Source organism: Molothrus ater, chromosome 1 (genome assembly GCF_012460135.2).
Source record: "Molothrus ater isolate BHLD 08-10-18 breed brown headed cowbird chromosome 1, BPBGC_Mater_1.1, whole genome shotgun sequence".
NCBI classification, from domain to species: Eukaryota; Metazoa; Chordata; class Aves; order Passeriformes; family Icteridae; genus Molothrus; species Molothrus ater.
The window spans coordinates 41,895,306-42,030,340 of record NC_050478.2 but is presented as its reverse complement, the minus strand read 5'-3'; the positions used below and the strand labels follow the sequence as shown (position 1 = coordinate 42,030,340).

Here is a 135,035-nt window from a genome sequence, read left to right as displayed (position 1 = left end):
TCCGTTGGAAAGGAACTACAACAACCATCTTGTCCAACTGCCTGATGAATTTAGGGCTGATTACTTGAAACTGCTTCTGAAGTAAGAAATGACCAATCATTTAAATAAAAACATTGCAGACAATAGAGAAGAAAGGGCAAGAAAGAACTTTTCTACTGTTAAAACAAGTGCTACCAGATCATTAATGTTAGCAAGAATACAAGATTTTCTTTTATGCCTCGTCTGCAGACTCAGACAGCTGTGTTCAGGCAATCTAGTTATACTAACAGAAGGTGCTGTCCTCCTGTCCTGGCGGGCCAAACTGACCCCAGATGGAGATTTTAATCTTCTTCTCAAGGCTGGCAGAAGAAATTACATGTCAGTGGCTTGAGTTCAGAGTCTGACATCTCACTGTAAATTGCTAATGAGAAGAGTCAGGAGCAAAGGCAATCTGAAAGATAATCTCAGGGAAATCAGACTTGCAGCATCTTTCATTAAAAACTGCATCCTGATGGTGTAGCTGTGACAGTCCAGGTATAATCAATTAATTGAAGTCACAGATACTCACATCCATATTCCATTCTGCTAAGCCTTGTAGAGCAACCAGACACAGGGAAGTGACAGACAGCTGGGTTCTAATAGATAAGTCAAGCAACTGTTGCCTGAGTTATGGGTTTTAAGGCCTTCAGATTCTGGGCTTTGTATGGAAGCAGCTGCAGCAGGAGCACATGTTCCCTTATGCCAGCCTTGCTATGGCAACAGTAGGAGCTCCTCTGACAGGTGAAGCAGGCAGCTGGGTTTGTTAAACCACCACTAAGATTTGACACATTGGATCTGTCAACAATCCCAAAATACTAAGTCAATATTAACTTTATTTAGTGCATATCAGAAAGCAGCTAGTGTGGTACCCATAATTCCATTACAGAAAAAAAAAAAAGAAAAAAAAAGAAGGAAGTTTGTTAACATAAAAATACATTTTGCTTGGGGGAGGAAGTAATATACAATGGTATCACTGTTCTTGTTTTCCAGTTTTCCTCTGCATCTAAGTGGTTTGTATCTCCAGTGTCAATGCACATAAATCTATTTCTTTTCTTCAGTGCCTCATTTGACTTCACACACGGTGATGAAAAAGACAGCATGGATTGAGCAATCATTAAGAAGAAAAAAAAGCAACTCCTGAAAGGGCAGCATAAAGCTCTGATACTCTCTAGTTGCATGTTCTAGACTACTTATAGACAGAGTCACTGTGCTTACAGCTTTATGTATTGATCTATTTTAACGAGACTAGATATTGCTGGGATGCCTGTTCCTCTTTTTCTCAGGAGTTCTCTATTTGCCTGATGATCCAAGCATTTTTCAAAACCTGACAAGCTCCTTTCAAAACTCAGTACCCAGAGATAATAAGATATGTGAGTGCTAATCTGCAACTGCAAAGAGTCCTGTACAAAGCAGAAACATCTGGCAAGTGTAAAATACAGAAGAGCTACAGTAATATAAAATATTTAGCTTCAATTGCAGGTTTCTGAAAGAGTCCTGATTACATACTTGGAAATTTTCCCTTTAATAGGCTGCTTTTCTTGTTGAATGTATTAGAAAGTTTTTTAAGATCTAATTAAATACATTAAATAGCAGTTTTCTTTTAGTTTATTCTTAGTATTCTGCACAAAATATAAGAATTCGAGTTATATGTAATTAGATAATTATTTCACCAGAACATGTTAACATCTTGAAACACATTTTGAGTCATTCTAAATTCTGGCGATATTCTAGGAATTTCTTTTATGTACATGCTGTTGTGAGAGTGTGGGACTTATAAAATTCTGTGATTCCTTTAGTACTGTGAACTCCTGTCTATGGATATGGATTAGGCAGCATAGCTTAGCCTCTCTGAGTAGGTGACCTCAAGGGGAAGCAGATTAAGATATAATAATTAATACTTTCTTAAGGCACCTCAGTTTCTAAAGCATCTCAAATACAGACCTGATGATGAGGTCCTGCCTAAATTAAACAAACATAGATGTAACTGAATAATTTAATTAAGAAAGTCACAGTCTTTGACTCTTGAAGGTGTACAGGATGAGAAGGAGTTAGGTTTGACTTTCAGCTTTTGGGATTTTATTCCCAGTGACTGCTGGGTAACTTTGAAGTCCCACAAAAAGAAGTGTAGATGAAGGCCAGGAAATGGTGAGAAGCACAAACATTTTACCTTTCCTCCCCTTCACATCCACTCCCTATTCATCCTTTCTTCACATAACCTGTTTTCCCACTTCTTATCTGTGCTTATTTTGTCATGTCTCCTCAAGTTTATTAAAAGGTTTCTCTTTCCAGTCCTGTTCTATTTTGATTGCCAAATCTGCATTTTTGAGTATAAAATGTTAATGAGGAAAGAAAGGCGATTTGTGGGTTAAAAAGCCATTTTGTTTTTCCTTACATTGCTTTATGTTTAGAGAACTACCCACCTCATTCAAGCACCTTCAAAATAAGTCAGTCTTCTGAACAGATCACACCTCTATGCTCAAAGAAGAAAGAATGTTTTCAGCTCTATCATATTGCATTTTGGCAGACCTTAAATACAATTTTAATCTAGCTGTGAACCTACGTCAAGCACAGATTATAAAGCTTAAAAAATAAGGAGAAATCTGGAAAAGAAATATCTGATTTCAGCTTCATAAAGACCTGTCTGTATCTTACACGTTATACTGGTACTGTTTTTTCCTGCACAACTTCTTTCAGGTAATTTGTTGCAGGTTACTCCATTAAATTTCTGGGTAACATCTCTATTAATTAAGGTCATAGCATGATAAACATTTTGTGTCAATAAAAAGGCTGACAATTGTCAGCCTCCCTCAATTGTCCATTCCCCTTTCTGCACTTTCTTCCCCCCACTTGTGCTAATACAAAAGTTGTCATTTCTGCTGTCCATGCAAAAATCAGAAAATCAGAAAGGAGAATCAGCTGTGTTTATCTGTTTTTCAAACTTAAACTGTTGAACGACTGTCTCAGCCCATAGTAAGAAGTCAAATATCCGACTAAGCAATTTAGTGCTGTTAGATTTGTATTCTGGAATACAGAGTCTAAATACAAAACGGCGACAGAATTATGTGGGCTGAGGGCAATACACAAAAATGATCTTTGCAAATACGGGTGTCTGCCAGGAAAGTGTTTCTTGCCTACAATCATTAGGCAGCGGAGAACTATTTTTAGAAGATTTGCTTGTCAATGGTCTGTACTATATATAAACAGCATTAAAGTCTATTCCTTACAAAACAAAAGATAAAGGCAAGTTTTGCTCTAGAGATGTGGATTTTTCCCTTGTTCTTTGAAGATTACCTCAGATCATTCCTTTCTTTTCTTTTCTGGCTTCCAGTCCTCTTGAAATTGTACTAGCCATCTCACCTTTCTCACTGAACCACTCGATGGCATGCAGAGAATGCTTTCTTTCTAACCTTTCCTCAGCAAAGCACACAATAACAAGCTTTGTCTTTGCAAGCTGGGAAAATGGTGTAGGAATGATGATGTGGGAATGTAGGCCTAGTTCCCTGCTGTTTAACAGTCAGCTTTAATAAAGCCTTAAATTTGCAATGCATAGGTCAGCATCTCTGATGTGACCCTTACAGCTGCTAGAGATTAACTAGTGCCTCTACTCTGGTGCTTATTCCAGAGTATGTCCTGCTCTCCTCATTGGGTTCTGCTTCATGGATAACTCTTGCTCAGTAGTTTCTCTGCCTTCCAGATAGTGCAATGAGAGGATTTCTTACAAAACTATAAAATGAGCCTCCCACTACTGTGCAGCCTCAATCCATGGAACTGTGTTCCTGTAGCTGCACAGAGCTATTATCAGGCATGTATAGTGCATAAATGAGGTTTAAGATGAGTAAATTGAAATAATTTACAGTTTATCATTTTTATTAGTCAAAAAGGTTTTAATCATGTGGTATTTTTCCCCCTGTTGTCTGCAAAGGGATTATTGAGGGAGGAAAAAAGACAAATTAATTACAATCTGGTTCTTTAGGTAAACTGCATTGGCTAATGTCCACATAGTATAATTGTTCTCATCTGTATTTGTGTATCATTAACCATAGAATGCTGCAAATAGGAAAACTCTGCTTTAACTTGAGTGGAAGTTTTGTACTTCTTTGTTTATGACTGTGACGCCACAGAGGCTGCAGATCTGCTGCACATTCACTGGCATCATTGCCTCCACTTTTTAGTGTAAGAGAGTTGTAAGTGGGCTTGCAATCTCCTAACAAGCAGCAGTCAGGATTAACCACTACTGGTTTCTTGGATTGCTGAGTGCAGAGCCGTGCCCTATCATCATGCTGACTCTGGGCACCTCTGGAGGGGCTCTTGGCACCAGTACATTGTTACAGTGAAGGATCTGAGAGTAAAGTATCTGGACTTGAAGTGAAAACTGCATCTAGCTGGTCAAGATGTAAAGTGTCTGACTGGTTAGTTGAATCGGGGAATCATAAGTTCGTGGATGTCAGTGACATTCACAAGATGGGAAGCACAGCTAAGTGCACGGTTCTGTCAGCCGTAATGTAATCTGATGTGCTGTCCAGTGATCTGGAATCAGGACAGATCACTTAGAATCTCTCTCTACGATGCTCCAGTGACTGTTACTACATTTAGAATGAATTTTAACTGGCATGTGTAGCATTCACATTCTCTGAAAAAATTCCTTTGCTCAAGATTTTTCTCCTGGGAAGCTGAGAGGCCTCAGAGAAAAAGGAAAACAATTCTTATCTCATTTGCTTCTCCTGTGTTATGCTCATCTAGAATGTGTTTGGAGATTGTTCACCCACAAGTGATTGCCTGGTTGGATTCTGGTGTGAGTTGTTTTAACTCTTTGGCCAATTGGGGCCAAGCTGTGTTAATACTCTAGAAAGAGTCACGAGTTTTCATTATTATCATTTTAGCATTCAGTAAGTATCTTTTCTGTATTCTTTAGTATAGTATAGTATTCTTTAATATAATGCAGTATAATAAAGTAATAAATTAGCCTTCTAAGAACATATTCAAATGCATCATTCTTACCTTTGTCAGGGCATCCCAGCAAATACAATAGGCATGCAACTAGACTTCCAGGTTTCTGAAAAGACAGTACCAGTTCTTCCCAAGTTTTTAGTAACATAAGATGTGAAGTTTGGAACTTCCAAAGTAAGGATTGAGACAGTAAAGGCATTTCCATTAACATAGGGAATGGTGAGTTATATATGCATATCCTCATTTTTCTTCATATAACACTTATTCAGCCTTATGTAGCCTGAAGAAAACATTCAGATAAAGTTATTGTAGGAAGATGTATTGACTGATTTTTTTAGATGTAATTGTGCCCAGCAGTCCCTGCTAGTCAATAATATACTTAGCTGATGCTCTCAATAGCTGTCTCTGAAAGTTAGTTTGTTACTGCTTAATAGCTTTTATTGACATAGACTATGTGAAATTGTATGCAGTTCCAAAATTGATTTTTTTTTTTTGTTGCATTCAAATTTGGTTACGTGCCATTGTCATTTTTTTGGAGCAAATTAGTGAACTGTCATGTCTATCAAGAGAGACTGAACTGAGAACCATGGAATGTGTTTTTCATCATGTTAGCACTGTGCAACAATAAAAAATAGGAATTCGCTATGAAACAGTCAATGTAAAGTACTAAAATCAGAAAGTAACGGTTCGTTTTAAGCAAAATTACAGCCTCGGTGTGCATGGACTGGTGAATATTTGATGTAGCAAGGAGAAAAAAAATATAAAAAGGGTACTCCATTTTTAAATGGAAATGAGTAGCTAGAAAAATCTTTACAGAACATTTGAACTCAGCTGCTGTCAAGGCCCTCAGTGGACCCACAGGTTTCAGTTATCTTGACCAATCTGTAACCATCATTTTCCATGAGCCTTCTCTGGAATGTCTTCCCCATCTCCCAGGCTTTGGCTGCCTCTGTTGGCAGGTAGCTATGGTGTGGCACAGCTGTGCAATGTAGGCTCAGGCTGCTCAGCTGTAAACAGCTAGGTCAGGAGCCAGCTGTGAGAAACCTCAGATGGGACTAGGATGCACATTTCAATCCTTGCACATGCCACCCGTTGTCTCAGGAGCTGCATTTCAGCTCAGCCCTTGCTGTTATGTGGATGCACCTGTGCTGATCCTGCATCACTGAGAGGAGGAGTGAGACTAGCAACAGGACAATGATCAGCTGCACAGAAAGGCAGTCTATTTGTATTTCTAACTGACTTTATTTGTTTAGCAACCACAGAGACAGTTTATTTGCGTAATATTATGCAGGATTAGGCATTAGGGCCATATGAAGTTACAATGAGTACATGACTCATTCATGCAAGGAAGGTACATAAAAAGTGTAAATTATTCCGGATTATAAAACTATTTAAGGCTGGAAGTGAAAATATCTTCTTATTCCCTTGTACTATGATTATGTGAGATTAAAGTGAAAATAAATCAGGTAGGATAAACCAAATCTATATCTATACTGTTATATATACTATTTAGTAAAAAGCAGCTTGCTAACTCCAGCAACTACACCAGCCAGTGTTTTATTAGCCACAAAATACCTAACAGATATTGAAATCTAGTTCCAATAGCCTTGAGAGATTCTTGGGAGACTTAAGAGGATCACCTTTTCCCATGGCTCCACCTGGGCAGTCAGGCTGGTTACCTGGTTAAATCTCAGTTAACCTCCTCATAATGTTTTTTTTTATGGCAGGAAAGAAGTTTGTGAGCCTTTGAGCTGAATACCAAGCCAGGATGGTTGATGGACACCAGGTTGTGGACTATCAGTTGTGCAAAGCCAAAGAGTCTGCAGTAGTTCTACTATGTGGGACTCACAGGGTGTCAGTGATCCCAGGGTAAAAAAAAAATTAAAATATAGGCTGCAGGAGTAAGAAAGCCAAGTTGCAATTGGCTCTTGCACTGGGATAGACATGCCATTTTGTGGCCTCACTGTCTGCATCCCTTCTATTTGTTCTGTAGAGATCCTAATGCTCTGAATGCTGACTTAGTGCTATTTTAGCTGGTTCACTGTACAGAACTATGCCACACTGCAGCATACAGATACAGATGTTGCTATTCTTGATCTGTACAGGGCATCAAGAGCAGATGTTGCTGCTCTTGATCTGTACAGGCTCTGTAGTGATCCTAATGCTCTGAATGCTGACTCAGTGCTATTTAGCTTGTTCACTGTACAGAACTCTGCCACACTGTAGCATACAGATGCAGATGATGCTGCTCTTGATCTGTACAGGATATTGCCCCGTGCTTGTCTGCTTTGTAAGTGGTCACCACATACACTACAGGAGGGACAGCTTGTACCTCAGCTTCTGACACAAAGACAGCTGGGCAGCTGCTTGTTTCCTGTGTTCATCTTTTTCCATGTAGTAGGTCATGGTAAGTGACCCTGTAAAGGTCTAAAACCACATTTTTGGACATCAGGTCATGATCTAATTTTGGATTGTTGTAATGGGAGTTTCTTAGTGAGATCTTTCCTATAAGCCCCATCTCTTATTCTTTTCCACCTTTTTTTACAACTTAGCAAAAGATGGAGGCAGATCCAGCATTGCAGGCTAGTCCCCCTTCTGTGATGGAGGCAGGACAGCTGCCCTGCAGGACACCTTTAATGAGGTGTAACCTTATTTCTTCCCAGCACTCTACTGGTTTTTTGCCTTTACCACTTAGTTTCGTGCTGTTCCATTGCTGTGCCTCAGAAAACAAAGCAAGCTGTGCAATCCTAATGTACACAAAGCTTCTCTGCATTGAGCTTGACAACTCCAGTAACCCTTGTATCCAGTATGTGCAGTCTAACAGTACCAGCAGTGTGCAAACCCGCTTATCAGTGCACCAAGCCAGCATGGAATGCCCCCAGTGGAACTGATCTGCAGCAGCTAGTTTGTAACTCAAGGGCATAGGAGTTTTATTTATCTTATCTTCAGAGGATACAAACTCCCATAAGGCTTGCAACTTTCTGCTTTGTTATTCTGTGGTAGATTCCATGCATATTAACCTGCTGAGTATCAACACCTAGGACAAATTTAGCATCCAGAGTAACTGTGACTGATTTCAATGTGGTTGTTTGCTTGGAAATCATACACTTGGCATAAATTGTAAAAGCCACAGGGTTCTGAAACAGTTTTCAAAGATGGCAGAGAGCCAGCTTTTCGTTCCAGTCTGATAGGGCTTGAGTGTGTAAACCAAAGCTTTGCAGTGTGCCTAACAGTGTTTCAAGAAAAAAAATCATCTATGTCCAAGTGTGTCCTAATTTGCAAACCCAGAAGTTATTTTTGTTTCTATTAAATTTTAGTTCCTGTTAACACTTGTGTCAGCAGATACAACCAAAACTAACAGGAAAAAGACTTTTGAATGCTACTTTATAACAAGATCACAACATTAATTAGCAATGAATGACTTTCACAGGAGATTAATTTAGTGTGCTGTAAGGGAGGAAGAACCTTTGGCACTAGAGGGAGTTGCTGTTTTCTGGCAATAAACCTGTCCCATGCAGCTGAAGTTCAAACATATGGGGACTTTATTGGATTACAGGGTTTGTATGCAAACTGACAGAGCAAAAGACAAGATAGAGACAAAAGAAGCATTAGACCAAATGTTTCTGAACAAGATGTGCTACAAAGTGAAGTTTACAGTCAGTGAATATGTCACCTTTTATTGTGATTCTTAAAGTTAATGAATGAGTTGAACTAATTTTGGAACTAACTTTGGATTTAATTTGGACTTAATTTAATTTGAGCCTCCAACTTTTATGTTCAAGAAAGACTGGGACATCCTTCATTAGCAAAATCTAAAATCTAAAAATATGTAGTTTATTGATAGCTTCACAGGTTTTAGCAGCCAATTTAAGTCCCTGCTCAACAGAGATATTTCCAAAAGAGCTCTGAGTTCCAAATTCCTGAGTGATACCTTAGTTGGCTACTTGGGTGCAGGAGAAAAAACAGATACCCACAAGTGCTTGGAAAAAAAAACCTATGAACTATGTTGACGTTAACAATTTCATCACTAGTTTTGATTTTAATAGAAGCATACAATCATAATAGAATCATACAATCATCCATACAATCTTAGAGGCCTGGAAAAGGCCTCTAAGATCACTGAGTGCAACCATTAACTCAGTACTGCTAAGCCCATCATTAAACCATGTCCCTAAACAGCACATCTATAGGCCTGTTATGTAACTGCAGGGAAGGTGACTCAGCCACTCACCTGGGCAGTTTGTTCTTTAATTTTAGATAGAAATCTATTTTCTATGAAGAAAAACCTTTTTTTTTGGTGATGTTTATGTATACTAATATGATTTTCAGACTTAAAATAATGTTCTAGAACTCAAAGTATTAATCTCCAAAGCTCATGCAACTTATCTGTTGCAGATAGGTTTGTGCAGGCATAAAGGATGGGCTTATAAGATGCAATCATGTTGATTAATAAATAGGGTGAGGAAGGGCTGATTTTTGGCACCACTGATAGGAAATAAACCCAGTAAATATCAGTAGACTGATATCAATAGATAACACTAGATAACAATGAATACCAGTGGATATCTTCAGTAGAAGATAAGGGATAAATCCACTTTCATTTACATAAATCCACTTTGTGAATCGATAGCATGCCACGAAGTAATGTCTCAAAAGAATATAGCTATGATTTTATGTAGAGGACAGGCTTTCTCACTGTTTAATAGCCTAATTTGTATCCATTAGTTTAAAAAAGAAAATTCTTTTCAATTATTAGCACAAAGTGATTATCCTCTCTATAGTTATCCTCATCTCTGCAAACTTGTCTCCTCTGCTTTGATATTCTAGTTTATACCTAATACATAAGAATGGATAACAAAATGGTGTAGAAAACATTTGTATTGAAAAGTAGATTAACTCAGGAGATAATGAAACCTCTTGTTATTTGTATTTATTTTCTTAACTGCTATATAACTTGCTGCATCTTTCAGAAGAAATGTTATCAGTTTTCTTGGACATTCAGATCCTCATATTTGCTGCTAGTAGAGATGATGCATTGTCAGTTGCATTTCATTGTCTGTGCACCCATAAACTCCATGGCATGACTAATTAATCTGCTGTAATAACAGTGAATGTAGTAGTTTATGGCTTAACTTTCAAGTTTGCAAGAGTATTTGAATGTTTTAAACTGTTTAGTGTGTTGGCCTTGAGGGCAGTAAAATGTGCACAGCACACACAAGCTTTGACCATTCAACATTTATCATCAGTAACACAATTAGAAGTCTTCTCAAGTGTGTGAGCTGTCCAAATAATAATGTAATGGAAAGTTGGCTTTCTAGTCATTAATTACTACATTAACTGGGCAGTTTCTTGCACCTTTAAACCTTGGAAATTTAATTAGAATATTGGATTAAAGAAAAATATTTAGCCTTTCATCACAGGGAAGAGCGAAATATATAAGCTTTGTAGGATGGGCTATTGCAGATGTATAAGGCAATTTTGAGAATGCATTCAGTGAAGAAAAATCCTTGGCATCAGCCACATTCCCTGAGTGTTCTTCCCTTTTGAGGAAATGGAACATGTTTCTCTTTTAAATATTTGCTGAATTCTTTGGAATCCATGCCTAAGTGGAATATTTTTTTCAATGATGCTGAAATGTTTTTGCTTTTTTGGTTCTTCTGATTGCTCTGTGGCTCCCAAAATAATACATTTGGGTTCTCTTCTCATGCTGTGGTAGGCACTTTTCTGGAGGCATGAAATCTGAAGTCCTTGAATTTTTCCAGCTCTTTTCAATACTCTGTGAAGATTTTTATACTTACCCAGGAAGATGTCTTCATAATAATCTGAATTATTTTGCTTTCCCTTTTGCATCTGAGGGTGACGTCCTTAGTAAGACCAAGGATATGAATTACATTAAATCCAAAAGGGGCTTTTTGGTTGGGGCTTTTCTTTCCTTTGACACTGTTATAATTTATAGAAATATAACCTAATTAATGTATTATGTCTGTGGGGAGAGCTAACCACTGTGAAGTCTAGGTCCTATTGCTTAACTTCTATGATTAGTGGCTTTTTATTAGAATCTCTGCAGTTCTGGCAATACATTGGTTTTAAGCTGGACGCTGGTGCACAAAGCAATACATTTCCCATTTGCTTTCTAGCTGGCAGTCCATTCATCTCCTGGTAGAACTCCTCTGAGAAATTAATTAGATTTAATGAGGCCCTCATTGTCTCCTTTTTGGTGTTATGCACTCTGCTGGTACACCCTTGCAAAATGACAAAATGTATTAGAAGTTTTGCTTTTTTCTACATGCATTTTATGACATGTTTTCCTAGATTGTGCTGACTATCACAGAATGCAAGGCTTCACGTGGTATTTTGTTTGACTTTGATTTTGAGCTTTGTAAGCATATTCCTTAATACCCTGCGGAATTGAGCTTCATACTCGAGCCATCCTTTTTATTGACATTTTGAATTTTCAGTCATGTCTGCTGAGTTAGATTGCCATCCATCTGCTAGAAGCCTTGCTCTGGACTGAGTAGATCTTGAGCTAAGTCTAAATAATGTGCCCAGATTTAATTCTAAACCTGCCAGTCTTTCAAGCCCTTTGTGAAGCTTTTTAGTTGTGCCCTGCATTTCAATATTCTTTTCCTTCATGATAAAACAAATTTGATTCTCCCATTTTCATTCAGCCACAGATAATCTAATGTACCTTGTACCATAGGTAAAACCACAACTTTACTTCTTACATTTCTATGCTGCAGTTTCCCTGCCTCCTTTGATCTGTATTAACAAGAGGTGCCTAAATGTACCTTGTATTTCAGCACCAGCCACTGTAAAAAGGTGACCTTCTCAATGTGGTTTTTACTTCCAACAATACCTCTTGCTTTTCTGTAAACTGTATAACAGTGTTTGAACTTCCTGCCATTGTCTGCTGGATTTCTGAAGAGTAAGAGCTGTGATTAAACCTTTACAATGTGTATTTTGATTTTATTTCTGATGCTATGTGACATTAGGTAGACTCTGGCAAACAGGATGCATAGCAGAGATCAACTACATTAAGTACTTTGATTCTAGTTGGGTTTGAATTTCTTTATCTTCTACATTATGTAGCACAATTTTTTCAGAGGCTTAGCTCTTCCCAAAGGGTGCCACAAACAGTACAGGGAATGCACAGGAAGTTCAGTAACCAGTGAATCAGGAAGCTGTGTGCTTCCTGGTCAGTCCTTCCAGGAGTGTATTCCTGGATAGCTAAGGGCAGAGAAAAATAGAACTTTATTCTCTTTATTTCTAGGGAGAAACATTAATTGCATTGTGCTACAGATTGTTAAAGAAAAATGTACTGCCTTGGTTCTATGTTACAAATGGAGATTCAGCCTTTTCTGTGAACTTACACTGTTTATTTCTATTGCCCCAGTCTTGGTTGAAGCAAACTGCTCTTGGCCAAATAAGAAGCTGGTAACCTTTGACTTGAACTAAAGTGGAGAATTTTCCTGAGAAAGAGGCTGATACAAGAGTATTTTCCTACCTTTCCTTCACTTTTATTTTTTTTCTTTTATCAAGACTCAAGCCTGAAGGACACATACTGCACTTAATCAACTTCATAGAGTTATGATTGTTCCATGTTAGGGACATGTTAGGAAAAAACAAAGTGGAAAGAAATTATTTCATTGATTTTTTTTCCTATATGTATTAATTAATAAAGCCATAGTATTGCTGAATGCACATTCTTCCTGTCCTCTGTGAAGAAAATTTACTTGAGTACAAGGAATGTGTCAGAATCGTTATGCATAAAATTTGTGTTTGTGCAAAAAAAATAGGAGTGGTATTTTTCTTCAAAACTACTAAACTAAAGAAAAATAATCTTAAAACCTGTGCCATCAGCTCATCAGTTTACTTTCATGCAGAGAATACTCCTTTTTTTCTTAAAACCTTCTCTTTCTTGTGTGATGTCTTGGGTTGGCTTGCTTACGTATGTTTCCCTTTGTAATATTTTCCTAAGATTCAAATTACCCTGAGATGCTTGCCTGGATGATGGCCTCTGACTTATTTCTGATGGACTGCATCATCAAACAACTTCAGTTTTCCTTCTGAAACTCTATGAAAGTGAGAAAATGCTGTGGTTATGTCAGGGGACTTGTCTTCTCTTTCTCCCTGGGTTATAAACTTCCTGGCAGTTAAGTGCCAGGATTTTGACACGTTTGGTTTGTGTGTAGCCTCTGAAGACTTCATCTAACCTAGCCTTTTTTGGCAAACTCCCCATGACACACTTAGGCTGACACTGGAGCAGCTCCATCTCCACTGGGATTTCTAAAGCCAACCAGCTGCTTTTGTTGCTATCAGAAGTGTTGTCTAAACTTGGTTAGAACAGAACTTGCTGGCAAAAATAAGGCCATAGCAACTGCCAAAGACATTGCTGGTGCTCTGAATGTGGTGTGGCAGACCTCAGTGTTAGCAAAAATACATGAATATCTAAACCTCTTTCCAACTGACTGATTCTTGTCTTTGTTTCTGCCCACAAACCCCATTTTCCCCAGTCAGAAATACAATTCTAAGCCCTTCTCTACAAAAAGCAGTGCGAATTTTATTTCTGACATGCAGGAATCTGGGAACAGATTAAATTAGTATGGGCTGTGTTTTCCCATAATAAGATCCTATTCTAGTTTATGAAGCACATGCTGTGTATGAGCTTATTTATAGCTTTTAGATGATGATTTTGTTCAAGGAGTTTTCTAAAAAAAAAAAAAAAGAAGCAGTGCATGATCTTTTGAAGACCTTTCCTGTTCCATTTAATATTTATACTAAAACCTCAAATCCTTTCTACTTGTTTTTCATTAAGCATTTTGAATTGAAAAGTCTGTGAAGAACATATTTGGACAGGGAAAGTTTTTATTGAGACCATTCAAAGCTTTGTTATATTGTTGGCTTAAATTTTCATTTCTGATGACAATTTAAAATATTTGTGAGATATCTTAGAGATCCAATGTCTGTCTTCACAGACACAGATTGACCTCTCTTGATCAGGATTTCAAGGTCCCCCAGAATTGTTTCCTATTTTTCCCCAATAGCATAGTAAGATTAAATATTTGTCCTTCATTTCATAGAAATGGGATGTCAGAAAAATGAAACTATTTTCTCCAGCCTCCTGTGTAGCTTATAAATTAGGAAGAAAATTGTCTGCATATGCAAACTCTTAGATTCTTCTTCTCATTGTCATTTCAGGTTACTAGCATCTGGAATCTGTTTTATAAACTTTCATAGCGTTAATGCTACCTCATTTTCTGAAAGTATAACCCTATTTTTTGGCTGTAACACAGTATTGTAGGGAGAAATATGATTGATTGAAGCTGGCAGAGCTCAGAGTTTAGAATGTCTGGATTTGTGGAACTGCAGCTAAGGAGTGCATGTTCCAGGCATCCTCTATGGAAAAGGTCAGGAAAAGTTAAACTGAAAAATGGCTGCTTCCTGAACTTTCACTGTGCTTATTTTAAAAATTTGTTTCTACCTTTGAAATAATGGCAAATACTCATATCAAGCCATGTATGAATGCACATTCTATTTTTCAGAACAGGCTCTCAAAAGTCAAAGATCAAAGCTGACAGCTGAGTTTTAGAAACCAGAGGGACAGAATCATAATTCAGCTCTTTGCATATTTGAGGTTATCTCCACTGGATACTTCTGTCAAGGCTGAGTATGATATGAGAGAGTAAGCATTACAAACAAATTCACCAGAGAAGAGGGAGAAAAAAATATGCCTGTCTTTTTCTGTCCAGCAACCAGAAGATGATTGGATAAATGATCTTGTCAGGCTTTTATAAACCTCAGTTTATACTGTTCTGCAGAATCAGGGAAGATAACAGTGTGTGCTGTGGGATCCTGTTGAACATAATGTTGCCTATCTGTTATATTAGCTTTAAACCTGCAGACCACATTTGCATGAGGTGGGCAATATGCAGCACATCCCTTTTTTGTTTTGTTTTGTTTGGGTTTTTTAAAGCTAATCTTAGTTATTGTAATATGTAAGAAAATTTTGGTTCATATGTTTTTAACAAGCTATTATTATTTGTCTGTTATCAGTCAAACTTAAAATCACTTTGTGGTGAACCTTGGTAAAAAATGGTGTTATCCACAGCTTGGGATAATTACACACCTCACATAGTCTATAGTTAATTAAAGTATGACCCCCAAAAATATAAACCCCCAAACTGTAACAAACTCCCAAGCTATACTGACTTTTACTCCCTTTTGCGTGCTTATTGACTGGTTTTTATTGGTAGGAGCTAAAATTTAGAACTGAGTGGTAAAATACATTTTAGCAGTTTATTGAATTTACATGAGATTTATTTTGATAGTAAAAAGCAGTTAAAATATAGGTGTCATGACTTGCTCTAAAGGTCTTACTTTTTTGTGTATTTACAGTACTCATAAAGAACTAGGAAGTCTATATAAGTCTGCACATCTTCCAAAATATTGCCTGGAAAATGGAGTGAACATTATGCATGGTTTAATATGAGGTTCTGCAGCTTCAGGAAGTGTTTCAAACAGACTCTGTCATTTGTCATGTCTATATCTTTTAATCCCACATATTGAAATAAATGAATGTTCTTAATGCAGATTTGTGAGTAAAAAAGGAGGCAGTTATGTTGCATTAGAGACTTGTATTTGTTTTAATTAGGTTCTGTAGATGAATCTATTTGCAGAATGGCAAGTGAAATTATCAAAAGTAGTTTCTGCATAAATAGTTGTCAGAAAATTTTATTGACTGAAGTTTTCCTCCTTTTCTCAGTGCCAAAAAATCTTAAATGTTTGTGTTTTGCTTTTGATTTCTAGTGCATAGTTCTTTCATTTTTTTTAACTGTCATCCTATTGTGTGCTGGATTCTTACATTATCTAAAGAGTAGTTTTAAAGATGATGTGAGTGAAATAGAGCTCTGCTATAGGTAACAGGCTTAGAGACCAGGTCAATTTGAATGAGACTTGTTTTTAATCTGTAAGATACTGCTTGCTGATATCAAACAACTACAAAAATTGCTGTTGGTGGAGTGTGAGACCAGAACCCAAGTGTCATAAACTAGCATTATTTTATCAATAAATACACACCCTGCAGCATAAATGCTCTATAGCAATACTTTTGGGATGTGCAAATGGTTTTGCAGCTTAGGCATAAGATTACAGGTGCATAGATATCGCATTTAGAAAGCTGGGTGTTATTACAGTGATATACGGCCTCATGCCTTACGAATAATAAAATTGAAATATGGCAGATTCCATTGGAACCACTCAGCTCTCAAAAAAAGTGGGATAAAAGAGAGCTTTAGCACTGGTTTGAGATATGAGAGCAACACTGAGTGCCCTCAGTTTTGTCTTGGATCTGAATTTGACCTTTAGTGGGCTAGTATACTTTTCAAATCCCTAAATGTTTAATCACAGAGATAGAAAAACAGGCAGTAAAAATGCCTGCAGACTGTTAAGATTTAGTATATTTATCTGTAATCCAACATCAAACCAAAAAGGGTTTCTGTTATCCAGCTGGTTATGCTGGATAATCTCAGTGTTCTCTTCTGGCCTCGGTCTATGAATGAATTTATTTTGAAGAACTGTATTTGTGACTGCCTATAAAAACTGTTCAAAGATGAGCTGGCACAGAATAAAGCTGTTCTCACTAGCTAAAATACACAATATATAGTAATATAGAGTGTAAGTGATATTTGTGCTCTCTTAGTTTTTTATGCTCACTTAGTATCTTTATGTACTGACTTTGTATTTGTTTCCCGTTGCAGTTCAAAGGGTTGATTCTAACCATGCAGAAAATGCCTTTCGTCATGCTTGTCATACACATCACTTCCTCATGCACATTTAATGACATCCAATGCAAATATATACATAACATGCCTAATATAAACTAGCATTTTCTCCAGCTAACCATCCCAAATTTTTTATTCCAGAGGATCAGCCATTTTGATCAAGTTTTGTTTCAACTGGTCTAAGCTGCAAATTACAGAGAAGTGCACAGTAGCTGAGTAAACAAGCTGTGAGAGTCTAGCTGTGACAGCAGAAGCCTCAGCCCACATGCAATGCCTTGTGGTTGAGTATATTAACCTGCAGGCAAGCCTGTCTCCTAGGCTCAATGTCCCTGGCAGTAAAGGTAGTTTGGGTGCTCTTTGCCATATGCTGTGTCTCTCTTGGCTGTTTCCCTTGTCACCAGCTTTGAGCTGAGTGAGGCTTAGATGGGTGGTTACGCTGGTGGATGAGAAGCTGCTGACAATGGGATGAAGTGTGGCAAAGCAGCATGTTTGGCATACATTGCAGGCTTACATGCACCATGGAGGGAGGATGAGATGGATACTGGCTCAGCAAAGCTAAAGCTAAAGTTGGCAGACTGCAGAGTTAGTGGCTGTTTCTCTGTTCTCAGAATCGTTGGGCGAGAAGCCTGCTACTCATGGATGATGTGCTGGTTAATTCTAAATAAAACAATTATATGAGGGAGAATATTGCAATTGTTGTACTATGTTATTTAAAAGGTCTGCTTAGAGAGTCACTGTTTCTTTTGAACCTTCAAACTCAGGAACCTATGACGCTGAACCTAAGGACTGAAGGACATGCTGGTGCACACCGTTCCACCTGCTACACTCACTCCCTTCTAGTTGCTATGAACAATTGGGAAGCCTTAGTGACAGTAGGCTTGGTGCAGGTGTTACCATGGCATGAGATGAACTTCAAGGATAATGTCCCAGTCATTCTGGTGCTGACACCTATAGACAGCAGGGAAAGAAGTGCACATTGACATGCTTTTACCATAAATATTGCCTACAGTTTAGTGACAGATGGACTTATCTCCAAAGCTCATGTGAAATGAAGCAGTGTCTCAGAAGGACTTTGTAGGGCAAGAAAGAACAGCTGAGCAAGCCTTGGGGCATTTCCATGGAATATATTCAATACCTGAATGTAGGCTGGGCAGAAATTGTTTCTGTAGACCATATAGCTAAATTCCTCCATACAATTGTGATGGTGGGAAGTTGTGCGGAAATTTGGTGGTGGAAGGAGATAAAAATAAATTGCAAAGTAATTTGAGAAAACTGTGTACCAGGAGAGTGTTAAAATGATAGAGAAACCCAAACAAATGTGTCCAGGAAACATAAGTTAGCAAATAGATTATGAGCTGACCTCATTCTAGAAGTTAAAACTGTAGTTTAGCAAAGGACAGAGAAAGGTCTCTGTTTCCTGATAAGAGCGAAAAGCACTGAATTTGTTGTCTTAATGGATATTTTGCTTTCTAAAAGGTAGGATAAATAATGAGTTATTTTGATTCTTTTTGATTCTTAATAAAAGAAGCAAAATTTTGGTTTGGTCAGAGAGTGAAAGTAATGTTCTAAAGGAGGACTGTAACATAGCAGCTATGTTACCTTGGAAACAGTGTGAACCTTCATCATGCAGGTTGCATTAATAAATAGGTAATTAAGAATGCTTGTAACAAGGCATACATCATGTGGTATTGCATCAGAATAAGTCAGTGTGTATTACCCTGAACTCTAGCTCTACTAGGACAAACCATTAGCTAGTAAAATAAATACAGGTTCAGTCATTTTAAAGACCATTAAGAACTTAAAGCAAATGAGGTTAGGAGCTCACTCATATCAAGATTGCTATAAAAGGTTGTCCAGCTCTGCTAGGCTGGTATGTACAAATTAGGAAAGGGGATGAGAAGAATGACACATTCTTTTGCTTCAATACAATATAAAAAAGTTGCAAACTGTGTCAATGTTTGACTCAACCATACTTGTTGACCAAGAAGGAGGAATCCTTAGTACATGAAAAACTATACAATAGGTTAAGCCAAAGGTCTTTCTAGTCCAGCACTTAATTCCTTCCACAAGTAGGTGTTTAGAGAAAGACTAAGAACAGGGGAGGGATTAATTAATCAATAATGTAAAAACAGTCTTTGAAGAGTCAGAAGTTTAGAGCCTTTCTGAACTTCAAATACACCCAAAATACTTTGCTCAACCTTGTTAAAAGGTTCTTCAAGAACAATTGCTTTTTTAATCTTTCTAGGTATTTAGCATCCAAACCCATCTCCATAAGAATGAGTTTTATGATTGTAAATCATGTGAGAAAGTAGTTTCTTGTGCTTGTTTTAAACCAGTTGCCCCCATAGTTCTTGTTTCATGAGAAACAGTGAAGAATAACTTCTATTAACCTGAATATTATTTTATACATTTGTTGTTTATTTTTCAACTGAAAACCCTACTTAGTGACCTCTCCTCATATAAAAGCTTGGATTTACACTTTTCTCTTTCTACTCTGTCCTTTTTGAAAGAATATTATAAATGCAGGGTTGTATAGATACTGGCTGTACTGTGGATTTATATAGCAGCAAGCTGTTATTTCTGTTTTTCCTAATGAGCTTATCACAGCTGTTTGTTTGATTACCCTTGAACACTGACTGAGATGGAATTTTCAGAGGACTACTTAAAATGTCTCCAAGATCTCTTGCTTGAGAGGCTATAGCTAATTTATAGATCATCATGCCTGCATAGTAAAAGTTATTTTCTCACCAGGTGCTTTACTTTGGCTTTTGGCAAGATTAAATTTCAGGTGCCATTTTATCAGTGATTTAGTTACTACTGTGATATCCTTCTGCTATTTTTTTCACATTTGATTCTAGTTTTAACTATAAGCAAATGAAGAGATTCTGACTTAAGAAGATACTGAACAACATAGAACCCAACTCATAGCTGGGCTCTCAACCTACAAGAGAACTTCTTATGTTACCACATCCCAGCACTCCTTCTAGCAGCAGTGAACCATGTTTTATGACTTGGCAGAACTCTCTGGGGGCATAATATACTTACAGCCTGTTACCCCTTTTATTTCAGAGACTTCCTGATAAGTGCACCATTGCTACTTGAGTTTTATTGTACAGAAATGTATGGAGAGGCTTCTCTGTTCTTTTTTAAGGTCACTTTCTTTTCCTGAGGAATTTCTGAAGAATTATGTTCCGATGAATTTCTGAAGAATTATGTTCCAATGAATTCTGTGGAAGGCAGAAAATATTACATTCATTACCTTTAATGTAGAACACACACATGAAAGGTGTTGAAGTGGCTGATGTGGTGACACAGTTTATTAAAATATTGTTCCACAATTTTGGCCCCTCATTGTAACGTTATGAAGACAAGTGAAGGGGTCTCACCTTTATCTCCACCAAGCAGGATCTGAGCTTGCCAAAGGAGCATTCCTTGTTCATTTAAATGTTTCCTAAAAACTCTGGTCATCAAAAGTAGAGTTGAGCCTAAGAATGAGGATTTTCATGTTGTGGTAATAGAGTTTCTTTCCATAGCAAACAATGATTTGGGAATTTTACATGAACATCTCAAGTAACAGATGCAGAAAAATAATTACTCTAAAATATTTTATCTTTTAAAATAATTAAGTTCTTAATCTTTGTCTGTTCCACAAGAGTTGAGTGTTATATGTCCAACCCATGAAGTATTAAAATTCAAGTTTCCAGACTGCAGTGCCTTAGTATTTAACTGCAACATGAGAAGTCTAACCACCCAAAATTCAGGATCAGGTTGCCCAACATTTCAGCTACCCAACCACAACACATATGGTAGGATTTTCCAGAGAGAAAACTGGGAGAATCTAAGTTAGGATCCCTCCTCTCTGTGCCGATTTATATGGGGAATGTACATATCTGGCTGTGTGTGGATTTGGATAGTATTAGTATCTTCTGAGGTGCAGAACAGAAGGCACATGTGATACTCTACACTCAAAATATCTCTAGTACAAAGGATTGTTAAAACTTTCCACAGGGTTGAAGCACAAAAGCTAAGGCTCAGTTTATACTTTTCAAGGACTCTCGAGTCTCCTCTACATTTCAGGTCTACAATTATAAACTGACAAGAGGAATAGTTACATCTCTGGTACGCTGGGAAGATATACATTGTAACATAACTGAGGCACTTGTCTAAGACAGCAAGGATGGCCGCAGAAGTGATTCGTGGGTCTGGGCTGACTGTACAGGATCTGCTTAGCTTGTTATGGTGATCTTGAGGTTACATCCTCTCCTTTTAGGAGGTGTGGACTTGTAGTATTTTTTTGTAAAGTCTGGATGAATGACATGACTCATGTGGTATGTTCATACACACTACCTGCTGTGGGTTGAGCAAGAATATTGCGTTCCCGAGTGCTGGGCACAGCACTCGGCTCACGAATGCGGGCACGACTGTGCTGCCGGTGTACAGTACCACCGACAGTCACCTCCTCGGCGGTGTCGGGGCACGGCTTGTGCAAGCGTCAGGCACACGCTGTGTGGCTTGGGCAGCCCGCTGTCCGCCGCTGTCCCGGCACACATCCCGCCGCTGCTCGGGTGAGTGCCTGTCATGTGGCGGGCGCGTCACGGGGGGCGCGGTGCGGCCGCTGGGGCCGGAGGCGGTCTCGGTGTGCGCTCTGCCCCCGCCACACGCGTGGGTCTGCACGCCCGCCCCATACTCGGCCACCGCGTCCTTCGGGGTCGCTCCCCGTGTCGCACGGCGTGTGCGTGTGTGTGCCGGCCGCGGGCACCATGCAGTCCGTGTGCGTGCTGTGCCTCTCCCCGTTCGCCCTGTGCGCCCGCGTGTGCGTGTGCGGCCCCCGCCCCTGCGCGGCCCCCGCCGCAGCGGCGCCCTGCCCCCGGCTCGGGCGGGCGGGGCGCCCGGGGGGGCGGCGGGCGGGACCCCGCGGAGCCTCGGGGCACCGACCGCCGCCCAGCTCCCCGCAACGCCTGGCGAGGAGGAGGCGGCGCGGCGGTTCACTCGCCCGCCGCGGCCCAGCCCCTTCTCCCCCGGGCGCCGCCCCTCTCCGCGCCGCCTGTGAGTCAGGGCTTTGCCGGGCACGGGCGGCAGCCGGGGCCGGAGCGGACGGGCAGCCTCCGCCGCGGGGCTCCATGGAGAAAGCGGCGGGCGAAGGCGGCGGCAGCAACAGCAGCAGCCGCAGCAGCAGCCGCCCCACGTCGGCGGGCTCGTCCCCCTCGTCCTCCTCCGCCAGCCGCGGGCTCCCGGGCCGGGCGGCGGCCGCGGGCAGGCTGGATGGAGGCGGGGGCGGCGGCAGCAGCAGCCCCGGCTCGGCGGCGGCCAGCCCGGGGGGCGCGCAGGCGCCCGGCGGCGGCGGCAGGCGGCGGGAGCCGGTGTTGGAAGGGACGCTCAGCAAATACACCAACCTCCTGCAGGGCTGGCAGAGCAGGTAAAGCGCCGGGCCGGCCCCCGGCGGCGCTGCGGGGCCGCGTCCTCGCCCCCGGCAGCCCCCAAGATGGTGCCCGGGCAACCGGCGCTGCCGCCCGAGCCGACCCCAACCCTCACCGGCCGCCGCGTCCCGAGGCCGGGCTCCGTTCCCCTCTGCGCCCGCTCTCCTTCCTTTTGTTGGACTTGTTTATTTTCCCAGCCGAGTTTGGCATTAGGGCGGGCGGGGAGGTGGCCCGGCGCAGGGTCGGAGCGCTGTTCCCCGGCGCGGCCGCCGCAGGTGCGGGCGGGGGCAGGGGAGAGCTGAGGCTGCACATACTGCTGTCCCTGTATGACAGGGCTCCGCTTTTGAGCTCCTTTGTCTGTCACGTTAGTATCCATCTCCTGTGAAGTTAGCTTGGATAACTCAAGAATGAAAAACTGAGAGCCTCCCAAAATAAAGGGGGGAAAATGTGATGCTTGTGATTATTACTGTTGTTTTTGTCGCTATGAGGTGGGACAGCAGAAACAGTTTCCTTTGAGTTCAATAAAATAACTTCTGTTGCTATGTCCTAAGTTTGACAAGCCCTAATTTATGCTGATATGGTGACAGGCCCAGGTCCTGCAATTTGTTGGGTGTGGACAGGCTGACTTGCATCTGTGGAAGTCCCGAGGAGGGTCTGGTTTTGGTCCAGTTGTAGTGTAAAATTTTTACAGAGTCGGAGCCAGACTGTGGAGTTAATAGGGCTGTGTTGGGATCTGTTGAAAGCAAAAGAGATTTCCTGTGATGTTTCACTTTTTGTTGTTTAAATTTGTCGTCTTAATGGATGGACAAAGATGTGTGTCCAAAACGCAACTTCTCAATATAAAGCAACACTGTGGTGATTTTAAAGAGAAGATGCTATAGAGAGAACGAGTATTGGACTAGTTATAAAGCTCTGTACAGACCTTTAAGAAAACAAACAAAAAGACTAAAACCTGCTGTTGCTTATATTATGTGATCACAAGCAATAAGAATGTGGGAATGGCTGGGATCTTGATGTTCTGACAGTAAATTTAAAGCATTTATAAGTGACAGAGTTGCAGAAATGCCAGTGATGCTCTGGTGCTGAATCGTGTGTGGCTAAATCAGTGCTAGGACTACTGTAGCAGTACTTCCTGGAGAATTTCAGGAGCTGGTCTAATTCCATACACTGGAGGCCATGCGTAGGTGTACCAGCTATAAATTAAAAAGCTTGGTATGAACTGGAGACATGCATCTCCATTGACTGCTTCAGCAGAGACATAGAGAAGGCCTTTTTTGCTGTCATTTGTTACTGTAGTTCTGTTCTAGATGCACATTAGACTTTTATCTATTTGTTGGTTTATATGCTACTCCTGTAGTTTTGTTTAAGAAACAAATGCATTTTGATACCTAAAATGTAGGACTGAAATCCATGACTCAAAATTAAAAGCCCCCTTACCCCCTTTTTTTCCCCTGACACTTCCATCTCTTTTTATAGAGACAATAGCTTCTTTTATGTGTGTGATTTTAAGGGTTGTAATCTGAAATTGCAAAAGAGAGGTAATTGCTTATAAATCTTTGGGTCTAAAGCTGCCTGTTTTTTTGTATTTGGAAACATTAAATATTTGATGAGGCTAACAGCTGGAAATAGTGTGCATAATCTGTGCATGCCCAAGAAATTTTACCTGAAAGCATGATGGAAAAAAGACAAATGTCACTTAAACAGTTCTACCACAGCACTTGGAAATTAATGATAATTTACTTCTAGCAGTCTTTTTTATACTGCTTTATTGTGCTTTGTCAATTGCTGGTTTTATTTTCTGTAAGTCTGGCTTTTTGAGAAAGTGATTTATCATGAGACAGCTTTTAGGATAAGTAACTTTTTTAGTTTGCTCACTTAGTCTATTCTGTTGATACGTGTAGCTGTGGTTTGGGATTTGGAATCTGATACAAGTTCTAAACAGATCAGTTGAAACTTGAGGCTCACAGAAGTTGATCTCATTATATAATGTTCAATAAATGAATAGTGATCCATGGTTTTGAGCATGGTTGTCCGTTTGGCCTTCTGTTATTCCATTTGTTATGGAATGTGTTTACTGTGAATTGGAGCTCATTCTGTAACAGTCTGTAAGTGACTTTGTAGCTGGCACTTTCAGCATGTTTGTTAGCAGACAAATTAGTTTTGCATTTACTTCATTTGAAAAAAACACAAGATTGTTCAACTGCATGATCAATACAACCAGATGGCATGAATATAAATAAAATGGGAAAATAAAGTGAAAACTGACAGAGTTCACTTATTGTGGATTTGGAATGTTCTTCTTTAAAGCTCCTTATCCATTAGCCTGAATAATTTAAATGTAGTTAATGTTAGCTCTTGCTGTGTGGTATTGAAGTTGAAAGGCTTTCCTAGGTTATCCAAAACTTAGTGTGCAGAGTAGCCTTTACAAGTCTGAAGCAATTACTGTAATTTGAATTATAATAAAGTAGTGTCACTTCTGGATAAATGTTCCTTTAGCAGGCATATGCAAGATAGTCTGATTGTGGATGAGGGAGCTGAATATGATTACTGAAGCATAACACTTCATTTATAAGCATTAACTGAAGTAATTGAAGGCCTCAAAATCAGTCAATCTGGATAGCTGTATTACTTCTTATTTTGAGAATTTCCAAGTGTTTATTGTTTGTTACTAAAGAAATCCATTTGTTCTGCTCAAGCAGATCAGGAACAACCTGATCTGGAAATTAGTGAGGTGATTCCTCACCTTTATGACAAACAGAAGGAAACAGTGGGTTTTTTTTGTTTCTTTGTTTTGAGGCAGTTTGTTGTGTGAGAAGGGTGTCAAGGGGCCTGGGCGCCATGTCTCCACTTGAGTCTGTGACTTTCTGTGGATTTATTCAGGTATGGATACAGGGAGTGGAGCTTAATCTGAAACAGACTCTTTGACATAAGAACACTTGTGTCTGGTCTGAGACAGTAGGGCATCTGGCTGTCTTTACTATGAAATTACAAGTAATTGTGTTCTCAATTGAAGTACTGTTATAAATAATTTCTATTAGGATTTACTTGTTACATGTTTATGGGAGGGTAGAGCTTGTATTTTAAGCAGGAGTAATGTGGATTTGATGGACAAATATGTCTCTGTAGTGTCATCTCATGTCATGCAAGACCTATTTTTCATTAATTAATTTGAAATTATTGATATACTTATTGCCTGTGATGTTACTATCCTGTCTTTTGAGTAGACTGGCAAAATGTTGTAAAAAATCTTAAAACCCCCATTTGCCCAAGGTAATGGGAAATTCACACTGTCTGCATCCCCCTCTCTGCTTTTTCCCTGAAAATACTTAGTACTTGCACTTGTAGGGTTTTATCCTGCAAGCATATATAAAGTCCTGGGTCATCTGCATTTGAGCTGGGACTTAAATCTGGGTTCGTAACAACAATAAATGGAGCACTGGCTGATGGATGTTGTTGCTTTTCTGAGCTGAACTGCTTTGTGTAAGTTGCTCTGTAGCCCCGGTGTTTTTTAAAACATTATTTTGGCCTACTTCTGTTTCCTCTCTCAGTTGGGAAATGTATTGTGTTACCAGCCTGCATGAATCATGCCTGACTTCTTGTGCTTGGACACCACCAGACTTCTTTTGGGGTTTAGTTGCATTCCCTGTAGGTCAACAAAAAGTGTACTTTGGGGCAGTCTGGGGACTTTTTGCACTCAGGATCTTTATCAGGCTCTCCAATGCTGTGGTGTAATATCTTTTCTTGTGTAGTTGCACAGAGCAGTTGCAGTCTGACTCCTGCCACAAGAGAAAAGCCCTTTTTTATTACCAGTGTCCCAAGCAGGAGGTAGCCATCAGGTTTTAGTGCCACTTTAGGAGCTGATTTCACTGGGTCCCAGACCTTGTGCTACTCTGACTGCAACTCTTATGGGAGGGTTTTCTATGTATGCTGACAAAATGTGTCAACAGTGTATTGTGCTGTAGCACAAAAATCTGTTTGTAACATTTTTATTATTATTATTTTTAAAAATTTATATGTATATTCCGAAGAAATATATTGTGACCTCCTAGAAGAATTGACACAGGTACCTTCAAACACAGTAATAGCCTCTCTCTCCCTCTTTCTGAATCAGCTAACTAGTCTTTCACAGAGTTTTGTGATTGACACATCTGCTTGTGGAGTTTTGGGGTAGCACCCCTGGTATTCTTAATATTCTTCAGTGTAGTATATACTATATATAATACTAATATAGTATTCTTCAATGGTACCAGTCAAGTTGTTCGAGCAATGAATTGGGGCATTTTTCCAGTATAAAAAAACCAGTATATGGTTACTGAACAAACTATATGACTGTGGTAGACCTGTATAGCTGCTGAGGGGGAAATCTGTCCTAGAGAAATAAACTGGGGTTTTTTAGTATAAAAATAAGCCACACTCCTAATAAGCCATTTTAGCCATATTAAATAGCCTAACAGTAGACTGTACCTGAGAAGGAGAAAATAGCCACACAATTAATTTAATGTTTGTGAAGTTTGCTGAAATGGGAATTTTTTGTGTTCTTACTGGAATTAGATTAACACCAGCTCCTCCACTGCGTATTTTTTCATCTTAGTGTGATTCTGTGGCATGTCTATCCAGGGCTTTGTGTAGTGTTGTAACACCCTCCAGGATTTATTTGCAGAGTCTGTGAACAGGGAGACTCCCTTTTAAGGAGCTGGAGATACAATATATTCTGTTTCTTCTGTCGTTCTGCATCTCCTGCTTGAATTTTGGAGCCTTGCTAATAATTTGTTAGCAATTGTGTAAACCTTAAAATTGTCAAGGTGTTTTTATACTATAGTGCTAACATTTTATTAAAAATTTTACTTGCAAAATAGATTTTACTGGAGACTGTGTTGTCCCTTCATTTATAGGCTCTCTTTGTAGGAGGAGGCAATGTGAAAAGAAAGAAATCTACTTAAACCCAACTTATTTTAGTTCTCTGGAGCAAATGATGTTTCCTGTGCTAAACACTCAGTAGCTGCATATTTTACAATATTTAAATCAAGATGTATGTCATTAGTCTGAAATAAACTTTGCATTTAAAATGCCAAAAAGTCAGTTATTAGTAAGTTCTATTTTGGATTAAGGCACTAATCTGTTTTCTTAATCCTAAAATCTATGTAGCAAAAATAATCACATTGAAATGTAGGCTTTCTTTTTTCTTCCTCTCCTTCTTTCACTTTTTGCAGTTGAAACTTTTCCCCCTTAAGGATCATTAATGCTCGCTTAAAAAACAAATGAAATTAAAAAGAAATAAATAAATCTTTTAAAATGTACATCCCTAGTTTCTTTGTAGGAAGATTTAAGTTAACGTGTACCTTCTCTTTGTTTAGTTACTGGCTGATTAAACCTAACTAATTTAATGACAGGCTGGTTGATTAGTTTGAATAGCTTTTGCTGTTGCCTCTAAACCATCTCTGTTGGGAGAATGGAGAAGGCATTTCCAACAGCAAAATCAGAGAAAGAATTTTAACAAGGTAAGAGAGAGGCTGAGGAATCCATCATTCTCTGCCCTTCAGTAGTGCTTGCAGGGAACATTTGGAAGAAGACAACTTGGAACCTCAGGCTAAAATTGAAAAGGAGGGCCTCGTGGTTAAGGAATTGGTTTGCATTGTGGGGGTGTGGATTCTGGTTGGAGAGCTGCCATGGACATTTCTCTTGTCCCCAGGCAGGTAACCCAAGCTCTTTGTTCCTTAGCTGCTTGTATCACACGGTGCTGGGGCTGTTTATGCCTATGCAGAGGATAAATTCATATAATGGATAATAACCTAATGCAGAAGATGCCTGATGATAACGTAGGAAAAATCTGTTTGAAACAGATGAGACTCGGGCATTTTCACTCAGGCAGTATATTTGGGATTTGCGAGTGCTCTTCAGAGCTGAGCAGCAGTCTCCTACCAGAGGGAATGAAGTGACAGTCAAAATAGAGTGTGGTCTTCCTTTCACCCAGATGTCACACTTAGCTCTCAGGCAGTGCAGAGAAGTGGCAGTTGGCACTGGCACTGAAACAGGCACTTGCCCTTCTCTGGGTTTTGTTATTACTGGCTCATTTTGCTGCTAGCTTTTTTCAACGGTGATTTCTGTGCTTAGCAAGGCAATGATAAGTGTGGTTAGAGGGAGCACACATGCACTTGCTGGCTCATTTATAAAGCCCCACCAATTTTTGAATATGGATTTTGTTAATGTAGGAGAAGTGACAGTAGGTTAAACTAAGTAATGTGCCAGGAATAATTTTATGAGTATATAAGTATTCAAAAGTTTCCCCCAGTCATTTTATATTTGAAACGAATTGTTCAGTAAGAATCTATTTGGTCTTTAGATTCACCTTATACTCTTTGTTCTTTATACTATATTTAAAAGACTGAACTTTCTAAGTGAAAAAGTTGCTAAAAATTGCCATGACAATGGCTATTTAATGTACAACTGTATTTGTTAAATACGTATTATAATGAATGATGAAAAAAAAGTAATGAACTTGGTTCATTGAAAAATGCAGATTGTTTCCATATAATAAACTAATGCAACTGTTTTTACAAGTATCTTGACATTGTGCTTTAGATCTTGGAGGCTTTTGTGGATATCTTTCTGAGATGTTTGATTACTTTTTGGAACACAATCTAGAGAGACAAAGTTTGCTTAGTACCTAACTGTTGCATATAAAAACGTTGCTGTAAATGCTGTCTAAATGCTGCTGCACTTCACTTTCCAAGATAGCATTTAATTTGTAGGTAATTTAAAGCTGAAGGGTGGAGATTCTTTACTACTCAGTTGTATAGCACAAGCCATAGTATTTGCCATGGTTTCTGTTGCATCTAGACTTGTGTTTCTCTTTGGATATTGATCTGAGGATTTATCTTCTGGTGATAGAGGATTCTTCATTATAGCCATGGGAACAATTTGCCCAGAGTTAATTACTACTTACACACTAAGTACAACAAGCAGTTTTTTATCAGCCTTTAACTCTTCACTGAATCTCATGATGCTGGACTGAAGGTTCCTTGTATCACATTTGGGCTCTACATTCATTATTTTTGGGCAGACTAAGTGGTTATCTTTTGTCTGAGTTTGGAGTATGTAGACCAATGGAGTTTTCTTGCTGCTCTCCCAGTCACTCAGTTACAGTCCCAGTCACAAGTCAGCTCTCCCAGTAACTTCAGTAATTTATGATAGTCCTGATGGTTATTCAGTGTTTCAAAGTTTTTATTTACATGGGACACCAGAACTGTGTACGCATTCAGTTGTAGTTGCACTTGGGATCAAATACAAGAATAATGCATTCTGTTTGCTCCAACTCAATATTTATTCCCACCTTAAAAGTTCAAGGACCATTAGCTTTTTTGATCTTTGTTGGTTATTTTTTAAAAATTAGGTTGTTAGTTTTGCCTTTTAAGTTTTATTGTTAGTCTGATTACAGGCAACACTGAGACCTCATGTTCCCTGGTGCTGCTTGGGTTCTCCTGACAGATATCTCCATACCCACACTCTTGTTATTTTCTGTTTACCTAAGCTGCAGCATCCTGGTGCTTGTTATGCCATTTTCTCCTAGTATCCAGTATACTACTTGATCCAGGAACATATGGTATAGTACTACCCAAGTGAGTGCCAGAAGTGTCAGAATGAAGGGTGGCACTTCACTACCCCTTTTTTGTTTGTCTGAGAAGGTGCTGGGGAGGATTGCTGTGGGAGCTGTCAACCTGCTGACTGCTCTCTCCACAGTTAGCATGTTTTTGCATATCCCCAGTGATCTTTCTTGGGCTTTCTCAAGGTGCATGCAGGCCCTGTTTTTTGAGGGGGGAAAAAATAGCAGTTAATTATTTGTTAGGAAGACAATAATTTTAAAATATAGTTGAGGAAAGTTATTATTAGTTGGAGGAATTATTTGACCAAAATAATCAGTAGGTTTTCCTTACCCTGAATTTTTATGAGTAATTTCTTTTCCAGGTGAATCCTGTATCTTGTAATTATGACTTTTTTGTCACTAGATATATAATTTTATTTTGACAGTATTGGAAAGCTTGATGTTGGCTGATGATAGCCTATTTTCATATCATCAGCAATCTTTATGGAAATTTTTCCTCCCATGTAGGTCATTGCTAAGCACTCCAAAGCCAAGTACTGATTGCCAGAATACCCTATTAGAAATACATTCACTCAAATAACCTCATTTAGTTATATTTTGAGGCTAACTCCCATCTTTGGCTAACTGTTTTTCAGTGCATTTAATGTGTAATTTTCTGTGGTTTGGGTGCTTGCCCATTGTTTTTGATGAAGAGGAGCTGAATGCACCAAGTATTGATGAACCTTAACCTTTTTTTGTCATTCACTATATGCGTGGCGTAACCTAACAGTTTTGTTGGTGGAGTTTTTTTGTTAAAATTGCAGTGAAATGTGGAGTATGGAGTATGAGTCTTCAAAATAAAAGACAGGGATACACTGATGTGTAGTAGTAATTGCTAAATGCTTGATGCTTGTTTGGGACATTCACACAGGCTAAATGTGGTTGTTGTTGGGTATCTGCATTTGTAGGTGTCTGAAGAAGTCCTTCTAAGTTGAAATCCCTAAATTACTATTTTTATTGTGGTTTTGAGTAAGTTACTACTGCAAGTTCATGTATCAAGTACATATTTCTCAGTGACTGAGGAAATGGCTTTTTTCAACTGCACAGCCTTTCAGGGGTTATCTGTTCCTTGTATAACCCCCTGCTCTTTCAGGGGTTAAGAGCTGTGCCTTGTATAGTGTGCCTCTAGTCTGGTTTACAAGATTTTTTATAAAATAGGTTGATGTTTATTTGATTTGCTTGAGAATGGACTTGGAGCACAGTCAAGAATAGTGGTGAGGCAGGAAGTACATAAATGTAAGGTGGGACTGTGTGTTGATAAAGCTTCAGTGTTTATCTTACATACAGAATTGTGAACCACACTCCACTTACAGCTATGTTGTTTGCTACATCTTTCATTGAGGTAGAGCACACACACTGTGAGAAAATCTGCACGCTGCAGTCAGAGTAGTGTGTTTAACCTCAGCTGGAGAAAGGTGTGTGTGTTTTTCCAGCCTTGGAATATGGAGAAAATCTTCCTAGTAAAAGGAGACTTGTTTAAGCAAATGCAGGCAAGACCAGGCATTCTGCTATTGTGTGCTTGAATTTATTAAATGAAAAAAAAAGAGGAGGGAAGAAGAGAGGAAAAGGCCATTTTCTTGTCTGTTGCCATTATTTGGAGTTGTGTAAAGTTTCTGTCTAGTGCTTTTATCATGGTGATAGGAGGAAAATAATGAACTTAATCATGAAGAAGGTCCCAAGGTGTCGAAAAATTGACTTTATCCCAGCCCAAACCAGCACAGTGGAGGAGCAAAACAGGTTATTTACTGCTGCAAACATCAAGTATTTGGCATTTTTGGTTGGTTGGTTCATTTGGTTTTGGTGTTTTTATTTTGGTTGTTTTTTAGCTGAAAGGTTTGCCTTCCATGTCATAAAGTGTAGTGTGGATTTTGTCTCTACTTTCTTCGCTTCTCTGCTTTTCTCCTACTTTATCTTACCAGCTTAGTGAGCTTTGTTTTACATTGTTAGTGTACGAAATTCATCCTATTTTTATTATGCAAGTAGAAGGAAGCAATAGTTTGGCAATAGAACAAGGGAAGAAAGAAAAGAGTAGAATGGCTGGAGAGTTTTAGGAAAGGGGTTAAAGCACCTGGAGGATGACTGATGAAGGCAAAGCACACTGTAGTGACAGGACGAGAGGAATTAGTTTCACGCTGAGAGTAGGTTTAGATGAGATGTTGGGAAGAAATTCTTTACTGTGAGAGTGACAAGGCACTGGCACAGGTTGCCCAGAGAAGTTGTGGATGCCCCATCCCTGGAAGTGTTCAAGGCCAGGCTGGATGGGGCTTTGAACAACTTGCTCTACTGAAAAGTGTCCCCCACAATGGCAGGGGGGTTGGAACTGGATGATCTTCAAGGTCTCTTCCAACCCAAACCATTCTGTGATTCTGTGTAAGGGAAGAAACAGGGTGAGACAGAAGTAGATGCTCAACTGAGAACAGCACAAGGCTAGATGCTTACTTCTTAAAAAAAAAAACAAAAAACATCTGGAAGTTGTATAACATGAATTCAGAATGAAGTCTTGAAAACCCAAGTGAGAGAATTTGCTCTTATTTATACATTTTAATACTGCCATTAAGAATGGCACACAAGAAGTAGTGAGGAAAGTAGTGTTTTTTAAATTGCAGAATGTGTAGTGAGGATTTTTCTGGTTTTGCTTTCTTCCCTTTGCCCCTTCTGTAGCAGAGCTGATTTCAGGTAAGTAGAGGACTGATGTGAATAGCAGTCAGAGGAAGCTACTGACAGTATCCACCTGGATATATATTAACGTGCCAGACTTACCTTTGCCCTTTTAAACACAGTATTGATTATATGGGAATTCAGGCTTCTGTGATGATTATTTTCTTGCTAAAGGTTATAAGTATTGTTTTTGCATTTTTGATTGGAACACATTTTTGATGATCTGGATTTTTGTGGAACAGTATTTCTAGAAATATCTATATATATGTGTACAAAGCAGCAGCCTAATGTATAAAGGTCTTCAAAAATTGTTTGCTCACGAATTTAAATACTCTTTCTTCAGAAAGATCAAGGCTAATGCTCTGCATATCTTGCAATATGTTGATGAAACCGCCCTCTTACGGGTTCTGTGGACTCTATGTATAATGTTTGTAAGAGACAGTGTTGACTAGATACTTGTTAAAAATTGCTGCATATCAGCTGACAGGATAAAGACCAAACATGGAAACTTAAACTTCTCATTTCAGTCAATGAATTAATAGTCCTAGGAGTAAAGGCAAGGGAAACACTATTGGATTGTGAAGTATTGGCAGAGAAGGTTGAAAAGTTCCAACTATTCTGAGATGATGTAAGAAAGGTCTGATTTCTGCAAAGCTTTGTTTGAACAAGCTGGGTGCAGAAGAGCTGGAAGGAAACTAGCATGCTGACCTTGTTATCAAGATTCTTACTTTGTATATTGTATTTTCTCCCATATGATGTGTAAAGAAAATGCTGCATGAAATATGTTCATTCTTCCCAACTGAGAACTTTTTAGATTGTGGATAAAAAGAAAAATTTCAAATGCTAGGAAGAATGAACAGAAGGGAAGACATTAAATTGAGGACTTAAGAAATTCCCAAAGTAAGACCTTAACTTGCCTTTGCTTTTTTTTTTTCTTCTCTGTGTTTCTCTCCGTAAATATAAGAAGTATATGCAGAACACAAAAATGGCATTAATATAACATAGGTGAGTTTTCAGCCCCTTGTATATGGCAGTGAAATTAATATTTCTTGTTCAACAGGTTTTGCAAGTGAAATAATATTTTCAATGTAACTTACAGTTGGGAGAAATGCCAACATTCATGTGGTTCAAGTTTGAGAATCTAGATGATAAATTATCTGCATTTTGAAAGTGAAAATAACAGCTCCTATAACCAGCGCAGTAAAAAACAGAACAAATTTAAAACCAGATGTTTTATTCCATCAACTTGCACAAAAATTATTGTTGAAATAGATGTATTCCGAAGCAGTTTGCCTGCTAGAAATTATCTGGTATTTCATGTATTCACTTAGAATATATGATAATACTTTTTGTCTAGAACAGCTATAGAGAATATGCCCTCAATTAATTATATAAGAAGTACAGAGTGGAATGGAGGAATGAAGAATTGGCTTGAGGACTGGTGTCTCCTGGCATCAGGTATGTATCTTTTTCTCCTGGAAACGACCTCTAAAATTTTTCCCTTTTTCTGGTTTCCCTTTTGCTGGTGGTAATCAGATTTTATTACTATGAATATCTTGCACATAAATTACATGAGTAATGTAGGTATGTCCATAAGCCAAAAATAGCTAAATGAATGTGAGGCAGGTATCAGAAAGCCAGATTCCTGAATACAGGAGCTTTGTATAGGTATTATAACTCTGCTGACCTAGATTGATGAAGATAAGCACTCTTCTAATAAAAGGTGTTTCAAATTAATTCACGTTCTGTTTTGTTAGAAATGGTAAAAGAAAAAAATCTTGCACCCATGAGCTTACGTTTTTGTTGGTATTGCAGTGCATTACTCAATAAAATACTTACTAAAACTGGTTTGTAGCACAACTGTTCTATTGTTTAAACTTTTAACACCATATTTTGGGGTAATAGTGTTTTCTTAAGAAAATCAAAGTTTTTTTTTTAAGTTTTCATCTTTCATCTGAAAACACCACAGGTACCTCACAAAATTTGAAGCATCAGATGTGATGCATAACATTCCTGAGGTTAGAGTAAGAGATGCTGGATCTCTAACTGACCACATCTTTCCTCATTAAATGATTGCTAGGTTATAAATATATAGTGTTTTTCTTTTCCTGGTGTAATGGTGAGGTCTAAAAATGACTCTCATTGATTGATTGCAAGATGGTTTTCAAATCTAAACATTAATTTTTTAGTTTACAGGAAGGTTATTATTTCTTGAGGTTTTTTATTCCTTGATGTTTTTAGCTGCAGTCTAGAAAGTAACAGTGAAGAGTTTCTATCTCCTGGCAATGATTCTTGCTGAGGGTAGGGCATTGCAAAACAAGGATGAACTCTGAAGGTCTGGCAGAGAAGTCGGTGAACTGTGATACAACCTCAGTAGAACTCTGCTGACTCAAGGCAGCTAATTGAAAATTTATGCAATAATATCCATGGATAGGATGTGGTTATGCTTTGAACCTCATTGCATTGCATTATTGTAATACAGTACGGTCAGTATCTTTCTTTAACAGGATCTTGTTCTTAAAACGTTGACTTCAACAAAGTAGCTTCTGAATATTGAAAAGATGTCAACTTGAAATCGAATGGATCTAAAAACAAACTAGGAGTAGTCTTGAATATATTTGAAACTTTTTCTGTCATTTAAAAAACATAAATGAAGTGCTTACCAGTTCTTAACATAGCATGTACTAAGAAAAAAAAGAAGAATAATCTTACATAGATTTACAATCTTTATTAATACAATTACTTCCTTTTGTAGATCACTATGTAAAATTCAATTTTTAAAAAATTAACTGTGTAATCATGCTGTACTTCCTTGTCTACCCTTCTGTGGCTGGTACCTCTGTTCTCTTTTGTTTTTTCAAGCTATTTTGAACATCCTAAGTCATGTCTGTGATTCCATATTCTGTTTGTAGAAACTACATTTATATTTGATGCTGATGCAAGTCCTGTCCAGTTAAGTCTGTGTATACATTTAATACTTACCAGGCATCGTGCAGTATATCTGCAATTGTTCCACACCCAGTATGGAATGCAGTTTACTATGCCAAGTGAAGTCATCATCAGGGAGATAGTACAAGGGATCTGGAGGCTGCTGATAAAATGTGTAGTTCATATTTTCTGTTCCTTCTTTTCTCTCTGGGAGGCGACTTTAATCCAAACATGCTATTGAGGCTTATTTCAGAATATCTTTTCTCCTCCCAAGTCCCAAATTGCACTGGTTAGCAGAAAATTGATAATTTTCCCTAGAAGTGAAGGCTGGGGCACCTGATCTGGGAGTAGTTCTGTCTAGCTGGGTCTGTGCTCCTGGATGAGAAAAACACATCCAGAGACTGGAACACCAGAAACTTCTAATTTCTTGTTTTTCTTCTGTCATTAAATATCTTGCTAACAGGACTGCCAGTTTTCCCCCCAGTTGTTACATGTTGATAGTAAAATCCCTAGTGAAAATGTAATTATGCTGGGAAAAGCACTGGTACACTTATCCTTCTTTTCTAATTAAGATACTAATTTAGAGTTGATAGTTATAGGAAGCTGTGAGAACAGCCAGTATCTTAAAGCAGAGCTCACAAATGTGAGAATGGGTTGCAGTGAGCAGTTGATAAGTTGTGGGTTGTGACAGCCACGTTGTCCTTGCCAGGGGGTCAGGGGCTCAAACTGCTAATTTGGTTCTGCAGCTTTCCAGAGCTTTCCCAGCCTTTATGCCCATACCTCGTGCTGCTTAGGGGGTGTGGGCCGGTGATGCCCACATTCCCCACGCTCAGGAGCATTTTGCTCTGGTGGTTTGTGCTGGCTGCTCTGGTGCGCTCAGCACTGCATGGCCTGGGGTTCATCTGTGCCTCTGAGCTCACTGCTGAGAGCTTTCAGCTGTTCTGAGCTGATTCACAGCTGCTGAGTCCAAAGGATAGATGGCAGGCATGGCATGGCTTGCTTCATTCAGCACTTTAAATGTGTTGGCCAAAGGAAATCCTGTGACAGATCCTGTAATTTTGCTGTGCTCTGAACCAAAAGCTGGCAGTTTATTCAAATGTATCTCAGAGTTTCCTGTAGCACACTGTGCTCCTGTCTGTGAGTGAGAAGTATTGGAAGTGTCTCCCTGGGCTTTGACCTTTTTTAGAGGGGTCAGATGACTGTGAAAACTGGTGGGAGCAGCTTAGGTGGCTGCTCCTTGGGCATGGGGCTTCTAGTGGGAATCCCTGAGTTGAGAGATGAGCTGCAGAAAGTAGCTGGGCTGTCTAAGCAGACTGGAGCAGCTTACAACTGCTCATCACTTAGGTTCTTATCTTTTCTCTATGCTAGTTTTTAAATGGAGGAATTAAAGCCTTGAGGAGAAGAGCTGAGCAGCTGCCAGCTGCAGTCTTGCTCCTTGAGCTGAACAAACAGGTTGGCAGTGCAATATTGAGCTTTTCTGCAGGATCAGATAAATGATATGAGTCCGTCTGCCTTCCTTTCCATCTTCTGAGGCTCTCTCTCTTTCCCATTTATTTGATCTTGCTTTTTGATACTGTGACAGCAGGTATAGGGGGGAGTAGTGCTATAAGAGATGGACTGAGGAGAAGAAAACATTTGAAAGAAAGGAGATCAGATATGAAAATATTACAGGTGCTAAAAATTAGAGGTAGATGAGCTGTGACCTTAGATTCCAGAGAGGAGGCTAATGACATGATGTTTTTTGTAGGTTTTATTCCCCTTGAGCCTAAAAATTGATTTTTCAAAAGTGGCACTTGAACAGATTGAGCACAAGAGGCGGGAATAGGTGTCTCAACTGAGGGAACTGGAATGCTTAGTGGAACTGTCTCTAGTAATCGAGAAAGCAGCTGGTATAGGCAAAAATATAGTGCAGTTTCTCATAGATATTTTTTACTTGTGATGGTGTCAGGACACCAGGAACAGATGTCTGAGAGACTGAAAATACCTACTCTGAACTCTCATGTTGAGTTTTGTCTTTCATTGAATAATTCCCTCAATTGGATTTAATTATTAGAATGCTGAATTGTCTGCTTTTTAACAGAAAATGAATAGAATTATGAAATTAACTTGGTTCTGGAAATGTGAAAACGATTTCTGCTCTGGCTATTTATTTGTTTATTACCTCTGTTTGTTTTGTGCTTACATTCTGGTTTGTTGGTGGTGTCTTCTGTTAGGTACTTGGATTCTTGGATGGATCTCTTCTGTTTAAAGGAGTATTTTACACTTGTGAATTGGTTAATGCACTCCTCTTGTGCCTCCTTTCCGTACACGTGCCAACAGTGGGTTCAAATGTTCACTTGATTGTGTCATGGTTATACTGCTCAAGGAAAAAATCAAACTACCTTTTCTCTTTTCCTTCACAGGAAAAAGTTCAGCTTCTTGAAATCCCTGCTATAGAATTTTTTCCTGAAATTCTTCTTGTGTGTTGTTATCTGCTTTTTCATTCTTTCAGAGACCGCATTGGAGGCAAGCTGGCCACTGCAGTTCTAACAGCAAGCATGAGGTTTACTCTTAGAGGAGTTTAAGAATATGCATAAAATTGTTGCTGGTGTTTTAGTCTGCTGTTAAGTTTTTCCTCCAACTAATTTGTGGGTTTTTTGATGTTTGTTTGTGTTTTATTTTTTCGCGTGTGTGTTTTGTTTTTTTCCCTTTTTACACTGTTCTTTTGTCATGCTGTCTGCCTCTCAGTGCTCGAAATGAAATGAAAAGCAGAGAAAGGTACCTTGTCAAATGCTGCAGTGCAGGACCAGTGTGAGTACTGAGGAGTGTGGTGAAGGCAGGTAGTAGGGTACCCAAGAGCACTGCAGAGCAGGGGTGACCTTCAAATGTCAAATTTCTGCTAGGGAAGAGACTTAACAGCTTTTGATCCATAAAGTGAATGAATGCTGCTTTACAATGTTTTATTTTGAGAAATAGTAAGTTTTTGAAATGGCTGTTAAAAAAAATGCATCTCTCTGTAGTTCGAATTTTCAGTTGGGATGTTTCTTTTTAGACTTCTCCCTACTCTCTCTTTTTTTTTTTTTTTTTACCCTACCCTTTTTTTGCTTGAGCATTTCTGATTGTAATCTGGATATCTCAGATACAGTGAGCAAGAGGAATTATTTTTTTGGGGGAAGGAAGAAGTGGAAATAAATCATATGATGTCTATTTGTGGTGTCAGGTAAGAGAAACTATCAGCTAAGGAGCAACATCTATTAAGACTGTTTGCAAACAGTTGATAACATTTGATAAACTAAAAAAAGGCTACAGACAAGTGGAGAAGTAGAGAAGTACTTAACACACCATTGATTTTTTAATAGTAATTAGGGACAAGGAAAAAGCTAGATGGAAGACGTCTTTAAACTACATTTGCAGGAAAGACATTGGAATAAATTCTAGGTCATTACTGAAGAGAACTTAGTGTGGTTGAGTAATTTTACTTGCTTCTTTTTTTAAAGCTGTGGACTTCTGGTAACTGAAGGAAAACATACAGCTTATGTCTGCTAGTTGAGGAAATGGTTATGCTATAGTAATTTTCCTTCTTCCAAATCTCCCTGTAGCATTTCATTATTATAATTGTGGAGTTTCATGAAAACGTTTGAAATGTAACCTAAATGTTCAGGCACTAAAAGTAAGATTTGGGGTTTCAGCTGTTACTAGAACCATTAAACTTCAAGTCTAATAGATATCTCACAACTTGATGTTACTTCCTGTCATGTGGAAAAATGCCTGCTGTTTTTCTATATTTAAGCAAGGTTTTTACCTAAGGGGGAGAGCACAAGCCTGACCTGAGAGACTATAAACACCTGAAGCTGAACTAGAAGCAGACTCTAAGAGATGTTTCATTTGTCTCATTAAGTTAGTTCATTGTTCCATAGTTTTATCTTTTCCAGGCTGTTCATTCTGCTTTATGCCATTGATAAGCAGAGACATTGTCAGCATGTTTAAAATAATTTGATTTTGCTATAATATTGTCATTAGTGGCCTAATTTCTTCAATACCCATGTACTATTTTATTTCAAAAGGGAAGGATTTAAACTTTCCTTTTGAAGCTGTTGGTTCATAGCTGTTCATAGCTCAAAAGTTCATAGTTTCAGTTATGACAAAGGAGTTATTTTTGTGTGGGAGGGTGGATTAGATCAGAAATTCCCAAATTGTTTTTAATAGTAGTGTGATCGTAACCATAGGAATGACAGCAGAAATTGTTAAGCTTTAAAAAAGTTACTAGTGAGTTTGACCTTTGCAGAACAGACTGCTTTTGTATTAAGAATGGCATCAAATTTTATTTGAAAGTACCTGCCAGCTGATCAGCCACTATGACTCTTCTCAGTCATTCAGTAAGATGCAACAATAGATTTGACAGAAACATATGTAGTGTAATGTAGGAGGCTCCTGAAAAAAGGAGTTTTGTAATTTTAAAATGTGAGAACAGCAGAAATTATTTTGGCAGGACTGAGTGGTGTAAATTGTTCTTACTATCAGGTTTTTTGACTAAGATTCTTAGTGAAGTAGTTGTTATTGTGGGGCAGGCTCTGTTTTCACCCTGGGAAAAAGTAGTTGCACATAATTGAGTAAAAGCCTTCTTGCCAGGAGTTTTGGGTAGTTGAAAGTTGGTAATGGGGCAGCAAGTGAGTTTCTCTCTGCTGTCGAGTCAGGACTGCTATGTACAATCACAAATGCATGTGACCTTGTTTTGGATGAGTAGAATATGCACCTCATTCAAAAGAGAGAAGCAGTAATATGCTTAACTGAGGCAAAATTAATAAATTGACAGAGTTAAATGAATTTGATGGAATTAAAAAAGGTTTGGCAATAGTTTGACAAGGTTCAATAAGCTTGATGGCAAAGTTCATCTTATTAATTACTGAATGGAAGAAATATACACAGGAAAGTTGAAATAGAATGAAATTGGAATGATTCACATGTAGACCAGAGATGCAAAGAGAAATGAGGACCCTCATGTTATGTCACAGCATTCAGAGAGAACCTTGCTTTCTTAACTCCTTATGGAGAATATGTGGAGCTGGATCCAATCTTAGTCTCAGACTTGGACAAAAATTGATCTGTAATGGAATTATCTGTACAATATCTATAATAATATTAGGCAGCTAAGTGACTTGGCAATGTTTCATTAGAGTTAACTCAGCATGCTATCATTCTGTCTCCAAGAATCTGTCAAATGTAAGGGATCTCTCTGCTTTGTGTAAGGAAGGATCTCTTGGTCAAGTAAGGAATCTTAAACCTGGAGAGGCATCCCTGCTCAAGGGGAGAGTCACCTGGCACTTCAGTTGCAGTTCAGGGAGAGCTTCAGTTGGATCCATCCTGATAGGAATATTTATGCAGTGAAGTTGTTGGCTGCTTGGCAATAGTGTATACCAGATGGGTGTCTTCATTTTAGCTATTATCTTGTTATGTGCTTTGATTCCTTCCATTTTTGGGCTTTGAAACCACCTTTAGAAATATTTTTCCCAAGGCACCTTCACTCACTTATACCTGAGCCAGGAGCTTTCCAGCTCACAGGTTCACCACAGGGTATGAGACCTGTGGCTTCTTAGTCAGCCTGTACCAAATTACAGCCTGGGGCCAAGTATCCACACAGACCTACAGCTGAAAATACTGACAATGCAGTGGTTTCCATGTGATGTTTGTAGTTGCAGAGGAATTTTGTTGTTGTTGTTGTTGTTGTTTTTTTTCCTCTGCTGTATGCATGACTCTGCAAAGTTTCCCTTCTACCCAAAGACTGACCTGGCTGTGTTATTCTGAATCCAGCTCTCATTCCTGGATTGGTGCTGTAGTGGGATGTGTTGCTGCGTGCTGCTGCTGGGCAGTGATGGGGACAGTGCAGGGAAGGTGACAGAGCAGGAGCTCTGCCTGACATCAGATAGGGGAGGCTGGTTCAGCTGAACTGGGTTTTTAAAGAGCAAGCCAGTAATTTTTCCTTGAGGAGGGAGAGAGAGCATTTACAACTGATTTCACTTGTGCTTTTTAAGGGCTGCCTTTTAAACTATACTGCCCAAATATGTGATGTAACACTTCATTGAGATTTTTGAGGAATGGTTGCTGTTTATTTTGCACCATTGCTGTGGACTGTGTTGTAAACATATTTCAGCCTAAATTAAGTGATTGGAATTTGGAGATATAAGTTGGACTAATATCTTAAGTTTAACTTTGTTTTTCCCCCTTGATTTTAGTTAACTGATCGTATATTGAGAAATGCCAAATCTACTTCATGTATTTTCTTCAGTAACGTAGTTTTGAAATGGAATTGTTCACATAGAATGGAAGCAATGATAAGAGGATGGCTGTGCTGATTTCCTAAGTCTTCATCCATGGAGATTATAGAAAATGTAAATAAGATTAAATATAGTTTTTGAAAGAGTTTTAGTTTCCAGGGGAGTGTCACATTCTTTAGAATTTCATATCAGTAACTTGAACAGAATTAAATACCTCTGAAACTGGTGGGAAGTAGCAAAAGCCCTCAATTTTCACTAACCTAATAATTAGCCTAATGTACATATAATCTGGTGCAGAAGAGTGTTTTGCTCTGAATGGTGGTTGGAAGTCTAGCTATTAAAATGCTCTTTTAGACTGCAGTGCCAAATGATTCTTCAGACTTCTGTTTATTTAGTTTTAGGTAGATTTAATGAAAACCTTTTGGCACATGCCATTGCCAAACTGTTCCGCTTGTCTGCTCCTTCATCCGTCCACTTCATTTCCTCTCTAGATTGTTTCTTGCTTGTTGGCAGCAGAGTGGTTGTAGTAAAACTGATGTTCTGTCTCAATAAATCATGACATGTGACTGTTCTAATTAATTTTCAGCAACATATTTCTGTTGAAAACTTGTAGGTTGGTGACATCTTTTTATTAAGACAGGTTTATGAATCCTATCTAAACCTTATATTTCATGTTCAAAAATAAAAAATGAGGGCAGAGAGAAGTAACAGTGAAGATAGCTCAGTGATTTAGCTATTTAGTTCAATAATTACTATATACAAAATAGTGCAGTTAGAATAGAATTTTTATTAGAGTTGCATGTCTTTCCTCTGAGGTTTTGCATTGTGTGTTAAAGCAACCTTGGTTTCTAGTAAGCAGTAAAAATAAATTTGAAAGAACTCCAATGGCCATTTTGCTTGCATTGACATTTAGTCCTTTTTATTTATGTCCTGGTCAACTCCCTGAAGACTCCTAACTTAGCACTACAGGCTGTTATTGTTAAATATGGGACTATATTCACCTATGAGGAACATTAGAGTTTACCTGCATAGATAATATCCCTGGCTTTTAACGCTGAGGCCAAATAGTTTGGGCTGAGATAACAGACTCCTTTTGTCTCTGTAATTGGCTTAAGACACGACTTGAAAGATACTCCTAATTTCTGTACTCTCATTGTTAAATTGAACAAACTGCAGTACTTGAAAGTAGCTGAACTACTCTACAGCTACTCTAATTGAAGCTAGAGTAGTCTTGTAATTTGAGCTACTTCTATTTGCAGTCTTTGCTGTCTGTTTTGTGGTCTGATTACCTGAATAGTTTGCTTGATATTCATGCCTGGAGGTGTTAGGCCATCTCCTGGTTTGTCATCCAGTCCTTGTCTCCTTCTCAGTGTCAGCATTTGTACTGTGGTCCAAGGGTCACTCCCTGTGCCTTTGTTGTTTGTTTCATAAATATTTCAGTCCCTGAAAGCATTTTATCTCCAGGTGAAATCCTAACTAACATCGGGTCTGGAATAAAAAGTCGAGGTCATGCTGGTTTTCTCATAGCTGAGTGCTTTTCTGTATATGGTCTGTAATTCCTGGCAGCAGAAGAGAGCTCCAAAAATCTACAGATGTATAAAGGTGCTTCTCCTAGATGGAACATAATATTCAATAACAGCAGTTGTTGGAGAAGAGAGGGGAAGAGTCGGGAGGTGCAAGTCAGGGGAACGTAAACCGACTTCACATCTGCAATAAGGGTCCAGTTCATCACTGGTACATCATAAGAGGGAAGTGATAATAAAGCTTAGGATCAGTGGAAGTTAGTGTGTGTTAGGGTGTGTGACTCTGTGAGGGTTTACTGCTTCCTTCATGCATTTTATGACCTGCTAGTAAAGTAGTTCAGAGGGCAAGCTCTAGTTGCTGAGGTGAAGGAGAGGGTTGTGGTATATTTCAACCGAATGTAAGTTTTCTGTTCAACAGCCTTTTTCAGGGGTGTTTGTGTTTGGGATTGCTAAAATTCAGTGGCTGCAAATTGTAGAGAATTTGGATTACAGATGATAGTATTTTGAGATAGAACTGTGATTTAGACCTGGCTGACTCTCATCAATTCAGTGGGATGTGGTTTTCTTTAAACTCTGTTGCATGGTAATTCCAGACTCTGAGACTGTGTGTTATGGGGACATTATGTTAGGTGACTGAATTTGCTGCAAGTCTCTCATTATATTTCATGAGAACCAAGCTGTCAAATAAATATATTTGAGTCATTTGTGGATGTTGTAAAAGCAAGAAGCAGAAAGACCAAGCAAAGGTCACATCTTCTCTAGTCAATCCGTGAAGTCTCCTCCAGGATGTGACAGGTAGCAGACAGAAATCTCCATAAAATACTGCCCTTGGTCAAATATCACTTCATTATTGATTTGTCTTCATATATTGCCATCTTGGAAGCGTGTTCTCTGTGTGTGTGCATATCCCTACTTAAAGGAGAGAATGTTGAAAGGATAATACATAGTAGTGTCAGTCACTGTTGGACTCATTAGTGCTCTAAGCAGTTGCCTTCCCAGTGGCTGCTTCAGTGCTGCCTTCTTTTTGATTACTTTCCTTCAGATTTGGTATTTAGTTTGTTGGAGAATTGTATTTTTTGATATGTCAGGCCAACTTCTAAGCTGTTTATTTAATTCTATATTTTTTATAAGTATTTAATGAAAGATGAATGCATGCTAGGTTGCAGGTGATTTTTGATGTGAAGTGTGCTTGCCAAACCTGTCAGATCTTTTGAAATGTTATTACAGAAAGTGTAAAGCAAAAAAGTGACATGCTTTTTCAGAAGGTCGAACATTTCTGTATTGCTTGCACATTTTGGTGGGGCTTTGTGTTACAGAAAAGAAAAGGCAATAAGATTCCTTCCATAGCTGGTGTAATTTTGGGAGGTGTTTGGGAGCAGTGTGGTAATGCAGCTGTTTGCTCAAGAGCAGTTTTGATAACTGCTAATGTGACTAGAGGGATTTACAAATATTAGTATGTAAAAGTTTCTTTCACAAGCTAGGTATAATTGATTGTCTCATTAGAGATACATATTTTTGTTTATTTTGGGGAAGAAACTCAATTTTTTTTCCCTAATTTTTAGTGTATGTGTTGCCCTTACCCCCAGTATTTAGATTTAGGGGGCTTTTTGTATGTTTTGCACTTGGATTGTCTTAGTGATTTGTTACAAAAATGAAAGCAAATTAATTTTTGTCATTTACTTACTGACTCTCACAAAGTTTGCTAATAAGGTCTTCTAACAGTTGTTTCTCTGGGTATTCTTAAGGTACTTTGCAACTAGAATATTCCTTGACTAACTACATGCATTCTACTTCTTTGCATCCTCTTCAGGATGACTAGGTGAAAGCTAAACATCTGAATGTAAAGCCCAATTTAGCTAGATGTAGGGATGACAGAAGAAAGTGAAGCACTTGATTTCTGATAGCTGCCTTGTTTACTGGTGGGGTTTTTATTGCTAGTTGTGACTGAACAATACTGCACTTAGACTTGGAGCAGAGAAGCAGTTGTCCATACAGGCTGCAAAGTAGGTTTCTGTAATTTTACTTTCTCAAAGGAGCAAAGCCTTGTTCCTGGATAAAGTGGAAAGGTGGGACTGGGAGAAGATGGACCAGACAGCTTCCTTCCTTTTGGCGTCCAGGTGATTGCAGACAGCTCCTGTGGGCTTGTCTTCAGTGAGAACCAATTTAGCTACTGAGCTTTGTGTCACACAGAGCTCTGCCTTCCCCTCTGAAGGGGAATGAAGTTGGTGTGTGTACAACTAATTTTCTTGTGTATGTTTCCTTGACCTTGTTTTAGAATCTCATAGAATTGTGTCTTTCTAAAGGTTACCATCCTTTCATTACATGCAGATCATTAGAAGTGACATGTAAGTACTTGGTTCTTGTTTTGGTTTAGGTCTTCATTGTTTTTCTTATGAAGGAAAGCATATTTTCCTGCCTGGAAGCTCTGTTTTCAGTCTGGGACCTGAATCAAGCTGGGTAATAACATTTCCAGAATTCAAATTACAGCAGCCTGTTTATTCCCCCCGTTATATCTCTTTTCTCTTGACCTGCAATATGAGAATTTCAGTCTGCTTAATTGTTAAGTAGTAGTGAATTTGGAACAAGGAAAAGGAAGGTTGCAAGGATTACTGGTAGCCAGCCAGTGTGATGAGCTGTGAGCAGTAGGTGCTGTTAATGGTATTAAACTCAACTGTGTACCTTTTGTTTATGTTTGTCCCAAAATTGCAATTGCAACCCCTCAGCATGGCCATGTTGTACTGAAGCATGGATTAGTATGATGAATGTACTTCTCCACAATTCTCTATGAATTCAAAGCCTGATGGGTACAAATGGATGTGTTATTTTTAGGCCTATTCTTCCTCCTTCTTTCCTAAAAAGCAACCCCTAAGCAATTTTTAATGTTTATCCTTACTGTAATCTCTTTTTCTGTAAAATCTGGGCAACATATCCATTTGTCACTACAGAGAAGTTCAGACAGTTGAAAATAATTGGCATTGCAAGCAGAGGTTGATGACCTGATGAGCTGGTCAGTAGCAATTGTTTCTTCACTGAGAAAGAAGTGACATTCTGGTTCATAAAGAGGGCTTGCTGGGACTTGACAAGACAGGAAAGGAGATTTCTCTTAATATTTTATTTGTGTGAGAATTCTGCAGGTGTTAAAATAATGAAGGGCCTGATCAGCGAAAATGAGCCGTTCATCTGTTAGTTGTGGATAATACTTCCTCTCTTTCCTAACTGCATTTTAGATGCAGAACACCTCTAAAAGTATCAAGCAAATTGTAGTTCATCGTGACTGAATTCCAGTAATGCTGAAAAATTACTGTTCTAAAAATTCAGTTTTCATACAGAGATGCTTGAAGTCAGTAAAGGTTTTAATGAATACTGTGATTCTTACACTTTCCTATGTTAAAAAATGATAAATTGAGGAACCTCAGTGCAGACAGGGTGGTAGAGCTACTGAAATGTAAGCACGTTCTCCTGATTATCAGTCTTTAAATGACAACTTTGGAGATAAATTTTAATAATTAAGTCCTTGGCTGTGGAATGTGTGCGTTCTATGCTTTATCTTTATTGGCTTGAATAATTCCATTAGTTTTATGGATCAAGGTAAAAATGGAAAAAAAGAAGCTCTTGTATGAATATGGTGTACGGGATGTCCTAATAAGATACAGTTTCCTAAAAATGAAACATTTCTGTGTGACATCTTATTCAGTTACAGGAGCCATAAAGTTTGCTTTTGTTTGACACAGTAATTTACTTTATATCCTACAGTTCTTATATATTTTTAAACTACTTCTAAAAAAGGAAGAAAATTACAGAATAGTTTGATTCCTTATTCTTGAAAATCTTCCTTTAGAGGGTTATGGAATCAGTGAACAATATGTGTTGGCAGTGACTGGGGGGAGATTGGAATGGAGTGAAAGGAAAACATGTTTGGAAACTCAGAAATGTTAAGAACAGTGGTTGAAGAAGAAGGTAGTGAAATTCCTCTGTTGTGAGCTGCTTCTGTTCTTGAGTTAATTTGGTGCTGAAGTATTGAGTAGATCATAGTATTTGTCACATTGTCTGGAATGATGAGTTCAGTAGTCTGAGAAGGGAAAATGTATGAATTGTTACTATTCCAGTGTGTGCCTGTCAGGGTCTTTTAAGCCTGAGTGAATACTGTCCTGTTTCAAATAAATGTATTTTTATTTAAACAATTTGCATTTTTATGGCTAAAGCAAAATAAAAAGCAGATCATAAAGTATGTATTGTGAGATTGGTTTAGGAGAAAAGATGTCTGCAGAAAACCTAAAGTGGTGTTTTAGAAAGAAAAGTTCCTCTATGTATCAGTGAGTTAAGAAACTGGGGAAAAAATCTCCAAAAAGGTGAAACAAAGCTAGCCTGCTGTAGAAGCAACCCAGCATCCCTCTCCATCCAGAAGTACTTGCTGTGTTAGGTCATAATAAAAGGAAAAAATTTTGTTTTGGAAATTATGGAAAATTGGAAGATTTTTGTCGTTAGTCAGCAGGATTTGTCTGTGCCTAGTGTGCAGTATTTGGACATCCATACAATTTTAAACATAAAGCCTGGGATTAGACATGGTCCAGCTATGAAGCACGTAAAATTCTTTAATCCAGTGAGGTGAGCAAATTATGTGGGAAATGTTTGTATCATGTGCTTCTGATAATTATGTGTGGCTTTTAAAATTTTTTTAAAAATTTTTTATTGCCTCAAATCTGTTATAGTGTTGAAATGTCAGTTTTTCTCATGGAAGACCTGTTAAGCTGCTGTTGTTTGTTGACAATCTCTTGTGGTAGAGCATGTTCATGTCCTGCTATACTACCAGCATTTTATCACTCTTTAAAGCATAGGTCACTGCTTTTTCTTAAAGTCTTCTTGAATAGGGAACTAATAATAAATTATTTTAATACTCTATAATTATATGAACATGTTATATTTATTAGTCTAATAAATGCTCTTATTAGTGGAAGCAACCCCAGTTGAAATACTTTATTACTACAGTGTTTGACCCTTCCTCTCTAAGAATTCAGAAGGCAACATTTCCACTTCCTAGCATATCATACTTGTTCTGCTTGACATTTTAAAATTTTTTAAAATGGCTATAAATGAATGAGTGAATGGATGAAGGGCATGGTGAAACATAACTGTTTAATTAAGACAGTTGTAGAATTTATAAGACTTAGGATTTATGCAGAGAGGGCATTAATTTTGAAATATCGGAAGTAAAAGAGAAAGAAACTGTCATCGGGCTATATTGACAAACTCCTGAGTGACTTAAAGTAGCAATTCTAGTCACGTCAGACTTCAGTTCTGCAGAGTGTGGTGAATGTTTTCTCTTGTAATTCATGTCAGTTGGTAATGGCTCTGCTTTTGGTTGGAGTGCCATAGGGGGACTATCCTGATGGATCTCAGGAGCTTAAGGGAAGCTGGGCCAGAGGAAGCTTTTAGTTTCTGCATGGATTTGAATCTGAAGTGAGAAATCCATTGGCTCTTCATTTGTGAAGCCTGCATTTTCTTGCCTGTAATTTTGCCTGTCCATTTTGAACTGTGCTTAAGCAGTTAAAACTGCTTAAAATATGCTTAAGTGGTGATTTTCTACCTCTCCTCTAGATGATTTTCTACCTTTCCTCTTTTAAGGACTATTAATTTAAAAAAAAGTTATTCTGGTTTTGGAATAACAGAAAAATCCAGCTGTCTTTTGGAAGTGTCTTTCATTAACAGTCATTTCACAATTTCTCTGTAGCACTGATTTTTTGTGTGAGAAGTATGACATAACTGGGCTCTGCCACCTTCTGCCTGACTGTTCTCTAAAGAGTACATTTGTTTTCATCACTGGTATCTGAGATTTAATTACAGAAATATGACGTCATGGGTAAATGTGAGCAAGGCCAAGTAGAGCAGTAAGGATGAGGTGGCCAGATGAATCAGTTGTAGAGAGGTTAGTGCTGTTATTTCCCTGGTAGGCAGAACAAATGACTTTTAGAAGTTAAAAGAGATCTCTGTCCTTTTGATTCAGCTGCACAGTGCTTCTAAAATGGGACATGTACCCTGCTCTTCTACTTTATATGTGTAATGCTTTTCCATCCTCAGTTAATGAAAGACTCTGGTCTTCATTTCTTCTGTGTTTTTGTGATGGTCTGAACTGGGTCATCATTTGGTCTGTGATGCGAGAAAATGTTTTTGAAAGCTGCTCCTGTTTTTCCTATCTCTTTGTGTTCCTCTCTCCTCCACCTCCTTTGTATGAAGCCTTGCACTGCTTGATTTGACATTTAATTCCTTATTCCTTCTCCTGGCTCTTTCTATCCTTTTAGCAGTTTTCAAAGTGTGTTATCTCCCTGCATCTTTGTGAGACTATAGTTGTCTGTGCAGTTTATTCTTGTCTTTTTCTGTGATACCACTGTGTGAAAGGTGAAGAGGGGAGTTGCACATCAAACCATAATCTTTGGAAAGGAAACGCTTGATTCTGTGTGATGTGAACAGTGTCATGGCCAAAATGCTTGTGAAAAGTTCCTGATTCTTTTGGGACAAGAAAGAAGGCAAGATACTTGAGGGTGATGTGAGGGCTTCTGAAAACTAGTTACCTTTTTCTTTCTTAAAATTACTGCTTGATTTCTGAATTGCTTGCTTTTGCAGGCTTCTAAGACATCATCACAAAAAACCTAAGGTACAAGGTCAGTGGTGATGTTCTGTTTTTCTGAGACTGTACATAAAATAGGTTGTGGTTGGCTAGAAATCCAGTTAACACTACTGCTGTAGCAGTGATAACAAGGATGTGGAAGGTTGCAGTCTCTGCATTTGGGAATTTGCAGAAGTTGCTGCTGTCTGATGTCATTATGCTGGTAAAGGTATTATTCTGTACTCGAATGGCTGGTTTCCTTCCCTGGGGTAGCTTTAAGCCAATGCAAAGTCCATTTTTGTGGAGCTTACAGTCATTCTGGGAGTGCTTTGCTGGTCTAGCATGCAGAAGTTTCTGAGCTGAAGTGCTCGTAGTGTTTATGTAACTTAATAGATTCTGTTCTAATAGACTCAGAGGAACTTTTTTCTCCAAATCCTTTGGTCTTAATAGGAGAAGAAGAAACTTTTTTTTACCTCTCTTTTTCTTTCCTTTTTTTTTTTCTCCTCTAGCTGTTGTTCCTCCTTTTGTTAATTGTAGATATGCACTTTAGTAACCACAATGGTGATGTCCAAGGTAGTAATTGATTAAAAAATGGCCAAATAACAAAGGCTGAAATAAATTATTTGTACCTGAACAATAAAAGGACAATGAAATTATAATGAGGATGGCATGGGCTGGGAATGAACATCACTGCATATAAAGTCTAGACTTGTTTGCTGAGCTCGGAGACGATGGGGAGAAGCATTAGCTCTAGGGTCAAGCTACTGTGTCATTTTCTCAGGGGCGTGGCATCACTTCTGTCTAGTGCTCTGCTTTTTCTCTTGAGTATGTAACAGATGTTCCCAAAATATCTGGAAAAATGAGAATGAACAAAATTAAAATTTACTATGAAATATGCAAGTCTGAGTTTAAAAAAAATGTTTTCCAATTCTGCTATTTTCCCCTGCAGTTAAGTGTATTGTTTTCTCCTACTAAGCAACCTGGAGAGAAAAAGTGCTTCTTAAGGGGAAGAGAAGTATTGTAAATAATTTAAAAATCAAACACAACAGGAAGGTTATGAACTGGTACAATACTAGTCAGTAAGGTAATATGAAATTTTGGCAGTTTCCTTTTAGGGCATCCTTATTTCTAACACTACTATTGCAAATGTGGTTGTCATTCAGCTTCCATTCCTCCAGTCCTTCTTTGTGTTGAAGATAACCTGCAGAGGGAAGGTGAAGTGATGTGCTGCTACATGATTACAAAAGGGAGGCTTTCCATTTGTTTCTTGAGGAAAAGGATGCAGAAGAGCTTGTGGGAGATGGAGTCAGGGCAGAAGTGAAGGGTGTGGTGGTGCACTAGCTTAAAATTCTTTGGGACAGGGTTGTTAATCTGTAACAATTGAAAGAGAATTTGATCTTTGCTCAGATGTGGAGGCAGTGGCAGTAGAGAGTTAAGCATAACTGCAGCAAAGGAAGGGGTCCCAAGCAAAATGTCTGAAACTCAGTAAGTCTTAGGCAATAGCTGCTTGCATCATGTCCAGGCTTATTTGGCATGAATAAAGAGAAGAGCAGGCTGTGAAGATAATCCTGGAAATGATCTGTGATGGTGAAGGTTAGATGGAGATGTTCTCAATATGGGGATATTGTGAAGACAAAATGTGGTAACTTGAGCAAGTTTGGGATAGACAAAGCAACAGAAGTCTAAATAACCACAGTTTTTGGAATATTTTACACAACTTCATATGACCTGTGGTAATCTTCTCTTAGAGGAACAGTAGCAAATATTGTGTGTTACAAATGCCCATGTTAGTGGGATTAGCCATATTGTTAGGGGTGTTTTTTTAGAAGCAGCTAAGGAGGGTTACCTGCATTTGTGTGATCTTTGGTCTAGGCTATTGAGGATTGTAGTAGACTGACCTTCATGTGAGCCAGGAGGCTGCTGTCTGTTCCCTCTTGGTCAAGGGTTAGTGTTAAATAATTGTTCTTTGTGATACCATAGAAGATTTCCAGAGGGAAATGAAATTTAGGATCTGTGCTATTGTGAAAGAAGGGTTCATCTGTGGGGAAAAAATAAATGTTTTCAACTCCTGAGGCTGACACACCAACTTTGAAATGCCTTCACTTTCATTTAGTGCACTTGGGCAACCCAGTTAGTTTATTTTTTGTTTGTATGATCTTTCAGTCTTAGGTGTTGGTTTATTGTGAAATGGCTTGTGTTATGAATAAAGGAATAGATCATCTACCCCTGAAAAACCAAGCCTAATAACAGTACCTTATAAAATTGTAATTACAAAAATTACTTTAACCTTCTTTGTATATTTATGATCTTGATTTAAGATCAATCTGTGTCCTTTGTTGGGTAAATGCATGAAAAGCTTCTGTGGAAATACTGTATGCTTGTAATTTCTTTCAACAGGTACTTTGTGCTGGACTTTGAGACGGGGATTCTGCAGTATTTCATGAATGAACAAACTAAAAACCAGAGCCCAAAGCCACGAGGAGCCTTGTCTTTAGCTGGAGCTATAATATCGCCCAGTGATGAAGTGCCACACATGATGGTGGTCTACTCTGCTAATGGAGAGATGTACAAGCTAAGAGGTACAGTGCTGCTCACAGTGCCTGCTGAATTGTTCTTCTCTTCCACTCCCACTTCTGCATCTCTTCTCTCATGTCTCATTTCCCTGGGCTGTCAGAAAGTAGTGGCTATCCAGCTCTGTTATTACCCAGTATATTTTAAAACACGATAGAGGAGTAATCTGGAGTTAAGTACATGTGACTTTAAAATGTATAGACTTTCAGGGCTGGAAGGTACCTCAAGGTGGTTTCTGTAATCTGTTACTGTGGCATTTTCATTGAATGCTGTATCTTATTTGCTTCCAAAGGAAGAAGAAGGTGCTTTCATTGCTTCCACACCATAACATTTGTTTTCTAGTACTGTTCTTCTCTGCCGCCATCCTGCAGATAATGTGCAGTAATGAATCTGATGATGGGTCAGAGAAGGGAAAAATGCCAGTGAGGGGTGGCTGAGATATTATGTTCTACTCAGTCTTGGAGTAATTGAATGCTCCTGTGATATAAAATGTTCTCTTCCCTTGTTCCCAAGTATAAGACAAACAATACAGGGTATATAGGAGATACTTTGGAATATTTACAAAAAGGAAGAAAAAAAAAAAGGCAGTGTTTTGATTTTAAGGTATTTTCAGTATGGTTGATTGATCATGATGCTTCCAAGTCAAGCTAATTTATAAAAAAACCCTGTTATCTAAAAGAAAAGATAGATAATGCAGTGTAACAGAAGTATTCTTAGTTTTATTCTGACCACAGTTTACCAGTTGTCCAGCAGCACTGAGCATGCTGGAGTCCCCTGTGCTACAGTGTGTTGCTCTTTCATATGCAGAACTGAATTCTGAAACAACCAGGGAGAATTTCTGATAAAATGCTTTGAAAGTTGCACAGCTAGAAATCATCTTGTGTTTCATTATGCTTTTCCAATCACTTGAAATTATGAAATGCTTACAATATGCTGCTTTTAATTTAATGATGTCTGTGAATTTGATTAAAATCAGTAAACAATTTTTATGCTGAGTCAATAACCATTAAGATACTCAATAGCAGAGGAAGTAAGAGAAAATATTTACTGAAATTATCAACTCTGTATTGCTATTCTTAATGAGGATTCCTGTAGTAGTAGTTTAGGGAAAAACAAAAGCCTTTCTCCTAAACAGACTTAGTATATTACACAGGAGCCATCTGAGAGCAGTCAAACTCTTCAATGGTTTTTAAAGCTGGTTTTTAAAGATGTGTGTGGGAAATTCCTATGTTTTTAAGTTGCATGTGAATGACATGGGTTTAGAGAGAGATTTAGTTGAACTCCATTAAAAGATAAGCACTTAAGTATCTGGGAAACTGGTAGCTTGTCTGGTAGCTGATTGACAACCTGAGTGTAGAGCTTTTATGGATTTAAATGCTGTGGTGTATCCTTCACAAAGACAGACAAATAAAACAGAAGTGGGTGAAAAATTTTGAACAAAGTAGTCTTCTTGAGGTAGGTAGTTCTGCCTTTGCTAACGCGTGGAAGAGATAACTATGAGGAAGACTCATGCTTATTTCTTCCAACTGGCCTCTTAAGTACAGGTTTAGATGTGTGGCACTGAAAAACTTAAGTGTATTTATGTAGCATAAATTAGGATTTATACTTCATCCTACTCAATAATTAATCTTTCCCCCTCTGTCCTGCGCTGTCACCTCTTGGGCAAAAGAGTATTGATTTATGTGTGATTGCTTGCATTTTCTTGTTTCTGTTCTAGCTGCTGATGCAAAGGAGAAACAGTACTGGATAACTCAGCTTCGATCCTGTGCCAAACATCACAAGGAAAGTGATTCTAAGGTAAATAATTAAGAGTGAGAAGTAACTATTATGTTTTAGGTGGAGTAGGTGAAGAACAGTATAGCCTGGATGGCTGGCTGTTGTCATTAGTGGGTTGATGTTAAGAGGGTTTTGAGTAAAAGCAGCAAGTTGTCATTTGTCACTAATGAGCAGGATAGGTCAGTTTGGGCGATCCTAATAAATAAACATTTTCCTGTTTATGACAAATTAGTAAAGTGCATAGTTAATTGAGTGGCTGAATCAACCAGGATGCCAACTGGTGCCAACTTTTTATACTCAATTGCCAGCAAGGAATTATTCCTCAGTATGTTTTCTGGTCACTTCTTAAAAGCATTTAGATGTTTAGCATCTATAACTGTGATGAGGTGGTAAAACTGCTGTTCAGTATATATGACATTGGAGACTTGTGCAATGGGCATACTGATTCTTATGCTTCTACGCTCTATTAATTTTCATTATATTTCTTAATACTGGTTTTATTTTTATGCTTTTCCTGCTTGTGATAAATTATTCTATTAATAGCAAAATCTCATTTAGAATAGCAGTAATTTAGTTGAAGCTGATCTTTGTGGAACTGAAATTTGGATCATATTTCTTCTTTAGGTAAAAACTGTTACACTTGGTAGTAATTTCTGTTCAGACTATCTTTCCATGTTGAGCTCCTTCAACAGGAGTAGTATCTGCATATTTAGTCCTGAATTAATTCATGTGTCAAGAGAAAAACCTTGGTGTTGCAACAATGAAAGTAAACAGCAATTAGCAGTGGTCCAAAGAAAGCAAACAAAATTTCAGAAATTATCAGGAAAAAGAAGAATAGCAAGAATACTTAGCTTGCTCTAGCTCTGTCAAATACTTGTAATGAATACTTTTATCAGTCCCCTTCCATTTCTGAAATGAAAAATTGGAGTGGGGATAATGAAGTACTTTTCATCATATTTGTTATTCTTCTGTACAGGATGAACTCTGTGTGATGAAATTTGACTTCATTGTAGTCTTTTTTTTCTGGTGATGAGAATGGAAAGGGCAAATCAGTATAGTAAGTGCTCTACAGTGGCTGAATAGGAAGTATTGCTTAGCTGTTAATAATAATGTTGGTATGGGGAGCCTCAAAGAAAAAAGGAGTTGAAAACAGGCCAAACAAAAAACCAAAAAAAAGGCACCAAAAGGACATAAATAGAAAGTGGAGAATATGTTGGGATGCTTTGGAAGCCAGAAGTGTTCAGGAATTTGAAAAGCATTTGAAAAGCAAAATTTTATTAGAAAGTCTTGACTAAATGAGTAGGAGACTGGTAAATACACAGCCAGTTTCTGCCACAGAAGATCTAAGGCACAACTTTTGGAAACAGAAGGCTTTAGAGTGGGGAGCATCTCACTGGTCCACTTGTATTCTTGCATAGTGACCAACAATGCTGTGGTTTGCTCTTTGTTCCTATGCTCATCGTGCAAGAAAATAAAAGTATTTCCTTAACTGAGGGGTGGTGGACATATGTAGCAGAGGAACTAAATGGAAGAGTATTTCAGATAGTAGGAAGAGGGTTCTTGCATTTTTCTTTAAGACTGGTAAGTTACAGAAACTTGGCATAGGAAGTTGGGAGTATAGATGTATTTTGGAATAGATATGTTTTAATTGGCTTGAATCTGTTGAGTATAAAGCAGAAATGCTGAAGAAAAGTATGCTTCTTAGCTCTGTGTTACAAATCAAACTAGGTCACTTTTCACTTGAAATGTTTGTTACTGAAGCACTTTAAGTTCTCTGCTTTTGTAAGTCACAAGCAAATAGAGAATATCTATCTTCTGTGTTTTTAAACTTAACAGTCCAGAAAATAAAATTCTGTGTTTTTAAACTTAACAGTCCAGAATTTATGTGCTTCAGATGACATCACTGATGACTCTGTTTCTTACTCAAGAAGTGGACTGTACTTGAAGCAATTTTGTGCTTACCTGTTCCTAGAAACTTTTCTTGTGACAAGATTTATCTCTTACTTTTAATATGCCTTTTCCCTTTTCCCCCTCCTGTTTTCTCAGTATTAGAATACTAACTGAGAAGAATATTTTAAGTGGCTTTAGTATCGCATATACGGTGAACTTGAATTTCATCTGCAAGTAAGATTTTAAATTTCTCTCTGCTTTTCTTTATAAAAGGAAGGGATCAAAAGCTTAAATGCTACAATAATTAGACTTTGGAGATCAGATATCATTTGCAAGGTAACAATTCTTCACAGAAATTCCAGAAACTAAGGGAAAAAAAAAAGACATCTCTATTCTTTTGCTTTCAATTTTTTTTTTCTTAAAGTTTCTTTCTTCATATTCACTGCCTGGTAGGAGATACGAGAAGCAAGAACTGCTTCATTTCATTGTATTGTTTTTTTTCTTTCTCTTGTGGCTCTTTATACTAAATGATTATTAGCACAGGAGTGGAAACATGCTCTTTAAAGTGTTTTAAATTTACATAAAATAGCATTCTGCTATTTTTAGCTGCCTTACTGTTTCAGCTTAGGGTCTGGATTTTCAAAGAAAGGTCTGTAATGACACAGAGATGGGTGTATGCTTGACTTACTTTTGCATAATCGAGGACTTCACAAAAATCTGTATTTTTGGGTTTTGTTAAAATAGCTCTACCACTGATAGGATTGTCATGATGTGATTTGTTATTCTGCTGTCAGCAAGGTTGGATCTCTTTATTCCTCCCTCTCTGCATACTTTATACTCTGTAGTAAGTGGAAACTGCCAGTTATCTGTCTCTCATCATGCTGTAAGGAACAGGCAGATACTCATGTGTTCTGAGCTTCTGGAGTTTGAACAGAATCCAAGCTCTGTCTCTGCTGGGAACAGCCTCTGGGAAGTTGAAGTCTGAATGTTTGCTCCCAGCTTCTCCTGCAGCTTAAATTCACCTTTTTCATAGGAATACTGAGATGCAGAAATTTCTAGCTGTTCTTGAGGAGTCATAAACTTGAATGAGGTAGAATGGGAAGTGAAAAATATGCAGTGAGGGGTATATTTTCTATTATGCAAGTGGGATATAGTTTAAATGTGAAAAAACCCAATAATGGGATAACCAGGCAAGCAGTAGGAGGTTTTCCAAGAATACCAGCAAAGTAAGTTAGCGACAGGTTATTCATACTGGAGAGAGCACACTTTAAAAATCTTGAATAGATATTATTGGAAGGGAATTTGTAGAAAAACATGATAATTTGGAGGATGTGTTTCAAAGCTGAAGCCATGTCACCGTTTCTGTGAAATATTCAGAGAAGAGCATTCCTACTGGCTGCACTGGAGGTAGATCAGACTTAGTTTACTTTCTTTTTTTCAGCTACTGCCTGCTTCAAAATGCTACTGAATGACTGTTTTTAAAGCTTCAGCTGGGGATTGGAGTGGTGGAGGAAATTAAATAGAGAAGTGATTGAAAAAAGAAAGAAAAGGTTGTATACTAAAGACTAAATTTAGTTGTGTCCTAATGAATGGTCCAAAGGTGAGCGGTACAGTTAATGAGTGGATGTAACTCAAGCTAAGTCTCTGACTTTAATTAAATTTTACATGGTAATGATAAAAAAAAAGCAGTAAAAGAATAGTGTTCACTGGCAAATAATTCCCATGTTGTCACGTAATCTTAATGTTCTTGATATTCCCATACAAGTCTCATTTCACTTAATTACAGATTGTTCAACCTCCATAAGTGCCAAATCAACTGTTTTGGAAGAAATCATCTATGTCTGGATAGGATTGCTGGCTCTTTTAGACTATTCTAAGTGAATATTTTGTACAAGCTTTAATTAAAACATTAGTCAAATTTGCATTCAGTGATATAAAGTGCTTTCAAGAAAGAGTAGGCTTAGGAGTAATTTTTGTGGTAACTTCCAAGAATAATTTTGTATCCAGAAATTGTCACAAGCTTTTTAGTTCTTCTGTTTCATCTTCCTTTTTTCTTGACTGTTTAATGATGGTGGCTGTAAAAGCACTACTGAAAACAAACACAGGTTTTTAAACCAGCTCTTAATGCCAGTGTGTGGACTGGTTGCTGGATTTGCATATAGCCCTTGTATATCTCAGTGTGTCTGTATCAGGAATGTGACAGGGATACAGGTTCTGTATCAGGGAACAGAACCTTTATCTTGTGAAGTCACTTCTGTGCTCAGATGGTAACTTTCAGCTTAGGTCTGTGTTAGAATAAGGAGACAGACTCTCAATTGTTTTAGCTTTTTGGTTTTGAGCTGCACAGTGAGCTAGCTGCTTAAAATTGGATGATGTGGATTCATCTTTAAGCTGAACTCATTTGCTGATTTCTTGCAGCTGTAGGTTGCAATCCAATTCCCTTCCTTCTGCTGCCACCTTTTGTGTGGGCTTTGTCATGTTTCCAGTTCTGGATTAACCTGGGCATCAAAAGTAGAAAAAATGGCATCCTACTAAAAAGAGCTTAGCTCTCTGACCAGCTCTCTGAGGAATGTGTGTCTCTGGCTCTGGCTCTCTACTGGCTTACCTCCCTGGAGTAATGGTGGGGAAAAAAAGTCCAAACCTGCCCCTGTCAAGTATCAACTGCAGTAGCAGTTTGGCTATAATGTAAACAGCACCAGCAGTAATACCTCAAACTTAACACATCTGTCATATTGTTATGAGGCAGAGGTGTAATTATTCTCCACAGCTGGAAGAATGACTATCATGGATCTTTGGTTTTATCACGTTTCTTTTTGCTTTAGTAATGAATGGCCACAGAGATACCTTTACATTTTTAAGTGGATCATTGGCTGAGTATATTTAACATCTGCATGGTAACTTTCCATAAAGCTAAATTGGTGAAAATTTCAAGTCCCTTTTAGTGTTATTTTGGTTCTTCTATGCATGTCAAATTGCTTTGCCTTCTGAGCTTCATGTGTTCCCTCTGTTGGTATGCTTGTCTGCTTCCTCTTCTCATCCCTGACCTATGGAAGTCAACTAAAGAATGGCATTTCTAATTAAAGCATGCACTGAAATCCTTACAGTAGTGGGGCTGAGAGGGAAGCAGTGCTTGGCTGTTGATAGTTGTTTTTGTTTGACATCTTTTTTCCTCCCTTTGGAAGCTTCATGAAAATAAGAGTTGGTCACTGCTTCTAAAATATTTCTACAGAAATGGAAGAAAATCAATTTAGGATTGAACATGCTCAAATGATTCTTGATGAAGAGAAGATTTTATGATAGAATGATTATCATAGTCTCTTGCTTAAAAAAAGACATATATTGCCTTACTGAAGATGATGAAACAGTATGATATTCTATCAGAAAAGTTAGTACTGCAGAGTGGTGCTTGACAGGAATATGCAAAACATCATAAGCTAGTCCCTGTGTAGTGTTGAAGTTTGGATGATATGTAGATTCTGTCATTTGCATTTTAATATTTGTGAATGATTATAATGTAAATGAAGCAGAACTGTGTCTAGGTTTATCTTTTATCAGTGTTTGTTTACTTAGGATGCATTGGAAAAGAAGTAGATGTGAATTAAAACACTGAATGGTGGTATCTCAAAATTGTAATTACTTTCTGATAGTGTGTGACTTCCCATAACTCTCAAGCTTCATGCAGGGATTGGTTTTCTGTGCTGTATATGTGCAGAGGAGTAAAGGAGTGTCATTTTGGTAATTATTATTCAGAGAAAAACATCTGTGGCAAAGTGCCTGTGAAAATGATGATTATCAACCATAAGCAGATATGACAATCACTTCAAAGTTATTTTATTGATCTCTGGAAAATTGCATTTACTTTCAAAAATAAACAAAATTGTTTGCTTCTGGTAAATGGTGAAAAACACTTCAGCTTCTTTGTGAACAGGAAGGGCAATCTCCTGGGAGAATGAGTCATGAAAACATTAGTATAGTTCGAACTTACTGTTCTGCAATTCCATTATTTTAATTGTTAGGATTTTTGATATCCAAATGGAAGCACTCATTATACTGCTTTTTTATCTTGGGGATGGACAAGCTATTAAAATAAAAATCTTAACCCAAATCTGTTTTAGCTAAGCATACTTTAGCTAGCTTTAGGTCATAAAACCCATATGAATGCAAGTTACAAATTAATCTTTTATTAGCTTCTTTATTATTCTTTTATTGGTTTCATTTTATTAGCAGGTGAAATGTTGGTGCAATGGTAAGGTGTAGCCTCAGGAAAGAAAATTTGCAGTCCTTTTGGGATACTTCAGCCTGTGGATTCCTTGACTCATTATTGGCACTGTGCATTACTAATGCTGAAGAGCTTACATTTTCCTTTCATCAGACTTTTCACTCTCTTTTTATTTATTTAGTTGCGAGCCAGAAAGCAGCAAGACCAAAGAAAATGAGGTATGATAATAATTAGAGGGGCAGATCAGTCATACGAGCAGTGCTGGGGGAAGAGCAGGGGATTAGGCATGAAGGCCCATCAGTTACTGTCATTGCTTTGATTTCCTTTGAGAGTGACTTTAATGGCTGTTGTAGTATGATTTATAATTAGAGTGCTTTTAGCAGTGGAAAACTTCACATAGATTTTCACATTTTACCAGAAATGGAAAATTTGGATTTTTGCACAGCTGTGTGTCAAATGCAAAAAGGATGCTTGTCATTCCCAGTGTTGAATCTCAAGAAATTCTGCGAAAGAGGAGTCAAGTATTTGGCTGGGACATAGGTGTTGACAATGTACTGTAAAATTCAAAAGTGCCTGAGGGGCTGAGTGTGCAGTTCCTGGAGAGTCTTCTTCTGGCAGTGACAGGAAGAAGCTGTCAGAAGGAATTGGATGCTTCCCCCATTTTCTTGGATGCAGCAGGCACAGTACTCTGCTGCTGTTCTCTGTGACAGGTTAGTCCAACTTGAAAAGGTTTTGAGTGGTTCCAAAAACTGCCTCCTGCAGACATTCACATGCATACTGGCTGTGACAAAATTTTTATGTTTGTCATTGAGGCGTGCCTAGAGAGAGCTTCATGGGTAGCTGGAGGTCCTGGTGCTGAGCTCATTTAAAGTTTGTATGTTACGGATGCTCTCTAAAGAATAATACCAAATTTAGGTGCTGGAGTATTTGTGTTGTGGGCTGGTGGAATTTTCTATCATGTTGTTTGGAAATGTTGCGTCACTGTAGGTGGATGAAGGATGTAAAGAAGACAAAGAGATGAGGAGAGGTTGCTTCTAGACCTGTAGGAGCTGATTGTGGACCAATATATTTAGGTCTGATATTTTGCACAGACCATGTATGTGTGAATTCCAGATTGACAGTCTCCCTGACTGGATGAGCTCTATAGGACTGGTGACTTTTCTGTGCTGCAAGGGGAAGCAAAGGGCTCTAGGAGGCTCACTGGCAGAGGTGGTCTCTCCCTGGAGATCACAAAGCTCCATGCCTTGCCCTACAACATGCCGAGGTCTCTGGTGTCGAGATGACCCCGAGGTGTTAGAAAGTCTCTTTTTCCCAGTCCTGAGACCGAAGAAGAAGATGGGATTCCTCAGATCTGGTTCTCAAGGTTGTTTATTTTCTCTTATCTAATACATTGTCTTTCTGACCCGCTGAGGTCTGTCTAGCAGGTCGGGTTGAGGCACACACTGACCGCCCTCAGGGCAGTGTTATCTTTTTATACTAAAACTACATGTACTTTATTTACAATAAATATTTACAAAAAATAATTTTCCAATACCTATCACCTATGTTAGACAGTTTGTCTCTACTCTAAACCAATCCAAAAGTGCCACCATCACAGCAGAAGGTGGAGGCTAAGAAGAAGCAAGAGGAAGGACAGGACATACCCAAATCCCTCCATCTTGCCTCCTGAACCCCCTTTCTAAGACTCCAAAATTCTACTTTTTCACCCTGTGATAAATTCACTAACATTCTACTCAAACTCTTGTGGCTTATAAAGCTTTACACAAAGTTGGTAACTTTTTCCATGGGCTAAGATTGAAGGCACAGGTGTTTTTGACTCCGTGCCAAGGTCTCTGAGCCCCCTGCCAGGGTCTCAAATCACCCAGGGCAGGCAGAGGAATGTCCTGGGTTCTGACACAACAGAGCTGAGTGGCAGGCACATCAGGCAGTGGATCCATGGGCAGCCCTTGCCAGGCTGTGTGCTTGTAGGGTCTTGGGTTTACCTTGTGTCCCTATAGCAGCACAATCTTTTTGAGCACCACCCACTACTGAAACTAGAGATGGACTGTTTTTTCTAATTTTTCTCTCCTGCTCCACTGATCCCCATAGTCCATGCTCTAAATGACTGTTCACCAGAAGTTGCTGTGAGCTACTACATACTTTGGCAAAACTTAGGAAAAGCCATCTTAAATGCACTGTGGTCCCACAGTCTGAACCAGTGCATGGATTTTTCCATATATGTTTTGTGTTAACTTTTTTTACGTGCAGATCTATAGCTCTCCCTCAAGAAAATCAAAACTTTACCTCTCACAGAATTGGGTTTGTTTTTTTTTTAAGTGAATCTAATGGGGAAACTCAGTTTTTCATGGCTGCTGTTAGTCTGAGCAGCAGACAAACTGTTTGTTTGATCTGTTAGGATCTGTTTAGCTATGTGAAAGTAGCAACTATGTATTTTTATTATTGTGATAGTATGATACTAAAATGTCAGTGAATCTCAAAAGATTTCATTCTAAAACAAAATCAACTTTTATTAACCTAAAAGAGAAGTTGATTTTTCAATGAAAAAAAAAAATTATCTTGTTCTACCTCTACACCCTAACTTTAGTTTAGATGGTATTCTGATACTAGTCAGTTTGAAGAACAAGCATTAGTGAAGTATATTTCACTCATATACTCAGAACACCCTTTTTCTGTGGAATATATGTTTGAAAAAGGAAATTCAGTTTCCCTCATCCCCTTCTTTCTCCCAAATACCTTTTCATCTGGCTCTTATTTTAATTGTAGTTAAGTCTAAGCTCTTTCAAATGGAAGATGAATTATAAACCTAGCAACCTTCTGTGCCCTTCTGACAAATTACACCTCGTGCTGCTTTTTTGCCTTAGAGTCAAATCTGGTTTTAATGCATTTGTGATTTATCAGCCAGGGTGGATATTTTTTTAAAATATGCTTATTATTGTAATCTTATTGGCCATGGTAGCAAAGAATATATTAATTTCAAAAACAGTCAGACCATCATTCTTGGAAGCATTTGTAAATGTTAAATCTAGACCAACAGAATGATAATTATTTCTATGAGATTAGCAGCTCTTTGCACAATGGCAATGTGATAATCCATTTTTTAAGCCTTCAAAAAGTCTAAAGTCTAGTTTTGTGTGGTGGTGGCAATGGGATTTTGTTACTTGTTTCACTCCTCTTCCTTGGCAGTGCCAAATAATCTGCCTTGTCCTTTACAGTCAGTGTGGTGGTAACATGGGGCCTGACTTCAATTGCAGTTCTAGTTGGAACCTGTTCAGATTACCACAGAATTGCAAAAAGTGACATGGAAGGTATAAGAAGAGAGATTATACCCAAGGAATACTTTTGTGTAGGAATACTTTTGTATAGGAATACTTTTGTTAGCAGGCTGAGGAGAAGTACCTGGTGTTGATGGTGACTGTCTTAGCAAGGTTGCCATTGTTATTTGTGCAGATTTTGGAGAAGAGGTGGAAAGGTGTTTTAGTCATGGGGCTGTGTATTTTCTTCACTGTCTTGAAGTGCTGCTTAATGTTACTCTCTGAATTGGTTTGTGTTTCATGAGGTAAAAATTATTCTGTTTCAGTGTTAACCTTACAGGTGCAATCAACAGTTCAAGTAGAAGGGAAAGACTTTTTTATATTGCATTTTTATATATGATTTCCCAGGGTGATCTGGTGCCCATCTGAGCTTGACTGAGAATTGGTGTCCTATAGACCTCCAGGACCTTGTGTTTGAGGTCTGTGGAGAGCAAACTGAGACAGCAACACTGACAGATGGTTAGATAAAAATTGAGTGTCCTGACTGATTTTATAGGTTGTATGTTAAAAGTATTCATACTGCAGATACTGTTGGAGATTTAATTTCTGGCCTTTTTTGTATATTGGGTTTATCCCAAGCTTACTCCAAAATGCATTGATTTCTTTAAGACAAATTTTGTTTCAAATGTTAATATTTAATTGGTGTGTGGATTGGCCTTGCCAAAATTGAACCTCCTCTGATGTTGAGAACAATACTACACTGTTTCAGAAGTTGATCAAATGAAAGCATTGAGATTTTTTTTCTTTCTTGCTGTTCACACCAGTTTGGTGAATTGTAGGTCAACAGTTTCATGAAAAATATTTGTATTGGCATTGTTGTTATTCTGTCTGCAAAATCTTTCCTAAGCTTTCCTAAAAAGTAGGATTGTAAGAACTAAGCAGCATATTATTATGTAAGAATTTGTGAAGATATTTGCAAAGACCAATTATACAGGCACACCAAGAAACAAAGGTAACAGCTCTAATGTTTCCAAGAGCATCTCCTGAGCCGTGCATCTGGTTCAGAAGGAATAAATCAGTTACACCTGCAGATTAGGTTTGTGAGAAAAGTAGAACAATACAAATGTAAAATATATAGCCTGTATTGTAAATTTTTGCTTGTGTAAAGGTTGCTAATATCACAATCCTATTGCTTGTTCTAGAGCATCTCATCCTCACGAAGTAGAAGCTCATCTCTGCTGCCACCTGGGACAGCTAATTCTGCATCTCCCAGTGGCCAGAAACACACAAATCAAAGTGGGCCAACTGTTGTAACCATCACACATCACAAATCCCCTGCAGCTGCTCGAAGAGCAAAGAGCCAGAGATCTGGTCAGCTCCATGAAGTCCGAGAGGTAAGAGAGAAACATCTGCTGGTTTGCTATAGCTTGGAAGTGCTTATGTTGCTTCACAATAAGCAATTGAATCTGACAAGTTAACAATTATCTTTTCTTCCTACTTTACGACTGCTTTGTTTTGATCCCCTTGCTGAGCAAGAGGTGGGCTTTAGTTCTGGTTCAGCTTCAGGTCAGGTGTATACAGATTTTTTTATGCTGATGTTAAAATTGGTGTGTGCACATGCTTGAAAGTGAAGTAGATAGGCAACAGCTCCCAGGCTTTGCAGTGGTATTGCAGGACTGGAGGAAAATCTCTTTGAAGCTTGTGCAGCAAAAAATACTTTTCAGATTGGAAAGTGGGCCCTGAAGCATTTAAATATAGCTGGAAAAAACTACTTGAATAATTCTGATGAAAGTGTGAATGAAGGCGTAGCTCCCCACACTCAGCAGTTTGTTGCTATGCTGTTGTAGTCTTAAGTTTGTGTCAAGTTTATATTGCTGGCCTTGCAGAGGAAAAATGGTTCATCTGTATCAAATGCATGAAAACCAAGGCAGAAAGCTTATTTCTTTTAAAGACTGTTTGTACCAGTGTTTAAGCAATTTAACTCATACTGATTTAACTGTGTCTTTCAGACAACAAAAATAGTACAGAGTTTTAAGCTTAAATAGTACAGAAGATTTTCACAGAACACACTTTCATCTTTCATCTCTTACTCTTTTTCAGTTTATCTTTCATGTTAAGAATTTGGATAAATGCTTGGGATGTGCTCTGAATGAAGGCTTAAATTGCACATCCTGAGGAGGAATGCTTGTTTTTCTTCTAGTAGACATTAGAAATGAAGAACTGGCTGTCTGAATGTCACCCACATTTTCTTTACATTAGAGAAAACATACATTTGTCTATTTTTTGTAAAAATATCGTGTCTTTGTCTACCAATCATCTCCCCCAGGTTACTCCTAGCATGCTAAACGTATTTCCTCTCATACGTTGAATTCAGAGTGCACCTTAAAGCTATTAATAAAATCAACAGTGGGAGTGGTTGCAATTTCGTCAAATGGAACTAAGTAAGGCTGAAAGCTATTTGAAAGGGAGTATTAGTGTATGTGCTGATCATAATAAGTTGGGAAGAAAAAAGCCATCAGTTGCAAAGAATACACCTGGAAGAAATAAATACTAACCTATAGTAAAACAATGAGGAAGAGTTCAGGTATCATCCCTGCAGAAAAGGCCAGTGAATTGCTGACTCACTTGTTTGTGGTGCATTGCAATGTGATGTCATTCCAAAAAAGGTAACTATTGCAGGACTTCAGTCTATAATGATGGAAGGTGATTATTTTGTTTAGCTTGATGTGAATGGTACCTCTTAGAGGTCTGCAATAATAATGAAAAAAAAACTCTCAGACATTGAAGATACAATAATGGCTGAAAGAAATGAGTGCTTTTCAGGGAGAGAAAATGGTACTAAAATGAATGATGCATAAGCAAAATTTCATAAGACAATGTGTGAAGTTTACGTTTTTATGTGTTGGATATTTTGTGTGTGTGTGCTGCTTTCTAAAGAAAAGCAAACAGTGGAGAAATCAGACCTTCTGCCCTCTTTCCCAGTCTTGTGTAAAAAGTGGCTGCTTAACTGATGTTGTTTCCATCTTGTGAAAGGCTCAGTCTGTTTTTTCCAGATTAAAGAAGTACATTTTATTTCAACAGTATGCTCTGTGCACTTCCTTCTCCCCCATTTTCCAGAGTGAATGAAATAGACTTGGGTATATGATACCTGTGTTTTCAGGAAATATCTTTGTTCCATGTATGAGTCAAGCAGTGACTGTTAGATCCACCCTCCCTTATGAAATTTATCAATGAAGAGATATGTCCAGATCCCCTCACAAAAGTGCACTTAAATCTGTTCTAGTCCTGTTTTTTAATCTGAAACAATGAAAAATAGGAGCTAAAAGTACAGTGAGAGAGAGAGAGTTAATCCTTTCCTCAATGCCCAAATCTTTACTTTTTATTTGACATTTGTTTGGTATGATCTGGGTGAAGGGAAGAGACTGCAAAAGGATTATAGATCAATATTAGTGTTCCCCTGATTGAGTGATGCAATTGAAGCTTTGACATGCAAATAAGTTTTTTTAAATTGTTCCATAAATAGGACTGCATTAGCTAATTTTGCACCTTATAAATACAGTAGTTGAGTCAATGTAAAATGTTGATCTCCTTCTGGAAAATGAGAGGAAGGATGTGTGTTTTAAATTTCACAACAATGTTATGCTATGGTAGTCCTACCATGTTATATGTGAGATCTTTGAAAAACAGTAATGCTGCAAAGAGGGGCATCCTTCACTTGGCACATGTGCTAGCTGGGACAGTGTTTGCTAGCTGGGACAATGTTCCTGAGAAAGCAACTTGAAATTGCTTCTCAATTCTGAACTTTCTTGGTCTGGCCATATTATCTGGAAAAAAATGAGGTGTATCTCCACCTTGCAAATAGGGCAGAATATACTCCTATATTTTATATAATGCAAGATGTTTGGTAATACTTGATTGTTCTTTCCCCCCTCTTTTCAGTTCATAATAAGAATAAACAAAACAGTAAGAATAAACAACAATGTTTCCTTCTGTGGTTTGTTCTGGTTGATTTAGTTTGATTTTTAATAGGCTAGAGAATTTTAGCATGAAACTAATTGTAGCAAAGAGGTCTATTTAGCACCAAACTGACAAGCAAAATCATATAAATGTAGTAGACACAACTGTCTAGGTCTGCAAAATGACACATGTAATAAGTGTTTCCATTGTGAAACTGGAATTTCACCTATTTTCCAGATTTTGGTAAGTTAAAATTGAGTATAAGTATGGAGATTTGGCTGCTATAAAAAATTTATGTTTTAATACTTGCCCTACTTTTGTATAGTGTTGAATGGAAAAGGAGCTCAGGAGCATTGCTTTTCATCATAATGTAATTTTTTATTCTGTTTAATATCTCTTAAATCAGATTTTTGCTTATATTAACTTGGTGTTAATAGTGCAGTCCGCACTGATTTATGGAATGTTACATCAAAACTAAAATTAACTGTATATTAACTTGTGAGAAATGATCTGCATCATGTTGCACTTCATGCAGAATTATTAGAGATCCTACCTCTTTATTTGAACCATAAGTTGGCATGAAAGCACTACTTTGAGTTAATTTTTTAGTGATTTTATGGCAAACTAAGTCTCTGTGGTCTTGAAATTTAATTCTGTTTTTAAAACTGTGTATATTACTATCCTATTAGAAATTTATGATCAGAGTTATGCTTTCAGATTTCTTTACTGTAGGTGGTTAAAATCAACTGGAAGGTTAAGCCAAGTGGCCACATCACACTTCATATTAAATTTTAGCTGTCACTGAACTAAATAATAGTGACAGAATGGTCAGAACGGTGTTTATTTTGGCTGAGAGTGTCTGACTCTTGTACAACCTCTGCCAGTGTTACAATTGTTGTTAAAGAACCAAGTGTGTGAAGATTTTGTAGTAATTGATTTTAATTATTTGCAGACATTTACAGAAATTAAACTAAAAGAAGTCCAGATAAATATTTCTTCCCACAGTTTAAAAAAGCCAATGAAGAATTTTCTGATCACTTTGAAATGTGTTTGTTACAACTTTTGATACCGTGACTAGTCATCAGTATAGGTTTCTGAACATTTGGTACAGGGAGATCCAGATTTCACAGGGCCTCTACCAGTGTAACATCTCTTTTGTGTGCCAGTTGGCAGTCCTAGAACTTGGAAAGGACTGCTTTTCGATGAGATGACAGTCCTACTGCTTCTTGCACATCCTTTTCCATATATAAACAGTTACTATTTGATTCCTGCAGGAATTATGCAGCAAAGTGATAGCTCTGTGCTTCCTTCCTTACAATATGGGGAAATCTAGGATTTGCACCTAGGGCTTCATGGAGTGAGGCAACAATTTTATGTGCTTATTGGGAAAAAGTGATGATTCTGAAACACTTTTCAAGTGAGGAATGAATGTCTTCAGGTTGCTGTAATATTTGGATAGCAAAGTTAGGAACTGTGACTCGCTACTGTAAGCAAAAAAGGATGCTGTTGTGTGTGGAGAAGTGTTTGTTGTGTCACAGAATTACAGCACTGCACAGGCAGCATTGTAGGTGACAAAGAAGATGTGGTACTTAAACCACTTGGGGTAGCATTAAGACTTGCAGGACTTTTCACAGGTGTGAACTTTATATGAAGGCTGCACTAAGCTGTCTGTTGATGTTAAAGCTTTGTAGTAAATGCTTAAGCTGGTAGTGGGGGAAGTCTTGATGGTTTTTGACCTATGCCAAATTTTACTTTGCAGCTTCGAAAAAGTCAGGTTTTGCTTTTTATTTCAATTTTTTTCCCTCCTTTTTTTTTCTCTGAAAGCATGTACTTGGAAAGGTCAGTGGATAAGGAATAATGTGAATCCTAACAAAAAGAATGCTGTAGCTCCAGATATTTGGCATAGTGTTGAGGTTCTGTGGGGTTGTGCAATAAGGGTGCATAAAAAAAATGGATTCAGCTTCTTGAACGGGATATCATGCTTAGACATTGTGAAGTATACACAAAGACCATTTAAAAATCCTCTTAACAATTTAAGTGGGTTTGACCGTATGTGCCTAATTTTGTGTAAAATTACTTTGTATAAGTGGGGAGAAATGCTGTATATTAGATCATTGCTTTCACTGCAGTTCTCACCTTGATTTTGGAGTGCAGGAAGATGAGAGCTGGCTTTTAACAAAGATGACCTTTCGGTCTGCATGAGTAATAAATCAAATATTTGCTTTTAGGAGATGAAAATGATCTCATACTCACCTAAGGTATGGAGGTAGGATGGGCTGCTAAACTGTGCTAACTTCAGTTTTTCTGGCCTAGTAATGTGGGTGCTTTATAGGGGAGAGCGGGTAACTGTGGACTGCAGCTAGAGTAGCACTGCTCAGGTCTTGTTGCTGTGCCTTTGCTAGTCAGGTAAAAAACTAGTTACCTAAAATCATGTCCATTTTTCTTTCTAAATATGTTTTAGTATAACAAGGTACTTTGTGATGTTTTCTTTGGGGCAGTTTGTGGTTGATTCTTTTAATTAGTCTTCTTGCATTTCAAAACCAGCGTAGTAAATACACTCTAGACAGATTTCTCAGTTGGACTGACCAGGGCATTTCATCTCTCTTAGATACTGTAGAAAGTGTTTTTACTGTTTCAGTTTTGAAATCCAAGTGTCCTGTATTCTGTTCATTTTAGGAAATAATACAGTGGTACAGTGAGTGGCAATTTTGGAAAAGGAAGGGAGAGTACACAGAGAGGAGCAGCCTTTGTGAGTTTCAGCTCTCCAGTTTTTCCTGGACTTGTATTTAAAATATCTTCCTCCAATCCCCCACTATACATAAGAAATTACTAAAGGCTCATCCTATTGATCATCTTCTATCAAGTATGTCATAACATATACAAGATAATTAGTCTTTAATTGTCGATGGATGCTAATCAGAAAATGAGATATGTTACTGAAGAGGTTACATCCTCATGACACTGCATCTATACTTTATATGGATTGGATGTATTGCACTTCCATTTGTCTGTAAACTCACTTTCAGAAAATTTTCACTTTTATTATCTGGGTGGGAAAACCAGAAGAATGTCTCCACTCTAAAACAGGTAATGTAAAAGTGCTTGGAAAAGAACTCAGACCAAAACCAGCTATTTCCCAGAAGGCAATGGATACTTCATGGCTTCAAGAAAAGTGAAGCAGAAGAAAAGACAGCAGAAAACCTTTGTGTCACTTTTGTGTCTGTCAATACAAAGTGAATGAGGCCTTAAGCCTTAATTCAGTAAATTCATAGTTATGTGGCACAGAACATGGTAGTGTCAGTTATTCTACAGCTACTACTGTTTAAGTGTGCTTAGACACACTTTGTGAATTGTAGAGTGTTGTAATAGAAATTTGTGTTACAGGTACATTTAACAGCTCAGTTGCAGCTGAGCTCCTTGATACGAAAAGGATTGCTTCCAGCTGGGTTTTAACAGGAGCCATTGTGATTTGTTTAGAGGCATTAAATCTGTAACAGAGTAAACAAGTTTCAAACCTAACATGAGGTCTAAAAGGGGCCGCTGCAGGTGTTACCTCTGCACTTTCTTCTGAATTGGTGTTGGCCCCTGTTCTAGAAACCTGATATACTTGAACAGTGTGAAAATACCAGTGTGAGCACACTGAAATTTTCTTCTGGCCATACAGCAACGTTTGTGTGATTGCCCTTCATGTCCTCAGAGAGAAAAGCGGATTGGAGTGCATGTAGAACAGATGCAGTTATTTGGTGCCTTCTGTGGCACTTTCTTTGGAAGCCGTTTGTCTTGTCTATAGACATCTCTTCTGTATCTGCTTATTCTATCTCAGGTTAGCTCTGCTAAGATCAATAGAAACATGTCTCCTAGGGGAGTAAATGAGATGCTTATATCTCTGACAGAATCAGTCTAGTACCTCCCAGAGTAGTAAATGTACATGTGCTTCTAAAAATTATTCAGTCAGTAGCATTAACTGTCTCACATGGGGATGAGGAGATGGAAATTATTCTAATGCTATAAACTAGCTGTTACCATTACATAAACATGATCTGAATACTTCTGATCTCTGAACCTTTACCTTGTGTTTGCAATATGTTTGAGGTCACTAAGAGTGCATATAAGTAGCATCTTCCTAAACTGCACTTTGTTCTGTGCATTTGATTTTGTATTCATGTGAAGGTTGAGTCATCCTGGGTTCCAGATACCCAGGCAGGGAGAATTAAGGTTGCTATGGGAATCGTAGAGCAAATGTTCTACTAAAATTACACTGTTTGTCCATATGGGTTATGTCAAGAATGAACCTGGCTCATTATTTTTGATATTTCCTTTTACCAGTCCCCCCTTCAAACCTCAAAATATGAATTATACAAACATGTCTTCTTTTCATAATTTTTTTCAGCCTGTAGTTTAGCAGTAATTGAGCATGTGCAAAGATGATAATTTTCCATCATTTAATAAATGGCAATTAATAAATTAGGGATAATACAGTACATATGATAACTACATTCAGAGATTGCTGCAGCATTCATTTTCTTAAGCAGTTGCAGAGAAGCTAAGATTATTCTTTACAGTTGTTAAAACATTTAATTGCATTTCAAGTAAATGGTAAGTTCCCAAGGGATCCTGAGAGAAGTTATATTTGAAGGGAATTCAGTCTCCAGTTTCTGTGTGCCTTCAAAACTGCCACTTAATTCTGCTTTATGTACAAAATGCAACTGTTTTATCTGCACATATAAAACAGCATAGCGTATCATACACATGCATTTTTTGAAAACTACAAGGTTGTTTTCTTTCACAACTATAGCACAAATACTGCAGTAGTTTAAAATCAGAGTCTCAGTTTGAAAATGAAGCTTTAAAGAAAAATATTAATATAAAAATAAAAAGAAAAAATAACATAATTCAGTAAATCTTTTCTTGGATGAGGATATCACATCTCATGGTTTTGTTTTCAGTGCAGGTTTCTGGGTGACTTGCTGATGCAACAGTGATTTTCACAGCAAACTCTGAACAAGGGTGACAAGGGGCACCTTCTGCAACTCTGTAATGTGAATTACTGCTTCCAAGATACATGGGCCATTTTGTTAACCCACACTTACATGCTATTTTTATTGAATTAAGTAGAAGGTATTTTTGAATGTTCTCAGTGGTAATATATGACAATGTAAGGTGGCTAGTGAGGTTTCAAATACTAAGTACAGAAAGTACTTCTATAAATGCCCTCAAGAAGAAAGTAACCATAGAAATGGCTCATATATTTTAAGCATAGCATTAAGTTTACATTATTATACACGTTTATTGAGGGCTTACTGTAATCTTCAGCTCCTTGTGTGGCACCTGAAGTACTGAATGTTCTTACTGTAATGCTTGTCTTGCAGGTGTTGAATGCTTTGCAAACTGTGCTACAAGGGTGCTTTTCAGCAGCTGCTTACCTGCTTCTTGGCTGCAATTCTGATTTCTAACGGTATGCTTTTAAAAAATGGCCCATAAGACAATAGCTAGCAACATCTCATCCAACAAACAAACCTGAACTACATCTGCCCAAATCTGACATATGCTTTAAAGTAGCATTTAAGAATATAATAATAATAATAATGATGATAGTAGTTGTAAAACATTTGGAGTTCTTTTTCCCAGCACCAGATGTTCTGACAGTAACCTGTGGCTCCTTGAACCTACTCATGTTGAAATGTGTAATTTATGTTCAACATGGCCTTTTCTCTTCTGAAGACTAATTTCACTTGAAATCCAAAACCCACCTTTTATCAATTGTGTCCTATGTTGCAGTAAATTGATAGAATTTTCCTGTGATTGCTTATGTTGACCTAATGGCTGGCAGCAACATTTTCTGAGCTCTTTGGAATGCTTGAAATTCACAAACGAGCCTAAATTCCTGATAACCAAAATATGCTTTCCAGACCAGGGTTATAGCTGTTAACTTCAGCAAAATGATCCTCCTGAAGCATAAGGAAAGCTGCTACTCAGGGGAGCCCATGGAATAACATCTGCCTATGAGTAATGTTTAATGACAAAAATAATGACTTTGCAAGGTAATTTTTATAGTAAAATTGCATAAGAATAAATTCCCACAAAGTTCTTTTTATAAACTGCTCTCAGTGCTATATTCTGTGGCTTAAAATAGAATTGTGTGCTTCCTGCTTGGCTAGGTGGCAGCCAGCTGCCATCCAAGATTTACTTGAATTTGTGCATGCCTTCCTTTTGCTTCTCTAATTTTTTGGTTCTGGATTGCTGAAAGCAACTTGAGGTGGGGGTAACAACCTTGGGAGCTGCATTGGGTTGTGTTTGACAGTAAAAGCAAAGTCTCAATAGATGACTTTTAGTAGGATATGATTAGCAGAAAATACTCAAGAGAAGAGATCATGGTGAGAAACCCAGCACTTATTAGTTGTTTTTGTAGAAAATGTCATGTGTTACCCAGATACATGGAGTATTCACAGGGAGCTCTAACAAAACAGGCAAAAAAGGAAAACTGTCATGTCTCCTGCAACAGGCCCTGATGCCCTGACCCCTCCCTCCAGAAGCAAAGTGACCAGTGCTGTGTTGGTACTGATCAGTCATTTTGCAGAAAATCAGCTGACTCTGATTTGTGGGAAAACGCAGTGCTCATTGATACAATTTGTCTGAATCACATGCTTTCACTTGTGTATTTCTTATGGCAGCCAGCTCTTTCTAAAAAGATTTCACTTCTCACCTGAAGACTTGTGGAGTGATTCCATGAAACACTCCAAGACAGCTGACACTATCAGAGGAATTTTATTTTTCTCTAGTGTTTTAGTACTTTGGTTTGTTAGTAAATCTTCCTCTTCCACAGGGAAAACAACATGCAATTGATGTTGTTTTGTGAGGGAGAAGTGTTCTCCTTCAGGTTTAGGCAGCAAGAAGGTAGTCTCAGAATCATAAAAAAGATTTTGGGAGAATGACAGGAAAAGCTTCCCTCCCCTCCCCTCCCATTTTTTCCCTCCTGTATAATGAAGCCACTCATGGAAAACTGAATATATATTAGAGTACTGATTAAGACTAAAAGCATCCTCTGGTTTAGAAAATCCAAGATTCTGTCTGCTTAAATATTCTCTGAATTTGAATTTTTTGTCCTAATCTGTCTGCATGGACACAAGGTCTTTTCCTCACCCCTGCCCCAGTTGCCTTTGTGTCATTCAGTAACTCATTTCTCAGGTGAGGAGGACAGATTGAATACAGAAAACATGCATTTAACCTTGTGTCTGGGGTTGTCATGTCTGGTAAGGAGGTAGCAAAGGGAGGTGGTCGATTTGTTTTGGCCTGACAAAGGTGGGCTGTTTGGCTGAGATTTCTGGAGGCATTCTCAGGGATCCTGCCAGAACTGCTTTGATCCTCTTTACTTTAACCATTTGTGTTGCAAGGGCTGTGAAGCTCTCTGGTATCTCTTTGCTTCCCAGATTTAAGAAGCAGACTTCCTTAAAGACTCAGAACACTCAGATTGTCCTTGGGAGTGTCTTGCATCCAAATTGTCTTCATAAAGTCCCAGAGAACCCTGACAATTACAGATATCATATACAGATACTCATATACTTTGGAGATGGGTCTGTTAAATATATCCTGTCTTTTATTCTTCTGAACAGAATGATGCTTTTGTAAAACAGGTAGTTAAGATAGGTCAGCTCCCTTTCTTGCTGAGCCTTCTGCCTAGTTTGGAGGGAGGAAGGGAGGAGCTTTCTCTCATATACCTGAGCTGCAACTAACTGAGAATTTCTTGGGAGGGTAGATTAATTTTCCTCCTCTGCCACTGCATGGAATGTTTAAGGCTTCCAGACCATTCAGCAAAAAAGACCTGTGTCCCCCTTTTCCTCTATCCCTCAAATCTGGTAATTTCATGGACTAAAGCAATAGGATTCAGACCTACAAAATATGAAGTCTTACTATTGTAGCTCTGCAGCTAATAACAAGGGAGGGAGCTTGCAGGTGTGATTAATAAGCTACTGGATAGTAGGCCAGTAAGAAGACGTTTGTAGTTTATCAAATGATTAATGAATGTTGTTTGTGCAAAATAGAATTATATTATATTGTAAGGATATGCAGTAAGTGTCCAAGTAGTAGAATTTGAAGATACAAAATAGGAATTGAATGTGTAAAAAAAGGAGCATAGTTTCATGTTTAGTATATGAAAAAATTAACTAGCCAATTCAAAATTTTCATGACAGATGTAGGTAAATAAGAGCTGCTCTCTGGAGAGTAAACCCTGTGCTGAGGTCTGTGGAGAGCTCATAGCCCCAGGAGGTGCTGATGGCGACCAGTGGGACAGCAGCAGATTGGTAAGAGTAGCTGAGAACAGGAAACAATTGAGCCAGCCTGCCTCCTCCACTCCCTGTTTTTCTGATTGTCTTAGACTTGGCTTTTAGACTCAGTCCTGATGACATTTGATGTTTGCTCTGTAAGGTTTTCCTCACAAGGAACCACCCTGTGGAGTGTGTGGTGAGAAGACTGAGCACAAAAAGCCAAAACAAAACCCCAAAGGAAATAATGTTTTGTTAGCTGAGACAATGAAGATATGTAGCAACTGACTTTTCAGTTTTTCCCGTAACAGATTATGGGTTCCTGGTTAGGGAAAAGATAACAAAATAACAAATGGGGGTGGAGAGAGCTTGTTTTCATTCTCCTTTGAGGGAAAAAATTGAATCGTGACAGCAGAGGCAGGGACTGAAGAGAAGAAATGTGCCTTAGTGATTAGCTTCCATCCTGATTGTCAGAGGTATAGTTCTGTTTGTTCTGTTACTTTTTGTGTCTCTGCAAATTACATGCCAAATGAAAATTAACTTGCTCCTTTGAAGCTTTGTTGATGGGATGTATGTGTCTGAGCCTTAATAACTATTATATAACAAGTCAGTCCAATTTTAATGTTCATTGTTTGCATTGTTAAAATAATTGAGGTCAAGCTTGGCTGCTGCCCTGAGGTGATGATAATGGAGAATTTCGTGCTTATTCCCGGTAATGGGAGGGAAGCAGTAATCAGGAAAGGACAGCTGATACGGATGTCATTATCTGGTTCCATCTTTCCAAGGCGCTTTCAGAGTATCTCACTTGGTGTTCTAGGATCTTTCCTTAAAACATTTTTTGCCATTAGCATAGTAATGTCTGCAGAGGCTACTGTGGGTCTTACTCCAGATTGAATATTTGTGGGTAGAATTCTTTCCTGTTTACAATTTAAGGAGGTTCTTTTTGGTCTGAAGGTCAGGTTTTATTGCAGGCAAAGTGTACAGATATGTTACTGGTGGTCATCTGGTCTTGTACCTGTTTCTACTCTAGACACTTTAAAAGCTGAAGTGCAAAATTATCTTGATAAGAGATTTCTGTTAGCTATTGGAGTACTTCCAGCAGCAACCTCTATTCTTAGTTATTTCATCTTAGTTATATATTAAGCTGTGATTTTTTTCTTCCTGGCTTGCATGCTATAGATGGAATGCCATTGCAAAATCTGTTATGTGACTCTACTGAAGAAAAGAGTTACTGTAAATCCTCATCAGAAAATTTATTTTGTCAAGTAGTAAGATGGACATAGCAAGTAACCTTGAGCAGTCTGAGAACTCTTCTCAATAATTTAAGTGAAGGCAAAAGTTCACTTCCTCTGTTGTGGTTATGCTTAACTCAAAACAACAGAGCATTAAATTTGAAAAAAAACCCTCCACTTTTACTGTATTTGTATGAGTTACCTTCATTTGCCAGACATCTCAATTGGTGAGGTATACTTTCTGAGCTGATGATTAACAGTATTTATTGTAGTCTTTTTGCGTGTGTGTTGATGCTCTTTCCTTTTTCAGAATAAATAGTGGAAAGTGGGCAAGTTTAATGGAAATCGTGTTGGATTTGTGAATATTAGCTGAATTGGTAGCTAGTGTGTCCAATTAGTGACTGGTTTGATTGCTTTAGTGACATAGGAGTTCCAGGTATCAGTATCTTGCATTTTGATGTATTCTTGGTAGATGTATGTGTATAAATATACACATATATTCTACTTATACTGGCTGGTTTAACTTTTGATTTTTGCATATGACAGTCTGTGGTGTTGATGCAATACAGGTCAAGATTGCAAGAGGAGTCCTTGATCAAGGTCAGAATTGATGACTGTGTTAGGTTCATGTGGCAACACAATATATCACATTTACAGTGACTTAAAAGGTTTTTGTTTCTTGTGTGTGGACTCTTCTGTTCTTCATTTGCTTTTAAGAAAAAAGGTGTTTTCTATGAAATAAAAGAAAAAAATCCAAACTCCTGTCGAATCTGCTTGTTTACCAATCGTTAAATGTCCTCACTCATATATCACTTGTGACTTATTCTAGAGTAGTTTGAAAAGCTGGTCTCACCTCCTTTCCCAGTGTTTTCTGAAAAGTTATTTTTCTGGTACTATTTTCTAAAAAGCAAAAAACCTAGTATTTCCAGAAAGTGTATGTGTGCATGTGTCAGAGAGAGAGAGATTGTGTTTTCATATTAGAAAACCCACCCCAAATGAAGCGCCAATCAATCGAATCCTGCCGAAAAATAGTTCAGCAGCAAGCTGGCTATTTCCCAGTCTTAAAAAGCAGTAAACTTCTCACAAGGACAGCAGCTTGACTTGGAGTTTTAAGGAAGTGATGCATGTTGCATTTCTGTTACTATTAAAGTGTCTAAAGATTTTTCTACACGACTGTTTATTTTTACAGATGCTCTATTTTTTGTATAAGCACTTTTTATTGTGTTGTTATTTTCCCATGTTTTTAATAACTGTTTTTAACTTGCATGCAGTCAATAATGGAAAGGATTTAAAAATAAAAATGACTGCATTAAATTTTTCAGAGGAATTGCCTACAGATAAGTTGTCAGACCACGTGCTGCTGGCGATGGTGCACAGAGATTACTACAGCAGAGAAAAAGAGTTATTAACTGATGGAGCAGAATTTCTCTTTCATGAATGATTTCTGGCATGTCACAGATGAGCTTGATGATACAGGATTTTTGTGTTTTTTCAGTGCTAAAAGAATGTTCTCTTTTTTCTCTGGAATGTTTTGGATTTTTCCTCATGCATGGGTAGGCATATCTTAATACTGACTGTAAAGGATTCAATTATGTTATCAACACTATTTAAAAACAACATTTAAACTAAATTTAAACTAAAATTGAAATTGCTCATGTGTGTATCAGATTGTGGTTGGCACAGTCTGAAGAATCTCACTCATGTTTTATATTCTAGAAGGAGGATAGAATGATCTGAAGCATTTAAATCATTGTGTAGAAAGACAGGATTGGTGATGCTACTTGTTTTCATGGCCAGCTCCACGTGGCCCCTGTGACAAAGGGAGAGTGTCTGCTTGCCCTCTGAGGTCATATGGCTGAGGTCATATGGCTCTCATTCTTCCTTTGAGGAACCTGAATTCACTGTCTTGGGAGGTGCCCCTCTGGCAGCCGTGGATTGAGAAGTTTCACAGATGGCATAAAGCTGATGTTTGCTTTAGGTCGTTATGATACACTGTGTTAATTGGGCAAAATCCTGTAGGATCAATAATTCTAGAAAGAAGGATGTCTGATAATACACATCTGTCCTAGACAAACAGACTTCTGCCTATGTTAGTCTTGGAGTCTGAGTAACAAAAGCATTTAAAATAAAATCATGTCAAAAGCAATCATATGCTCTTGCAGTTAGGTGTGGCTATTCAGTTTTCTGCGTTTGAAGTTTCTGTTTATTTTTGTTGTCAGATGGGAGGAAAAATCTTGAATAGAGATTATTTGTTATTGTACTTAATAATTTGGAATCTCTCCTTTCTCTTTCTAGTTTCAGAAACCAATTTAAGTCTTAAATCAAAAATAGCATTCAGATTTTTTAAGATGATTTCTCTGCATGGGAAAGAATAGTGTATCATCTAGTATTTTATCCAAATGTTGAATTACTGTATTTTTTTCTTTTAGCATGGAAAATAGCACTTCAATTTTTTCATTTTTACTTCCTAATTTAATTTTTAATAACTAATTTTAGCTTATTTACCACATGAAAGAATGTTCTTTCATCTTACTATGTCTGAAATAAATTTCTTTGCAAACCTAGGGTATCTCATGGCTTTTTCTGCTTATCTTCCACATACTGTGGAAATAACCCTGAGAATTAGTAATTTCTACTTACCATTTGTTTGGATTCTCATCACATAAGTGTTTGGTCTCCTGCATGGTGGTTGGCTGTGTGTTCAGAGCAGGAGGTGCAGTTCCAGCTGTGAAGGAGTAGGTAGCAGTTGCTGAGGCTGGGTTAAGTAGGGAAAGTGATCACACAGGATGTTAAGATCAGCCCTGAAGAGGAGGAAGCAGGCAGCAACCAAAGCTGTGGATTGTCTTGTTTTGGAGCAAGTGGTAGGGAGGGCATCACCTAGAGAGGAAAGCATCACATCATTTCCTGTTGCATTCTGACATTCATTATTGGGTCATTGGATGGCAGGTTTCTTGGAGTGTAGTTTTTACTCAGGAGAATTTGTTGGCTTTGCCTGGCAAGGTTTTGGCATGAGAAGGGCCACAGACATGGCTTCTGTGAGAAGCTGCCAGAAGCTTCCCCATGTCTGACAGAGCCAAGGCCAGCTGGCTCCAAGATGGACCCGCAGTTGGCCAAGCCCATCAGCCATGGTGGTAGAGCCTTTGGGATAACAGATTGAAGAAGGGAGGAGAAACTGCTGCTGGTAGAGAAGAGGAGTGAGAAAATGTGAGAGAAGCAACTGCAGACACCAAGGCCAGTGACAAAGGAGGGGAAGGTGGTGCTCCAGGTACTGGAGGAAGGATTTCCCTGGAGCCTGTGGTGCAGCCCATGGTGGAGCAGGATGTCCTACAGCCCATGGAGGCCATGGTGAGCAGAGATCCACCTGCAGCCTGTGTAGGACCCCACCAGGACAGATGGATGTCTGAAAGAGGCTGTGACCCCGGGGGAAGCTCAGGCTGAAGCTGACAGGACTTGTGACCCTGTGAAAGATGTGCACTAGAGCAGTTTGTGCAGGATTGTCTGCCATGCTGGATCAGGTGAAGAGAGCAAGGAGCATAGAGTGGCAATGTGTCATGATCAGGCTGTAACTGCCCCTAACTGTCCCCCTGTGCTGCTCTGGGCAAGGAGGTAGTGAAACTGGGAATGAAGGTAAGCCTGGGAAGAAGGGAGGGTGGAGGAAAAGTAAGATTTGGTTTTATTTTCTCATTGCCTTACTCTGATTGGTACTAATTAGACTGATTTCCCTGAGTCAAGTCTGTTTTACCTGTGATGGTAATTGGGTGACCTCCCTGTTCTTATCTTGACCCCCCAAACCTTTTGTTGTTCAGCCAAGGAGGGGAAGCAGTGGGCACTGGGTAACCACTACAAGAACACAGGCAATACCTGAGAGTTTCTGACAGGCTAAAAGTCTGAATCTCCTTCATGCTTCAGGAGCAGCTCTTAATTGGGAACACTTGTCATCTGCTTGTTCTCCTGAATCAGAAGATGGAGAAAGAAGCAAACTATGTGTTTGAGCTGGTGTCTTCCTAGGATGAGGTTTCCTCTTACTGAACATTTTGCAGTTAAGTAAATGCAGGCCTAATAATGCTAGATATTTGCACACCTGTAATTCCTTTTAATATATATAGTCCTGATGGTTCTTTCAGTTTTTTTATTGTACATCTTGGAGTTGTATATTTGAAGTTTCAGTGCTTTTCTGATAATGTTGTTTTATTATGAGAAGAATATATAGGTGAAGAGGAGTTGTCAAATCCAAAACAAGAGTGGAAAGAGAAATAGGTTAAATTGGTGAGGAAACAGGGGCAAATACACTTTGTTGTTGTTACAAGTAGAGAACTGCTACTTTGGGCTGTCTGTATTTGCAAATGGGAAGGATGGAGAATTGTAAGGTGCTGAGATAAGCCCATGTAAGAGCAAAGTCATTCAAAATTAGGCAAGTTATTTCACTTTGTGAAAGAAAAGTTAGAAACTTCCCTTTTTCAAAATACAAGCTTTTCATTCTGATTTTGAAACAAGCTTAGAGTGCTAGTAAGTCAAGCATTTTACCTCTCCTCTCCTGGGAAAAAGCAAAAAACAGACCCACCAGTAAGACAGAGGATGGTGCTATAACTGCATGACTTAGTGGCTGTCCTGTTGAGGGTTAATGTGTTTAATGAGTTTCATCTTGTATGGTTTGGGGTTTTTGTGTTTGCTCCTCCTTGATTTACTCTCTGTAGAACAACTACACTTCAGGTCTTCTGAAATATTTTGTCAAGGTCTTTTAAAAGAAATTGGCAAACATATAAAAAAAGTTCAATTATTTGAATAATATATGTAATTTCCTTATGCTTTTTGCCATTGAGATCTGTCACTTTACAATAGGGGAGGTTCTGCATCTTTGTTCTGGGCATTCAACACCTTTAACAGTGTGGTTGTGATCAGTTTTTGAGCAGTAAATGTTCAGCAAGTTCTAATACTTTGAATCCTACACAGAAGTTGCAGTTCCAGATGTCTTCTGCTGTGTCAGGTCTGTAGACCAGCTGCTGGTATCACAACTATAGCATGAAACTAGATAGCAAGGAAAAGCTGAATCAGAAGGCTGCTGTAAAGCTGTCTTAGGTCAGCTAGAAAACAGTAAGACTTGGACCAATATCTTGTTTTGGATAAAGGTAGAATAAATCTTTGATTTTATTGAAATTTCTCCTAATCTAGGAAGAATACAGCTGACAAAAGCCTGTAAACTTCTGGGCTGGCTGATAGCTGCACACATTCAGTTAATTTTCCAAATGTTTTCTAAACTCCCGGATCAGTTTATCTTATGCTCCTATCCAATCTGCGAAAGAATAGAGTTCTTTACTAAGGGGGAGAGGAAAATTAAAATGTTTGAAGTTTTCAACATTTTGCTTTTGGTTTTCTTTTTTATTATAATTTTTTATGGAAGCAAGTCTTGGATTTGTAAGCTCTGCCTCCCTCCCCCCCCCACCCCCCCCAAAAAAAATAGGAAAACTAGTCACTTGGAAATGAAAATAGAATACTTCTGTCATTGTGACATATGAGAAAGTCAGGTTTTCAATTTCACACTCTTCTTCAGGATGGGAAAAGGAGAGGAGCAGTTTTCCATACAATTATATTGTTTAGTCTTCCAGAGAGATGGCCATCTTTTTTTCTCCTGGCTGTTCCTTCTGTTTGCCTCCTTGTGCTCTTTCCATGAAGGAGGAATACTTGCATTGCCTGGGATTGATTCTGTGGTTCCCTAAAGCTGCATATTGGAGAGGTTTGTGTCACCTTCTGACAGGTCTTGTTTTCTGCCAAAGGGAATTAAAATTGTCTGTGGCTTTTACTGAAGTTTTGGCCTCTGTTTTAAATGTTGATTATTAAAATGTCATGTTAACTTTCAGCATGGCATTTGGCTAAATTTATGAACTGCAACATCATCATCATCATCTTGTGTAATTCTGATCTTTTCTTGCAAGAGTGGTTATTTCCCCTCTGAGTTCAGTTTCCTTTCTAGCTTTTCAGTGCACTCAACATATATTTTTTAATCAGTCAATTTACAATAATTGTAGGAGGGCTGCAGGAAACACACAATACTTGAAAATATAATAATGATAATAAAAAAGTCATGAAGTTTATAATACATTTTTACAGTACAGTAGTGTGGACAAATGGAGCTTGAATTTTTGTTTATTATGATGTCTTCAGATAGATTTTTCTGAAAACTTTGGATATCTCAAGTGTAGGACCTGTAAATTTTTGCAGCAAGTTTTTTGCAAGGTAAGAGTAAGAGGATTGTCATATGCATATATGATTTCCTACAGGCTGCAAAAATGGAAAGAGAAATTTTGAATATATTCTTTTTCTTTTGGCTTTAGGATTTTGAAAGCTTGCCAATTTGCTTAAAGAGCAGCCTGCTCAAATACTGCTATATTTTTACCTGCTATACAAGCACCCCTTTCATCTTCATCTGGATGGTCCAAACCTAGAAAGAGGTTAACTTTCTGCCTGACAGCTTGTTCATATTGGATATGAAATAAGTACTCTAAGCTGCTTCCTATGCCAATGTCTGTAAACTTAAAAATTACTGCATTTTGTAAAAGCAGGTCCTTAGTTTGAGAAATGAGTAATGCCTGTTCTTAAACTGTGATGAGATACTTTATGTAGGAAAGGAGGAGGGACAGTGTAACTTCCTTGGGTCTCTCAGATCACATACCAAGGCAAGAAAATCTAAGCCTAAATCAATAATGGAGAAGGAATTTTCATACTTTTCATAGAATTTTCATAGAATTTTCATACTTTTCCTTACAAAGACTTGCAGAAAGTATGAGTCACTATTAAACCTACTGTGAAGCTACTATTTTAAGAGACTATTTTCTCTAACATAGTCTTGACATTTTTACAGGCCTTTGGTAGTCTCAAGCCCTTCGTTTTTGTAGGTGAGTATATGGTATGTTTGGATCAGAACATTAACATCCATTTGTGGTAGTTCTTCACATTTAGTCACTATTTCAATCCATAAGAATGTAACAGCTATATAGTGATATTTCCTATGACAGCAGATGTTTTTGGACCTTTACAGATCATGAGCCAAGCTGAAGGACAGCAGAAGAATCTTGTACAAGCCATTGAATCTCTCCCAAATTCTGGACCTCTTACTGCCTTGGATCAGGACTTGCTACTTTTAAAAGCTACCTCTGCTGCCACCCTGAGCTGCCTTGGAGAATGCCTGAGTCTCCTACAGCAAAGCATGCATCAAGTGGGCCAACAGCATAACAGGACACTGTCATCAGGTGAGCACAGCTCCCTTGGGTATTGTTTCATGTACTTTGGCGTGTTTTATTATGATATAAAGCAGGCAAAATTAACCATTCTCAGAGAGGCAAGTTGGGATGAGTTGCTTGTGAGCTTCTGCAGCCTCAAACACTGTAATTCCTTACCTAAAAAAAGATGCAAAATGTATTGCAGTCAAAGAGGGGAGGAAAAGAGGTGGTCGTGAGTTTTCTCAGAGAAATTGGTCCTGAAGACAGCTACACAAAAAAGAAAAAGGGGAATGGGGAAGAAGTATATATAAACCTACATTCTTAATGGCAGTGTGGAACCAGCTTGGTTGTTTTGGTTTGCCCCCCCTCCTTTTTTATTTTTAATAGATTTCAATCTCAATACAGATTTGTTTGATAAAAATAATGCTATGCAATACTACAGTGAAAATAATATTTCTAGTTTTCTGCATGAAAGGATGCTGCTGAGGTGGTTTTATTTTGGTCTGTGATTTTCTTTGGGTCTGGAAAGAGTTCTCCATGCTTTAAGCAAAAAAGAAATGTGGCAAGTTTTATGAGCCTAAAGTGTCAGTGTGATACTACAGTGAGCTCTGCAGGCATGAGCCTCTCCGTCCCCATGTACGTCAGTTTTCCCAATTCACCCAGTTCTGGATCTGTCCATACTACTGGAAGTTGGACCTTGAGCTTTCTGGAAGGGTGGTTAGCATTTTCCCATAACTGCACGGCCAAGTTTTAAGAACAAGAGCAAGTGTTGATGTAAGAGAAGCAGCAGCAGAACTCTGGGTACAGGGTGGCTTTTTGTGTTTCCTTTGGGTGCTTCCAAAACAATCCCCCTCAACCTGCCCTTACTTGCAGTAGGTTCACTGCAGGGCAGGACATGCCCTCAAGGCTGCTGAGATGGCACACTGGGACAGTCTCTGAAGCATTCCCATTGTGAGGAGAATAGAAATGGGAGAGGGTTAGTTGGGAAGCAGGAAAATTATACGAAAGTGGTTCTTGGAATAAACAATATTAAACTTTTTGACACCTGTCCTATGGTATGTGCTGACTTTCCCATATCCAGATGCTGTTTGGTTTCATAAAAGAACATGATTTTTTAAAAATTGCCATTTTCTTGTAGAAAATGCAAACCTCTCTTGCACTTACCTAAGTAGTAATGATAAAGTGGATTAAATTAAATTATTTGATATAACTTTATTTCAGAAAATTATGGTTTGAAACACAGATGAAAAGCATTCTTCAAAGAAAAGTTACTTTCTAGTTTCAAGGTCCCTGAAGGTTGTTTTTAATCTTGATGTGATCTAAGTGAACTGTCAAGAGATAGATGCCTTGAGGTGTACATATCCTTGACTCTGTGTCCACATAATCTTCTGTTAAATCAGGCTTTGTTTTGACTTGATAATGTTTTTTGAGGATCTATGGACAGGAAGAGAGAAAAGCAAGCAAAGCATTAGTAATTACTTAAAGGGAATCACCTTTTTTTTTTTTTTAAAGGAAAGTCATGACTATGAAACACTGAATTATAAAATTTAATAATTGTTTTTATTTGTTCTTCCTAAGACTGTAAACTTGCATGAGAATCCTTTCAGGAATCAAAATCCTGTAGCAGTGGTTCACACCAGCATTTTTGGTGTAACTGTGAGAACTTGAATGCAAGCAGTTAATTCTTCAGTGTGTGGCTGGGTTTATTCTTTGGTATGGAAGTAAAAAAAAGAAAGTACTAAGAAGGGAACTAAAAGCTGCTGAAATATTTAGTCTCTTCTTCCTGACTGAAATTATTTTTTTTCCCTTGGCCTTATTATGCAACACAGTTGCCTGAAAGAACCTGGCCTACAAGTCTTGATTACTGATTTTCCTACACACTTAATCTTTTCCAGGAGTACTTTGATAGACTTAATGTTTGTGCTGAGTCGTAGAGTTTCAGAGTCATCGAAGCTGCATAAGCTCATACCTATTCAGAATAAAGCCTTTAAGTAATCCCCTAGCAAACTAATTCTGAGAGATGATCTAGTTCATTTTGATTGTGTCCTCCAGGTGAATTCTTTTAATTTTATACCCAGCAGCTACAATAGAAAATGACCTTTTCTGTCACTGTCAGGTGAACATGACGTTGGTTAGTTTAAAAGCCATGTGCTCCCGTGGTAGGAATTCTCAAACACCTTGCTTGTGAGATGTCCTGTGCAATTTATTGCTGAATGCTTCCATCCCAATGCTGTCTCATTCCCTGCTGTGTGGTGTAAAGATGCTAGTGGGCATTGTGGGGCAGAATGCATAGACAGAGACAAGATAGAAATTTCATTATTTATTTTCTTGCTTCTAGCCTACAGTTCATGAAAGCAATCCAGTCCAGGCAGGCAACAGTCTTCCTTGTGTGGTGTGAGAAATACTCAGTTGCTTACCTTGGGTAAATTGAACCTACCCCTGAGTTTGCTTTCCTTCAGCATCCAAAGCTTTCACTATTATGCCATAAGAGAGAGAACTGCCTTAAAAGTAGATGTATATCTACTTAATCTGTACCTTTCCTTGTGTCCTTGGGGTCTTTATACCCGATTGTGCAAGTTTTGTGACTTCCCTGGAGGTCTTGCAGTCTTACTGTCTCTAAAGCAAAGACTTAAAAGTGGCTGAGAGTTTCTGACCAAGTACTTATGGAATGTTCTCATGAAGATTAATGAAATAGTCACTATTTTAAACAGACACTGACATTTATTGTTTTAGACAAGGAAAAAAAGTGTCTTCTTTCTTTTGATGTAAATATTTTTGTTGCTTTGTTTTCCAGTAATTAGAGTAGAAAGAAATTAGCATTCACTTTAGTAAAATCTTGTCCAGAATTTAAAATTATCTTGGTCATGACTTAAAATATTTTTATGGCATCCTTTCTAATAGAGTAGTTTAAGGATGACATGATTTTTCCATTTCATGTTTCTCACGAATTGTCGGTCTAAGACCTCAAGCCTACAAGCAGACATGAAGATTAAACTGAAGTCTTCAATCTTGTCTTGAAAGCTAGTCAATGTTTTTTTTTTTTTATTTCTACTCTGAAGCTTTATGGAAGGGTTTTTGTGATTGTCTATTTTGGAAGTAAATTAATAAGAACAGTCACTGAAGCAAAATCCTATCTGTGTTTCTACTCTTAAGTAAAATTAATGCAAAAATAATTTCTAACTGTCATTATTAAAGGTATGTGGATTGATCATTGGCTAAATTTTTGTAATTTTTATTTACTTTCATTGAAAAATATGCCAGAGAAGGGTATTATTAGCTGAAAGTGTTGGTTATATATAGTGTGAATTGAGGATGAGAGATTGTATCTTTACAAGTTTCTTTGTGTTTGGGAATGACATTTTTTTTGTAGGATGGTGGAAAATGTCAAGGCCTTTCTTTTTGTCTGAGAATGTCACCACTTAGGTACATCAAAAGTGCCTTCTGACAGGCTTGAGTTTATTTGGCGTGCAGACAAGGAGCAGGCACCTTTGAAAATAAAAATGTGGAGAAGGAACTTTTGTCTTCATTTCTAACTTTAGAAGTTCTAGTGTTATTTTTTTCCAGCTCTGTTTACAGCATTTGGCAGAGGAGTATCTCCAGAGCCTGCTGACTGCAATTGTTAACATTTTTCTCTCCCAGACTGCGAACAGAGCAAACTTGAATGTTTGTTTTAATTTAGCTCTACCAGCGTATGTTGTGTTTTAGATCTGGGGTTTTTTTAAATTTATTCTGGTGTTTTGGCGGACAGAATCCTCTCCTGTAGTAGCAGCCCGCGCAGATCAATCCATTCGTTTAATCTGCATTTCACTTTGACCATTCATTTACTGAATAAAACATCTTCCCAACAGGAATTCCCTCCTATATTTTTCCATCTCTTCCTTGCCCACTTTTCCAAACTGTAGAACGTTTTTCTTAAGATTTTTTAAAACAAAAACCAAACTCATCCTTACTATCGATTTTCTGCAATTCACTTTAATGTGCAAACGCTGCTGATTTTGGGTCCCATGGAAACAAATGGATCAGAGATTATTCTGGAGTTGGGGGCAGGATATACTTGAGTTTTTTATTCTCTATTGTCTCCCTTTTGGAGAAAATAAATGGATAGGAAGGACAAAATCTAGATGCTTTCAATTTGTTGAAAAATGACTCCTAGGAATTCTCCTGCAGCTGATGACAAGAGAGAAAAATGAGTAGAAAAGTAAGTCCTTGTTTGTGCTTAAATGCATGTGGAGAGGGAAGAGTGAGGAAAGAAAACATGAGTACAAATTCTTTGTTACTGGTGTACTTTACTAAAGTTGGCTTGGTCAGTTCGTTTTCCCTTAATTGCACCATCCCCAGCCTTGCTTCTGTCAAGAATAACCAGAACAGTTTGCTGTTCTATCTAAAGGCTAATACATTATTCCTTACATGTTCTTCTTTCATTGGAAGATAACATTATTTTCTAGTCTCCACACAACATTAGCAAATGCAGTCTCATGTGAAAAGCAGATGTGCAGCTGCCATTTGCTGTTGCTGGTTCAGTGTGCTGTAGGGATTCAGCAGAGAGACCAAGCTGTCACATCCATCCCTGGCAGGGGAAGGAATCCAAGTCTAATATTGGATTCTCCTCAAGGCCTGCCACTGCACTGTTAGGGGATATTTGTTAGAGTATATTTACTCATGACATATTTAAAATATGTCATTAAAATGTTATAAATAAATGTTAGTTTACAATTGTGTCAGGGAAAAAAGGCAGAGTTTTTGTTTGTAGTCTCCCAGGCAAGACCAGAGGACTTCAAATTAGAAACGTTTTGTTGCGGAATTGAAATATGTTAAGCATATTTCATGCATCAATTATCATGCAAAAGTGAGTTTGAAGGTACATCAGGTACCCAGAAAATCGAAACCAGCAAAAGAAAATTATCAACATTGCTTAACTGAAAAATCTCCTGTAAACCTTCTGTTTGGAGAGAATTCCACCCACTCCTGCAGTGTGCACCTGTAGAAGGGAAAGATGTTTCTCCTGAGGGCATTTGTGTGATACAACCTATTGTGCCCTCTAAAATAGATGTTGTGAACTGCAGCATTGCTGTGGGGAAAGGATAAATAGGTTGTGTCTGGATGCTGTGCTTAGGTACAGGTGTTCTCATGTGCCTTGCTGTACTTGTCTGCTGCACGTTCATCACAGCAGAAGCTGCTGTTGAGGGGAAATGGGAAGGAAGCTCATTTTTGGGTATGTTCTAGAAGAACTCCTGTTTTGTGTATACATATGCTCTGAAGTTTCAGAGGAATCAGACTTGGGTTTTCACTCCTGGAACTACAGAACTGACACAGTGCAGCTAGAAAAGATCTGTTTGATTTTACTAGTTGTTTATTTGGTACGTCCTTTCTACTTTTTGCATCGTTTACTGCAGAAACAGATGTTTTGTTTTAATTAGTGTAGTGCTTGGCGTAGTCTTAAAGCAAGTAGTTATGTAGCTGTCAATATTTTTATATAATTTGTGACTGCCTTTCTGGAGAATTCCTTTAGAGTTCTGAAATGTATCAAAATAGATTAGAATTTACTTTTCTGTCAGCTGTCTTTGGCTGTGACTGAGAACAGAGAAAAAATGTGGCTTAAGAAAACCCAAACCAATGACAGCAGCTTTTTCCTATTCTTATCCAACTCAGAAGAAGATAAACTTTCTCATATTATGTTTAATTTATATATATATTTAAATTGTTTATAAGAACAGGGATTGAACTAGTGATAGAAATTTTTGAGTCCCATAAAGTGGCAAAGATGGCAACTCCATTAGAGTGGATCAAATTATTTACAGATGGCAGCTCAAACTGTGGACAGTAAATTCCAGTAAAACAGCTGGATTAGATATGGCACACATAACAGCTATACCTGTACTTTTTTGTGATAAGAGTAATTTGTACTAGTGCAGATGAGAACATTTTGGGTGTATGAAAAACTGAAGAAAACTTAAAAAACTGTCCAGAAAAGTTTTGGAAAATTGATAATCCGAGTAAGTAGGAGCCATATTGTTGTGGCCTTTCACTTTCTACACAGAGATTGTATTCTAGTCTGAGTTGATTTTAAGATAATTTCTGATGAGTTCTCTTATCAGAGATTGTTTTTGCCTGAAACATGAGCTGCTGTATTAGATATATGGCAAGTCCCTTGGGAGGATATGAGAATGCTGACATCTCAGAGTAAGATCTGTAGATTCAAGTCATCACAGGTTCACTAATGGCGCTTTGAAAGGCGGGATTTGTTTTTCAATTTATTCGGAGAGATACTGTTTATTTGTTTAGATTTCTGAGCTGTGTGACTTAATATCTTTCCCTGCATATTTCTCTTTGGCAAAGTACTCAAATTCCAGATGCACAGTTTAACAAAACAATTTTTCTTATATGCAAAAGTGTTGAGGAAATTAATGTGCTTTAAGATCTTTTGCACTGTAACTCTTGGCATCCTGTTGGTGTTGGCTTGGTCATAATGTATTTTTAAGATCTGTTTAAAATTTGATTAGGCTGACATGATTTGTTCTTTTGTGAGGGTAGCATTGCCCTTGATACAGGAGAGAAAACATGCTTGCCTAGTTCTAACAGTTTCTATTTTCTTAGAGACTCTAAAATGTGCAGAGAAATGTAAAGGTCTTTTTACAACGTGTTTGCACTGAAGACGAAAATTAGTATAGTTCTTTTAAAAATATGTTTGTGATGATGAAGTAAATGTTCACACTTTAAAATTTCCCCTGAAGTGAGGTACTTCTTCATGTGGGAGTTTTTTTATTGTGCTTATTTACCTAAACTAGATTTAAAAAAATCAAAAATTACTGTTTACAGTGAAGGCCAAATAGATTGTTTGTGCAGAGAGAAAATGGATAGCCCAAGGAAATGATGGGATGACATATTTTTAAAGATTGGCATAAAGAGAAGTCAGTTCAATTTTTTTTTAGTGTCTCTGTAATAGGAAAATAGCAACAGTAATCCATTATTCAGCTTCTTTGACAGAGAGAAACAGAAAACTAGATCGAGATGTGTTATTGCAAAATAATGAAGACTGAGAAATAATTTGACAGCAGAGCCATGAAAATGTTCTTCCTTTGGCAAGAGGAATTTTGTGTAAATGTCTGAAATACACATTTTAAAAGAAAGCTGGATTTTTTTTCCCTGTTGGTTCCTCAGATCTTTGAAAATAATTTTTTTTAAACTACTTGCTTATGCTTTCCTCACAATTTCTTCAGCAAAAGATGGCGCCACAAAAGCACTGTAAGCAAAGTAGATCTGAACTCCTGCCATGTCTTCATAACTTAGTGCTGTTTTAGATGAGAGGAATGTTCTGTAACTGTTTTGTCTCTAGCATTTGGTAAGAGTTCAGTCAGCTATGGGATTTGTGGCCCATTTTTTAGTAATGGAAGTGCTACTATAACACTGTGCAGCATAGTCTCTCCAGATCTAAGCATTTACTTCACTTAGGAGGCAATCTCTGGTAACCCTGGTCATGTGGAGAGGAGAAAGTGCATGTTCTTTAATGTACTTTGTGTTGCTTTGCATCATCTTAAAAATTTGTCAGTGCTGAGAGGAAATCCTCCCCGTGGCACTAATTGTATATTCATATATAAATTAAGGTAATGAGTGAAGATCTATGATTTTCTTATCCATATCTCTATGTTTTACAGCAGTGTGTAATTAATGGCTGAAATTATAAGTCCTGAGCTGAGGGCTAGTAATTTGACTGTTGAGACTATGTTTTAGAGCACTTAGGGAGGAACAGCTGTGCACTTGCCTTAGCTGATTGTACTTTCTGTCATGCCATCCTTAAATACAGACCCATCCAGGAAATCAAGTGCCCCCAGAAATAAGGGCTGTTCTGATGCCAAGTTTCGTTTGATTCATATTTAATGTGTATCTTTCTAATGAGACCTCTTTTAAACTGTGGTCTTGGTACCAGTAAAGCATTTTAGAAGAAACTTTTAGTAGTACAGGCAGAAATAAAATACAGCTGCTAGGCTTAAAACTTTGATTTCAGGCAGAAGAAATTGAGAGTTTAGTTGGATAACTTCATAGCTATGAAAATAGTGGGTGGAGAATTCTTGCTTAATTTCCAAGGTATGCCAGATTTCTATAGTCATATATTCTTATACATTATACATTTAGGTGGTAGGGCTAACATTCATTGACTTAAAAAAAATATCACAGATAAGTTTGCCTATAAGATGCTTGCTCTGGTTATTTAGGGTGTTTCTTGCTTCCAAAGGCAGGAATATCATTTGAGATACTGCATAAGCTAGTTCAGAAAGTACAAGATCATTTTTTACTGAAGTAAAGCTGTACATGGAAGCAGAGAAGAGATACAACTCATTTAGATCAGTAGAATGGTGAGGTGAATGGAGGAAATCTGTAATCTTTCTTTTGTAAGCTGATACCTATTTTCTGCTTCAGATGGTATCCTGGGATGGCCTGGGCCCAAGTCACACTCCACAGAGGAACTGAAAAATGGTGCCCTCAGCTCCTTATCATCTGCTAGTGCCAACATTACCTGGGCAAGTACCATAGTACCATCTGCAGCCCAGGATGCACAGGCACTACAGCCAAACACTGAGGTAAGAGTGCTTGGTCTCTGCAGAGACCTCTGTTGGTTAGATGCAAACCATGTGTGATGGTAGATACTTTCATTGATAAATTATTGTATTTTGTCTGGATAATGTGCTCTTTGTTTGAAGTTACTTGTGAAAATGCTAAGTTTCATGCAACAGTGCACTCCAAAAACTTGAAAAATTTGTTGATGATATTGTTCTGTGCTTTTACTTCTCTGAGGTGCTCAGGTCAGCAAACTTTGGCAAGTGTAAAATGTCTTTCCTGATCTTAAAAGCAATCAACAGATTGTCAATACATATTTCTATCCTCTGATGTAAATAAAAGCTATTTATTTCTCTTTCATTCTGGTGAGGTACACAGGAGACACTACTTGCTTGCTACTTGCTCTTCCGTGTTGCTGTTTCCTTTTGGGCATCTCTTGAGTATAGCTGACTGTTCTTTGATTTGAAAAATGATGTTATTTCCTGATCCCTTTTCCTGTTAAGTGATTATGGGCAGAACTTGTCCACATCATCCTGCGTCAGCCAGCTGATTTGTGCTTTCGTGGCATTTACTTGGTAAAGGGCAGTTCTGAAGCATCCACTCTTTGAGGAGACTCACAGCTGTCTATCAGCCATCTCATGCACTGAAAATCTCTCATCATGACAAACTTCTGCAGCTTCTGCTGTCTGCTTCAGTAACCAGTCCTGCCCACAAGGAAAACACTTCACTCTGAGACCCTAGAGATTATAGGGCACCTGGAGCACATGAGACTTGGAGAACTGGAACAAAGATTTTGAAAGAACTGAAGAAACTAGTGAATGCTCTGGGCAATTGGAATAGCTTAAATTAAATGACATCACTTTAAACAAAATATGTAATGGCTGGAGACATCAATAAAGCTGTTTTTCTTGTTCTTTTGTAGTATGTTGAATTGAATGTAGTTCAAAAAATAATTCACAGATAAACCAGTTTTTTTTTTAACATGTCCTTTTGGTCCTCTGTCCTTAGAAAGGAATTTTGAATTCTGTTACAACTAGTGTCCATTTACCAAAATGTTTAAATTACCTGTAATTACTTTTTATTAGGAAGTTGTGTAATTTCTTTTTTCAGATAAGTCAAGTGTACTTTTTACAGTGTGTTTTTAAGACAAGAGGCTATTTAAGAGTATTGTTTTGGGAGTTACTACTTACTTGAAGCACTGAAATCTGTTTCATTAGGAGTTTTTTAGTTTTTGTTGATATTCTTTTTTATTCTTGATCATCCACTAAAGCCAAATGGGATGTGGAAGCATGAGCTTTGCAGCAAGAACATAAAGAGCGGGAGCTGATTTTACTCACATTGAGATATCATTTTGCAGTTGAGTTGAGACATTTATGACATGTTTTAAATTACAATATTTTTTTATGAGTCCAATCCCTTCCTGTTCATTTGCTGATGAGAGACACTGAGTTGTGTGCATGGGTTGAGGTACTGCTTTGCTTGTGGAACTCATGATTTATTGAAAAGGGAGTGCCCTTGAAGAGGGGAAACAAGAAGAAACAAGAAAGTGTAGCACTGTTTCTAGTGCAGAATCCTCAGTGCTTTGTGGGCAATCTTCCTGAAGGCAGCAACCTGCATTTGGAGGCCCTGAGGCATTAGCCATTAAAAAAGAAGAAAAAGAGGTGGGGGCAGAAAGAGTAAGATTTTTAAGTTACAAAAAGGTCAGCTCAAGATGGTGTTTTTGGTAGAAACAGGAGGTAGAAGTTTGTGGATTGGTGGAGCAACAAGAAGCTGCTGGAATCAGGCGTGCAATTTTTGTTATGTAGTAGTACAGCTTAATGAGCAGGAATTTGGTTTTGCTCCGAGGAAGTGGCTTAAACCAGGATTCATTCCTGGAAGTTCTTTAGAAACCTGCATCTTCTCTTATACAAGTCTGTGTGTGATGCTGAGATTGATATCGTTGGCTCTGAATTTGAAGGTTTTTTAAAAATATAGCTGATACACTTTTCAGTTTTGATCATTTTGCTAAACTTTTTTTCTGAGAAACTTAGCAGTTACTCTGGTAAGAATGCTATCTGAGCCAGGTAGTCACCGAGGAGATGATGTCTGGCCTGCCAAAGTTATCAAACATGTTTGATTTGCCACAAATAATTTCCCACATCTCTGCGCAAGATGTAATCATATTTTTAAATATATTGTGGCTTTGTGTGTCCAAGGCAAGCGCCTAGATCTGGCACTGAGTAGGCACTTTAATTTCAAAGGTATAAAGGCACTGACTGTGCTAATTATTTAACATGTATAATAATATATAAAAGCAAATGAAAATCATCACTTCTTTGTAGTCCAGATACTGTGTTGTTAGTAAGTGATGACATTAGCAGAGAATGAGAAAATGCTTCTAGATGCCATTACCTGACATTTTGTTGACACTGAATACCCTGATTTCTTTTTTTTTATTTATGTGATAGCTTCTTTTAGAAGAAAAGAGGAATCCACTAGTGTAATTCAAATGAAGCTTATTTCTCTTAATGATTTTCTTTTTAAGAAAACCCAACTAGGCACTAGATAATCTTGGTTTCTTGAAGAAGCTGCTGAGATATTAATGGGGCTCAACTTTCCAAATATACCTGCCAGAAGAAATAAGCCTTGCTTTTACAGAAGTTATGAGATGAGAGTGCTAGTTCCTGTATCAGTGCTATCAAAATTAATTCCACTCTCTTCTTTGACTGGTCTAGATTAAAAAAAAAAAAATTCTGTAATTTCATGGTATAACCTCTATCTGTTAGTCAGAAGCAGAAGCTATACCCCAAAGGAATGGAAAAGAGCTTTTTGACTAACTCTGTGTAATATAGGAGATGGACCAACCAAAAAATTGTGAATTGACCTCTAGTCTGAAATAGAAAATGCCATTAAATGGCTAACCTTGAGGAGCAGCAGACTCAGCTGCTTATATTATGGAGTGTTATTTATAAGGCAAAGGTAGTTTTAGGAATGTGGATGAGCAGTGATTTTAAGAAGAGAACCGAGATGTTGTGTTGGGGCACAGGGGGTTGTGGGTGAGTGCTGAGGAATCTCTCCCATCCAGCTGCCTGCCAGTGGCAGCAGTTTCCTGGCAGCATGACCGAGTGGCTGAGTGTGTTTAGTGGTAACTGTGCTAATTCTCAGCACGGCATTCAGACACTTTGCAGCTGTGCATCATTATAATAATGATTTTAGGGACAGGTTTTTATATGTTTATGAAGAAGTGTATGGATCTTTACAATTCTCTGAACAAGGTTCATACTCAATTTTCTCTGAGTACTTAAGCATTCTTGAGGAATGTAGAAAGTTCTGGAGCTGAGTTTTGACACCATAGGTAACTAAAGTAAAACTTTTCTTTTTGGTTTGTTGTACTGTCAGGGTTTCAGGAATGCAGAGTTTCTTCTCTGGTGAAATAAGGTAGAAGCTAAAGATTATCCTCTTTAGATAATATGTTGGTGTTTACTTGCTTTGGTTTATTTAGGGTGTTTCCTGCTTCTTAATGCAGGGGTATAATTTGAGGTAATGCTTAAACTTGTTCAGAAAAGAAAAGATTTTGTGACAGAGATTATTTTCTTGTGTCTTCTGTGCCTATTATTCTTTTAGAGTTGTGATATAGAACAGCATGAAGTTAAAGCCTATTATCTTTACTGAAAGAAATAACATCTGAGAGTGAATTCCCAGATCAAGCAATTTTGTCTCTTATTTGCCATATTGGTTTTAATGTTTTATAAGTCTCTAACTTTTAGTTAGTGGTTTTGGTTTGGTTTTTTTTTTTTTGCTGTCCACCTGAAACATCAGATGGAAGGGATAAGGGTTGAGCTGCACAGAACTATCCTCAGTCTAATGATAATTGATGTAAAATGCTCCTGTGCATCCCCTAGTGAAGGACTTTTTGGCATAAGTTGTGTTATAATTTCAAGGTAATTTTTAGGGTTTTTCCTTAAAGCAGAACAGAACCAATCCGGTGTGAAATGTGCCAGAGGTACATTCTTGAGACCTCTGATGTGAACTTGGTCTCTTTCCAGGCTGCCATAAATGGGACCCTGCTTTCTTCATTTAAGGTTTAATAATTTTGAAATTCTTTTCAAGAAATACTGACATAATTAGTTCGAATCTCATAGTAAATTCGGTTGTAATAAACTCGATGCCAAAGTAGAATAAAGGTGTGAATCACTTTCATGTGTGTACTATTGCAGTTCAACTAATTGTCATTTTGGGTGTCAGAATTCCTCCTCTGAGCTGACAAAGAGTGACTGTGGGCCAAATACTCTCCTGTCAGCTAAATACAAATAGGTAACAGACTGTTATTTTTGTGGGGTCTGAAAGGGAAGGAATAATTTTCTTTGGATCTAATAGTTCTGTTAAGAATTACTAAAAAAAATGTTCTGTAGCTAGATCTGCAATATAGTCCTCTTCATGTGATTTTTATGCCTTAAAATGCCATGCCAGCTGATTCTTCCCATCCTGTGGATCTGGTATCTGTGCTGTTTCTCTGCTTTCCTGTCCCTAACTTTCCCTTGCCTGTGAGCATGAGCAGCTGTATGCCTGCTCCAAATGGAAGTGTCTTTTTAATGAGATTGAAGTTTGAGCTCTGTAGGATTGAGCCTTTAGCTCTGATTATCTAACTGCTAAAGCAGGTTTTAATTGTGATAGTGATTGCAAGGGCAGTCAAGTCCAGGTTATTAAAGATATTTTGGTCCCCTGGATGATCTGAACCTTGTTTTCAACTGTAACAGAACTGTTCTATTTGGAAGAGTTACTGAATTGTTTAATGTTGTAAGTTGATGTATTTTTTTTTCCCATTTCTTCAGGTGATAGTTTTTTTCAAGCTGTAATTTGTTTTTTATCTGTATGTAAGTATATATCCCAATATGACTTTAGACTTTAGAGCTATTACAGAATGTATTAGAGATACTAAGAAATAATTTAAAAGATGCTCATGCAATTTTAGACACTCAGCTGGATAAAAGAAATTATTTCTAATTCAATATTACCTTTATTTATCTGTGTCTCAGCAGATGTGCCCAGGTCTGTGGATTGTTTCCTGGTATAATTTGTTTCTAGTGTTTCCTAATTCCTTTTTGTACTTGACAGAAATGTGTATAATTGATATTGGGAGATGCCATGAACATACAGTGCTAGCCACAAGTGCAGTAATGGAAGAACAACAGATCAGGAGGGGAAAGTAATGTTTGCAGTAGTACTGATGGTTCCCTTTCACTGTTTAGTACAGACATTGCAGGGTTTCTCAGTGTGCTCTGCTCTTTGTCCTCTGCATGATTAAGTACTTTTCAGGCTGAAGAGCACAGTGAATGGCCTCTAATGATTTAGCTAAATTAATCTCTAGGCAAAGATGGTACCAGTTAATCCATTCACTATGCAGACCATCTAAAAAATGAAATCTGAGATAATCAATTGAAGGTATATTTAAGGATAATCAAGGGAATGTATATTTAAGGATTAAATGTACAATTAGACTAAAAGTAGAATTAAATGACCCTAAGCCTGCTACAGCAGCACTGACAATGACTAAGATAATCTAGCCAATTTTGATTTTTTTTTTTTGCTAGCTTTCTGGAATAGCTACTGTGTCAGCAGGCAGTCCTCCAGTAAATCTGTTTATGGAAATAATTAATACAAATTTTATCACCAGCCAAACCCACTGCATATTATTGAATCACTTCTACCTCTAAAATGCATGTGTTCCAGCTGCTATCTATATATTTGAGAGTAATACTCTGTGTAAGAAAACCCTTTTTCCAAATCTGCTTCTAATTTGAATAAACATGAGGTTCTGATTCATGTGGCATTCCATAATTACTAGTGAAAAGTCAGCAAAATCTAATCATCGGAGTATAAAGAACTTGGGTTCCCTTGCAGTAAGGCTTAAAAATTACCTTTAAGTGGATCAGTTGCATACTCTATTCAACATAAAACCCGTGCCCCTTGCTAAAGGAACTCCGAAGTCAATGTTAATTTTATTTCAGGATTGTGTGCTGGTTTGTTATGTGCCAGTTAATTTGCTTTGTGCTATCAGTTTTATTTCTTAGTATGTGTATATATGTAGGCTTGGTGATACTGCCCATTAGAAATCTTACCCATCTCATTAAGACTGTCAATTCCTTAATAGACCTTACTAAGTTGCTCAACTCTCTTACAGGGAGAGTTTGTCTCAGGTTGACATTGCTTTATCTTGCTTAGTGAATCATCTAGACTGGCTTCAGCTGTTCTGTCTGGTTTTGCTAGAAAAAAACCTGGGGTTTTCAGCTTGTGGTGATGAACAGTAGTGGTTCTTTATTTGAAAAGCCCAGAATGTGGAAATAAATCCCAGCTGTGATAACAGAATTGAATTCTAAAATTTGTCCCAGAGGAGGAGTTGGAAGGAGAAGGTGAAAAAGGCAGAACTCTTCTACATTAACAGAGAATTTTCATTTTGAGATGGACCAAGTGTTTGATTCATCAGACTGAGAACAATTCCTAGAAGCTTTTCAAGCAGAGAGTTCCACTGGCCTCAAGGAGTTAGACATATAAAAGAAGACAATCTTCTAGGCCTAATTTGTTTCACATACACATTGAATGTTCTTCTGCTATGATTAATAATGATTCAGTTTTCTTTTGAAAGACTTAAGGATTTTTGTTTGGGTTTTTTCAGTTGTGTGTGTTTATCAACAATGTGAATGTGTATGGTGGATGAGCAATGAAATTGCAGGAAGAGTCAGGGTGGTTTAATAAATGTGTTGTCTTGGGGCAAGACTGTTAATACTGCTTGGATTAACATGTCTTTACCATTTCTGTCCTTTTACAAATATGCTGACATGTGATACTGCGCACAAGAAATAGCACTGTGAGAACTGGATTTACATATAGATTGTTATTGCAGGACCAGATGATTGTAAAGGTTAAATTTGTAGTTGTCCATCTTTTTGTGCCCTCTTTGCATATGTGAGTGGTGTATTATTGACTAATGTGGCAGTACTTTTCTGCAGTAAATTTGCTTAGCCAGCATACAAAGCGACATAAAAGAGAATTACAGCTGGCTAAATGACTTCAGCTCTGTTACTGCCTAACTTTTCACTTGCTGGGCATTGCAGGCAGAATCATAATGGAATCATAGGGTACTCTGGCTTGAAAGGGACCTCCAGAGGTCCTGCAGCACAGCACTGTGAGAGCAGCACTAATCAGGTCAGCTTGTCCAGTCCTGAACACCTCCCACAGTGGGGGTCCCACGACCTCTCTGCAGAAAATCTTGCAATTCTCTAGGGAATTATGCCAATGGGAGCTAAGGGTTGTTTGCTAAGGAAAGGTATCATACTCAGTGTGCTGTACTGTCTGGTGAGCAGCAATAAGGGACCTACCTGCTGGGGCCCTTACCAGAACGTGTTTGTCCTCCCCTTCTTGACGGGAATAGGAGGCCTGAAGAACCTACTACTTCAGGTTTCTCCCCAAGGATCTCATTCTAGAGAGGATGCCTTGTAGTACAGGGAGGTGTCTAAAGTGTAGCTTTCTGCCAGCCTTTCCCCCATGCTACTCTCCTGCACTGACCTGCAGCTCAGTGCAGTCTTTTGTCTTCAGCTCCCCAAAGTTATAACCATGCAACTTGCAGACCCCTTGGAGTGTCTGAAGTGCTGCTTGGCAGTGGCTGGAATCTGTCCTGCTGCATCCTGTGCTTTGTAAGCTTTGTACACTTACTTTGGATACTCTATTTGTTGCCATTTGCTTCTAGAAAAATTAATTAGTAAAATAAAATTGAATATGTTTGAGGAAATTGTTCTTCACTAGTACCTGCATTGCATTAGGTATAGGTTTTGTTAAAATTGTTTATGCTGTGATACTCTCTAAATTACGGTTGTGATTTATGCCAGCCTTCAAGGTTTTTTTGCTTTAATTTAGGACAAGTCCATGGGGCTTTTCTCTTCATGCATTTTGTTTCATAGTCTCATGTTACTATTTCTTTCTGATGATACCAGTGATGAAATATGTTTATTCCCAGTTCTTACTGAATTTATGCAATACTGCAAAGTAGAACTTAGGATTCAGATTGAACAATTCTGTACTTCAGTAGCCCTCATTTCATGAAAGGTGCTCACAAGCATGTGTAGACTGATACTGATACTTAATCTTTCCCTTAGAGTCTGTGCTTGGGAATTAGCTGCTTTTCAGCCTGTTTTCAGAACTGACTACCTTAGGTTTATGAAAATTGATTTTTGCAAGAGGAATTGTTTTATGAAGAAAATATGAACATGTGGGGGAAAAGTTGTCCGATAAACATTATTTGGTGCATAACAGGATTACAGTGCTGTAGGTAACTCAGATGAGGAACTCTGTTTAACAGGATGTTTAGTCACTGATAGATTCTTTATTTTTAAACATAATCACTTTCAGAGCTAGCTTATTTTTTCTGAATGATTGCACAGGCTATACTGCAATGTAAACATAGATGTTCTTTGTTTCATGTTACATGCACTTGCTCCTATCCTTTAAGCAAGAAACCAGTCCTTTTTCTTCTGAAATCTCTTATTGTCTGGTCCTCATCACTGCTTCATTATGTTCAGCCCTAAATATAGTCAGAGGTCGTAGTAAAACACATCTGCAGTGTGGGAAAAGGAAGCTTTCTGAGCTTGTTCTTTAATGATGGAAAGACTTCTGTTCCCAGAGATACTCCTGCAAAACATTAACAAAAAGGCATTAGTACAGTTCTCTAAGTGGGTAGTATCTGGATAATGTGCTTGTCTCCAGATGCCTGGCAGATTGTTTTGGTTGAGAAGGAAAAAGATTGCAGACCTATTTGTCATCTAAGGTAGAGGTTTTGTGATTGTTTTCTTTGCTTGCATTGTCTGTGTGTCAGCCTGTCTGTGCAGTGTTAGTGTCAAGATTAATTTCTGCTTTGCTTGCTTGCTTTTCTTGCTTGCAGTGAGGGGATATCTCCTGAAGAAGGATAGGTTTCTCTTGGTTCAGTAGATGTCTCTGCTATTACATGCTGTATCCAGTTAATCTTGTGTGATAGACAGATTGCCACACTTTTGATCCTTGCACTTGTCCCTAGCTGAGAGATTTTCTGAACATCAAGTGTGTTTAGCATAGTCAATGAAAAACAACCCCAAGCAACAAACCACAAAATGTATACAAATTATCCATACACACAAAAAAGAGGTGTTTTAATCATTGATGGTCCTAGTTTGAAGAATTTTATTTTCTCTGAAGACCTGAAATACCAAACACAAATAACAAATATGGCAAGAAATTAATTTCTGGGCACTCTGTAAACATTCTTCCCTGATGTAAGCTTTCTCTACCAAATAAGACCTGATTTGACCTGTTAGTGCTGAATGATGTATCCACAGTTACATAAATGCTTTGGCCCCATGCTGTCAGAGCAGAAACTCAGATACAGCAGTTACTTACTTATTCAGATAGATATGGCTGGATTATTTTTCTTGTCATATGTAGCTTAGGTAAGTAGAAAATCTGCCTATTATGGCATTTTTCCTTTGTTATATGAAGGAGAAAGTAACTGTCTTGCTGATTGGTTCTCTATGTAGATAACAAAAAGAGAGTGGTGTTCTTGCTTGCCATGGTGGTGGTGTGTGTAAGTTATAGTGTATTCACTTTTTCATTGTAAAATCCTTCTCATTTGATTCTCGTCCTCTATTGCTTGCTTCAATATTTTAAAAGTTAACTTTAATTTTGGTTCATCATTATTAGAGCTAAGCTCTAATGGCAGAATGCTGGAAGTGTGACGGTGGGTGTGTGATTTGGGGTTTGAAGGGGGTGGATTCCCCCTTGAGGTAGACTTTTTCTGCATTAGAGGAAACAGTTTCTATGAAATACTCTGAGTAAATTTTAAAAAAATGCAGCTCAACTGAGCCTGCCTATTTTGCTACCTTTAAGAAAACTTTTTCAGGATGAAAGGAAGGTGTACACAGGTAATAAGTTTTGCTCTCTAAATTCACCATTTAAAATCTGCTATGCTTCTGGGCTCATTGTGTGGCTTTGAAAACATCAAACCTGAACACTGGACAGCCTTTGAAAGTCACTAACTTTGGTATCCTGGTGCCAGCATTACAGTGGGCATATGGGATGTCAGTGTGTTTGAGGTTTTATCCTTGATCTGCTCATTCTTTGCAGTGATCAGTCACAGATGCCACCAGAAGCAAAGCATAAATAAGACTACAGTAAGATGGAGGGAGGCCAGGGCTCAAGCAATGACCTGACTTCACCACCACTTTTCCAGCTCCATTTTTTGCCTTTCTCTGCTTACACTGTGTGGTGGTAAACGTTGAGAATAGTATTTTCAAAATTATTTTTTATTTTAGCTGCTCTTGAAGAGTAGAACATTTTATATAAAGAGATCAGGAATTTGTTGGATATTAAGAAGTTCTACTGCCTTATAGTTAAGATTAGGCTTGAATAATAATCTGATAATCTGATTGATAATCTGTAAATGACAATGCATTTGGAAGTTAGAGAAAAAGTGAGTGGATGAGGATGATTTCAGGAATCAGTCTTCACAGTGGGTAGTAAATGTGTTTCAAGACTTTGTTTTATTTCAAGATTTAGGTTTAGTTTCTATTAAATTCAGTTTTCTATATGGGCATGATTCCTCCTTTAAAAACCTATAGTGGGTTTGTGTGGCAAGATTTTGGTATTGGGGGCCTACAGGGGTGGTTTCTGTGAGAAGCTGCTGGAAGCTTCCTCTGTGTTTGACAGAGCCAGTGCCAGCTGGCTCCAGGAATGACCTGGTGCAGGCTGAGGCTGAGCCCATCAGTGATGGTTGTAGTGCCTCTGGGATAACTGACTTATGAAGGGAGAAAAAATGGAACCCTGCAGAGCAGCAGCAGAGAGAGGAGTGAGGATGTGAGAGAAGCAGCTGCAGACACCACAATCAGTGAAGAAGGAGGGGAAGGACATGAAACAGTCCAGCTGCAGCCTGTGGTGTGGACCGTGGTGGGTCAGGCTCTCCCTCTGCAGCCCATGGAGGACCACAGTGAAGCAGATACCTGCCCACAGCCCCCTGAGGACTCTGTGCTGGCTGGGCCAGGGACCCTGTGGAAGCTTATGCTGGAGTAGATTCCTTGTAGGATCTGGATTTATGGATCTGTGCAGAGAGAAGGCCAATCCTACCAGAGCAGGTTTTCTGGTAGGATTTGTGGCCCTGTGGGGGACCCATGCTGGAGCAGGCTGTGCCTGAAGGACTGTAGCCTGTGGGAGGAACCCATGGACGTGCAGTTTGTGAAGAACTGCAGCCCATGGGAAGGACTCACATTGATGAAGTTTGTGGCTGACTATCCCCTTTGGGAGGGAGTCTGTGCTGGAGCAAGGGAAGAGTCTGGATCACAGTTCCCTTCAGGCAAGGTGTGAAGTACTGACTGCAACTCCTGTTCCCTGTCCCCCTGCCCCACTGCGGGGAAGTTGGTAGGCAATAGTAAAGTTAAACCTAGGAAGAAGTGGTGGAAGGATGGTGATCAAGATTTGTTTTTATTTTCTCATTACCCTACTCATACTTGATTGATAATAAATTGAACTAATTTTCCTAAGTCAAGTCTGTGTTAGCCATGAGGTAATGGGTGAGTGATTTCTTCCTGTCCTTAACTCAACCCGTGAGCCTTCTATGGTATTTTCTCTCTCCTGCACAGCTGAGAAAGGGAGTGAAGGAGTGCTTTTGGTGGGCATCTGGCTCCTAGCCAGGGACAGCCCACGACAACCAGTAGCATGACAATATGCTAGTCTGTATGTAAAATACTTTAATAAGTTCAACTTACAGCACAAGCTACATTTGATCACTGCTAATAAGGGATAGGTACAGTAAGCTTGCATGCTTTTCTGCCAGGTGCATGCTACAATAAGTGCAATTAAATGTGGGGTGCCCAGTGGAAGAAGACAAGTGGCAAGTTAGTGAAGTTATGTCACTTCTGATCCGGTGACAAGCCCTGCAAGAAGCTAACAGCTCATTATATGCTACTACTTTGGGGTGTTCTTACTGTATGTGCTTTACAAAAAGAATTCTAACTTTAGTATTGAAACCGGTGAAAATCTTACGGGGCCCATTTCTTGCATTAGTGTAAATGTGCTAAAGCTCCCTGACCTTACGGAGTTATATTTAATCTTACACCCACGGAAAACCTGCTTGCAAGCTTTTGAGTTACACAAATGGAAGTGTAAATGATGCTTGCAAACCTATGCTATTACTGAAGGCAATCTGAAAATCAAAATGAGGCCCTTAACTTTTATATCCAGTAATAGGGACCAAAGATAATTAGAGGACTAGGTGGAAAATACAACAATCCTTGTCTAGTTTGAGAATGCTAATTCTGTTTAATATTTCTTCTAACTTATTCCATCTTCCTCTTGATGCAGACGTGTTTTGTAAATAGGGGCTTTTTAACAATCTTTTGCATTTTTTTTGAACATAGAAGGACTTAAAGAATACTTCCCTTGGAATATTACAAAATGGTATGTTTTTATCTGGATGTTTTAAGTTCCTAAGATTCATCTTCTTGCTCCTGACTACAGTCCTTTTTATAGTACATAAAAATGTTTTCATGCCTAAATGAAGATTCTTAGAATGCTTTTTTGTAATTATATGAAGAATATGAGGTCCTCAGTGTGTCCCTGAGATACGTGTCCCTGATATCTCAGGATATACACAGTCTCTGCTTACTGTCATGGTGGAGAAAAGGCTGAGTTTCTCTATGCCTTCTTTACCTTGGCCTTTACTGGTAACAGACTTTGAGATTAGAGGGAAAATCTGGAGGTAGACAGACCCTTCATGGAGTGGGAGCAGGTTAGGCAGCACTTAAGCTGCACATATACAGCTCCAGGGTCTCTAACAGATTATGGAATTTGGGAGAGGTTTGTGTAGACTAGAGGAAAGTGAATGTCATTAATTTTTTAAAAAAGGGCAAGAAGGGACTCTCTGGGTGTTCTGGTAACATCTGGGGTCCTGCAGGTTTGTCAACCTTTCCTCAGACCCTGGGAAGGTGGTGGAGCATCTAACCCTGGAAGGTATCTCCAAACACATGAAGGACAAGAAGACAATTAGAAGTAGTCTTAATGGACTTACAAAGGGAAAATCATGCTTAACCAGCATGATTCCCCTCACAATGATAGTGACTAGCTTGGTGCTTATGGGGAGAGCAGTGGATGTTGTTTGCTTTAACGTTGATAAGGCTTTTGATGCTGTCTTCCCAAACATCCTCACAGAACAACTCAGCCCAGAGGGTTGTGATCAGTGGTACAAGGTCCAGTTGGAGGCCAGTCACTAGTGGTGTACCTCAGGGGTCCATACTGGGACTGGCACTGTTCCACATCTTTATTAATGACCTGGATGATGATGGTGCAGAGTGCACTCCAGAGAAGTTTGTAGGTGATGAAAAACCTGGGAGGAGTGGCTGATGAGCCAGGGGGTTGTGCTGCCATAGAGAGAGATCTTGGCAGTCTGGACACAGAGGAGTCTCTTAAAGATAAGCTCAGGGAAGTGCCAATTCCTGTTATCTGGAGGATATTTGAGAGTAAACTCTTGCACCAGTACAGGCTGGAGGCCATCTGGTTGGAAAGCAGTTCTGCAAAGATCTTGGGGGACAGCAAGCTGACCATGAACCAACAAAAATATTTTTGTGTGTCCAGCAGCTTCCTCGGCTGCATTAGGAAGAGTGTTGCCATCAGGTTGAGATCCTTCCCCTCTACTTGGCAGAGGTGAGGCCACATCTGCAGTGTTGTGTGCAGTTCGGGGCTCCCCAGTGCAAGAGGGGCATGGACTTAATGGGGTACGTCCAGCACAGGCCCCAGAGATGAGGAGGGTTCTGGAGCATCCTTCCCATGAGGAGGGTCTGAGGGAGCTGGGACTGTCCAGCCTGCAGAAGAGAAGGCTCAGGGGTATCTTATCAATATACATGAATACCTCATGGGAGTGAAGAACAGGGAGACAGGTTTTTCTCAATAGTGCCCAGTGACAAAACAAGAGCCAGTGGGCACTTGGAAGTGAATCTGAACACCAGCAAATGCACTTCTGTTGTGGAGAGCATTGAGCACTGGCATGGGTTGCCCAGAGAAGTTGTGGAGTCTCCATCCTTGGAGATAATCAAAACTTAGCTGGGCAACTGGTTCTACATGCACTTGCTTCAGCAGGTAAAGGACAAGAAGATACCAAGAAGTCTGTTCTAACCTAAATGAGACTCTGATTCTGTGTGTTCCTTTCTTCCCCTCAAAAATCTAACCAAGATGAGACCCAGGTCATTCTTGAATGTATTGTTGCATTGTATGGTTTGTGAAGTATGTTGGGAAATGAAGCTCTGAGCTGTATATCTGTATTAATTACCTAACAGTTAATTTCCAGCACAACAGTTAATTTGAAAAATTAACTTGTGGAAGAAGCTGTAGAAGGACAGAGACACATTTGCCCTTTCACAGAAGTATAACTTTTGACTCTGTGATTCTATCCCAGGCTTGTCAGTGTGTTTTTTCCTAAAAGCATTTTTGTAAAATGCAGAATGTTTCCTTCAGAAACTATTTCTTACCTTTACAGATTTCATCTGTTAAAAAAGAATCAGCATGTTTTCTGTTGGAGACTGCTGACTAGAACATCCATTTTGTGTCCCTGCAGATGACCTCTCTAAATTAATCGATCTCAGTTCTAATGAGGTGACCTGTTTAAAATAGCTCTCTGCCGGTGTGTATTTTCATGTCTTTGGCATTTAAACTTTGAAGTGCATCTCTTCCTGGGATTTTTAGAAATTATCTTTTATTTTCTCTTCAGATTTTTCTGAAAAATGCTGGTGCTTCAGCCCAGTATTGGAAACCAATTTTGATTTAAATGATTTTAAATATAAGCCCCTTTTTTGTGGTTGTTTGTAACTGGTTCAGTATTGGATTTCTCAGGGTCAGCACCTAAGCCAGGCTTTGCTGTTCATTCCCCAGCTGGGCAGTGCACAGCTCAATAGCTTTTACATTATGCTCTGACCACGCAGGGGTGGAGCAGATCGCTGCTTTCCTAGGTCAGTGTGCAGTTACAGGACAAGGTAAAAAAAAGTCTGTGTTTGATAATTCAGAAAAGCTGCCGTTAAAGGATAATCAGTCCACATAATCCTTTGCATTCTGCTGAATGCTTACGCACTGGATACTACTAAACTGCATGCTATTTTCATGGATAGAAAAAGAATTAAAGAATGATTGAACTTTTATGACACTTTAAAGATACATCAGCTTTGTATTTTGTTACTGCATGTGTCCACTCACACGGTGTGGTTGTTACATGCTTACATGTTGGTTTAAGAAAATGTGTTAGTTAAAGTTACTTTATGTGCTCCTATAAACTTATTTAATAGTGACACAGAACAGCTAATGAGGAGAGAGGGAAATATAGAAAGGATATTGCTTTCTGAAGATGACTGCTCTTCAGTTCCTCTAGCACAAATTGTAAACTGCTTCCTTAAATTCGTCTCCTTGGAAAGTGAGAAAAGCGCAGTTGTCTGCATGTCATTCCCTGAAGGTCACTTGTGTGTTGATGACTGTAATAGCAGAGTTTGGTTTTTTTGGTGACCTTGCACAAGTCCTTAAAATAGGGATAGTTAAGGTAATTAAGATTTTAGTCTTTACAGTGTGCTCATTAAACACGATTGATCTTAATGTTACATTGTGCTCATCCTCTCTGATGATCAGAAAGGCTTTCATTTAGAACAATGCAAATGCTACTTTGGTGAGCACCCCAAGTGTCCATAGGGTGGCTTGCTCTGACCGTCGATGTTCTGCAGCGTAGCAGAGAGGGGTAACTTCACAAAATATTCTGAGTTGCTTGCTATTTTGTTAGTAACAGTTAAGAGGCAAGGAAAGCCTAACACCTATTTCATCAAGAAAGAAGGAAAGAAGGATTTTCTGGCCCTGGGTAAATGTGCAGTCTTTGGGAGAAAATGAAAATTCTTAGTATGTCATTTAGTCTGCAGACTGGTAATGGGTAATTTGTTTGTTTTCTGATCTGTTAGCAACTTAAGGCTATGCAGCTGTTACATGTTCATGTAAAAAGATGTTACCTGCTGGCATGTTCTCTTTCTGTCCTCTTTCTGTCTCCCACTTGTGCACACTCACACAAATATGTGCCCCTTCCCCTCCCTCCTGGAGAACCACCGATCAGGATATCCCCTGGGAACAGCAGCACCGTTTCCCAGTTGGAGCTGCGTGCATTTAAGCTCACTGATCTCAATGCCATGTGACTGGAAACGCAAGGAGCAGATTGCCATCCGGTGCACACTCTCCAACCCCTCAGTTGGAAAAAAAAAAAAAAAGAGAAGAAAGAGAGAAAAAAAAAAGAGGGGGTGGGAGTGAGGAGGGGAGGTTCCCTTGCTTTTTTTGTAGCGCTGTTAATTCCTGCTGGAGCTTGTTTGCCGCAAGCTCAGTTCATGGCAGAGGCAGCAGAGCCTATTCGGTTGCTCAGTGCTCTCAATGAGGTCAAGCTGCATCAAAGGGAAGCCTCCTGTGGAAGCATCTCCTGTAAGTTCTGATACTGCTTTTTCCCTGCTACCTCCAAATAAATCATAGCCTGTATGACTCTGCCAGGCTTCAGTGCTTTATCCCTCCCCGACTGATAATTTTGTGTGAGATTGTCAGGTTTTATGTTAATTGAACTTGTCAGTGAGGCATCAGTTGGGTAATAATGCTGTGCATTTTGGGAGAAAAGGGCTTATCTTCTCTCCTTTTATTTTCCAAGGGAGTGGGAAGAAGAAAGTGTGGTTTTGTCCTTTTGAAAAGCTCCAAGCTGTTGAGGTTACAGCTCACCAGATTCTGTTTTATGTAATCTACATATTCTACTTTCTAAATAAAGCAACTGTAAAGTGTATTGCAGATGTCATTGGGTTTCACCAAAGAGCTATTATTTTAGGAATAGCTACCTAAACATTTAAGTAATTAAAAAAAAAATAGAGAAAGTACTTTATTCAGATTTTGGAAACCTCTGTAGTAACTTAATTTCAAAGAAACTCCCCTTACACAAGCTGCAGTTCACCTGAGGGGTCTCTAATGTGATCATTCAGAAATATTCCTTTGAAACCTAATTCTGGATATTAGCTGGTTTTAGTGAAACTTTTCAGTTGCGTAGGCTTCCACACAGATGAAAAATTTCTTGTTTTATGTAATGAGCTAGCTGTTCCTGCAGAAATGCAATTTAGCATGAAAGAATGCTAACTTTTACAGGGAGTGTTGTCTCATTTACAGCATGGAATCTTTGGGCAATAATGACATGCTGGGCTGTAATTTTTCATCTACATAACCCAGTTTTTTTTTCCCTTGAAGTACAAAAAGCTTACTTGAATACATATCTGGAAGGCTTGCAGAGTGGTTTCAATGGCTTGAACAAAGTAACTACCACCTGTTTGGATTATTGTTAGTTATACATTGTAAACCCTGAGGAAAAATAAAATACACAAGTCATTATCCCTTTTGCTGTAAAGTTCCTCTTGAAGGGACTGGCATGGTGCCTGTCTATTGATATTCAGCTTGTATTTTTGGAAACTCAGCAGCACGGGCGTTGTGCTGTAAGGTGATGAAGTGTTGCGATAGTTATAAAGAGTTATGGCACTGCTCTACTTCCCAAAATCTTATGTCTTTGGGTTTTTTTCAGAGGTGCGTTCTTTAATTATAGTTGTCTTTTTGTCTTCTTTAGTTAATATCTTGACTTTCTTAAATATCTAACTTTGATATTGGATAGAGAAAGGAAAAAACCTGTGAAATTGGGTCATGCAGCATCTATGTATGACATGAATATTTGCTGGGGAGATTTATGAAACAAACTTGAAGACTCATTTTCAACTGCATGTTTCTATTTAATGAAAAGATGACTTGTTACTTAAATATGCTATGAGATTTATCTGACATGACTGCAGTATAAATATGAGAAGAGAATGTGTAAATTAGCATCTCGTACTTAGTACTCTCATTCTGGGAAATGGATTAAAATGCTTTATGAACCCATCACTGGATTTTTTATTTATTTTGACTATGTATCTTTTCTTGTCTTTAACATAGGCTGTCTTCAGTTCCATCAAGACAGCTCCATTTTAAAACATATATAGTGGTGGAAAATACCCATTCTCTGTCTTTTTGTCCAGATGGTGATGCTTCTTTTCATTTCAGCATTCAGCTTCTGAGTTGATCCTAGTTGAAGATGAAATGACAGATACTGAAGATAATGAAGAGGAGGATTTAGGAGTCATGGATGATCAACGCAGTGTAATTCTCCATCTCATCTCTCAGCTCAAACTTGGCATGGACCTTACCAGGGTAGGAACACTGTATCTATTTTATATCTGTTCACTATTGTTTTTTCTTCTCATCCTTCTGTGTGTTTATGTGCACAGCCAGTTATTGTGAGTGTGTTTTGCCCCTGTGGACAATGAAGTTTTCCTCTTTATAAAAATGTGGTCCCTGAGAGCTGTGGAGTGTTGTCTCTTGCTAGGCAGGCTTTCACATGAAGTGGCCACATCAGATATGTTAGAGATGGAGGGGGAGGGAAGGAAAAAAAGAAGAAAAAAAAATCCTCCAAAACTCTTTCTTACTTTTTTGCAAGTCTTTCAGAGAGTTACTTTCAGAGTAACCATATGTTGTGTATGTAACCCACAAGTATGTCAGGGTGCACTGGGGGTTGGAGGAACAATAATGGCAATTGTATGGATGAAGGATATACATGTTCACATAACTGCTTTGTGGATCGGATTCCATTTAATTGCAAGTCAGCTTCAGAAAAACCCCATGCTGGTAAAGAAATTACAGTCTTCAGTGTATCAGTTCTTGTCAGTGTTGAGCAGCTCACCAGTTTAACCTTCTGTGCATTCTTCTGGTCCTAGAACCAGTATTGTCACAAGCTTGTCCATACTGATATGAGCAAAGAGATTACAGTGTCTGAGAAATTTTCCCTTCAGTCCTTGGAGTTTGGGAAATGAGGTAGATGTTAAGGAAGCAAGGACTGCTTCTTTTTGAATAGTCTTGTATTCCAGTGAAACCTTCTCATGGGGCTTAATAAATAATCAAGGAGATTTTTGTAAATATATGGAATATCCTTTCCTTGCACAAGGGTTTTCTAATTAAAAATCCCCCAAATAAAACTCCTGTTGTCCACTTCTCACAAATAAGAGTTCATTCTGACACTCTCCACAAGTAATACAAAGTTTGGAAGGACCAGACAATTTCTCTGGCACATTCTTGAAGTAGTTTTGCAGGAAGTTATTCTCATGGGCATTTTGATATTCTGAAGAGTTAATCTGCTTTTATTTTTTTAACATGTTAATCAAAAACCGTAATTTTTTTACAAAATAAAGTTTTCTCAATATAGCTTTTCCTGCTTGCTCTGGAACCATTGTCAGTGTTTTAAAATAATTACAATATTAAGACTGAGCAATCCTGCATTCTGTTGCTGAGTAGCTGCACAGAAATGAATGTTTTATTCTAAATAAAATGAAAGTTTCATAATTTCATTTTGAATAATTTATACCGCTCACATTTTAGTATGTCTGGGGTTATATACAGTTCATTTTTGATTTTGTTTTTCTTACATTCTCACTTTTTCTTAGCTCTTCTTCTTTTCTGTGTTGGTTTTCTAAGGCTGTCTTGAGTCTATAATGTTCAAACTAGGCTAAGATTTCTTATCCGTGGTTCTTGTGTCTTCAAAACATTTTGTCTTTGTCTAAAGACAAGATTTTTCTTTTCTGGTTTTCACCATCCTCTTCTTGTCATGGCAGAGTAGGCAAAACCCAAAGATACACAGTTAATGTAAGTAAGAGAAATTCCTGTAAATAAGAGAAGAGTAGACAGTTACAAGAGAAATATGAAGGTAAATACATATATGATAACCTGTTTCTTACGTAGTGTTCTTAGAGAACAGTTTTTAAAGATAATCATATATGTTGAAATGAGAAGAGGAACAGGCATATGGCAGAGTTAGATGTGTTTGTAGTCTCTGTGATGCATGAATACACATATGATAAGTATTAATGAGACATGCCACATGTGCACATCACTTTTCTGCCCATTTTGAGGATTAAAAAAAAATACAGGACAGCTGGCTGCTTTTTTTTATCAACTTTGCTTACTGACATGAGGCCCTTAGGGCCGCTGACATGTGACAATAAAGCTGGGTTTGTTGGCTGCACTTCTTCCCATTTTTCATTATTCTTCTGAAAGTCAGATTTCAGAGCACCTTGATGCTCATCACCTTCTGGTGGAAGTGGTTGTGGCACAATAGTTGCTAATACCAGAGGATGTTTTTACATGTTTCCATTTGCCTGTGCTATCTTCCCTAGGGCTGTGTCTTTGGTTCATTCTGAGAGCTGCATGATACTCACGTGAACAAACAGCTTTTTCTGAGCCCTTGGGGGTTTTGGGTTCTGGATGCATGAGCTTTACCTTTACATTCCATATCACAAGAAACAGCATCTTATCCTTATGTTACCATGGCCTTGCCTGTGCTGACAGCAGTTTCCCACAGTGAAGACAGCCGCATTAATGTTGTGGAGGTGCTTCCCTTCTGGAATGTGTCATACTGCTTTGCCTTTTAGTGAGGAGTTAAGGAGTAAAAACTGCTGTGAAGGAGAACACCTGCAGTGAAGTATCAAATCTGTGTGGGGATTTGCTAGAATGGTCTAAACTTCATGGTGGCCAAATAGACTTCAACAGCTGCTGGAGAGAGTTTGGTGGGGAGCAGTTCACAGCAGCAGAATGTGGTACACAACTGGTGCTTCAGACTGGAATAGGACTTTCAGCCTCATTTAAAACTAGAATTGCTGGGGAAAAAGACAAGTTTCTAAATTGTTTGTTCTTCAGACTTTTAAAAAATGAAAAACAGCGCCAAAACCCCCTGGCAGTCTTTGTTGGCAAATGGCATCTAATGGATTGCAGTTAGTGCTAACAGCTTGTACAGATGGGTGGTCACTCCCCTGCATTCCCTTACCTTCCTTTACACAATTAATATATGCTAAAAATAAAGGGTTGCCATTCTTTGTAAAAGAGCTGCCAGTAATTCTGCAGAATGTCAGCCTGTTGTAAATTAACATTGTGATGTGTTCATGTCATAAGTTTTTACTTTGCTTGCCAATATTCTTTTACCTTGCAATTTTAAAATGTAAGTGGCATGAAAATAGCTTGTTTTATTCCCACAATGACACGGATAACAGTGGAAAGAAAGGTTTTACACGTCTAAGAGAAGGCTATCTCAGCAGGAGGTACCTTGGCTGGATTTCTGAAAAAATTAGGGAATGATGCTGACACCCATGTTTTTCCTCACAGTAAATAATAGTGGGGATAAATATCTCTATTCTTAAGACATTGTGCTCATTTTTCTCAGTTGCATTCAGATCTAATTAAGTGAATTCAAACCTAGGAGGTTATAATCAAGTTTTCAACCAGTATTGTCTTTTTAACCTCAATGAAAATGGAAGAATGCCTCTTAAACTGCTTTCTTTTCATCTGAAGCCTGAGAGAGAGTAAGAATAGATTGTTCTAACATTTTAGAATGAGGTGAGGTGATTTTTTTCCTTCAGACTTCAGCAACTTGGTATTTCTTCCAGAGTGTTTCTTTTGTCCAAATGGTTGTCATGCTGACATTTTCTCAGAGGAAAAAATTAGTCAGTTTTAACTTCTTATGCAATTAAAAAAATAATTCATAGTCCTGCCCAAAGCCAGTATAAAGAACATAGGTCCTAAGTGTTTTTTTCTGGACACTTCTTTCTGTCTGGCTGCAGAAGAGTTGAAAACCTCATTCCTTTAAAAGCTGGAGTGCTAGCACAAGTGCACAACAGCCCAGTGCTGGCAAGAAGAATGTTAAACGCTTTCAAATTTATTTATTTTTGTTTTTCTTATTTCTGCAGAAATCAAGATAGGGCCAATTAAAAAAAATTATTGGTGTGATTTTTAAATTTTTTTGGTGCTGTGTTAGTGTGTGGTGGTGTTGCATATTGAAACTTGAGGGTATGAGATTATTTAATAAAATGCAATGTTTTGTAGGCATATTTTGTAATACTGCAGTTGTGTAAGCTTTAAAAGTAAAATATTTTTATTTCATAGTTCTGCCTCCTTGTGTGGAAACAATTCAGTTATTCAGTGGATCCATTCCTGCCACAATTGAGGATTTAATTTCCAGCTTAGTTAGGCTTTTAAAGCAAGATCATTTGAGCTGGAGTTCAGGCCTGACTCAGATTTTAAATTGATTCTTGAAACTCAATAGTTAGAGTCCAGTGATTCATCACATCTCACCTGGTGGCAGTGCTGGTGTAGCTGTGTTAAGCAAAGCACCCGTCTGGGACTTAAGGGAGGAGGTACCAAGACTCTGTGACCACGACAATGGGATGAGAGCACGGCAGTCTTAGTGTTGTACCATAAAATCATCTGAAGGATGGTCTGCAGTTTTCTTCTCCTCTGTTTGTGCTAATAAAGGTCACTGTCTTCAGAGAGAAGCTCTTGGACATAGTGAGATGCAGAGTGCTGTTTATTCAAATGAGTTTGCCCTTTCAAGTCTCTGCAGTGAACTCACAAAGGCACTACTGGTACTTCTAGACAGAAAATATGGGAGATTTTTTGTATGTTTTGCTGTCACTTTCCCATCTTGTACCCTGATCTTTTGTGTATGATTTATATTAAAATGAGATCCTGAATTGAGGATTTCAACTGCTGAATTGCATTTTCCTAAAGATTATATTGGATAATGAATATCTGGTCAGAATGAGAATGCTGCAAATAAGATGGAATTGTTTAAAGAGCTAAAAATAAAAAAAACTTTACTGGCTTTCTGCTTTGCCTTCAAAGTTTTGGATTTCATTTTGAAAACCAATATCGTCAGCCTGCCACTGTCACACCACCAGCACTGTAGGCTGTCATTAGCACTCAGTCCGGCACATAGAGTGTAAAATTAAGGTCCTCCATCATTCAGGTTGGTAGCAGAAATCATGTGGAGTCCTCAAAGCTTAGAGAGTAGAGTCAGAGGAATATTACAGATGGAACTTTGCTTGATTTATATCTAAACTTGTAAAAATTATTAGCCTGTGAAGGACTGTGTGTGTGTAAATATAAAATACAGAAGGAGAGAGCCAATAAGCAGATAAGTTACCAGACACAGCAGTTCTCTCTTTTTGCAGGAGGTGCTGTGACTTGCTGTGTAGCTGTAAAGACTCTGTTCGAGCTGCTGTGACTGGAATTCTTGTTCCTGTTTACAAGTTCTCTTTGAGAAGGGCTGAATGATTAATAAAAGTTTGAAAGCTTCTATTTCATTATCCATGGGATCCAAAAGGGCTGATCTGTGCTTTGGTCCTACTTAGAATGGCAAGCTGGACCAGCAGGGGGAAAGTAAATGTGTTTGTGACAAACAGTGGCTCCCTGCCAGCTGTAAATAACCCTTGCTTTTGGGAAAGGGAAAAAGTAAAAATTTAAAGTGAAAATGCAGTGAAAATTTAAAGAAGCAAGCAGAAGAATTGCTGTAATAGAGGACAGCAGGTTTGCATCTGGCATCATTGAGCCACTTGGATTCACATAAGATAAATTTGTGTGTGCCAGAAATTCCTTTTGGTCATATGAGAGCAACCCTTGCGCTCCCCTGCGACAGACCTGCACAAAGTGGGGAGCATGGGGGCAAAGAAGGGAGAGAAATAAATTATGTTCCTTAGCCCTTGTTTGCCTTGCAGTACCCTCCAGGATGCTTCACTGGAAAATTCCAACAAAGTGTTACTGTGAAGTGAGTGACCTTGGCGACATCTGTGTTGCTAGAGAAGGCCCTTGAGACTGTATCCAAGTCACCTGGGGCTGGCTCCCTCCAGGGCAGACTGCCTAGTGCTCAGCCCCAGGCTTTTTTCTGGGCCCAAGGGAGCCTCTCTATTCCCATGATATGAATGTAATGGTTTGTGCAGTTTGTCTTTCAACTTGTCTGAAATAAAGCGCAGCCATGCAGGGGCCCACCACAGTGACATGGAACCATCTGAAACTGAGGGCGTGTGCCACGGGCTTGGGGGAGACAGGAGATCTTAGGGATGGCAAGGGATTTGGCTTGGGAATTGGGGGGGGGGCATGACATGTGATGACACTCTAGGGCAAATGGGGAGTGCTTTCTTGCCTACAGCCTCTTGGGAAGGCTCCTTGGGATGGTTTTATACTTGGAAATAAACTTGATATTTGGTTGTGGTTGGATATCCTTGGGTTGGTTTGTTAGAGGCTGCAAGGGACCTATTCTGTGTAGAGTGGGTAGTCAGGGGCCCAGGAGTGAAATATGGGACAGAGATGTTTGACAGAAGGGATGGATGTACCCCTTACATTCTCCAGCACTTAGGGGTTGGTGATGGGTACGTTCATATAAAACACTCATCTTCTGGTGGTTTTGGAGGGTGTGCCCCTCCCATTTTGGAGGGTTATGATTAGTTTGGTTTGTTGACATTTGGTGTACATTAGTTTATATCAAAGTATGCTTTTGTGTCCTGTAAACAAAGAAAACAATGGCTGGTTTGTTAACTGAGAGGAGAGGAAAAGGTGGGTTTCCATGTGCATGGAACAGCCCATCCCTGTTGTATGAGCTGCTCCTGAAAGTCACGATGAAATAGGAAGCAGCCTGCATGGTATCAAGGCCACTCCACTGCTTTTTCCTTCACTCATTATTTACACTGCAAAGAAAATTAAATTGTTGTGGAATGGGAGGGAAATGTGCTATCCCAAAATTTGGCAGGGTCAGAATTACAGCTGTCCTAACTGTTCCCTCTCCCCCTTTCCCCTCAGTAGTGTGATCACAGGGAAATCATATATGCCTTTGTCTGCTTTGCATACAGGTAGTGCTTCCAACATTTATTTTGGAGAAAAGATCCCTGCTGGAGATGTATGCAAATTTCATGGCCCATCCAGACCTGTTTTTGTCAATTGCAGCTGGAGCCACTCCCGAGGAAAGAATTATCTGCTTTGTGGAGTATTATCTAACAGCTTTTCACGAAGGCCGAAAGGGAGCAGTTGCCAAGAAGCCCTATAACCCTATAATTGGTGAAACCTTTCACTGCTCGTGGGATGTGCCTAGAGATAAAGTGAAAGCATTCAGAACTAATGGTGCCTCCACGGTTTCTAAGGACTCAGCCAAGGAGCTTGGCCAGGACCAGTCCTCGTGCTACAAGCTGAGGTTTGTAGCTGAGCAAGTGTCTCATCATCCACCAGTATCTTGCTTTTACTGTGAGTGCAAAGAGAAGAAAATGTGTGTGAACGCTCACATATGGACCAAAAGCAAGTTCATGGGCATGTCAATAGGTGTTTCTATGGTAGGTGAAGGTAAGAAATGTGCTTTTATTCTGCTTTTTTTTAGCTAATATTTCTGGGTGTCAACAGAAATCAAATGTTTTCCTACTTGCTGTCCCTCTGACCTTTCATTTGAACCTTATGACTGTTTGCTTTTGTGAAGTTTGGAATTAAAACTGTAGGTTTCATATAACCTTTTGCTGTCCAGACAGAATGTGAAATGAACATTGCATATATAAATGTGTGCTTATATTGATGAGACTCTGTTAATTTATGTGGCCAGACTTCAGAAATAATTAAGTCATAATAGCAAATGACAAATTATGGCATATTCTGTGAGATCATTTTTGGTCACTTTCAAAGTAATATGGGATTTGGTGTTCATTATTGGAACAAAGCAATGAGAAGAAACTCATTTTTGCATAAACCTGACATTTGTTTTTCATAGTTTCTGCAAAGAATCATGATTTCTGTAGTGTTTGCAAAGTTAGTCTATTTACATAAGCTTTCTAGAAAGTCACATAGTAGAGGTGTGAATCCTGCTTTTCTATATCCTACACATGCAGTGTACATTGTGATAAATCACTGCCCAACTTGAGTTCAGAAATACAGGGAGTCATAACAAATCCTTAATGGATGATCTGAACTGATGCACACACTTGTACCAGTATTGTCACTGACTGTTAATGCATTGAGAGAAGTGTGTTTCTAAGCAATTTAGTCCTTTTGGCTGTTTGAGGGTAAGATGCTATGTATGGATTTTACTTAAATAGTTTTTGGACTGTAGTCTCAGAAGTATGAAGACAACTTGCTTCTTTTTGTCACCATTATGTTAAATACTGTGGTATTAATGGCGGTAAAAAAATGGAGTGGGAAATGCAGAAATGCAGTGGCTTGGCTTTGCTTATTAATAGCAACAAAATAACTATGGTGAAAAAATACAGATATATTCTGCTATTTCCACTATCTAAAACTAAAGACCAGTGGAAAGGACTACAGTTGCTCCTTCCCTGATGGCAATATATTCCCTTTTTTTAATAGAAGAGGCATGAAACCTCCTTACTACTGGTTTTGATACCCTTGTGATAAAAGTCTATGTTAGCGCATGTGTTTCCTTCTTCCCATGACTTAGGTATTTTGCTTTGAGTACAGAGTTAAGGAAGTTGGCAAGGGAGTGTCAGAACGGAAATTGGTCTGTCTGTCTGTCCCCTGCCCATACTACTGCCAGTCTGAGTCACTGGCTTAACATTCTGCATTTTTCTGGTACATGTTCGTTTCTAGTACTCTTTTGCTGAGTGAAGGAACTATTTAATGGAAATAAAATTAAACACAAAGTCACTTATGATTATGTAGGAGTAGGGAAATTTCTTTCTCTTGCTGCTAGCACACACAGTTCCCTGGGATTGGGGGTGTCTACTGTGGGGATTATTTAAGACTTCAAAGTCCTGATGTGTCCCAGTTTTGAGAGAGAAAGGGTCTAAGAATTAACTGCTTACTCACCCCAAGGATTGTTTAATGTGTGCTTGTGAGAATCAGTTCCTCCCTATGCTCTTTCTTTTTTTTTTTTTTTTCTGATCCTGGAGACATCCCAGGAGTGGAGGCGGGCTTTGGGGAACATCTGCAGTAGCAAACTCTTTTATTCCAAGGTTTGCTGCTGTCTCTGTGATGTGCATGCTGGGAGGAAGTCTGGGTTCACCAGTTCATAGTTACTATTCATCTTTGTGTTCATGTAAGCAGTGCAAGAGCAGGGGCATTCACAGCCACAGCATTTCTGGGAAGTGATGGAGACACTTCAGCGCAGCCCAAGCATTTCTGTTGCATGTTGAGAGCTGGCAATGGTCAGCAAGAACTTGTACCACTGAGGCTTTTCTGTCATCTGAAAACAGCAAGCCTAAGCCTGGCAGCCTCAGTTTAAAATGTGCAGTTCCTTCTCTTGAAACTGCACTTTCTTTAATTTTTTTTGTTTATTTATTTTAGGTCCAGGGAAATCTTCCTGATTAAGTTGGTGTGTGGATTTGTCAAGCTGTGCAAAAATTAGAATCTACTGGAGATGCTTCTTTCTTATGTGCTGCATAAGTATAAATTCTGTAGTAGATTGAGGTCAGTGTGAGTACCAGGGAATAGATTGCTGAACCAACAAAGAGGAGATGTTGGACTAAAAGTGTGGAAAATCTAAGGCTGTATTTTTGTGCCTAGACAATGCAGGGCCTAATAATTTTAGTAATGTGAAATATAATTTCAAATTTTTTTCCTTCTGTTTAGGGACATATTAGAGTTGCAATATTTCATATGGGCTGAATTAGTCTAGCAAAGTTAGTGAGTTGGGGTGTGGAAAGGTGCTGATAGTCAGAAGGCATATGAAGCTACTTAAGATAGGTAGAAACTTAAAGTTAGCTCCTTGGAGAGAACTTCACACACCAAGGTTAGCTGGTAAGGTTGTAGAATCTTATTTTAATCTTTTAAAAGCAGATTGAGTTTCCGGGGAATGAAATATCACTGATCCTACTTTTGATGAGAGACAAAGTAACATCTCATGAATCCTCAAAATCTCTGGGTTTTGATTGTTGTGGGGTGTTTTTGCTACTGTGCATTGGATGACCAAACTAATCATGTGTTATTGTTGGGATTTTTTCTTGTCTCTTTCTCCTTTTTTTGTCCTAAATTCCCCCTCATTATTAACATGCAGCACTTTTTTTTTGCCTGTTGCTGGAGTTAAATTACATACATGTGTGGGTCTTTCACTCTTTGTAAGAGCAGAAAGGATTTTAGATGTGGCATCATGTTACTTAAAAGACAGTTTCCTCGATGCCTCTAAAGTACCTGTGTCTGTTTTGAGACTTGGGTTAAATAATTCTGCTGTTGGTTCAATATTAGGTTCATTATACTACAGATTATATCAGTACTAATTGATATGGGAGAGGGGAAAAACATCCTTCCAGACAGAGTGCTAGAGAACTGTAATTAATGCTTTGGATAATTTACTGGTAGTGAGTGACCATCTTGTTCTAGTCAGATATGTATCAGAACAGTTCTGTCTGACCGGGCTGGCCAGAGAAGTTGTGGATTCTCTGTCCTTGGAGGTTTCCAAGGCCAGGTTGGATGGGGCTGTGAGCAACCTGGTCTGGTGGAAGGTGTCCCTGCCCACAGCAGAGGGTTTGGAACAAGAGGATTTTTAAGGTCCCTTCCAACCCAGGCCATTCTATGATTCTGTGACAATGACCAGAAACTTCATTGTAGCCTGATGTTGAACCCAAGCAACTGAGGTGTGTTTTGAACATTCCAATGTGTCCCTCCAACAGTTCAGTGGAGCTTTTTCTACTGCAGTTGGCTATTTGCAGAAATAAAGTAGTACTGAATTTTTGGACCTATAGTGTGTGTAAAGAATATGGTAATGGTAATGTGTCTGTGGAGGCTTTGAATCATATTTTTATAGCAAGTCCTTGGATGTATAGAGCATATTGCTTTTAATGCTTTTTGTTAGAAGCTGACATAGGATGTCATGGAAGTACAAAGATTTATAAAGGAATTTAAAGAATTAGGGGATTTAAGGATGGTATGGTCTTGGCACACAAAGGCTACAGCTCAGTGTCTCAGTGGTGTGATTTTTTGTGTGTGTCACACCTCAAAGTGACTAAGATTTTTTTTTTCTGTCTGTGATTTTTGTTTGTTGATTCAAAGTAAGTATCAGTTGCAGAGATGCAGAACAATTGGGAGAACACTGCTGGAAATCCATGTGGGCAGCTGTTTTATATGCTAGCCTTTCTTCATCTCTGGTTATGAGTGCTCTAAATCTGGCTTGCTAATGAAGCCTTGCAACTTTTCTTTGCTGTATGACAAAACCCCCATTCTTCAGAGAAGTCAGCACCGAGTTTCCTCATGAGAAAGCCACCTGGAATAGAAAAGAGGGTATTTTGCATAGAAGAACTTAGGTTGCATGTGCAGTCCCTAATTCTGGTTAATGTTAATTATGTACTAATGAAAGAGTGAGGGAGGAGATGAGGCTGTAATGAATAGGGTCACATTAAGATTTAAATTAGCAAAGGATGAGTCAATATAAATATTTAATGGTTTTTACATGGTCCATAGAATCTTTAAAAGGATATTGGTTGTGGGGTAATGGTGCTGTGGTGAGCACACCTCAGTGTCAGCTGTGCCTGTTCCTTTTCTGCTCTTGGATTTTGGTTCAGAGCAGCAAAAGCCAACAAAAAGTGTCATCTTTGATTTATGGGTTAATTTTGCAGAGAGCATAAAGTACATTTAAATGGATTACTCTATATTGTCAAGTGGCTAGTTACATTTGATGTTTTCACTTCTGATATTTTAAATGTTTTAAAAAGTAGTGAGGTATAGGCTTCCAAAAATTATTTTTTCTCAAATGAAATCAACTTGAAAAGATCTGATAGGTGAGTAAAAGGTTCAATGCTCTTTCCAGGGTAAATTTAAAAGAAAGCAATGAATGTTTTTTCCTCTTTTTTTTTTTCCTTCTGTTCAAATACATGTATGTGTATGTATTAATAGATGTACAGATCTATAATTTCTAGTACTGAGAAATGAGTGACTTAAAATTTATCAGTCCCAAAGCTTGATTGCTCCATGCAATTAGAGCTAACTAAGTATTTCCCTAAGTACTCATTTTTGCGTTAATATTTTTAGCCCAGTGTTTTTAGAACCATTTTGATATAGCATGGCACTCTTTACCTAATTTAGCAAATGGTTCCAGTCTTTGAAAAATGAGCATTGCTCAGCACAGCTGCCTGGAAGGTTTGAGACAATAAGAGCCCAGTTCTGGCTTTTCCTGTTTTCTGTGGGGGTCTGGGCAGTTGGTGATGCACAACACCCGTGTGGGGCTCATCCTACACATAACTTGCTCCTCTTTGTGTGTTATGAGAAACACAGGGTGAAGAGCTGCTTAAATGGGAAAGCTGCCCCAGGCCCCTGGAGTCCCACGTGCCATTTGTTGTTCAGATTGATCTCCATGCAGGCAGTGGGAAGCATTAAATCCCACATGTCTCTTCTGCAGCTTATTGATCCAGAGCCTCCTCTGGGGTTTTTTGTCAATATGTGTTACTGGGAAATCAATTCACAAAGCTGCAGCATCAGTGAGGGACATGTAAGAGTCAAACTGGGAGAGTGATATGCCAGGCCATCGCTTCCTTTAATGCAGGCTGAGGGGTCATGGATAGGGGTGTGACTCTGAATACATTGCTGGAGTCAAAAGGAGGAGTAAATGGTGCTGAGGACATTTCAAGGGGGAATTTCAATATCCTGCAATGGTTTTTAACAAATTCAGCCTTCTCTGTAGCATTTTTTCCTAACAAACCAGATTACTAAATCCACTGTTCCTCCCAGAGTATTGGTCTGGTGTATTCTTCCTTGTGCAATTGTTGCCTATAAATACTTTAGATTTTTTTTTAAAGGAATTGGAAGTTTTTGAAAGAACTCTTAGTTATGAGAGGAAAAAACTAAAAATGGGAGAATATTCTACAGCTTTACATGTGTATTTACTTATAGCCATTTTTGAACTAAACTTGAATCATCCCTTACAGCAGGGAAGCAAAAGAAGAAAAATGGCTTGTGTATTTTCCAGCAGTTGTTTTTAAAGATCAGTTGCAATGTAATGATTATGAACAGGTGTAAAAATGACACATTGTAAAGTAACTGATAGCTTTCAGTTAATTGGCTTTTGATGTCTCAAGATTGAGACTTTGCAGGGTGGGGAGTTACTTCAAATTGTGGTACCTGTTACAAATGTTGAATCTCAGTGTAATTTTTGGCTTCCTCTCCCCTAAGGGAGCACAAGTCTCTGTTCAATGTGGTGCTGCAGCCACAGTGTTTGTGGTGCTTCATTTAAACGAGGTTTTGCATGTGAGCTCGGTGAACAATGGAATGCAAAACAGTCAGGTTAATACTAAAAGTATTATCAAGTCATGGGTATTTCAGATCTGCCCTTTAATCTCTTTTAGACTGTAATTATAGAGCTGGAGTCACATTTCAAGTGAGATAGCACTTCATTAAAAAATGTATTTATTCAGGTGTTCAAGGAATTCAGAAAATATGCTACCGGGTGCTAAAAATACTGCCAAGAGAGCTGGGTTCAGTTTTTAATATCTAACCTGCTGTGGTGGTTAAATATTTACATTGAAGGTCACTGCTGCTGTTTGCTCTGCACTTTAAATGTGCTTGGCAGCACTGCAGCTCTGAGCCCCTCCCATCTGACTAGGGAGAAAAATCTCTTGATCCCATCAGAGGGACAGAGGCAAACCTATACTGACCCATAAAGAAATTTTGTTTATCATACCAGTTTCCTCTCACATGAGGAGCATCACATACAGTGGTGATCAGAGGAGGATGGGAGAGGTAGGGAGACTTTTTACAAGGGCATGTAGCTACAGAAAACTGGGGTAATGGCTTTAAAATGAGAATAGGTTTAGGTTAGATATTAGGAAAAAATTCTTTACTGTGTGGGTGTTGAGGTGCTGGAACAGGTTGCCCAAAGAAATTGTAGATGCCCCATCCCTGGAAGTGTTCAAGGCCAGGTTGGATGGGGCTCTGAGCAGCCTGGTCTGGTGGAAGGTGTCCCTGCCCATGGCAAGGGGGTTGAAACTCAATGATCTTTAAGGTCCCTTCCAACTCAGGCCATTCTATGATTCTACAATTGTTTTTTATTAACTTAATGCTATTGTAGCATCCATTTAATGAGTTTGATAGCCAGAGTAGTTTTTTGAGTATAAGTTCTTTCTGGGTGCATGTCCAGGGTGAGTTGGGTAGTTCAGCCTCCCTGCAGTGTGTTCAGCTGGGATGTCTGTGCAGGTGTGAAGCTGAGGAAGCTGGAGGCAAAACGTGTCTGTGTGTTCTGGCTGTGTCCTCCTGGCCTTTCCCTGCTGCTGAGGGCTCAGCACGTGACACGAGGAACTTGTGGCTTGCCAAGCTGGAATGATTAAAGGTGCTTTTGAGACATGGCTTTTCTGTGTGCTTTTGCACTCCCAGCTCCTTGTGTCAGAGCTGCTGGAGGGGACGTGCTGGCTGTGTCACTGCTGGGAGGCTGAGGTTGCAGAGGTTCTGAGAACAACTGCATGAAACTGTTCTGGTTTGCAAATGTTTTCCTGTGCAATAGTTCAGAAGGCAGAAGTGACAAATTGCAGAGTTTCCTGTACCTGTATTTAGTTTTGTTAGCTGGAGCCTATATTCAAGATCAGGGCTCTCTTAGAGCTCTGTGCTTTTAATTTTGACTGTGTTTTAATTTAAGTTTGTATTTCTATGCAGTGTTAAAGGCATATTTTCATATTGGCAGCAGTAGTGTCATGCTCCTATTTAATGCTTTTTCTTCATTAAATGTGAGATCACTTTGAAAAAGTAGTGTCAGTTTTCCCTTAAACAGATAGATTAATCAATACCACTAACGGTGTGTTCTTCCCCTGCCTGCCCCAGGGTGAAGGCAAATGGGCTCAAGCTTATCTTGCTACTAAACCAATACTATTACTGTGTCAAAATATCTTTCCTTTCTTTTTTTTTCCAAATATTTCTGGGTTGTGAGTTCTTCCTGTAATAGGTTATTTTCAGTCCCCGTTGTGAAAAAATATTTTCAAAGCTGTCATTTTTGCCTTTAGGCAGTTAGTAAATGGGACACAAAAGACTGTAAAACTCTAGTAAAAAATACACTGCAGACATTTGGCATGATCTAATTCTGCGTGCAAGGTTTATGGTGCTCTTTTCCTGGTCTTATGTCCTGTTATCCTGAAGACCAAACTACAGTTTTTATGGAGATAGAGTTGTATCCTTAGCCCCAGGGGAAGCTGCAAAGGTCTGATCAGGAAAGCAACTTTCTTTGTGCAACTTCCAAGTAATGTTGAAAAACGGCTGTTGTCGTGTGTTGTTTTTAGTTACAGCCTCATGGTGCTGAGGGTGGAGGAACCTTTACAGAAAGAGATGGAATTACCAGTAATTTTCTCTGCCTGGTAGGGACATTGGACTTGGTGCTGATAGAGCAGTGGCCCTGCTGGGCACCTCTTGGATTATGCAAGATTTTTTCGAAGCCAGTGTGAGAAACCAGCCATTTGGAAATTAAAGAGCAAAGTTAATAGGAAATTGACAGAGCATCTGAATTTTCAGTATGGTTTTTTAGGTGTATATTCTATGTTTATCCAGCTTTTAACACTAATGCAAAGTAAAGAATCCAGTCAGATTTTCTGAAAATTTGTTTGGTAGCAATCAATATGTCAGGGTGCACAGTCAAATGGGATGCTTTTGAAAATGCTTATTGGAAGAAACTTGTTCTAGAAAGCAGAGTTTCTTAGCAGACAGTGCTCTCCTTCAAGGAGGGCTGCACATGCTCTCTGTGGATGTGCATTTTGATGGTGCTTAATTGCTCAGTGACCATCAGGTCTTATCACAGAACCTTTTATCACCTCACTTTCTCCTCTTCCTGCACAGGTGTCCTTCACTTGCTGGAACATGAAGAGGAGTATGTCTTCACCCTGCCCAGTGCCTACGCTCGCTCAATCCTTACCATCCCCTGGGTGGAGCTTGGAGGGAAAGTCAACATCAGTTGTGCCAGAACGGGCTATTCTGCCACGGTCACGTTCCACACCAAGCCCTTCTATGGAGGGAAGGTCCACAGGTACAGCAATTACTGCCTTACTCTTGTTTACCTGCTGCTGCATTTCAGGGGCAGGGCTCTGGGGCATCTGTTCAGTTCTTCTGTTGCAGTATTTTATAGACAGATAGCTGAAGTTCTTTTCCTATTAGTGCTGGAGATGACTTAAAGCTCTAGGGCAGTTTATTGTAGCAATACATATGATGTTGTTTAACTGAATTGGATGTATTTCTCTCATTAAGATAAAGAGAATGTATCTCTCCAGGCTTTGTTGCTTGTAAAAGTTGCTGTAAGTGTAGGATCAGAAAAATGTACGTGGAAAAGGCAATATTTCTGCTACCCCAGCTGCTGCTTCTGTGCGAGTCTTGTAGATGAACTGGTGTTCCAGGTGGAGCTCCTGAAAAGAGGAGAGAAGCAAAAGTGTCACTGCCCATGTGGTACCTCCCTAATGGGGACTCCCATCTCTGCACTGAAATTCCAGATGGTGAAAATGTTGTTTACCTTCTTTGGTTCCCCTTTACTAATGATGCAAATAGGCACTGTGCAGGACAGCCTCCTGTCTTGCTTCTATGCTCAGGGTATGTCCCAGTCATTAACATTGGATCCCTTTCTTGCTCTGCTGTGGACTGTTGCAGTGTCCAGAGGAGACTGTGCTTTGCATGGTTGCCTCTGTTTTGCTTCAGATGGTGTAACTATTCTTCCATATGTGTGTGTGTCAACCATTTCAATGTTGTGTTCAGGTAAATGTCCACATGAGGCTGTTTTGACAGGGCTTTTCTTTACAAGTTTTAGATTAATAATTGGTGCCATCAGGGTGAGTAAAATTTTGGGGAAGTTGTGCTGTATTACTTTAGTAATTAAAAAATTGAGTTTACACATTACTTTACATGGCTTTCTAAAGCACATGTGTGCATGCTCATGGGCACATTCACAAAACTTCTCCCTGCATTTCAGTTTTCTATCTGTCTATTTTGCTCACTCTCAGACCAGTTATTTGACTGGTGAGGTGGCTTTAATCATTGCCTCTCAGCAGCTGAGAAGTGAACTTGCAGAGCTAAAGAAGAAAACAAAGATACCCAAATTTTTTGACATGGGTCTCTGAGCAGCATTATGTTCAGGCATGAAAGTATCATGTATTGAAAATGTCACATGAATGTCAGGGATTGTTTTTCAGGCTGCTGAGGTAACCATTTGGTCTGGGCTTGAGCCAGGTATCACAGTTTTAAGTTGGATTACTACTGTATTTAGTGAGAATGTCATCCCCAAGTTGTTGCTGTGTTAGAAGAGCTTTCCTGGGATGAGTCTTTCTTTTTTGGAGGCAGCATCACTACTTTGCTTGAATAATTGATTTGTGGAGGTAGAAAGCTGCTTGCACCTTTAGCAAGGTGGTGCTTTCATGTGCTGATAGTAAATGGTACCAGTTATGTCTGTGGTCTGTTTTTCCTTCCCCCTTGAATCAGAGTTACGGCCGAGGTGAAGCACAATCCGACGAACACCATTGTGTGCAAGGCACAGGGAGAATGGAACGGCACCCTGGAATTCACTTACAGCAATGGAGACACCAAAGTGATTGACACCACCAAACTGCCTGTTATCAGGAAAAAGATCAGGCCCATAGCAAACCAAGGGCCACTGGAGTCGAGGTAAGGGCAGAGGCTTTGCAGTGCTGTCCTGAACTTTGGGTGGGAACAGAGCAGGGAAGCCAACTGCAGCTCTGAGTGCTGTGGTTCAAAAATTCCTTGCTTCCCACAGCACAGAAATCTGGGCACAGAGAGCTGAGTGAGGCTGTGTATTGGTTCCTTGGAGCATATTTTACACTGTAGTGATGAGTACATCGATTTTGTAGATGGGGGAAAGGCCTGTATTTGTTTTAATGAGCATCTGGAAAATGGTAATGCAGTGTTTTCACCTGCTTCTTAGAGTGATTGCAACATGGTAGGCAAATCAGCTTGTTGCAAGCAATTCAAACTGGTATATATATTATATGTTGCATATCATTGAAGCTGCTTCATGTTTTATATATTTTAGAATATGTATTTGTATAAACGTATCTAAAATGTGAGGCAATATGAGATATAAAGACACACTTACAGGTGGTTTTGAGCCTCTTGGCACCTACATCATGTGCCTAACTCGGACTAGGTACATTAGAAAAACCTGATCTGTATTCACTGTCAATAACTGTTCATGTTTATCTTCAGAAAAATCAATACCTTAATTGAATTTAGGAACATTTTATTGAAGGATTTAAAAATATGAGTTAAACTATATTTTATTATCTGTAAAGGTCTTTTTATTTTACAAAGGTGTCTTGAGTCATTGTGCAGGCTCAGATACAATTTGTCTACTTTCTAGACCACTTGCTTATCCACAAACTCATTTTTCCCCTGTAGTGTGGAACATATAGATTGTAGTAAATAAGGAAACCAGTAGCTTTTCAGTGTATTTATTGTGTTTTTTAGATACTAGTCAGCAAATTGCATCCATCCAGTGGCTCTGCAGGATCTGCAGTTTATCACATTGTGAACACAATCTCATTTAAACAGCCCTGGACATATGTGAAAGCTATGGTTGGTTTCAGACAGAGCAGTTTGGATTAGATATTAGGAAGAAGTTCTTTAGTGTGAGGGTGGTGGTGATGCCCTGGCACAGGTTGCCCAGAAGGTGTGGATGCCCCATCCCTGGCAGTGTTCAAGGCCAGGTTGGATGGGGCTCTGAGCAGAGTGATCTAGTGGGAGATGTCCCTCCCCATGGCAGGCGGGGAGGAACTAGAGGATCTTTAAGGTCTCTTCCAACCCAAACCGTTCTATGAGGATTTTTCTCAGTGCTTTTCTGGGCAAAGATTCTGCTAGGCTGATATAAGGCACTGTATCTGAGCATGATCAACTATGTGAGAAATGTGTAGCTCTGTGCTGGTAAATATTGTAACTGGGAAAACAGAACACCGACCTAGAGCGGCTCCCTAGAATCAGTTCCTCTGCTAGTGACCTTGTTGGACCAGTCAGTGTCCCAGTTCAGTGCACTCTTGGGTTTTGGCTGACACTTCCTTATAATTCAAAAATTTACCTGCAAAAAAACGCAGAATGAAACTCCTGTTATTTGGAGGGTGGAGGACCATCAGTAAGGAATGTGAACTGGAAATGGTAGAAGTAAATCCACCTGCTTTGAGAAAAAAGCTCAGGTGGTGAACAGAACATAAACAGTTTACTGAGAAAGTTGCACTGCAAAATACTGGGTGAATCTGAAAATCTGAGTGAATCTGAGAATTTGGTCCACAAATGTGATGAATATCCTAGGAGAGTGATGGTTCCCAAGCTGTGGGACTTGGAAATGTCCGGCATGGATATTGTGGCCTCAGCCTGCTGCCCAGCAGTGTGGTGTCCAGCAGCAGGGGCTGTGGCAGAGCTGTTGTCACCCTCCCCTGTGCTCTTGTCCCTGGGCAGGCGCCTGTGGCAGCACGTCACCAGCTCCCTGAAGGAGGGGAACATCGATGCCGCCACGGAGCACAAGCACCGCCTGGAAGAGAGGCAGCGAGCAGAGGAGAGGCAGCGGGCGGCGCTCACAACTCCCTGGAAACCCAAATACTTTGCCAAAGAGGTACTTGGAGTCTCTTGGTTTAGAGACCTTTTAGCAAGTTCCTGCACAGGGGACAAGTGAATGTCTGTGGATTTTGTCATGGGCTGGTGTTGTTATGTACCACTGATTGCTTAAATGTTCTTTTTGACAGTCTGGCTCTTGAATGAGAGCAGTGGGCTTTTCCATCTCTATGTTGTGGACTTGTTCACCTTAGTTAGATTGATTTTGATCTGGATTTTTGGTGCCTAATGTTAGGCACATAAAGTGATGTGTTTTTCTTTAAAATCCAGCCCTTACTTCTCAAATTCTGCATACTCACTTCCCCCATAATCTTAGCATACTAAAATGAGCACAATGTAGGGAGATTTATCCAGTGTAAGTAAGCATTGACATCCTAAACACAGTCTTGGGTTTCATCTGTGTGAAAGGAAATGAATTTTAACAAGTTCATCTTTCCCCTTTCTTGGAGGAAAGGTGGAGGGAAAATGAGACTGACTGTGGGAATTGTTCCATTAGCTGCTATTTAAATCAGCATCTCTTCTCATTGCATCTCTCCCCCCCCTTGTAATTTTTTCCCTCCCACCCACATTACTTGTCAATTCTTTAAACACAGAATTTTCAGGTGATAGGGATGGCTTCTTGTTTGGTCTTATTTTAGCTTTTGTGTGGACATACATGGATCTGGTATTTATAAATCTTGTTTGTAAACTCTGCTTAATTTTCTTACAGGGCGATGGTTGGCTGTACATGAATCCTCTCTGGAAGACCCATTGACAGGAGAGAGCAGTTGCCTCCTAACTTTACCTGAAAGGCATTAAAATGATACAGTATGTAACTTCAGGATGTCCTTGGATAGGTCCTGTTCCCAGAAGATCCCCATGGGAAGCTATGTACTGTGAATGATACATCTCACAATAAGCACGAGCTCGGGTTTATTCAGGAGCCATTTTGTGTGTGCAGATCCACAGGCACACAGGCACAGGTCCCTAAGTACCACGGTGTGCATGTGTTGTGTGTGTTATTTACACTACATGTAAACAGTACCAACACCAACAGCAACTCAAAGACCTTTTCCTCCAAGTGTTAGGGCACAGAACCCTGGCTGGACTCGGCCAGGGTTCCCTGAGTTGTGTGCTTGCAGGATCAGGCCCTGTGCTAGTATTTAAGAAAATACTTTTTTATTAGTACTGGTTAAGGTTTTTCTATTTTTCACTTTTGCCAAAAATGTTTTGCACTTAAAACGTGACGTGTCTGTTAATGGCAGTCGATCTGTCTGAACAGTCAGCGAGTAACTCACTCGGATGTAAGAATGATCCACTGGCCGTGCTCGCTTCGCTCTGGGTTGCCCAGGTCAGGGCGTGTTTCCTGTCACTGATGAGTGTGAATTTCCTGCCACCCTCTAAGAAGTAGCAATACCTTCTCCAGAACGTTGTTCTTCACACTAACCTGTCGTGTCCTCGCTGCTTTGTCTGTTCATGCTCCAGCTGTTCAGTCCATCTCTGGTCACCACCCCTGAGCCAGCTGCTCTGGTAACTTTGATCTTGCTGTGTAATGTTCTCTGGCTGCTGGCATGCCAGCACTTCTGGCTTACATGTTCCACTAAATGGGATTGCTTCTGATAAAACATCTGGATGAGTAGAGGTGATGTAACTAGCCTTCCCAGAAAAATGATTCCCTGATGTAAAAGTAACAATTTAGTAAATTATTCCACCGGGATAATAACTTTATGAATGAAACAAATGAAATGGGATACAATTTGTTTTGTAGTGTTAAAAAGAAAAATCAAAGAAAAGCCTGTCACTTGATCTTGCTTTGTAAGGTACCCACTGTGACACGGACAAAGTGGATTCTAGAAGTGTGTTAAGGCTTTGTCGCTTTTTAGGTTTTTATTTGTTGGAAATGAAGATGTTTTTGAGAGAGGTGGCAGCAAAAGGCACATGTAAAATGTGCTCAGTGCTCCTTTCCACAGTGCCCCTTAACAAAACCACTGTATTTCTAACACACAGTAGCATGGATGCCCATCTGTAGAGCTGAGTAATTTTGTGCCTTCCGTCTGCTCTGTTCATACACTGACTTATGCTTATACTGCAGAGATATTCAGGTCACAGCACTGCTCACATCTGTCCTTGTGCATCCTGCATTTTGTGTTTTTGGTAGATGTTAAAATCTCTTGAGCAGTTCAGAAGGCTGAGTGGAGGAGGTGTGTGCACAAGGAAACATTCCATTAGTTGTTCCTTTGGATTTGAACTTCAGATCTCTATTTAATTTTAATGAAGGTGTGGCTACTTTTCCTCCTAAATCTATTTAGTCCTCTTGTCTGTCTTTTTTTTTTTTTTTTTTTTTTGCACATTAGTAAGATTTGTGTTCTAAATGATTTAAATCCTATTTTTAAAAAAAAAGTGGATTGTATGAGCTTGGTTTTGTAACTGACACTTTTTTTTAAGAGGAAAAAAAAATCTTATTTTTTAGGAACAGTTGATGTAACAGTTTTCTGTAACAAAACCAAAATGATGCTGTTGCAGTAATCACTGAACTGCTACTGAGTATCATCAGGAACACTTGTACTTTATCACCTGCAAGAATTCACTTTATAATGGATCCTCTCTTGTTCTAGAGATTAGTCTGATAAGTACCTAAGAGTATTGCTACAGTTTGTAGTATCATCACAAAGAACAATGGAAAAAGCAGAGTTAAACATGGAACATCCTCCCAGAACTCTCTCACACACCAAAGAACAAGACACATACTCACTAAATAGCCATTGCAAACCTCTGTGTCTCAGGCATGCAGGCCTGGGCCCCTGAAGGAGTAGACCTCTTTCAGCTGGGATGGTGTGTCTGTCAAGGCTACAGAGATGCTGTAGCTGTTCTTTTGAGGAGAAATTTGAATAATTTTCTGCTTGTAATTTATTGAAGATTCTCTGTCTGCATGGTTGGTTGTTTCTGCATGCCGAGGACATTCCACTTGTGCTCTGGCCAATGTTTTGTTCTGTTCTGATGCTATGAAGAATCCCCTGATGCCATTATCACTGCTTCTTTCCCAAATTAACTTGGGAGACACGAACAGAAAAAGTCCTTTCAGAAAAGATCCCATCAGTGAGAGATTCCAGAACAAGATTCACAAGTGTCATGTTATTTTTCTGATAGTATGTGTTCAGTATATTTTGCAGGACTGAAACGTAAATATTCATAAGCCTTATTCTGTAGGTTGTTCCAGTAGCTGTCTTGGAATTGCAAGTAAATACTTTCCTTTTCAAGTAGCTGATGTACACTGAATTGTAATGTAAAAACTTCCATGTACTTCAATTTTTTTTTTTTGTGCACACCTGTAGAAAGCCTATGCAACCTTTTTCTTTCTTAAATTAGAAATGTTCAGAAAGAAAATTTATACCTTTATCATTTAAAAGATGCTCTGGCAGTCTCTTCTGATTTGCCTTCCTTTCATAATTTGTGAATTTAAAATGAGAATGCTCATGAATAAAAGATTTGTTTCATTTAGCAGTGGGCTGCCCTTTCTCTTTCCATGGAAGCCTTAGTTCAGTGGTGTCAGTCACTGACTGTCCAGGAGCTGTGTATGACACCAGAGCATGGTTCCCATGGAAGTGATTTGCTAGGTTAATCTGGGTTTGCTGTGAGGCTTTTCCACCCTTCTTATTCTCCCAGACACTCTGAAGGTAAGTTTTTTGGTTAAATTGGATAGCTCTGCCCAGGGAAAATGGGGCTGGGCAGCAACAACAGCTTTAGGAAAGGCTGGGGAACAACTGCTTCATTTTGGCAAGTAAAAAGGAAATAGGTAAAGGTGTACCCTTGCTTCTGAAAATCCCATTTCATATAATCTTCATCACCAACAGGGATTCTTGATTAGAACCTCTTAAAACACAATTCTACATTATTACAGCATTGGGCACTTGTGTGAGGAGAAAAAATGTTCTAAAGGAATCACACAGATTGTGGTCAGCATTTTTCAAGTGTTAGATAATGCCCTTCTGGTTTTCTTTGAACATTCATCCACAGTGCTGGAAACAATCTTGCTGGAACACTTTGTTTTAATGCAAAACGGAAAAGAACGCTGCCTGTAAATAGGGCAGGAAACACTACCCAGCCCTGTTCCTTGCCTTCCGTGGCACTGCTTCAAGGCCCCATCTTGGAGCAGTTTATCCACTTGGGATAAAGATGTGAGGGCGTTTTAGTCACAGCCAAATACTCTTTTTTTTTCAGTTTTTACTCCTGATGAGACTGGTATGTACGAGGAGCTCTGTCAAAGCATTCAGCTACTTTTTCAAGAGTAAATCTATCAAGATATTTAATTAACAACTTTTCTCCTTGTTATGAAATTACTTCTGCAAGTCAAAGTATTTCTTCTGGGATTACCAACAGCACTGTCTGTCTCACTGCTCCCACCACTAATTATTAAGAGATACAGAACCTAGGCATTATTATTGAATTCTAGACACTTGCAGCTTTAGTTCCTTAGCAACTGCTGACCCGAGCCTGGCTCACGTGTCTTTTGTTGTGTTTGGTTTTATTGTTTTGGTGGTTTTTGGGTTTATTTTACTGTTTTGTGGCATTATGCTTCAAAATTTGACACAGTAGAACAACAAAAGGAAAAAGGATGGCTGGAGCTAAGGAAATAAACTAGTCTGGGAAGAGTGTGTGATGAAGAGGGAAAAGGCTGATAGTCTTTGCTGGTAGAAGCTCTGTGCAGTTCTCCCAAAGAGGCAGGAGTTAGTTCAGCTGTTTGATTCCAGGATCCAGCTGTAAACATACCCAGTGTGCAGATTCCTGAGGAACCAAGGAAGGTGAGACAGTGCCAGTTCTTCTTCGTAATGTTGCTTTTTCTAAGTGGATGCCTCAATGACTCCCAACTTTTTATTTAATTTTAACTGCAGAACATTGGCAGAATACTTGAAGTCATGTTAGATTTAGGAAAAAAGTAAAGCTCAGGTAAGTAGGA

General features: G+C 38.7%; 1 protein-coding gene across 1 annotated transcript; it reads left to right on the top strand.

Annotated features, from left to right (window-relative positions):
• The first annotated feature begins 21,865 nt into the window (after positions 1–21,865).
• Positions 21,866–133,579, top strand: OSBPL10 (oxysterol binding protein like 10). Its single transcript, XM_036378629.1, has 12 exons — positions 21,866–22,161; positions 52,160–52,341; positions 54,051–54,130; positions 64,672–64,863; positions 83,953–84,163; positions 92,549–92,709; positions 110,804–110,950; positions 117,463–117,946; positions 126,344–126,530; positions 127,967–128,149; positions 129,950–130,103; positions 130,812–133,579. The coding sequence occupies exons 1-12, from the start codon at positions 21,866–21,868 to the stop codon at positions 130,854–130,856; spliced, it is 2,322 nt and encodes a 773-aa protein (XP_036234522.1). The 3' UTR covers positions 130,857–133,579.
• The last annotated feature ends 1,456 nt before the right edge of the window (positions 133,580–135,035 follow it).

Excerpts from the sequence above, each read along its gene's own strand:
- OSBPL10 (XM_036378629.1), top strand. The coding sequence starts at position 21,866 with ATGGAGAAAGCGGCGGGCGAAGGCGGCGGCAGCAACAGCAGCAGCCGC. Across the intron at positions 92,710-110,803 it reads CACTACAGCCAAACACTGAG|CATTCAGCTTCTGAGTTGAT; the intron begins GTAAGAGTGCTT and ends TTTTCATTTCAG. Across the intron at positions 117,947-126,343 it reads TGTTTCTATGGTAGGTGAAG|GTGTCCTTCACTTGCTGGAA; the intron begins GTAAGAAATGTG and ends CTTCCTGCACAG.